This window comes from Saccostrea cucullata, unplaced genomic scaffold (assembly GCF_032062105.1).
Source record: "Saccostrea cucullata isolate Sc308-1 unplaced genomic scaffold, CSIRO_AGI_Scuc_v1 ctg2667, whole genome shotgun sequence".
NCBI classification, from domain to species: domain Eukaryota; kingdom Metazoa; phylum Mollusca; class Bivalvia; order Ostreida; family Ostreidae; genus Saccostrea; species Saccostrea cuccullata.
In genome coordinates, this window is record NW_026927697.1 from 1 (window position 1) to 104,898 (window position 104,898).

Consider the following 104,898-nt stretch of genomic DNA (forward strand, 5'->3'; position numbering starts at 1 on the left):
TGAATTCAAATTCTAAAAGAACAAGTCCTCTGTTTTTACATTTTATACACACGATGTCTGTATCAGGTCCATCATTTGAGTAATTCGACACCGAAAAATTCCAAAATCAAGGAAATTGCTGAGTCAGCAAAAAAGGAAAAACATGTATATATACCCATATCTATCATACAAATATCTTAAATCTTACTTCTATGTTTTTTATTGTGAAAGCACTTAAGATGTTTATCTTAAGAATAAAAGCAATAAAAAAGAAATTTCTCTATTAATTACATTTAATTAGCACCCCAAAGATAAGGAATTTTTTCGTCCATCCAAGCTGAAAATTGGCTGGTTGCTAAGGAAATTTCTTTACCCACGTTTCCATAGTAACCATAAACCAAAACATTTTTTATTTTACATACATGGTTCATACTGCAAGGGAAATCTATGTGTGGAAAATCATCAAATTCTGAGAACCCTCATATATCACTTTTTGCCTATTTTGCATGATTTTTACACGGAGCTGTACTTAATTATCTATATAGCGTTATGCACGTGATACAGTAACTGTTTTTAATAGAGATAGAGACTGCATATTTGGTATGTATACTGACTATACCCCAATGATTAAGTTCTTTCAAATAACACCAAGGTCAATGACCTTAAGACCCTGCATGACTGTGACCTATATATGCTTAAAATAGCTTTTTCGAACTTTCGCCATAACTTTTGAACCATAAGAGATAGAGACTTCATATTTGGTATGCATACTCCACTAATTAAGTTCTTGCACATGACACCAAGGTCAATGACTTTGACTGTGACCTATCAAACTTTGTTGCCGCCAGGCGCATAGTGTTTCAAAAACACATCTTGTTTTTTTTTTAATTTGAGACTTCAAGATAAAAATGATTACATCTGTGGGTACGCGGGTGATCGTTGTATTGACATGCCACTCTTCCAGTAAACTCTTAAATTGAAGTATAAATGTCAAAACTGGTCTTTTACTTATTACACAAAAAGAATGAAAAATTTTAAATCATCTAAAATAAAACTGACACTGAAGAATCCAAAAATAACAGATCGGGGCCTTATCGAATGAAGTGGATATACATGTGTAGGGGGGTTTATGAACATTTATGCCCATCTTCCTGATACTCGCACTAAAGGTTGCTCTGTTTGATGTAATATTGCACTATCTGATACCAACACAACACCGTTTGAAGTTGAAAAAGGTCATTTATTATCAAATGACAATTTTGTAAAACTATTACAAAAATGAAAATGTAGTTTGATAGATTTACATTTATAAACCTTGCAGTGATACCAATATCACTACATGCAACTTCCAAATAGATCAAAACATTACTGTATAAAATGTTTACATCAAAGGTGGGGTAAGGTAAAAATGCCTTACCTACTGAAAAAGAAATATGGAAAAATATTGTCAAATTATTCACATCAATTAAGAACACTATAAATTTTTAACTATTAGGGAGAGGTGGGAGGGTTGTTCAAAAATAAAATTGTATTTCCATACAAATATGGCGCCGCCACTGCTTGAACTCAATCTGATACTGATATGTTCCAAAAACAAGACCGCACAAAAGTATTAGAGTTATCTCGCTTGTCCCACTTTCAATACACAAGAAATGGGCATAAAATTATTTATGAACATAAATAGCATTTATGCCCATCTTCCTGATACTCGCACTAAAGGTTGCTCTGTTTGATGTAATATTGCACTATCTGATACCAACACAACACCGTTTGAAGTTGAAAAAGGTCATTTATTATCAAATGACAATTTTGTAAAACTATTACAAAAATGAAAATGTAGTTTGATAGATTTACATTTATAAACCTTGCAGTGATACCAATATCACTACATGCAACTTCCAAATAGATCAAAACATTACTGTATAAAATGTTTACATCAAAGGTGGGGTAAGGTAAAAATGCCACTTACTGCCAATGACAGGCAGATGTGAACTGTCATCAGCAGTAATCCCCACCCAACCCTAGTGCGAGTTTTAATCTTACTACAATAGACGTATCCCTAAAATTCATACAAACTGGATACAGTCCATGAAAAATAACACATTACCAACATACAAAGAAACTATTTCAACTCTTGTAAAACAATACCATATTATTATGCATTGTACACAAACTTTGTTAGATGCATAATTACATCAAAACTTTACTACTTCTTGATACAACCAGATGCTCCTGTCATCATGGTTGAAAATGTTTTTTCAAAGCCAATGTCCTCTTTCCTGAAACAGATAATGTGTCAAACTTGTTCACATATTTTGACAATTGTCCAAACCCTCATATTCTCTATTACTGGTTTGATATTTATTTTACAATCAGATGCTCTTGTCACCATGATTGGGTATAATTTGTGACACCAGTAATTAACACACTTGATTGACATCAACCAAATAAATTGCTCACTATTTTATAGGAACTCAACTCAAAGTAGATTTGAAATGTCATGAATTATAATCTGACCAGATGCTCTTGTCACCATGATTGGGTATAATTTTGTGACACCAGTAATTAAAACACTTGATTGCAATCAACCAAACAAGTTAACAAATTACTCACTTTTTTATAGGAACTCAACTCAAAGTAGATTTGAAATGTCATGAATTATAATCTGACCAGATGCTCTTGTCACCATGATTGGGTATAATTTTGTGACACCAGTAATTAAAACACTTGATTGCAATCAACCAAACAAGTTACATGTAACAAATTACTCACTATTTTATAGGAACTCAACTCAGAGTATATTTGAAATGTCATGAATTATAATCTGACCAGATGCTCTTGTCACCATGGTCATAAAATTTTGTGACACCAGTAATTAAAACACTTGATTGCAATCAACCAAACAAGTTACATGTAACAAATTACTCACTATTTTATAGGAACTCAACTCAGAGTAGATTTGAAATGTCATGAATTATAATCTGACCAGATGCTCTTGTCACCATGGTCATAAAATTTTGTGACACCAGTAATTAAAACACTTGATTGCAATCAACCAAACAAGTTACATGTAACAAATTACTCACTATTTTATAGGAACTCAACTCAGAGTAGATTTGAAATGTCATGAATTATAATCTGACCAGATGCTCCTGTCACCATGGTCATAACTCATTACCTCAACCTCACCTCGTGGGCAGTCAAAGGTTTACAAAGGGGATTCGAATGTACTTTTTGAAAGCGTCTGATGACCACCGCCCCATTGCTTTAATTTTTTGCTCTAGAACTCCATTGGAAAAAGCCGTTGTGGCTGCTCTGATGTCAAAAGCTGGGACCTTTATATCATTTACAATCTAACCCACACTAATTTAATGACAAACATAACTGATCTGTACAATATTTCCGTGACACCGGTGACCCATCCATGAAAGTAAAAAGAGGACCAGAAGTTGGTTTTTGTAATTGAAAATATGTCCATAGGGACTTAACAGGACATATTGTGTTATCTTTGCTGTCATTTTCCACATGCAAAGTGTAAGATTGACCTTTACCATATTTGAAAGATTTCATAGTCAACTCAAACCCTATTGGGCAGTCTGAAGTATTATCTAAAAAATGTACAGATTGTACTGTCAATAAATGACAATTTCTGTCTTTTGAAGCTGTAAATTCTCCAATCCTAAGAAAATAATGAAATGCCACTAAATACACACTTTTCATAAGTACCTGTACAAAATATAAACTTGTTGTATATTATAAAGAAGCTATCAGCTGTTTAAGAATGATTTGTGTTATAGGTAACCTAGAGTCCACTAAGCTTGTCTTATTCTTGTAACCTTGTAGACATTTTTTCACTAAAAGTTGGGCCTTTCATATTCCTTATCTTATGTTGAATACTAAACATAGGTTGCCAGTACAATAAGCTATAAACAAAATGATATATTCTGCTTTTGCTGGTACACCTTTCCTTGGCAAAGCAAAATGATGACACCAAACGATGGTAATATTCAATTGCCCTTTGATAAGTATTATGAGTTGGTGGTGCTAATGACTGATTTATTAGGTCTGAAGCTATTGATTCTAAACTTTGAGATTGTCCTCATTGTTAAGGCATGCTACAGGGTTGTTGTGGGAAAAATTTTGTAGGGACTGTGGAATCTGCTGGCGAGAAAGATGATCAGCTAAATCATTATCTAACCCGGTACATGTCTTCCTTGAAATAAAATATTGTGTTTTAAACATTGCACTACGAAACGACAAACAAGAACCATGATTGACTTAGGTTTGTTTGTTGATGATGTGCATAACAGCATCATTATCCGTGAAAAAAATTTAATAATAATACATCGATTTTCTAACTGATCTGCCCAAAGCTGAACTGCAAGTACACTGGGAAATAACTCCTTTTATTGTAATATGATAGGTTTTCCAGGTTTTAGGCCATATACCACTAACATACTGATTTCGTAAATAACCACAGAAACCAATGTTACTTGCATCCGTATACAACTGTAATGAGTCAGAATTGTCCCATTGCTCTGATGAAAACAGTGACTTGCCATTGAAATGCTCCAAAAATAAACCCCAAGCATTTAAATCCACTCGAGCTTCCTTATTCAATCTCCTATGATTAAAAGGTTGAGTTAACTCAATTGACAGATCAATTAGCCGCCTAGGAAATGGGCGTCCTGGAATGACCACTGAACAGGCTAAGTTTAACAGACCTATTACAGACTGTAACTCTAGTAATGTTATAGATTTTTTAGACTTGTGAATTTGTATTAGGTGTCTAGCTTTTGTTATCTTGTCTTGTGGTAAACATGAATCCATTAAAATAGAATCCAACTCAATACCCAAAAACATAAGCGAAGTGCAGGGAAGGACAGTTTTTAACTCCTTAATTGGAATACCAATATCCTTGAACAAAAACATGAACTAGTCTCCCATGTAAGCCTAACTTGTTTTCACATACCAATGTACTGAAGAAAAACTAAGTCACATAGGGAGAGTTTTGTCAAAATAGTATTCATTGTCTAAAGTAAAACCCAACAATTCCCAATCTGAACAATGTATTGGAATGATTTTATATGCATTCTGAATATCCAATTTAAACAACCCAAAATTTTCCCCCTATATGCGCATTAAACCTACTGCATCTTCTACCCCCTGATATTGAACAGATTTGAATTTAATATGAATACCAGAAACCCAGAATTTAGACCTACTTTGGATTTACCCAAACTGATAGCCAATGCCTCACTATGGATTTCTGAATTTAATGTTTGCTTTTTGGGCTTGATTTCACACTCCCCTAGCCTTCTAAGTTTTCACTGATTTCAAAGCCTTTATAATTATTCTTATTTTTGATCCCTAACAAATTTTCAAATCAACAAATTAATTTCCCCAGATTTTGCTTTTTATCTTAGAATCTACACCGAGACCCAATGGCCCAATAATACTGGGATTCTTAACCCCTGCACTAAGTGATAACTCCTTAGATGCTGTTTGTTAATTATTAGTACCTGAATTACTTGGTAAAATTGCCATCTTCTAATTGGCTTGAATGATTGTTGCTTGTTGGAGTGTCACTTGCGACTTCCTCTTGTTGTAAATTAACTGGCTTTGTAACCACCCCCATAGTCTGTAGGCCTATAACCGGTACTCATCTCTGTAAATGGATGTTAGCATGTACATGATGTATGCCTAATTTATACAAATCATGTCAAGAATTCAACCTATCTATGACTGATAAAATTATCAGCTTTTGATTAATGTAACAAAATTATTGTTGATTTACTCATCCAAATATTAGCCCATATCAGGCAATAGGATAAAATTACCCATTAGACCTGACTCTAGGGTAGTTCTTTATACAAATTATTGTTTATATCTTAAAATAATCTGTATAATTACAGTGCACTAGTGAAATATAGCTACACAATGTATCAAGAAACCATTGAGAAAATCACTAATTAATTCACTATCCCTAGTGAAGCATAGCGATAGAATTATCGCATTTGTAACTTGATAAAATTAACAAGATTCAGCACTAATGAAGACGTGATAAAATTATCACTAACTGCAATAGAATTATCGCATTTATAACTTGATAGAATTATCAAGATTCAGCACTGATCAAGACGTGATAAAATTATCACTAATTGTAAAGCATAGCGATAGAATTATCGCATTTGTAACTTGATAGAATTATCAAGATTCAGCACTAATGAAGACGTGATAAAATTATCACTAATTGTAAAGCCTAGCGATAGAATTATCGCATTTGTAACTTGATAGAATTATCAAGATTCAGCACTAATGAGGCCAAAAATAAAAATAGTCTTGTTTCCTGCTACCCGACCTACCCTATTTTTTTGCACCCGACCCTAAAGTTTTTTTTAGCTTTTGGGGAAAAAAATGGAAATTGCAGGAATTTTATGATCCAAAAGTGAAAAAAATATATATATTAAAACTGTATTTCATGAAATATATGTTTAAAATATGTTCTTTTATAACATTCCACTTGAGTTGTGCATCAAAAGACATGAAATTTCTTTTCAAAAGATAATATTGACCTAGTTATGACGTTTTATTTGGTTTTGTAGTAGTTCATATCCAAAAAATACCTTTGGAAAAAATAAAATAAATTAAAAAAATAAAATAATTTTCCTACCTACCGACCCTATTTTTTTCAGGCTGGTAGCAGGAAACAAGACTATTATTTTTTTTGGCCTGAAGACGTGATAAAATTATCACTAATTGCGATAGAATTATCGCATTTATAACTTGATAGAATTATCAAGGTTCAGCACTGATCAAGATGTGATAAAATTATCACTTATTGTAAAGCATAGCGATAGAATTATCGCATTTGTAACTTGATAAAATTATCAAGATTCAGCAATACATTAAAACACCACTAATTGTTCAGTAATGTGGCAAAATTACCACCTATACTTGAACATGTGGCAAATTATCACAGGCTCTTCTGCAACTCACGCAGTAGAAAAAAGTTTCCAGACTTACTGTTCCCAGTAAAAATAAATGCTTGATCACAAGGGTCCCTTGCTGTATTTCCCACTCTTGGACTGGCTTTCTACAATGCATCTTATATGTGATTAAACTAGTGATGGAACGATTGTCGCCGACAATCGATTGTCGGTCGTTAGAAGCTCTTCGATGCTACTAATCGATTATAAAATAAATGTCGCCGACATCGCTAACAAAAAATAAAATTGTCATACTTTAATTTTATTACCAAATCCAAGTGCAAAGAGCATAAAAGTAGTGATGAACGTTGAAAAAATGGAAGGATTCCGTGTCTTGTTGATACTTTTACCGCCATGATTAAATATGTGGTTAGACTAATACCAGGAAACGGTAATATTGCAAGGTTTTACTATACAAAGGAAAACATAATTAGCCTAGGCAATCTTTAAACGTTATTATTATTATAAATACAAGTCTAACTTCTGAATAATTACTTTTAAAACTTGCAATTTCAACTAATTAAAACTAATTTTAAGAAATAAATACATGTATTAAATGAAAGGTGGGACTAATATCAGTAAAATACCCATTGCATGGACTCTGTAAAAAAAATAAATCCCCATTCTGTTTCAATAGTCCTATATTGTTTAGAGTAAACAAAATATTATTTGCCACTTTTTAAAAAAGAAATTTCAATTAACATTTTGAATATTTTATGTAAGTAAATTTTTTTTTGTAAAAGTCTGACAGAAATCTGAATAAGTTTTAACTTTTCTATATTAATTTCACTAAAATTCAAAATTTCGATTATAATCGATTATTAATCGATTATGCCCAGCCGATTATTACCGATAATCGATTCTGATTTTTTCCAATTCCCCATCACTAGCAGGGTTCGAAATTAGCGAGAAATACTCGCAAAATGCGAGTTGATTTTTAAAACAGCGAGTAAAAATAGAAGACACTCGAAATTTTTAGCGAGTGGTGATTTTTGACCCAAGTAGTCTTGTATCCATATTTTTCTGGTAATTCGTCTTGCTTTTTTGAAATTTGAAAAGAGTCACAATGCATTCGCCTGATTCGGTAAACCTCGGCTGATTCTGTCACCATTTCCCAATCAGCTGATGCAATTTATACAAAAATGTTTCATTGTAGTTTTATTTGACGTCAAAATTTACCTTAGATAAAAAGAGTAATCATTAGTTTTACACCAAATAATTTCTCCCATTACTTTTCGAAGATCGTTTTCTGTAGCTAGACAGCCATGTTAGGTGCCCGCTGTAAATATCACACCTGGTTAATTATGCCCAGGATGTTTGACCCCATTATTCAGTAGCCAAAAATCCCAACCTACCTACCCTTGATCATATTGATTTTCTCTTTTGGAATGTTACAGGAATTACAGGAAATAAATATATTTTAATTTTGTTTGTGTGTGTTTGTTTTTTTTTTTAGGCCAGATTACCTTTTTTTTTAATGTAAAAACATTGATGTTCTTAATTCTGTACTGACCTACTATAGAAGGACCTGTATTATTCTTGATTTAAATGAGCATGAAAAAGACATTTAAACCTTCTTTTAATTTTAGCTTGTTGATCTTCATTTTAGCCTGTAGATTTTATATGTACAGGCTAAAATTAGCCTGTGGTTAAAAAAGTTAATTTCGATCCCTGACTAGATTAAACAGAAAACTGCTGAAAGTATAACATTGTGTCATATATGCATAATAAGCTTCTTTTTTTTTTTTTTTTAATCATTAATACCCGTTTTGTAAGCTGTTCTAAGTTACAAAGGTACTAAGGCTAAGGTACATATACATGTAATGCCTCTTTTATAAACTTAAGATGCAAATTAACTATAATTGTTATATGGTTAAATGACAAAAAAAATTATCTAGCTATCACTTGTACTATGTATCACAGCACCCCTGATTGCCCTGTAATATTTCACATTGCCAATATGGTTCATGTGAACACCATCACAAAAGTTATTCACTACAGAGTTCTTCAAGCCCTTCAACTTCCAGTACACAACATGCCTTCTGTTTTTAACTTCTTTTAAAAGTTGATTTGCCAAGACTATTAACTTATTATATAAAACAACTCGGCAGTGTCTGGTGGAATATTTTGGTAACAACTGACATACATATATCTTATTTAAACGATACCGGTTTAAGAACAAGTCTCATGTCGCCATTATTTTTGACACAATCACCCTAACCGAGTCCTCATCAGCCTGCGGCTGGGCGATATCGTTTCCCGCAATATGTAAATTTAGCTTCTGTGGTCGGTTCCTTTGAATCTCTAATGTCCATACTTCGACCTATTCTGCCCCTACTAATCCCAATGATCGAAATCGCTACATTTTGTACATTAAATATAACGTTAATTGTTTGAATGTTCACCGTCTCTAATTCCTCGCATAATGATATAAGCGTCGAATGTGTGAGTCACCTAATATTAATACAGACATCTTGACGAAGGAAGAACACAGTACAAAACAATGATCGTTGAGACAACACAGGTTACGAATGATGAAAAATCGGAACGCACGTAGGCCTTCCACGTGTGCCAGGAGCGAATTTCAAGTCTCGTCTTTTAACACTTACAAATGTGCTGAATTCCTTGGAAATCCAAAAGATCACACCACGAGAAGTCCATCAAATGTATTAACTGTGCACTGGACACGCTGTAGCCAACTTGCTTGTTCAAAAATAAAATTGTATTTCCATACAAATATGGCGCCGCCACTGCTTGAACTCAATCTGATACTGATATGTTCCAAAAACAAGACCGCACAAAAGTATTAGAGTTATCTCGCTTGTCCCACTTTCAATACACAAGAAATGGGCATAAAATTATTTATGAACATAAATAGCATATATAAATCTTGTCAACGTCAACTTTTAATATAGATTTATAAGATTTATTTCTCAATAAATGAATGTAAATGAAAAGAGATAAAGAAAATAAAACATGTTGAAGACTTCAGACAATACTGGCCTAATATTTTTCAACGTAAGGTGTGCGGCCTACATCAAAGCTGTATATAGTACATATACACTGTAAATGATTAAACTAGGACGCGTACGGCTGTCCCAGAAAAAAAAAAGATTTGATAAAACTTTCACACCAAAATCTAATTTCGTTAAAAAAAACAAAAGAAGTTATTTTTGCACATTGTGCCGTGTGGCAACAAATATTTCGCTATTTACCAATAACATGTAGTCCTTACCAATTTTATTTCCTGTTCGTTGGACATTCGATAAAGAAATACCAGCGGGCGGGCGACTCGATAATAATAATCTTTTCTTTTTTTTGTAGGCAAAACATTTATGCAAAACATAAAAAAAAACTGATTGGAAGTTGAGGCCTGTTCAAAAGAACGAATGTTCGCGAGCGCTCAACAAAATTCCTTATACATGTATCTCCAATAGAAATGTTTGCGAGCGCTCGGTCTGTTAAGGATATGCGATCCTCAGCCAGGAAGGATAACTCTTTAATTTATAATTTAATTCAAAAAGTATTAAAACAAGGTATGAAATTGAAATTTTTTCATGCAACAATTTTCATTTTATGCCTCTACGTATGATTCAATGCTCTTTAAAGTTTTAACAAACGGTATTTAAAAAGTTGACATTTGTACCTCATAAAATGAAGTAAAACTTGCATATTTAAAAAAAATCAAATTTCTTTTAATTTAGCCTTAGTTACCAATGTTTATATGCATGATTTGAAATTAGAAGTGATTCACAGTGTTTTCTTTGAAAGGAAACACTTCATACACTATGCATTATGAAACAATGGAAGTAAGTAGGAGAGAGTAAAGTCCAAATAATTGTAAAATTCATGCAATTTTCTTTAAAAGCCTGGATACCTATGATTTTTATTCCTAGAATGTACTTCTTGATCAATTATCAATTAAAAAATATGCAGTAGGTAGTTCAAATCGCATTTCCTGAAAAATTATTCGACATTTACGAATTTTCCCCATATAATATGATTAAATTTAAAGATGAATTTTAAAGAAACACCTTGGGTAAATACATTTTAATTTAAGAATTTAGAGACATCTTTGTGAGCATTTTCAATTACTCAATGCCTGATTTTCAGAACCTGAGGATCGGATAACCTTAAACGGGCCTTGGGTTTAGGACAGACAGAATTTCCCCGGTGCGGGAAATTTAAATTAATTAATTTGGCCTTAATATGCGCATGACAATTTTTAGCTCACCTCAACGAAGTTGGGGGAGCTTATGTTATGTAGTACCGTCGGCGTCCCATGTTAAGGTTAAGTTTTCTTGGAGCAGTTTTCTTTCTAAGTACTTCTATGTCCTATATTGATTAGACATGCATGGAGGATGTTTCTAGTGTGTTTCATTGTACCAGTCAAAGTTTCAGATGCTGCAATTTTGAACAGCAAGGTAATGACAAGGTTAATGTTTTTGGAGCAGGTTAACATTTTTGGTGCAGTTTTTGATGTAGGTCTCATTTCCGAGTAACTATAAGCCATATGTTGACCAAACTTGCATGGATGTTACATCTTAGGATGCACATAACCAGGTTTGCTTCGGATGCTGAATCTGACCTACATTTTCCGCATGAGTGAACAGGTTTATGTTTTTGGTGCAGGTCTCATTTCCAAGTAACTATGAGCACTATAGTGACCAAACTTGCATGGATGATACATCTAAGGATGCATACTACTAGGCTGGCTTCGGATGCTGAATCTGACCTACATTTTCTGGATGAGTGAAAAGGGTAGTTTTTTTTTTTATACAGGTTTCATTTCCAATTAACTATGAGACCTATAATGAGCAAACTTTCATGAATGATACATCTTAGGATGCACACTAATGGACTTGCTTCAGATGCTGAATTAGACATACATTTTCCAGATAATGGACCTCGTAAAAGTTATGGATGCAGGTCTATTACCAAGAAACTATAAGGCTTATTTAAACCAAACTTGCACCAATGGCGCATCAAGGGATGAACACTCTCAAACTTGCTTAAATTCAGATGCTGGATTTTGATTACGTTTTCATGATGAAGAACTAGTTTGAAGTTCTTATATAAGTCTATTCCAAAGTATCAAATCAAAATTGCATAAATTTTGCATTTTTGGATGTACACTTTTGTGGGTAATTGTGTGACTTTGCCTTACTTAAATACAACATTCGTTGAGTTGAGCTCTGTAATCTCTGATTACCTATTTTTTTTTTAACTGCAGAACAGTAGCGTTATGGTTTTATATTTACTAGCCTTTGACATTATACTTGTGCAAAGACAAAAATATATAATATAACACTACAATTCTGCAGCTACATAGGATTTTTGAGCTGTAATAAATGTTTTTGTCCATTTTTGTGTGTGTGAGTTTTAAAAACTTGTAATTTAAAGGAAAAATTGTATTTACGAGGGTCATTCAAAAAATACGTAAACAATGTTACTCATCGTCACATTATTATTACAAAATGAACACATTTTCGTAAATAAAAACATTTATTTTGTCGAAGTGTGAAGTTTCATTCCATTTGATTAAATATAACTCAAATAAGCCAATTCTTAAAGCAGCATTGTTTGTTACCTCGGAGCACGGTTAACTAACATTGTAACGTCAAAAACAACGTGGGGAAAGTTTCTAAAATAATTTCATACCCGGTTTCGAAGCGTCTTCTCCATTCATAAAAACGTATCCATAACACTTTTAAAACATCTAGTTTGCTAACAATTGTGCAAATAGCTTGAACTAGGTTGTCAGTGTTTTCAAATTCTTTACCGCGTACTTGTATCTCTATTAGTTCCGCAACAGTGAAACCACAGGAGTTCGCGTACCTATCAATTTTGCCGAAATTTTCGATAAATAAAAAAAATACCGTAATACCTACATGTATAATAATAACACAAGGAGTGCAACCGTTGTCCGCGACGCCATGACGTGACGTCACGGGCGGTCCACTTACCCAAAAGGAACAAAAAAAAGCAATCATACACAATTAACTAGAGATAATGATATTACGCTTAGATACGAGTACAAGTACTTGTACCTCCCCGTTTTAAATTTTCTTGAATGTCTACTAACTTGTCTCTGGTTTCTTTTCGCATATGACCCCAATCATCTAGATTAGCATTTCAGGCAGTTTTGTTCCTTTTTGGGTAAATGGACGCGCCCGTGACGTTACGTCAAGGCGTCGCGGACAACGGATATTTGAGCGAAGTTGTGGATAAATGTCACCGCTGCTGCTGTAAAACATGCGTTTGAAATCATATGCATTAAGAGCCATAATTAGTGGTCCCTTCCAAAAAGTCTGGTTTGTGTTTTATAATTTTCGATTGAAGATTAATTGTGCGACAGCCATGATATTAAGCGAAGGGTTCCCAGGTGACCAAAAATGCGTTGCACTCCTTGTGTTATTATTATACGTATTACGTATTTTTTTTTTTATTAAATGAAAATTTCGGTATAATTGATAGGTACGCGAACTCCTGTGGTGAAACGCAGATCACGTTGTTTAATGACGTTCTTCTCTTTTGATAAGATTTTTAACTATTACATGTTTCTTTGCAGACAATCCATCGTTCGATTCAAACTCGCTACCACTCAGAACTTGTATTTTCCATATTATACAAATACACGGCTTATTAAGGTCTTACGTTTCCAACGGAAGACCTTCTACTGATTCTGATGGTAAAAATTATTAGAGCGTCTGCTCTAGAGTCGCGAAGTAAGAAGTTAATCCTTACGTCGCGGGTTCGAATCCCACTGTGGGACGTGGAAACCGGTCCTTCGGATGAGAAAACCGAGGCCCCGTGTCGCAGTAGGTGCTGGCACGAAAAAGATCCCTCACTGCTCAATGGCCCTGAGTGCCGAGCATAGGACAAAATTTGTAGCTCTCCACCGGCAAGTGGTGGCGTCCCCATATGAGTGAAAAATTCTCGAGAGGGACGATAAACAATATGCAATCAATCAATCAATTATTCTTTTTTTTCTTCTACTTCCTAGACCGCAACTTTGAGGCCTCATATCTCACTCATTTCTCAACGGATTTCGCTCAAATTTTCAGAGGTTATAGACGTTTATAAACTCTCAGAATGCAGACTAAAATTTCAAGAAGTTACTTCTGGTTTTGAGTTATTTCCCTTTAAACGAAAATTTATAGGCTTTCATTTCCAGACAAAGGCTCAGAGACGGCTAAAGCTGGAGCAGAAATTCTACTGATTTTAGATAATAGAAGGATTAAAGTTGTGCACATCGGTTTTTTCGATTCTCTATTCAAAATGGCGCTATATAGGGGTCAAAAATTAGAACGCTTAAAAGAACCAAAAATTACTCATATTTTCTTTTTATCTTCTAAACTAAAAATATTTTAATCAAACATATATAACATAATTTGTGCAGAATTAGAAGATCTTTCAAATGATATGTCGGAAAAAGGGCTGACCCCTAAATTAAGGGATTTAGAGGGGCCAAAAGTTTTTTGAAGATATCTTAAAAAGTATTGAAAATTTGTTATACATCAAAGTAGCAAAGTTGTTGAAAATGCCAAGCCTAATTATATGTAGTCGTCAAAATACGTCCAGCGTCGTCACTTCCGGCCAACCGGAAGTAGTCGGAAAACGCGTATTTTTGCCGTTTATGACAAGTTTTTGGGTAACATATGTCTCTGGGAGCTTAAAAATTAATTTTCCATGCGTCGTCGTCACTTCCGGTCAAACCGGAAGTAGCAAAAATGGCTTATTTTTGCATTACTTAACATAGCTTTAGAGGATTCAAAGCATTTTTGGGCGTTATTTCTCATTTTTGTGAAAAATGAAAGCTACTTCCGGTCAAATAGGACGGAAGACCTATTCGTTGCTTTGCAACGAGCTTTGCTCTAGTTTTTCATACATTTACAGGTTTATACTGAATTTTTAAGTTTGTTAAAGACGTTTCCCGAATGCAAAGCAAAATTTTATTGCTACTCGCTACTCCATGACGTCCTCCAACGTCATGTTTTTTTTGCAATTTTCAATCAAGTCCATATGCATTTAGAATCTGATATTTTTTAAACGGAGCGATATATTACATCACCTGATGGTATCTTAAATAATACATTAAGAGTTAAAGCAGACATGTACATTTTATTTCGTTTTAGTTCCATTTATGAGAGGTACGGCTAAAGATAAAAAAGTGAAAATTAGTAAATTACTCAGTTTCGACGTTGCTCCATGACCCCATTTTTGCTGTTCTAAATCTTTGATAATTTTAAAAAATATGAATATTTCCGACTCGGAATTAAATTATAAGATACAAACTTACAAATGTGGGGATAGTGCAAATCGGTGAATTTAATTTGAAAGCATTTAGCAGATATGTAAATCTACACTTAATGTCGTATTTTTATTTTTTAAATTTATTTTTATGCTCAGATACGCCGCAAAAATGGTATCTATAGGGATAAGGAATTCAAATTTCTTTAAATTGTATTAATAGAACATTGATTGCTGTGCATACTATTTTAGTAAAACAAAAATATTTTAAATTTGCTTTTTCTGGTACACCCCTCGTATAAACCCTCAAACCTGAAGCCATATAGTGTTCAGTGATATTCCCGTTCCGGTGATATTATGTTTTCCCTTTACTTAAAATTTCTTGCCATAATTTTTGTTTGTTTTTTTTTTGTTTTTGTTTTTCATCTTCACTTTCCCTTTTGATATTGAAAATACATGTATAATAATAATATTTATCTAGATACTACAGTACTTATAGCCTTCACTGACACTGGAATGGGATAAAAGCAATAGGGTTGTCTACTTCCGTGTTTCTATATTGACCGGGAAGTTGTGTTGTGTCCAGTCCGCTGTCCCGGGGGTACACATTACGTCATCACGGACACGTGTATTTAGAACTGTATAAACAACAGGGATATACCAGTCTTCATTGGGAACACGCGTACAGGTAAGATTCCTAATTATGGGTAAAAATCTGTAAAATGTTAAAAAAAAATCCAACGTAAAATCAAAAGTATATAACTATAATTGTATTCGGTTACAAAATATTCTTGATGTTTTATTTATTTATTTTTTAAGTTTTATTGATATGTTTTAAATGCGAGTAATTTCTAAATGCTTCGTAGGCTTCCTCATTAATTTATTTTAAACAAATAAAAGTTTATAAATGAAATAGAAAATAATACACTGTAATTTTCTCGATATATAAAGAAAAAATAAACGAACCAACGTCAATCTATCTAACAAGAGCTAAATCAGAATCTGGGTATATCTCCATGATATCAATTACGGTAGGATTTTTCTCACTCAAAACTGTATTTCTTGTATTTAAAAATTAATCAAAATTTCACAGAATAAAGAAGGAAACATTACTAAGTGATGGTATCAGTTAGATTAGTTTTGACCGTTTTATATTAGAGTCAAGGTTAGGTCAAGGTCATTACCTTTTCCCTGGACATTAAGAATAAAAAAATACTGCATACAATCATGCAATATGGTCCTCTATTTCTAACAGAAATAGTTCAATATCTGTTCTTAGATTGGAAGCTTTTAAAAGCTGATATTATTGTTTGTGAAAAAAAAATCATATTTATTTGATATATTTGAAAGCTTTAGTCCATTATATACTACAGTAACTAACATTTCAGAAATCCTCCAAGTCTTTGATTGTGTAAAATTACTGAATTCATTGTTCTATAATAATTTTGAGAATCAAAAAAAGATATTTTCATACGCCACCATTCTGTCAAAAATATAGTTTCTGCTAGATTTTAAACTCAGTTTACCATATCTATTTAAAGTTGTTCAATTGTAATGAGAAAAGAAAAATATTATCTTTTAAATCTTTTACGTCTAAATATATAAGAGATATAATCAAATAAACATTGAATATTTCATCTAGTCAAAAACCAGAGAAAAATCCGATCTTTATTAGGTCACCTGAGTAAACTCAGGTGACCTATTGCTATCCGTTTTCGTCCGTCGTCGTGCGTTGTGTGTTAACATTTGAACATTTTCAGCTTCTTCTCTGTAACCACTGAACCAATTTCAACCAAATTTGGCACAAAGCATCTATGGGTGAAGGGAAACAAAAACTGTGAATTTCATGATCCCTGCCTCCCTGGGGCCTGAGGGGTGGGGCCAAAACCACTAAAATTAATGCAATCTTTAAAAATCTTCTTCTTTACTCCTGGACATCAAGCAGTCAAACTGTTTGCATGATTGTAATCAGCAATGAGTCCTCTACCAAAATTGTGAAATTCATGGCCCTGGGGTCAGGGGTTCTAGTGCTAGGGCGGGGCTAAATAAGTAGGTAGTGAAAATGCATTATTTCTTTGAAAATCTTCTTCTCTGCTCCTGGGTATTAAATAAACCAACTAAGTACATAGTTATGATGAGCAAGAGTGCCTCTACCAAAATTGTGAATTTTATGGCCCTAGGGTCAGGGGTTCTGGTGTTAGGGCGGGGCTCTATTGATTATATAGTGAAAATACATGAATTCTTCAATTGAAAATCTTCTTCTCTGCTCCTGGGTATTAAATAAACTAAGTATATAGTTATGATGAGCAAGAGTGCCTATACCAAAATTGTGAATTTTATGGCCCCAGGGTCAGGGGTTCTTGTTTTAGGGTGGGGCTCTAATAATTATATAGTGAAATGCATGAATTCTTTGAACATCTTATCCTTTGCTCCTGGTTAATATGCTAATGATCTAATTACATATTTAAGGCCAGGAATTATTCTATTTTCAGTTTTACAAACCCTCCCCTCAAGGTTTTCAATTTTCAGGAAAAAATAAAACAATTTTTTTCTTTCCGATGTCAAATTTGAGTCGGGATCGAGATTTCAGATTTACGAACACGCACTTCCGGTTTTAAGATGAAACGGCGGGTAAATAAAGCTAGATCTGAGAAGATAGCTTGGTTTAGTGTAAAATTCATCGATACGAGTGCCATTCAAAACGTTTCACCCGTTCAAAGGACAAATAAAATGCTGACGACTTTGTTGCACAATGACATGCTGGTGAGATAATTATGTATTCGTTTCAAAAGTAACTGTAAATTATTTTCCTCCCCCACTGGCCCCAGGTTTTAAACTGCCCGTGGTAGCTATTGCATATTGCCAGGGACATTGTTTAGGTCTTTGTTATAGCTTACAGTCTAAGCATCATTCTTCAAAAAAGGTTTACTTATGCATCAGATGTAATGAATAAAACTATGGGAGAAGTTAAGTCTATTTGAGGAAGAAATAAAGAATAACCTGAAGAAATAAAAAAAAAAATCAACTATTAAAAGGCAAGAATATACAAATATATACAGGCATGTACATGTAGTATCATTTGTATCAGCCAGAAAAATTATTTTACACTTAATTGAAAAAATGTTCACCCTACTCCCCAATACTCCCTGTCTGTTTTATGATAGGAATTATAGTTTTAGGCATCAAGTAAATTTTAGAACAATGTATACACATTCACCTAACACATATTAAAAAAATGAAGATATATTGAAAGACTTTTAAAGAATTAATTTTTTAAAATATATTTTGACCAACATCACAAAATTTATATAACTGGCCCAAACTGGCAGATGATGAAATAAGCAATTTAATGTTCTACTTTCCTATTTGTAAGCATTATGTGTCCAGTGGTAAGGAGCCTATTAGAATAGCATATGATAAAAAAAAGAATGTACAAATGTTAATAATTGACTTATCAAAAAAAAAAAAAAATTATTTCCTTCTCCTTCGGGACTTTTTTATTCTCATGTTCATAACTAAACCTAAACATAAAAAAATGCTGGCCTTATAATGAAGAAAGGGGCCTCTTTCAAAATAGATAATTTCAGGGCCGCTGGGTCAGGGGTACAAGGGGGGTACTTTGACTAAAAATAAATTAATGCTTTGAAATTTGCCGTTTGATAAGCAATGGTGCCTCTTTCCAAATTTGTGAATTTCATGGCTTTTGGATTAAAACACGAACCAAATACAATCGCTGGAAAGTTGTTACATGATACTCAGGTGACCTATAAGGCCCGTGGGCCTCTTGTTATTAGATGAAATTGGAAATGCAATTTTTCCATAACGTTAACTGAGCAGCACGGTTTTTTAGCGGAGGAGGTTCCAACGTCTAGAGTTTTCAGCTGTTAAACTGATGTAGTAAATTATTCAATAAATGACCTTGAACCCCTACCCTTTAGAAAGCAAGAGAAATAGTAAGAAGATTAATAAAATTCTACAAAATAAGGAAAGTGGCTTGTCCATTAGAGGTATGCCCCTCCCTTTTCCTCGTTTGGGAAGGTTCTCTCTTTCTTTCTCATGTAGTTTTGTTTTGAGTACCTTTTTTTTAATTTTTAGCTTGGCAGCAATTTTTGATTTTAATATTTTTTTTTATTTCTGTTGTTGTTGACCTTTCTTTAAAATGCCCTTTGTCTCTCGAGCTCCTTGCACCCACTGTCAGTGAGCCAGCAAACAGTCAGAAAGCCTAATTATACCCCACGCAACTAGTTGCGGGAGGTATAATGTTTCTGACCCGTCCGTTAGTCAGTCAGTCAGTCCGTCAGTCAGTCAGTCAGTCCTCTTTTTTTGTCAGCGCAACTCCTCATAAACCGCTGCACAGAATTTCGTCAAACTTTGCAGGTATTTAGGACACAATGTGTAGATGTGCATATTCCCAGGAAATTCCGATTCCATTATTTTTTCCGTGACTTTCCGCACTAAATACTTAGGTTTTTAGCCATACCTTGAATATAGAGATGAACAGTTTGTCAGCGCAACTCCTCATAAACTGCTGCACAGAATTTCGTTAAACTTTGCAGATATTTAGGACACAATATGTAGATGTGCATATTACCAGGAAATTCCGATTCCTTTATTTTTTCCGGGACTTTTCGCACTAAAAACTTAGGTTTTTGGCCATACCTTTTACATAGAGATGAAAAGTTTGTCAGCGCAACTCCTCATAAACCGCTGCACAGAATTTCGTTAAACTTTGCAGATATTTAGGACACAATATGTAGATGTGCATATTACCAGGAAATTCCGATTCCTTTATTTTTTCCGGGACTTCCCGCACTAAAAACTTAGGTTTTTGGCCATATCTTTTATATAGAGATGAACAGTTTGTCAGCGCATAATCCACTGCACAGAATTTCGTTAAACTTTGCAAATATTTAGGACACAATCTGTAGATGTGCATAGTACCAGGAAATTCCGATTCCTTTATTTTTCCGGGAATTTCCACACTTTCCAACTTAGACTTTTTGGCCATATTCTGAATATACAGATGAACAGTTTGTCAGCACCTCTCCTCTTAAACTGTTGTACATAGTTTCGTCAACCTATGCAGATATTTAGGACATATTCCATTATTTTATCCCAAAGAGTTTTGCCTATTATTCAAGAAAATTTCTCAACCCCCCCCCCCCCCGCCCCCCACCCCAACCACTTCAAATTAATGTTTGGATTTGTATAATGCCAAGAAATTTTGATTCCATTATTTATCTAGAAACTTCATTCCACATTTAAATGTCCTCATATGCAAGACATTTTGATGTGAAGATTTTTTTTTTGCAATTATTGCCCTTTTTGATCTATACTATGTATTTAAAGTGCACTAGCTGTGCCTTTCATTATGTGTTTCACCGTCAAGTTTTGGGGGAGCGTGGGGTATGTGAGCTAGCTCACTTTTTCTTTCATTTAGTTATAATAATACGTACATATTGAAAATAATTATTGAAAATTGAGTACCGTATTTCTAATGTGGAATTACCGACAAAATAATCATTTTGACTGGTCGATATTGCTTTCACAGAATGGGGTTCATCAGTAATTTAGATATTGCCCTGACTTGGATCCTTCCATGCTTGTGTATCGTAGACGGTTGTATCAAAGTCTTTCCATTCAACACAGAGCTTTATGGAGAAATTGTAAGTTTGGGCATACATGTACTTGTAATTAATTAAGTTAATTTTTGCATAGTACGTATACACTTGAACTCCGAATAACAAACTAATATTGCGGACAATGTTATACTCAATTACCAAGTTGAACACCAAGATTATACCATTTAGCATTTAAAACAGACATAGGCGACATATGCTTGTCCAAGAAATTTAAATTTGAGTAACAAACTTAAATTATTGAATCTTGGAACTTCTACGTTATGAAATCTTTGCCGTGTTGACAATGACTCTTTTTTTCCAGGCGAGAGAATTTCAGGATTTTTCCAAGGTTTGTCCTTTGACCTTAATCGGGTACACACCTAACCCAGACAATTACAGGATCTTTGTCGGGGTGTACGAGGTGGCATGCAGTCTGGCTGTACTCTTCTCCAGTGAAATAAAAACTGTAGCCACAGGAATTCTGGCTCTTATTTCTGGTGGTGCGGTTTTTACCCATATTGCACTTGGAGATACTACTTCCGCCATACCACCTGCTGTGACGGGGACTTTGTTCTTGTTTATGTATATCAGGGCTTATATGGCATCTTTGGAGTCAGCACCAAAACAGTCCAAATACAAAGTACCAAAGAAACTCAAAACCAAATGAGAAATTTGTTTTATTCAATAAAGTGATTTGTTTTGGATTTTTTTTTAAAATTATTATTCGATATTTTAATTTTGTTCGCACTTGGAAAAAGTTTAATCAAGATGTTTTCCCTATTGAAATGAATTCCTTAATTACGTGTACTACAATATACAAAACTACCCGAGTAATCGGTTACTCAATAGGAAAAGTAAGCGAGTACTAAAAATCGTCCGATATGACAACACTGCTGCATTTTACATCTTGTATTACAGAGAAAGTTTTCCAACCTTGCGTAATACAAAAAAATGCACATGTACCCAATAGGCAATTTCGAGGACAGGGTCAAACATATTCAGTTTTGGGGAAGGGCATTATCTGGCAAACATTTTTTTTTTCTTGACAAACCCAAAAAGGCCACCAGTCGTTCTAGTATACATGTCTGTACTTGTTACACTTTGTGCGTATAAATTATAGTAATCTTAATTGATATTTTACATTAAATATGTAATTTTTACAGTGCTTTTATGCATTTACATCGTGATATGTATCCCCCTCCTAATTCTACGTTTCTGTCTCATAAAATTGACAATACATACTCTCATGGTATACATGTATAACCTCAAGGTGCTTATGTTGTGTACGATTTCAAGACTTTTTATTCGTAATTTACAATATATAAAATCGGTTACTTCAATTTCTTTCCAAGAACGACATACTTCGTCTTCTACAAAAAATGACAAAATTATTTATTGCACAATTTATCAATAGCCAAATCCAGGATTAGAATCTAAAGAAAAAAAAAGAGTTGACGAAGCAATTTTAATCCCCCCCCAAAAAAAATTAATCTCCATATCGTATAACATATAACGTGTCGCATCCTTTTTTGGCCAGTTATAATTATCCCCCCCCCCCCTTTTAAGTCTTGTGGAGTTTTTATTTAAAAAAAACAAAAACACCTTTGAGGTGGACCTTAATCAGGTCTAGGCGGCCTCTGATTTTGGAGGATAGTTTTTATCCCCTAAAAACAGAGGATAGAGGTGTCGCCACCTATCGGACTTTTCAAAACAAAGGGCAGTCTACGCTGATAATTTCATACGATGATGGTTAAAACTAGGTATTATGTTTGCAACGGGACTCAGAGGGCGGAGCTACATTCCGTTTCGTATTAGCCTTGTATACTGTTGTATTAGCCAACTAAAATACAGCACGGTCAAAAAATGAATCTGATTCAATTTATCAAAAGCACGTACAAATTTAATATTAATTAAATGCTGATTTTTTCCCCTATTATAAATTATGGAGAAATATTTTCCAAGCAATGTTTTTTCTCAATCATTTTTTTTTTAATTATTCCTAACAGAATCTACACATTATATTTCGATCCAACCGATAACGAAAATTCAAAATTACGGAAAAAATCGTATGTTGGATAATATTTCCTGAAAACATATTTGCTTTCCCTGTTTTTATTGTGTCCCTTTCAAATAAAAGTAAAGTTCACGGATGCAGCATACATTAGGTGAAATCCGCACCCCTCCATTTTCCTCTCTTCTCGTGCAAACTGATTCAAGTACCTTCTTAGCCCCCCCCCCCCCCCCACTTTTTTTTTTAATCATCTTTTAAAAATCTTTATCTCTGACGACTGCGGTACATACATCTCTTACGTCGTTCTTAATGTCGCATTTCAATAACACAATAAAACTGTGTGACATCAAAGCCCATCGAAGAACTGTCTGTATCTGTATCTAATTAAACTGGGATTTTAAGAAACCTGAAATAAATTTGGATCAATCTCCATCTACAGAACGGTTAAACCGTCATCTTTATCAGTTAAGACTAAATAAAATTCAATCACGTCTAATGTCGTCTATCCCGTTGACAAAACTAATCTGACTGAAACTAACGTTGTCCGTGGAAATATATACTGCGGGTGCATACTCCCCGTCGAGGCCTCATATAGGAATTTGGATGCTGCACAGCTATAAAGTGGGTGGCGGTGTTTTTTCTTGATTTCTCTAAATAATACTTATTTTATCTTCAAATTGTTTTATTTGCTAAAATTATCAGTCCGAGTGTATTTTTTCTTTACAGTACGTTTTCTTTTGTGTTTCCCTTTTCTCTAATTTTGAATTAAATGAAAATAATATCATGTATGTATTGTTTGAGCATTTTTAAAAGTGCCTGTTTATTTGTTTTATCTAGAGGGAAAAGGGTATAGGAAAAAAAAACATAAAAATTAAACAAAATAACAAGAAATATTAAGCAGAAATGAATCGTAAGAAGTGCCAACTTTGAAAGCGTTTTGTAAAAATTCTAGACATAGAATCTCAAATCGCAACATACAATCGATAGTTTAATGTTTGAACTTTCATTTAATTGTACTCTCGCGCTTGCACTTTTTGATTAAAGGTAGGCACGAGGCGTTTGAAAATTACCTATGTTATCCTCTTAAAACAGAAGATGAACTATCCGACATTGCATTGCGGTTTCCATATATGGTAAAAAATTTGGCTGCCATATTGAATTTAGCGATCCTCCAAAAACGGAGGCCGCCCAGACCTGTTAATAGCTTAATAGAAATTGTGTCACTGAAATTCTTCTCTAGATCTTCATCTAGCTATATTGTGCAACATAAATTAATTTGTTGTCATTAAGTAAAAAAAAATCACCATGTGTCTGTGGTCTTGTCATGTTGCTTAAATCTATTTTCAAACGAATATGAATATTACAATCTGAATATACAAAAACTCTTTAACTAACGTAACTGTCCTAGGTGAAGAAAGCAGTACAAAGCACATAGTTTATAAGAATACCCACTTCCGCCCCGGACCGGGGCACTGTAGACACCTAACAGAATATATATGTAATATAATATATAGAAAGCACAAAAAGAAATTCACTTTGATAAGGATACACACTTCCGTCCCAACCTAGGGTTGAACTCTCAATTAATCTACGGAACCTCCTAGAAGAAGAAACCTCTCCATTCTCAATGACCCAGTAGTGTAGGTCAGCGCCGTGAGAACTCCATCGGCATCGAAAGCATTTTTTTTTACTAGATTAAATAGCCGAGCGGTCTTCCTCTACTGCAAGGATTCCATAGGTTGAGAGTTTGACCCCGGGTTGTGGCGCGGAAGTGCGTATGCTTATGACAGTGCATTTCTTTGTGCTTTCTTGCTGAGGGCTATATATACCTTTCCTCCATTCTTGCTTGGACAGTAATCACATCGACAAGTCCCAGACCAGAAGGGACAGTCCCCGGCTCCACAACCAAGCTCCGAACTGGTACAGTGTTTATTGCATTGTTGGCACCGGCCATTCGCACCTAAATAAGTAGGTACAAATAGGTTATCAAGAAAACTTTGAAAAAGTGAGGTATTAATTTTGTATTTATATGTACAGATTATTGTCTTACCTGCCAGAAACAGAGCAAATAAACTGAAAAGAAAGACGCCTTTCATTATACCAGTTCCTTGAAATCCTGAAAAATGTCAGAGAAATATTGATAATGTTAGTTGTATTACAATATAAAATATAACCAAACTTGATCAATAGATAAGGTTTACCTGATAATAATGTACAAAATATTCTAAAATGCGCTCATATTTATAAATCATGAATCCTCACCAGCTGTAACTCGAAAGCTATATAATGAAAAACTCGGAAGGAGAATCGAAAATAATTATCATTTAAAACATAACAAATTAGCTATGTGTCACCTAAAGCTGATGTTTTCCCCCTGAAGTTTCCTTATTTTGCTAAATAAATTAATGTAATACAGATGTGAGCTTGGGCAATGAAGATTAATTTTAATATTGAATAACTCTTCACGAATTTTCCTCCTTTTAAGTGCATACAAATGTGTATTTATAGTATAGCATACATTAGAATCTTCATACACCTTCTACGTATAATTAAAGAGAAATATATGTAAGTATGTATTATAATTTGCGATTTTTTCTTTTAAATTTGTCTTAGTCTATTTTATTTGAGATAAGGCAATAATTTTATTGTTCACAATTGATTTTTCACCATTTCTCTGTTGCAGGAAAATGAAGTTTTTGTTTTTGATGACTATAGCTTTATTGCTAGTCAGTAAGTAATAATGAATAATGTTTCTGCCGGAGTTTATTTCATTTATTGAATGTAAAATGATGCGCTGATTTCTTACAAGAGAATAACACTATCACACAAGTGTGATATTTGGTAGAACTGTATGGGTTTTATTTTCAAAATCGCATTACATCTTATTATCTCGTTTTGTGTATAAACTTCAGATATAAAATTCACGAAGTTCTACTAACAGCTTGAAAATACGACTGACCATTTTTAGTTCTATTGGCCAGAGACCTAAGGAGCTTAATATGCGATAGTAATACTTGAGTCTTTTCCATAGAGACTACATGTTTGGTAATACATGATAGTGTTATGCATGAACTGAAGATATATTATATACAAAAAAAAAAACAAAAAACGGGAAATTATTGATTCGACTTTGGAAGTTAACTTCGGATATCTCGAACCCCCGGATATCTCGAAGTCGTGTACAGGTCCCCTCAACTTCGAGATACAGATATTTCACTGTAAATTGTCTTTCGTCTGTTTATTTAGCTGTCCGTCCGTCCGGTTGTAAACGATTTTACCAACGCTACTTCTGTAGAAGATGGCACATCGTTGTGTCCTTAATCATTAAATTCTAAGGCCAAGTTTCTGATTTGATTATTTTTTGATGGCCTTCGTGATATATTGGAGAAAAATTTCCTCAGAGTGAATGCTAAAAGTGATAAAGGCCCTTTCACTTCGCACTTTCGCCTTCGCATTTTTCTTTTATGGAACTCTTTATCATTGTGAGTTAATTCAATTGGGCTAAATTCAGTAAATCTTTTGAGTTGCTATGTGTAGGTTCATTAGTTAACCGCGCTCTCGAATTCCCTTTTTTCCCCTTTTCTAATTGTACGTGATTGTATATACGAGGAAGAAAAGAAATACTGTATGTGAAACACTTCTTTCCAAAAAAGAATTTCTAAATTTTCTTTCAAGGTAGGAAATGGATTTAAGGTTGTATTTTCTAAAACTTTTTGAAGAATATCAAGTCCTTTATTTTGCTAAATGATTACACTCCGAAACATATTAAAATCGCGACTGTTAAAGACTTCTTTTATCTGAAAATTATTAAAACTACACATTTCATGACGCGTTTGATATATCCATAATACTTAATAAAAGCAGAAAATAATTAGAGTTTTATCTAGAAATTTCAGTGTAAAAATTCAAGAAAGCAAAACCAACTCACCAGTATTGTCATTCCGTGCTCCATGATACGTGCAGTCTAAACAAATTGAACACACTCCATAAAATTTCAACACTAATTAACAATAACGGGGCTCATACGCTGCTTACAAACACAGATTTTTAACGTGATGTTATGAAGAATGTCCTTGCTATTGTCTTTTAAATATTCCTCTAATATTGAATCATTATTATAAGTTATTTTTTATATGAAATATGAGATTACGAACAGTATTCTAGCTTAAAAATCCATTCAAAAAATACAAACCAGGGGCAGAGAAAACACAGACCTCCAAAACATCAGAGGTTGGATCAGGTGCCATGGACGAGAGAACATCGTTGCCGAGCACATCAGTCATGTGCTCCTTGTCATGATCAGGAATAACGGGAAAAACGCAGTTTGTAAATAATTCAGTTTGTAAATACATGTAATCACTTGATGCCAGCCCGAACAAATTGTAGCTATCTAAAATCAGATCCTTTGATTCGCTCCCATACATGTAAATCACTACACAAGGCAACGATCTATGTGAACGGATCAACAGATCTGATTTTAATCAGATGGAACAATTTGTATGGAAAACGTCAGTTAGCATTTGAGTAAATGGTATCAGCTAGTATATATTTGTTGACAAGGTTAGTGTATCAATCATAGAAAGCGCGAAATGGATGCATCGTTTTAAAGATATTCTTCGTACGTAGAATATGTATTTGCATGAGAGACAAAATATGCTAGTGATAAAGGCAGGATGAAAATAAACATTTCAATTTGGTAACAATACAACTGTATCCAGACCCCTTAAAAAGGATATTTTTTTTGAAAAATTTACAGCCAACTCGTTCGCTGCAAACTGCAGTAGATGTAACAGTTACTGTGCACAACGTCACTGCCAGGAAGGATCGTGTAACTGGTGGACAAGTAACTGCTCTTGTTACAACTGTCTTCGCAAGGGAGGCAAGGTCTGTAAATTGTATTCTTCATCATATTTCATGCAGCACACATAAAGAAATATATTTTTAAAAAGTTATATGTCTTTCTAGCTGTATTTCTCTGACAAAATCGTGCCCAGTGGCCATGCAACAGTAAATTCAAATTCATCAGCAGGGACTTTTGTTTGATAGTGATGGCCAAAAGTATATTTTGGAGGGGGAGAATTTTGTTTCTTTAACGTCACCCATCCCCAAAATATGTGTTTTCCATTAATATTAATTATTTGGGCTTTTAATCCTTCTATTAAACAGAATGTACAAAATATACATTTTTTAAACTTGTTTATTTTGAAATAGAGCTAAATATAGACTCACATTGAATGATTAACATAGCATGAGTCTTAAGTTTATTTTGCTCTATTTCAATTCAAAATAATCCGAATTTTAATTTTATATACTCTTTCAATTGTTGATTTTAGTGTTTATTTTAATTAATTTACTAAAAATAAAAATATTTTATTCCAACAGAATGCTGTGCCTAAAAAGAAAGTTTTGGAGAAGATGATGCTTAAAGGCCAATAAAAATGAAACAACTGAAAAAATAAAGAGTTGGTCAATCTATATTACAAACTGTTTTTGCCTTCTCTTTTTCTTTTTTTTTTCAACACCAGACTTAGCTAAATGAGTTCGATGTGAGCAGAACATGTAATACTCAATGTGCTGAGCAGTTTTATTTTACATACTAGCATGTTCCCTATGGAAACATTTGTTCAAATTATGACCTCGGGGTAAAGTGGTATCGTAATATAGTAATTTGAGTTTTACATAGAAAAATTAGGACAAAATTTTTGTAAATATTTTTACCAAGAACAGCAAAGCAATTATTTCATATTAGTATAGAAGCATCTTCAGGTAGTGTAGATTCAAGTTTAATTTTAATCATATGGGATAAGATGGAACAATATGCATGTATTAGCGATCAAAATTTTACATAGAAAAAAAATATACAGGAAAAAGATTTTTTCACAGGATCATACATGTATTGATATGAGAGATTTCTTAGATTTAGGGTTGTTCAAATCTGGCATGGCCTCTTTGGTTAGGTTGTGGCCATCTCCAATATGGCGACCAATGGGAAATAGCTAATGCTAAATTCAGGCTAAATCTAAATCCAAATCTATGCATATGCAATAATCAAAAGAACGAGATTGATTGATATTCTGCAGGATTCGCGGCGCACTGGAAAAAAGACTGTCAAATTCATGCTAACATTCTTTTTTTCGATTACGGGGCATAAAAACTTTTAATTTTTTTTCTTAAGATTAAGGCATATCGACACACAAACTCCTTTGGTTTTGTTCAAATTATAACCCCCATATTTGAAGATATAGATAATTTGCCGGCGATATCTAAAGAAGCTTTTGAGTTTCCCAATTAAATTTTATACCATGATGAAAAATAACTGCCACCCTCCCCCGTCCCTTCGTTCGGCTGTATTTCTGTCTGTCTGAAACACTTTTGGTATCTCGAGAGGCCTTTGAACTTTGGTTTTAGTAGAGGCTAAACTAGACACCGTTTTTGGGAGTTGAACTATGTTCAATCTCCCTTAGTCATCACGCGGTTTCTAGCGCAGTAATGTGTATTGTATAGTGGCCGTCCGTGGGAATTCTGTGTCGACCAATTTATTCCTGTGCTATTCAATATAAACTTGCAGAAACGTCCGCCGTAAAATAGTCCATCTCATTTTTCTGAATTTATTTAATTTTGATAAATGAAATGAAAGTAAATGAAATTGAATTTCATTTAACTTAATTTGAATATTATATTTTACAGAATTTGAAATTGATTTATACAGAACTAAAGAAAATGTTGAAAATTTCCTATTCTGCAAATTATCCAACCTCTGTCCGCGTAAAAACGATTTCATTTAGGGAAATACAGCAAAGTCACGTTAATATAAATATACGAGGGTTGTCCCGTAAAATCGTAGACAAAGCGTTTTTCTCGAAAAGTAATGGGCGCACTAAGCTGAAAATTTCAGTAAATGTTTATTTATCATATTTAAGTGCATGATAATTTTTTTGATAAAATATAGGCAAAAATAAAGATTTTATTATGCTTGAATGTGCACGAGGTATTGTCCTACGGCGCACGGTCAAAAAACCAAGGTTTTATTAAAGAATACACAAGTTGAATTCAAAATAAAAGTTTTAAATGCATAAGATTTGGATTAAAATTATACTAATTCAATTCCACAATCAATTTTGTAGTCGTTGTAAAAATTTTATGGCATTTGCTTAATTTTTGGCAGTTTCTCGAGTATTTGAAATAGGAAAGTGGTAAACACAACACACAAAAATGGCGACGTTTTATGACGTTACGGCGCACCGGAGAACAGTTCAGTTTTATTTCGATGTTGAAATGACACACCTTTAGAGACTTGAAATGACCATAGAAGAAAAAAGATTATAAAAATATCGCCATACCTTAAGTATACAAATGAAATAGGAGTTTTCTTAGCGAAGTTCTTTTTATCGAGTCTCTGGGGAGTACAAAACTTACGGACAAACTCCTAATGTAATAGCAAAAGACGCTGTCTCAGTAGACCGCCGATATGAGATTTTCTATTAGTTGAATGATGGTGAGAATATTGTCCGTAAGTTACAGATAAATTTTCAGAAGATCGCATAAAGGTGCCAATTGGTTCTTCGACTGTTTATGGAGACTAAAGAATGTGTATCAATGAAATTTCTAAATTTAAGTCGGACTCATCCAACTTTATTTTCAGCAAAGATAAAACGTGACGCTGTATTACACACTTTGACGTTATAATTCATGCGCCGTAAGGTGATATAATACATGGCATAAAATCACATAATTTGTTTATTTATGCATATATTTATCTGAAATTTGCTGTATATTTTACTAAAATATGTACTAAATAATAGTGAAAATTTCAGAACGCAGTGATGTATATTTTTTACACTAGACAACTTGTCCACGAATTTACGGGACAGCCCTCGTATTAATATTCATGAAAAGGTAAAACATAAGAAATAGTGTCTGATGATGGTAACACTGAAAGTAAAAAGTGCTTGTTTTTTGGTACCAAAAATTTTGTACACATTCAGAATAGAGTAGGAAGGGCGTTTTGATATAAATGTTTCATAAGTATTTTAGACAAGTGCATGTATACCAATGTTAGTAAATTAAGGAATAAAGCCAAGAAGATAAAGATTTTATTTTAAGAAATTGGGATGAGCTCCCCCACTTTTTTCCAACCATAAAATTTTACTATAATTGTAAATGTTATTGAAAGTTAACTGCCTTTTGTTGTTGCAAATAGTCAAATAAGGGTAGTGTATGAGTAATATATAGTACTGAAAGAAGTTTGAAACCTATTACATGTAGCTGCAGATCTGTAGCGTTATTTTTTTATGTATTTGTTTGTTACCATAAGGTTACAGATTCCGTAAAGCAAAACAGGTGCAATGTAAGGCGCAATATTTTTTGCGCACTTTTGGGGAGAATTTCTACACTTTCTAGCATCGGTCAATCAACTAACTTTCACTCCCTATATAGTGCTTCTAAATAATGTTTGGTTTTATATCTCTTTCAAATCTGCACTTGTATCTAAAAGCTGCATGCCCTCGTGATCTTCGTTATTCAAATCTAATTGAAAATCATTTTTAATGTTTGATGTTGTATCTCTAACAAATGTGCTCTAGTTTACTTGTATCTAAAAGTATGAAAATGTTCCTCTACTTCCTGTGAGATCTCTCACATTACAATGTTCAACTCCCCCGAATACTTTAAGTACTTTGATTTTTTGTAGTTGTTTCTTTGTGAAAACAACAAAATTGAAATTTTGACAATGTAGAAGGTGATGTAAACATATATATACGAGCATGCATACGATATGTATATGACCTATTGATTGCATTCAATTCCTCGTTAAATCAAGTTCGTCGATGGTCCAGCGGGAAGATTCTCCGTTAGCTTACAAGCCGGCTTCTCAAATCCCGGTTGATCCTATTATTTATTTTTTATTTTTTTTAAAACATAACTAAATGATAATATTAAGCATCAGAAATGAAGAATTTATGTGACGTATGGCGTGTACAAAATATTGTTTGATAGATTTTTATATTAAACGCATCTTTATACATGTTTTAATTAAAGAATAAGCAGTCAAATCTTTATATCCATATTGAAATTTTCATTTGCTTCCGTACATTATCACATAATTTAATAATCATGTAGATCCGGGGTTGACTCCCAATCTGAGCATCCTCCTTTTATTTCCTTCAGCGGGGGACACAACTTCTCTGAATGAGCTTGTTTAGATTTAGTACCATTCTCTTTTAACGTATTGAACAAAGAAATATGTTGGCTTTCATTTCTGCCTATCAATCATTTTTCTTTAATTCATTTCAACCGCAGAAACCGTTAGCGAGAAGTCAGTGTATCTAATTAACCATTATTTGTAGATACAGATCTTTTCAAAGAAATAAATGGGTTGATTACAATAGATGTCCCCTCTCCATATATTGAGGTCAGCTCTTTACTCGGTATGGACTAAACCTACCGTATAATGAAAACATGCTCTATACTTCTAAGTAAGCCTCATTATGCCATCTTGCTCTCGTTACAGTTCGTTAACAGGCCAGGTCACCGTCCATTTATTTAGTACATCTACATTTATAAATATTTCTGTATTCTCAAGGTCAGGAGGAAAGAGTGACAGATATGTTTATATGTATAGCTGTGCTTTATAGATAGGAAGTCTGTTTTCCTGGATAATTCAGTCATTCTCAACATTTATCAGGTTTGAATGAACTATATCTTTTACTATGGACATCTGCATATTCTTGCCTTCATCAATAATTTTATTATTCTAGCATTAATTTTTTAATATAATACAATTTCATTTATTTTTACTATCCATGCATCATTCTATAAAACACTTTTAATATTATATAAAACATTTTCCAAAGTACATGCAAATAATTGTATATATTAAAAACCTCTGAATTCATAGCATTTTTCAGCCTCAGGAATATGGAGGCGAACAGTAAGCTACATTTCGTCAGCTCCCTTGATGTTCCTCGCTCCTCTAACCGCGTCATTCTGGAGTATGTGTTCGCGAATCACACCAACTACCAGTTCTGGAGTAAAGTACGAGTAGTGGACACCGAACCAAAGACTGTCCAAGGTGCGACCCCAAAGCAAAATTATTCAACACTTTTATCTATCATTTGACAAGGATGGCATTTATAACCTTTATACCCCCATCCCGAAAAACCCTCTGTGTTCATTTATATGTACTTGAATTCATGTAGATAATATAATGTTTTTCTCTCCAGATTGTCCTGTTTGGGATAATTATATGTGGAACAGCATCAACCAAGACGATTCTGAATTTTTTGACATGATAATGAAGCCAGTAGCCATGTTTGAAAATCCCTTCCTGAAAAGTCCCCATAAGCTGGTTCTCTGTGACATGTGGCTAACACTGGACACACCTGCAGGTACATAGCACCACATTAAAATGTTAGGGAGAGGGCTAAAATACATGTAGGCTTTGCCTGCTGCCCGATCACATTCAGTTTGTGTGAATAAAATTTTGTACAAATAAAAAAAAAAACATGCAACATCACTGAGTTGGTAAAATATTTTTATTTTTTTATTTACCAACTTTATGGATGCTCGGGGGGGGGGGGGGGGGGAGGGGGGTGTAGCAAAACATTATCCATGTGTATTTTGATATCTTATATAATGATTGTTTGATGTTACTTCTAAGCAAGAGATAAAAACAGAAATATAAAGATGTTTTAACCAGAAAAATATTAAAAGTTTTTCTTTAAATAATTACATTTATAGGAATAAACACGAGAGTCCAATGTGTTGAAACAATGGAGAGACTAAAACATGACCCAGTGACGGGTCACCGCCCCACACAGCCCCACGACCCGTGGTTTGGTATAGAACAGGAGTACGTGGTGATGAGAGATGACGGAAAGCCAGCCAGCTACGACAACAATACTTACGACTACTCCTCACTTAGTAGGCTGCTTTACCTTCACTAAACTAAATTTATCTGCAGTTTATTTCTACTTGGTAAAGGACAAAACTGTGAAAGCAACATAGATGACAGAACTTTGAAATAAAAAAAATATTATATTATGGCTAGGTAGCAGAAGAGGGGAAAATCCACGAATTTTAGTTGGCGAAAAAAGCGAATTTTAGAATTTTATAAACATCAGTTTCCTTCTTTATCTTTTTTACTTTAGTGAAAAGTTTAGATATTGTAAAAGAATGTGAAACTCTACAAATTTGACCATTGTTGAACAAATAACGACGTCGTAATATTTTGGTTAAAAATATTGGCAATAGAAACTAGAAATCAACATTTGTACTCGTACAATGATTAAGTTTAGAATGAGTTGACAATACAATCGTCTTCAATATTAAACTCTCTAAATACTGACAAGAAAATCCATGGAATTGCTTGGAACATTTTCCTTGGGAAGTTATCTCTCTTTATATCAGAGGGATATTACACCTTAAAATAAACTTTGTAGAATATCCTTGTACAGTAAGTATCAATTCAATTACTATTTCCCCTAGTCATTTACTGCAGTATTGGACATGAACACGACAGGAATGTCGGAATAGAGAGGGACCTGTCAATCAAACATCTACAGGCCTGCATATACGCCGGGATTTACGTCAGTGGATGTATACGGGAAAATGGGCCATCTCAGGTATTTCTCTTCTGTACAGATAATATATAATCTGTCGACAAAATGATACATCAATGAATTTTGGCTTCGATACGAAAATTTCCTTAATGTTTAGAAAAATCTTACAAGATGAAATAAAGATATTCACAGTCAAAAAAAATCATTTTAGACAGACAAAGAAGACAATATTATTTTAGGTAGGTGTAACGTTGTGTATATATTTATGATTAGGCGTGCGTGTAACTTTCAGTGGGAGTATCAGGTGGGGCCATGCCTGGGGGTGACGGTGGGGGACCACCTCCAGATGTCCCGGTATATCCTACTGAGGCTGGCGGAGATGTACGGTCTGAGGGTCACCCTGAAAGCCGCCCCGGTCAGCGGGGAGGCCTTCTTCTCTGGGGGACATCTCAACTTCAGCGTCAGGAAAATGAGGGAAAAAGGCGGAATCAAGTAAGCTTCTCTTCTTTAAATCATTGCATTAATTTTTTAATAAAAAAAAGGTTAAAAGAACTCAATAAAATCTTGTTGCAAACAATGTCGGTCTTCCCATAAGACAAACTCAAGTTTTAGTTATTCACTATGTGATATAATGGACCGAAGTTTGAATCTTATTTAAATGAAAATGTAAGTAACTCTGTGAATATTTTAATCTGATTCCAGATTTATACACCATGCGATTGAAGTATTATCCAAATCTGATCCTTTGCCGCTACTACAACTTTACGATCAAACTCTGGAGAAAGACAACTCGGAGAGACTCGCCAACAAGTCAGGGCACTGGCACCCCCGGCAGGACGACTTCGTGGTGGACGGGGAAAATAAAGTGTTCACCACGATCAGAATCCCGCCCCTGGTGGCGGCCGAGGGGCGGGGCTACATGGAGGACAGAAGACCCCCCTCCTCTGTGGACCCATACGCAGCTACTTCCGGACTCGTCCGCGCATGTATATTCGGGGATTTCTTGAAGCCGGGAAATGAACATCTGAAAGATCTTTCAGTTTGGGATAAAGATGCATCTGAACTGAATTGATTCAATATTTTGTAGTGATTGAATCTTTCCTACTGTAGAGGAATTCATAAAGTCTACAAAAATCACAAGTTCGTAGTAAAAAAAGTTTACCTGCAGATGTACGATAGACTTAGACATAAAGGGGGTAACAGACTACAGCCAAAAAACCCTGGGCTGTCTATAGTTACAATTATTAATTATTATAAATCAATATCATTGTGTAAAATTTGAATAAAACATTTAAATGAAATTGGAAAGAAAACTGCTTTCATGAATACCATAACAATTTTTTTTATGGATCCTTAAAGAAACTCTCTTGGTATATAATTTCATTATTTAGAAAGAGTTCGATCACGAGATAGCGTTTTTTGGTTTTTGTTTTGTTATGGGGGAATATTTCATGAACATTATAGCCAGAAAATGTCTTGTTGAGTAATGCTTACATGTCATGCGGATTCAATGGAGTATCTTAATTCTGGAAATAGAAATAATCAATTTGGTATGTCCTTGTCTAATCCAGCTCAAGCTTTGACAGCCGGTGGGGTGACAGCTTCAACCAACCATTCCAACCAACCTCCCCCGTCCCCTTTTATTCACAAGTTTGTAAACTACATGTAAAGATAGATTTCATATTTATTCTTCAGATAATATATATAAGGAATTTACATTTATATTCCGTTAGTTGATAAATATGTATTTTACCATGATAATGTACATCTACACTGTAGGATTGATTTAAAGAAATTGAGTTACCTCCCTTTCATTATAGTTAGAGTGGAGATGGCATGTAAAAACAATTTTAAAAGAATTTCTCAGATTAACTAGGAACCATTGAGTTACCTTAATAAAAACTTGGGGGGGGGGGGGGTAGACTGTATATATAGATTTTTCATCTCTGTAATATGTACTGTACCACTCGTCAGAAATGCTAGAAAATGAAAAAGTGATTTGGTTCCCATGTTCTCAGAGAATATTGACAACATCAGTGACAGTGGCATCCATCCTGTAATATCTAACTAGTATTTCCTAACTCTCCATACAGATATAAAGTTTAATTTGTGTTCTGTGCATTCTTGCAATCGCACAGACAAACCAATTTCTTTGTTTTTTCTTGGCAAATATTTCATTTTGTGAAAATAACTTAATTTAACACACACGCAGGATTGTCCATGGATAACAAAATACACGCATGTATGTACTCACTGGTTACTGAAATTGTTTGTATATGTAACAGTTACATGCATGTGACATCGATTTTTAAGAATAGAGGAGCCATAAAAATGGCAAGATACATGTATTTGAATGGAAGCGTATACAAGGAAAAATAAGATGAAAGAAAGTTGCCCAAACTCACTTCAAAACCCAGCTACTTCTCAGCTGGTGATAGAATCGCCAAGCGACAACTACGGCGTGCATTTGGAATTTTCAGCACTTGTTAAGGTGTCTGAAGCAGATTACACAGAATAGACCCTTTTGTTGTCTAGAAATTATTCCCCTTAGCCGCCATATTGTGGGGCAACATATCCAGTTCCCTTCATTATTCAACCAAGTTCAATTTGTTATACTGGTTAATGAGGTAAAGATAACACTATTTTTCTTATGAATATACGTTTGTCAAGGCTTCTATTAATTTATGATTTCAAAATTGTAAATATTTTCCAACATATATTTCTTGCATGCATATCAAAAATTGGTTGCTCAAAGCACAGGCACCTGAAGTATGGAAAATACCCCCCCTTTTTCTGTTAATGAAAAAAAATGTAAGAGTGTATAATATCTCAAAAATACAAAATTTCCACGTCAAACACATCCATGTGTCGTTATATGCTAGCAGATTGTACTTTTTCTCAAAGAGGTAAATTCACTACTTTGCCCTACAAAATGGCGGCTAAGGGGAATAACTCCTAGGCAATATATGTCATAGGAAAAGGGGCTATACTGAGGAGGGTATGGAAATCGTGAAAGGAGGCGGATCTATTGATATAAGCCTTATAAGGTATGTACATGCATAATATACATTAAATCATACAGTTTGACACAGGGACTAACTGCTATATATGGAAGACTCTGTATTTGATTTTCCCGCGAAATTAACTGGGCGAAATATTCACATGACTTGTGTTTGGCTATTCCATCAATTATTTTTTTGAAAATTGCTAGTACCAAGCTTTGCAGGCTTTAGCAGTTTTGAGCTTAATCATAAAATTTGAATGATGGTATTCTACTTAAAGAAGAAATTTGCTTCCGACGCCAACACGTTAATCAAGGAAGGGGGAGGATCTATCTTTTTCAAAGCTAGACATAATGGCATCGTAAATTGGCGCTCCAACTTTTTTCGCTTGGTTTAGCGGCAGCCCTCTTCCCCACCGACGCCTTTATTGAAAGAAGCAGGTACATGTAGTATCTTGATTTTTGGTCAGGTGATTTAAATAGATCTATTTTTATTTAGTCTCGTTCAACCAGACACTCGGCTGTCTCCGTAAATCTCCGACCAGCCGAGCGTCTGGTTGAACGAGACTATCTCTAACCAGGAAGTAAATTACACAGGTTACAGGTAACAGATGTCATCAAAGTCTCGACTAAAATCTTGCTCTGACATTTCAATTTGTTAACAAACATATTTAGAGGTCATTCAAACCAAATGTAAGTATAGACGACTACTATGTATGATAATTGACTATTTTTCTTTTCAGAAAGCATTCTTTGGATTTGATCTGAAAATGCAACCAGAGATATTTTTTGGAACGCTGAAACTATATTACCTCAGTTCATGTATTATAATACATGTAATACTGTATATAAATCTAATGTAATTTGAAGTCAAGAAAATTAGCATTTTATTTTTCAAGTTATTCAATCTAATTCCCAAATATGACATACATAAGCACTATATGACAGGAAAAAGCTGTTTGTCAGAACTAAACATTGTTTACGTACAGTGCAGCATATAATGCTAATTATATAATTTGAGTTTCTATACCTATGTTAAGAGCTTCTTTATTTATTTCAGATGGCACTTTCAAAACCAAAAATTCCAGACACTCCTCAACACTTTCTAGAGTGTGGTTTTGAAGATTGTGAGAGAAATTTTGAATTTTACTGCAATTCCTGTCATCAACAAATGTGCAAACTATGCAGAGACCAACATTTAAAGATTCCAGAAAACAAAAGCCATGAAGTGGTCCTTTACCAGAAACGTAAACGACAACCCCCTGTGATGAAATGTAGTATCCACCCCACTAAAAAGAAACAGATATTTTATGTGAAGAATGCAATATTCCTATATGTTCAAAGTGTTCAACCATGCAAGAGCACTGGGGGCATCATTTTATTGATTTAGAAACTATATACACACAGGCAGTTGAACTTTGCCAAAAGGAACTATCTAAAATCCATAATTATTTTATTCCTACTGTCCTCTACAAAAATTTGAATTATTCAATTAAAATTTGTCACCAAATTTTCTATTTTAATAAAAATTTGAGGGAAGACACTACGTCAAAGGATTTACAGAGAGAAGGTCGGGAAGATGCCACAGAAGTTAAACAGATCATGGACAGCATACGGACATCCATGAAGGCTGAAGCCGAGTCTCTCAAAAATATGGTGGACACAGTGCTCTCAGAAAATATGGAAGAATTATACCAAATAGAGAAGTCATTACTGGAGAAATTAAAGAGCCAAGAGAAGACATTAGATGATTACATTGCCTATCTCAGTGACCTTGTTAAAGAGTTCCAGAGTTACCTGACTGTCCTCTACTGAGCTCACTGACTTCACAACTAAACTTCCAGACAACTTAAGAATAAAATCCATACCAGAAACCACAAAATCTGTCACTCCCGAATTTTTTTCTGCTCAATACAACAAACATGATGTTAATAAGTTATTAGGGAAAGTAATTAAAACAGATAGAAAGGCAGAACTAAGAAGAATAAAGCCAATGGTAATTCCTCCTATTGTTACATCAATGAAATCTACAAGTGAACAGACAAAACAAGATAAACACGTGAAATCTGACAAGAAACAAACAATGTCTCTATCTGCCTCTGTCACCAAGGTCAGGGAGTTCTATGTACAAGGTGTTGATGATGTATACCATGTATCACTAGATCAATCAGACAGACTCTGGATCAGTGACAGGTATGGTAATCTTGTCCAAACAGATCTACAGGGGAATGTGATACAGAAAATTAAAACCAGCGGTAAAGATGAAGGTTACCACTCAGTGACACAGGACAGGGATCTGATCTTTACAGACCAACACAAGAAAGTCATCAATAGGATAACAAAGGATAATACCATCACTGAATTCATTAAAACTGAAGACTGGACACCACTCAGCATACATTCCTCCCACATCAATGGGGACTTACTGGTGGGAATGTTTAAAGACGAGGTTAGGGGATTGATTTGGATGAAAGATTCAGAGGCTAAGGTCACCAGGTACAACAAGACAGGAAAAGAACTCCAGAACATACAGAGGGATAACAAAGGACAGAAACTGTATGGTATACTACACTACATCACAGAAAACATCAATGGAGATATCTGTACATCAGACTATGATAAAGGAGTAGTGGTGGTGAATAAATCAGGACAACACAGGTTCTCCTACACAGGTCAAAAGTCAGGGTTCAGTCCCTATGGAATCTGTACTGATGTCCTCGGTCACATCCTGGTGTGTGATGTTATCAGTAAAACTGTTCACCTCCTTGATCAGAACGGTCATTTCTTGTCTCTATCACACACCAACAAGGGGTTTACTTTCCCCGTAGTGTGTGTTTGGATGATGAGAACAATCTCTATGTAGGACAACGATACTCCAACGAACTGACAGTGTACAAGTATCTATAGTGATTCTTATTCTGTTTAAAACATACTGTATACATATAGTTACACTAAAGAAGTTCTCCTTATTTGTATACAGAAATTAGTATCCTGTAATATGTTTTTATATTGATCAATGTGTTTATATACCAGTATTTATATGTATAACTAAATGTAGTCAGAGTGAAATTTATAATTTCTACACATTATTCAAAATTCAAAGCTTAGCTCAAATAAATGAAAGATATTGCATGAAAATTTGAATGCACAATTTTTTTTTTTACATTTACTGTAAATAAAGTGTTACAGTATTACAGAAGCTACTCATTTTGAAAGACAACAACTAGCATTTATAAGTGGATGTTTTTTTTTTTTGTTTTTTTTTTTTTTGAATAAAAGATTTTATTTCAGATACATACATAATTTCATATTTGAGGCATCACCTCCGCAGAGGCCCTCATCATATACCACACCTGGGGTGCCAGGGGCTCCCTGGATCGGTAACAAATTTTATACATGTATAAAAGGTAAATCAATGCCCTGTTCACACGACAAGTTTAATTCGCAGTAAATTAATGCGAAGCAAACTAATGCGAATCAAACTAATGCGTATTAAATTGCGTTCACACGACAGCTAATGCGAAGTAAACTAATGCGAATTAAAATTTTACTTCGACAGTCAGGCGTGAGGAAGGCTATTATGACGTCATTTGCAAATCACGTCACCTTATGCAGAAGCAGATGCATTTGACATAATGTCACAGTGTCTGGAGACATATTTTAGTGATTAAGACATTTTTTCTTAGTTTTTGACTCAAAAATAGCACAAGTACTTAAAGTTGACCACCGACATGATGCATTTGACTCAATTTTGCCATTACGCATGCCCCAAAATTTAATTCGAATTAGCTTCGCTTAGCGTTCACACGAAGCTAATGCGAAGTAATTTAATGCGCAGTAAACTAATGCGAAGTAAACTAATTCGCATTAAATTCTCCGTGTGAACGCTAAGCGAAGCTAATTCGCAGTAAACTTACGTTTAATTCCAATTAAACTCTCCGTGTGAACAGGGCACAAGAATAATTTTGTTAAATAAATATATCAAGTATAAACTTATATAATATAGTGTATGATTTTAGTAGAAAGTAACTCTATTATAAATATAGTTGGTAACAATGACATCATGATTATATTCAATAGACGATAATTAGCTGCTTCAAAAATATGCAGCAGTGACATCATATTTATAAAACCCAGTATAAGGTTATAGTAGAATATACATAAATTTTACAAACAGAATAGTTGACAGTAATATCATGCGGCAGGACTTGCTTTTACAGGTCACCTTCACAGTCCATTTTGTCCTGCCACATGGATGTACATGCAGAGGGCCAGCTCACCGTCTAGTACATATAAAATTGATACAATTAATATACATAAGTTTTATGACAACAGTTCAAGAATTTTAAAATCTGAATTTATATATTTTGTCTTTTTAATAGTAAAATACAACTGCATCAGCGCGGTTTTTAAAAAGCAACACACTCCTTCATATGTAACCTGATCTTTAACAATTCTACATTTCATTTTATATTTGTAAATCTTACACGCCACGAATGACAAAGTATTATCTAAAATAAAAGTGTATTTGTTGTTGAAAATAATAAAGCCTATAACAATCATTTTCCATGTTATATCTATCTTTATTAGTTGAGAAATTTTACTCCAGATTGGCTTTATCAAGTCACATTCGAAAATCAAATGTTTGATATTTTCTTGTGTATCGCAGAAATCACAGTTGCCACTGTTGTTTTTATCCCACTTACTAACGGATAGATTTGTAGTCAACAGATTATGTAGTAGCTTATAACTAAATTCTGATACAGATTTATCAAATAATGAGCGAACTTTAGTTTCATATATAGTATCGAATTGACTCTTATATATTTGGAATTCTCTACACCAGATATTTTCCATGATTGGCTTGTGCGATTTCTTTTTTATTAAAATGTTGTAGAAAAAGAGGCCCACGGGCCTTATAGGTCACATGTGTATCGTGTAACATCTTTCAACCAATTAAAATTGGTTCGTGTTTTAAACCAGAGGCCATGAAATTCACAAATCACAATTTTGAAAGAGGCACCATTGCTTATCATAATTATAAAGTTAGCATAATACATTACTTAATACCCAGAGGTAGATCAGAGTAACAAAGAGAAAATGCACTTCCACTTTATAACCAGTTTTGCACCTCAACCCAAAGCAACCACTGACCCTGGGGTCACATATTTCAAAATTTTGCAAATTTTATCATAAAATGGTTGATTAATACTAAAGAGCAGATTTCAAGGCATTAATTTTTTTTCAGACTATGTAACCCCCCCACCCCCTCGACCCAGGGGGCATAAAAAATAACCATTTTGCTAGATGCACTTTTCTTCATCATAAATATATACATGTTTACTTGGATCATTGGCATAAGACCCAGGAGCAAAGGAAAAGATTTTCGAAGAATTAATGCATTTTCACTATATAATCAATAGAGCCCCATCCTAACACCAGAACACCTGACCCTGGGGCCATAAAATTCACAATTTTGGAAGTGGCACTCTTGCTCATCATAACTATCTACTTAGTTAGTTTATTTAATACCCAGAAGCAGAGAAGAATATTTTTTAAAGAATTAATGCATTTCACTATATGATCAATAGAGCCCCACCGTAACACCAGAACCCCTGACCCTGGGGCCATAAAATTCACAATTTTGGAAGTGGCACTCTTGCTCATCATAACTATGTACTTAATTAGTTTATTTAATACCCAGGAGCAGAGGAGAAGATTTTCAAGGAATTAATGCATTTTCACTATATGATCAATAGAGCCCCGCCCTAACACCAGAACCCCTGACCCTGGGGCCATAAAATTCATAATTTTGGAAGAAGCACTCTTGCTCATCATAACTATGTGCTTAGTTAGTTTATTTAATACCCAGAAGCAGAGAAGAAGATTTTCAAAGAATTAATGCATTTTCACCATATAATCAATAGAGCCTCGCCCTAACACCAGAACACCTGACCCTGGGGCCATAAAATTCACAATTTAGGAAGAAGCACTTTTTCTCATCATAACTATGTACTTACTTAGTTAATTTAATACCCAGGAGCAGAAAAGAAGATTTTCAAAGAATTAATGCATTTTCACTATATGATCAATAGAGCCCCGCCCTAACACCAGAACCCCTGACCCTGGGGCCATAAAATTCACAATTTTGAAAGTGGCACTCTTGCTCATCATAACTATGTACTTACTTAGTTTATTTAATACCCAGAAGCAGAGAAGAAGATTTTCAAAGAATTAATGCATTTTCACTATATGATCAATAGAGCCCCGCCCTAACACCAGAACCCCTGACCCTGGGGCCATGAATTTCACAATTTTGGTAAAGGACTCAATGCTCATTACATTCATGCCAACAGTTTGCCTGTTTGATGTCCAGGAGTAAAGAAGAAGATTTTTAAAGATTGCAATAATTTTGATGGTTTTTGCCCCATCCCTCAGGCCCAAGGGGGGCTGGGACCATAAAATTCAAAATTTGTATTCCCCTTCACCCATAGATGCTGTATACCAAATTTGGTTGAAATTGGTTCAGTGGTTTCAGAGAAGAAGCTGAAAATGTTCAAATGTTAACACACGACGGACGACGCACGACGACGGACGAAAACGGATAGCAATAGGTCACCTGAGTTACTCAGGTGACCTAAAAACAAGATTTTTTTATTAGAAATATCTTCAAATTTCCCGTCAAAATAGAATTGTTGATTAGCGTTTGTGTTTACGAAGTTTATACTTTGTATGTTTATGCGTGAATAGTGTTTCTATAAGGCGGTCTTTACCATTAGATATTCGCAAAGGAAATTATTAGTGGATGCTAATTTTTCTTTAATTTCATTTACATTTTTGAAACCATTTCATTAAAAAGGTCTTTTACTAACAAAAGACCCCCTTTGGTCCAATTCGGAAAGAATAGTTGTTAACCTTTAAAGCAAATGTTTTTATTAAGCCAAATATCCTGATTTGCAAGATTTGTAAAAGTATTATCCTTACATTCATTAAAAGCCAAGACAACCTCTTTATAAAACTCAGGAAGGGAGTTTAGTTGTAATCATTGTAATTTGTTACGCTTGAATTTGTTAAAAATGCAAAATCTATATTATTTTTGTACAAAACAGCATTTACGAGAGAGAGTAGACTGCTTTCATCTTTCGTAATCTTTGTAACCCATGAGGCTTTAATAGCTTTGACTTTAGACTCAAAGTCAGTGATACCGATTCCGCCTTCGTTTATGCTTCTTATTAAGGTTTTGCGTTTAATTCTTTCACGGTTACCCCAAAAGAAGGAGAATATTATTTTGTTTACACTTTTAATGAAAGATTGCTCTGGGTTCTCTAATATTGAAGCAGTGTATAATATTTTTGAGATTAATAGAGAATTTATAATCTGACATTTTCCAAAAATAGTTAATTTTCTGCTTCGCCAAGAGTCAAGTATTTTTTCAAATTCTCCTAATTTGCATAGCCAGTTTTTCTCATTTCTTTCTGCTTCGTCATGCCCTATGTATATGCCGAGGCATTTTATTGTTTTAGAGTTAATTCTGACACCATGTAGAGATGTCTCCCCTTCCATGTCTTGTTTAAGTTCTCCCAATAGAATACATTCTGTTTTTGATAGATTCAACTTTGTACCGGATATCGACCCGAAATCTTCAATGATTTTAATTACGTGTTTAAGAGATTCTTCATCTTTGACTGGAAAAGTACTATCATCCGCATGCTGTATGCATTTTATTTCCTTTTGCGTATTATATATTTTAAAACCTTGAACATTATCTGATTTATTTACCTTTGTAGATAAAATTTCCATTACGAATAGAAATAATGTAGCTGAGACAGGACACCCCTGTCTGATGCCTCTATTCATCTGACATTTTCTAGAAATCCAGCCATTATTTTTCATGTGAAAATAAGGGTTTGTAGATAAGATTTTGATCCATCGGACAAAGTTGTCACCGAAGTTAAACTTCTTCATTGATTGAATCAGAAATTCCCACTCAACTGAGTCAAACGCTTTCTGAAAGCCAGCAAATAATAGTATACCCGATTCATTGTTTCTTTCCCAGTAATCAAAGATATCTAAAATAAGTCTAGCATTACTGCCTATATACCGTCCTTTTATATACCCAGACTGATCCGGGTTAATTAATTTATTTATAATTTTTTTTAAACGCCGAGAAAAGACGCAGGCTATAATTTTGTAGTCGCAAATTTGTTAAACTTATGGGACGGTAATTTTGAGGTTTATCAAGATCACCTTTCTTGTGAATTAAAGACAAAACGGAACATTTTTGTGTATTTGTTAATTCTTGTTCTTCGTAAGATTTAATAAGCGCATACATGTACTGTTTTAAATGTTTCCAAAACATTTTGTAAAACTCAACCGGTAAGCCGTCGAGTCCAGGGGATTTGTTGTTTTTCATTTCAAATACTGCCTCGGAACATTCTTTTAATGTAGGAAATTTGTCAAAAAAATCTTTCTCATCATCAGTAAGCTTAGTTTGCATTTCAATATCGCGTAGGTAATTATTTATTCTTTCAACTGTAATTTTCTGAGATGAATACAAGTTTTCATAAAATAAACATAATTGATTAAGTATATCGTCGGTCTTGATAAGGATTTTTTCATTGACTCTGATTCTGTTTATAACGTTATGTGATTGATGTTTATTTTCGAGCCTTAAAAAGTATGCTGTATTCTTTTCACCCTCATCTATCCGTCTTGCTCTTGATCGAATTTGTGCTCCTTTTGCCTTGTTTTCATAATAATTATCGAGTTGATTTTCAAGATCTTTTTTTCGTATCATATCTATTTCTGTAAAGTGCTTTTTTTCCATTTGTTCAATTTCGTTTTCGATCTTTTGTATTTTTTCCCTTTGAGTTTTGTTTCTGTTTTTACAGTAGTCAATACTAAGTTTCTTGATTTTGAACTTAATTAGTTCCCATTTAGTTTTACAATTGCTGTTTTTTCTAATTTCTTCGGGTAGGTCAGCGAAAAAATTGTTGATTAAATCACAATACGCCGATTCTTTTAAGATCGATGTGTTTAACTTCCAAAAACCTTTTCCGCGTGTATTTCCAGAAATTTCACATTTAAAAACGAGAGCAAGATGATCGCTTAATCTTGACTTAGAAACATTTGGCGGTTTTCGTAGAAAGAAATTTCGAGGTTTGTGGCAGAAGTTGTCAGTGAAAAATACGCAATCAATTTTACTTTTAGGTACGTTTTGCCAGTCACACCAAGTATTACCATTTTTCTGGTGATTTAAATTTAACCAGAGATCAATAAATGAAAATTTAGAAATTGTATCTTGCAATATTTTTGCGCTTTTGTCTCTCTTGTTATTTGAATCACAATTGAGATCGCCAACAAAAATTATGTTTTCTTCATTTAAACTATATTGCGATATCCATTTAGAAACCTTTCTGAAAAAATCAGATCTTAAATTTTCAGTGTTTGGTGCATATATATTGATAAGGGTTATATTTTTGTTATCGTGTTCAATATTTAACAATATGATGCGACCGTCATTAGATCTGTGTTGATTTATAAACTTAAATAAGAATTCTTTTTTAAACAATATTGTAACGCCCCTACTGTGGGGGGAATTAGAAAAACAATGATAAGAAGACCCTAGCCATCTTGCATTGCACTGCGTCTCCTTTTCTGATACAAAATGATGCCCTGTTCACACGGAGAGTTTAATTCGAATTAAACGTAAGTTTACTGCGAATTAGCTTCGCTTAGCGTTCACACGGAGAATTTAATGCGAATTAGTTTACTTCGCATTAGTTTACTGCGCATTAAATTACTTCGCATTAGCTTCGTGTGAACGCTAAGCGAAGCTAATTCGAATTAAATTTTGGGGCATGCGTAATGGCAAAATTGAGTCAAATGCATCATGTCGGTGGTCAACTTTAAGTACTTGTGCTATTTTTGAGTCAAAAACTAAGAAAAAATGTCTTAATCACTAAAATATGTCTCCAGACACTGTGACATTATGTCAAATGCATCTGCTTCTGCATAAGGTGACGTGATTTGCAAATGACGTCATAATAGCCTTCCTCACGCCTGACTGTCGAAGTAAAATTTTAATTCGCATTAATTTACTTCGCATTAGCTGTCGTGTGAACGCAATTTAATTCGCATTAGTTTGATTCGCATTAGTTTGCTTCGCATTAATTTACTGCGAATTAAACTTGTCGTGTGAACAGGGCATTAGTTTCTTGCAAAAATGCTATGTCGCAGTCAACGTTTTTTAACCATTCATACAAAATACATCTTTTGTTATAATCATTCAACCCCCTACAGTTTAACGACAGACATTTTAAGGTAGACATTGTGACAAAAGGAAAAAATATTGCTTTACAAAGTGAGAAAAAAAAAATGGAAATAGAGAGTTTCTAAATTTTACAGTAAACATTTTACCCTAGTAGCTGTCAATTCCTTGCTGCTTGGCCTTGCGCTGGGGCCTTGGTTGGGACGCCGCGCGTGGTCTGTGCCTGCATTTATCTGCAATTCTCTGAATGATTTTGCCCATCACGTTTTTACCAGGCCAGGCATCTGGGTTTGTGCACAGGGTTTTCTCCGCATCTAACCCGGTTCCCCAGTAGCGGTCGTAAACCGAGTGAGCAAAGATGACATTTGGTTTTGATGATGTAAGGAGATCCTTCACATCCTTTAACCGGGTTACCTTGGCACCGATGATTTCCTCCATCACTGGTTCAGCTTCTTGTCGCCACTGTGGTGACTCGGAAACGGATTTGCCAATGAATTTACAATCCAAAGCGGTTTTAGATTCCCGGATTTTTTCTGCAGCGATCAGATTGCCGGTGTAAAGACGAATAATGACCCCCATCGAATAATGACCGGGGGTCATTTTTCAACGACAAAAAATGACTCCCCACCCGTAGAAAAAAAATCCTTTTTTGTAGAAAAAGAGTTCTAGGGGTCATTATTTTATATGTTAGTCCTATAAAAAATTGACCCCCATTGAAAAATGACCCCCTTTAAAGTGATACGAAATTTATAACAGGTGAAACTAATTTTTACATTTTCTGTAACCAGAAAAATACAAAAACTCGTATGAAATAATTAAGAGATTCGCGTAGTCTTTCAATGCTAAAATTGTGTTTGAAAAGAGACTCTTTAATTGTCAATTAAATAAAATTTCTTTTTAATATTCCTCCCTATAATGTTTGCTTAAAGAATGATATTCTACTTGTTTTTTTTTTAGAAATCAAACCATGCAACAATCAGGTTTAAATACTCTTTAATAGGAAAAATTAATTTTTCCTTCATTTCAACTTTTAGCTTGTATAAGTTTGGCAAATCCTATTTGACAATGAAAGAGGAGGAAATTTTTATACACCCCCCCCCCAAAAAAAAGAACATTACGTTAAATCAAAACAAAAAAAAAAATAAATGAAAAGCAAAAATATAAACAAAACTCCATACCTTTCAATAATACTGAAAGAGGCTCTAGATAAAATATTGAAATGAAGTTAAGCCTGCACACAAGTACTATCATATCATAATTTACTTCGCCATGATTAAAGCATACTTTAAATGTTGGTGGGGGTATACTTGAAAGTATTGTGGCAAAGTAACAGTTGAGAATTAGTAGAATAGTACATTATTTTAAGCTTATTTTTAGTCCCTCCTTGTAGAAAAATAAAGGTAGCCCCTAAGAGTATTTTTTGCTGCTTTTGTTGATAATCGACTTCCTCCTAAATAAGTAAGGGGTTGGGTGGGTATAACACCTAAAAATATGCTCTGTAAAGCTATGGGCTAGTGTAAAATACACATTCTAATGCAAAAAACTATACATGTAGACATAACCTTTAGATTTAGCACACAGTATTCATTACATTTTCTTAATTCTTGTTTTACTCCACCCTTTTACTCAGTTCTGAGTATATTTTTCAGAGAATTTAATATGAAAATCAGAACAAACATTTTCAATTTTGTAACGTCTTCTTTATGCTGTATCATGATATGAAAAGTTAATTGAAGACCATTTCTTTTTATGTCCCCGTAATCGAAGATTCGGGAGTATATAGTTTTATCGTGTCTGTCTGTATGTCTGTCTGTCTATCTGGCGGTCTATTTGTCCGCAAAAACTTTAACCTTGACCATAACTTTTCATTTATTGGAGCTATGACTTTCATATTTAATTTGGTATTCCTTGTGACAAGACCTTACTTTGGGTACCACCAAATTTGACCTTTTGACCTTTACCTTGGAGTTTATCCCATTTTACACAAAAATGCCAAATATTTACTTTTGCCATAACTTTTAAACGGTAGATATTAGTACTCTCATACTTATGTATTTTTTTTTTGGCATGACCTTTCATTAGATACTAAACACTTTGACCTTTGACCTTGACTTTGGAGATTTCCGTACTTATGAAAAAAACTTTAACCTTGTCCATAACTTTTGAACAGTAAGGGCTATAGGGTTTTCATACTTCACATGTATATAACTCATTCTTCAGAACTGAATTTAGATGTGTGACCAAAGGGCTATTTTTTTTAAAACAATCAGTTTCATTATTTACGTCTGCTTACACATTATTTATTGGAAAATAAAGGAGAAAAGAAATATTTTTCAAAAAACCACCAGTATTGAAGAATGAGTTATATGTAATCCTTGTTACATTAAACCTTTCTTAAGAAACCATCAACTTTGACCCTTTGACCCTTGAGTATGACCTACCTTTCAAAAACTTATCCTAAGCCATTACTTTTGAACAAGTGGTGTTTGGGCTTTCCTATTTTGCAATTGCATTTCTTGTGAGAAGACCCTATTTTGGGTACCAGTATATTTAAATTATATTTAAGAAAAGTTTAATCTTCGCTATGTTGCCATACAGGGGCATAGCTGTTTCACAAACACCTTTTTATATATAAGAGGAGTTGCGGATAAGAGATGGATACCCCAATGCGTAACAGACGGACGATACCCTCCCGCTTTTCAAGCGGAGGATATAATAATGTATAATACTGCTGATTTTTTCTTTCAGTACGATGATTTCCACCATCGAAAAACAATGTTTACCTAACTAAGGCTCGATAAATCTTTTACTCCTTTAGATTCTGAATCATTGCATTGACCTTAAATTATAGCTATAATTGTATAATGTTATGAGATTAACATATCCTCAATTTATTCCCAATTAGCTCAGGTGACCATTTTGGCCAATATGCTTCTTTATCTATTTTTTTTTTGCCCCCTAAAAAATTCAGCTTTAATCCGCTGGGAGTCATTTTTCTACGGGGGTCATTTTTCTTCACGTGGGTTCTGCAATTTTTTAGGGTGGTGACACTTTTTCTACGGGCAAAAGGGTCATTATTCGATGGGGGTCATTATTCGTCTTTACACCGGCACGAATGGCCTTGGTTAGTTGGAAGGCTTGCTCTGCAGAGGATTCGCCATAGATGTTTAATTTACAGGAATAGAAGTTGGATAGGATGTTCTTTTCGCCGTTGAATGTTTCCACATATTTGGGGTTGTCAGTAACATACTCGGGACAACACTCATCTCCTGGGTCATGCCCGGTGTTTTTGCAAGCGGCACATCTGCGGTCGTTTGTGCAGTTGCGCGCTGAGTGTCCAGCTTCCCAGCATTTGGTACATGTTACCGAGGGTTTGTCAACATTTTGGCCTCTATGAAATATTTTGCATTTTAGGCCCGCGCAGTAAGAGAAGCGGGGAAGTGGTCCCTTTGATGGAGGATCGATGTAAATGTTTTGTTGTTGGTCGGGTTACGGATCTTTTCATAACTTAAGATCGCTTTTCGGGGAAACCCCTAGTTTAGTAATAACATCTTGTGTATCGCTGAGTCGTCCACGGATAGGGGAACGCCGCATATTGTTATGTTCCCCAAACGAAGTTGGGGAACATATTGTTTTTACTCTGTTTCTTATTATGTTCCCCAAACGAAGTTGGGGAACATATTGTTTTTACTCTGTTTCTTATTATGTTCCCCAAACGAAGTTTGGGAACATATTGTTTTTACTCTGTTTCTTATTATTATTATTATTCTTTTTTCTTCTTATTTCTTCTCCGGTACTTTTTTGTCCGCGAGTGTTCTCAGAAACTGTTCACCCAACTGAGCTAAAACCTTTTTAGGGTTAATAGGTGTGTAGTGTAGGTGTGCGGAACGAAGGTCATTTTGCGCGCATACGCCTGCACGTGCGTGCGCGTGATATGAGTGAAATGACTGATATACTTAATATAGCTATAACTTTTACATTTTTTAATGAAATGATTTGAAACTCATTATATAAGGATATATTAATAGTGTAGATAAGGCGACACTGTCAAATAAGCACGAACTCACGCACATGCACGTGCGCTTCGCTCTGATTGGCTGAAACAAAAATCTCAATATCTTTTCTGTTTTTTCACGAAATGCTGTGAAATTTAAAACTTAGGCATACTTTAGGAGGTTCTACAATATGATATATAAAAGTTTTCAAGAAACCACGCGCATCCACGTGTGCTGCGATCTGATTGGCTTAAACTTTAAATGCCTATAACTTTTTTGATTCTCAACAAAACAGGATGAAATTTAGAATATGAATAGATATGACGGATTCCTACATCATGCTACTATCAAACTTGAATGCAAGGACATGAATGCACGTGTGCGCGCGCAATGCGTTAAATAATCGATTTACTTGATATAGTCGTAAATTTTTGATGAAACGTTTTGAAACTCAAAGAATAGAAACATATTAAAAGTGTAGTCAAGGTGATATGGATTTCATGCATTGCACCTGCGCGCGCGTGCAATGCTCAAATGACTTGTATACTTGATATGGCCGTTAGTTTTATATTTCTTTATGAAATGCTTTGATGACCTTCACCTTTGATCTCTTGATCCAAAGGTCACAATCCAGCTCAAGTTCGTAGATGTATTTACAAACTCACTTTAACAAATGCTTAGAATAAGTAAGTCAATACCCCCCCCCCCCTTCTCCTGAAAAAAAAAAATCAATAGCAACGTAGAAAATTTCTCTGAAACACAATCGACACCTGGGATCGACATAAAATTCCACTTAAGGTGCAGAAAAGACTTCATAGAAAGTGTCCTGAAAGTTTTACGCTAAGTCTCTAAAGTGTATAGAAATTATGAATTTTTACGACAAAAATTACAAATTCTGTCGTGTTTGAAATTTAAGTGCAGACGAACAAAGATATGATATAAACCTTTTAAAGCCTTTTTCTCTAGATGTCGTTTATAGCACTCAATTCTACTGATATGAATTAATATTTTAATACCAAGCATTCTTCTTTTATTTTACCTTTGAAATTTATCTGAATTTTTTTTAGAATTACACAATCCCCAGAAATAGCGAGTTTCGGTATATTAAAAAGCAGTACACGTTTCTTCCCCGTAAAACATCAGGTATTTGAATTCATGAAAAAAATATTAATGAGGGAGTGTTAAACAATATCTGTCACATTAGCTGACACCAAAAAACCATGGTACGTACACGACATTTTCTGATTTTTTTTGCATCTGCAAACAGGGCTACCCTCAAATCCACGTGTTTTCAATGTCTTTATAAACATCTCAAAAGCACCCCGGGAAGTAGCTCCCTATGCCCTGGAAAAATAGTTCCTGTCAAAAAAATTTATTTATTTACAGAGTAGATAAAATTTCCTAGGCACAGGTACCAGAGTTGTCAAAATGGCCTGGAAGGAAATAAAAAAAAACTCTCAAAAGAAAGGAAAATCGGCTTTATATGTATGGAACTACAATTGACTAAGTTCATTTTGATTGGTCAATTACCGGTGTGGTACCCTTAGTCGCCTTGAACCCAGTCCTGTCTTTCTGAATAAAACCAACTCCAAGCCCGATGTAAAAATCCTAGTAGAGAAATGAGAATTTGAATTTTCCTGCCTTATTATGTTCCCCAAACGAAGTTTGGGAACATATTGTTTTTACTCTGTTTCTTATTATGTTCCCCAAACGAAGTTGGGGAACATATTGTTTTTACTCTGTTTCTTATTATTATTATTATTTAAGGTCTTCCGTCTTCACGGAAGACCTTATAGTGATTGTATTGTTTCTTATTATGTTCCCCAAACGAAGTTGGGGAACATATTGTTTTTACTCTGTTTCTTATTATGTTCCCCAAACGAAGTTGGGGAACATATTGTTTTTACTCTGTTTCTTATTATTATTATTATTATTTTTCTTCTTCCTGGGAAAATTTTGTCCACGAGTGATCTTGTAAACTATACATCCGACTTAGGTGAAACCTTTTTAGGGTTAGTAGGCATGTTGTGTAGAGTTGCCGAACGAAGGTCATTTTGCGCGCACGTGCTGGCAAGAGCGCGCACGTGCAACACGTGAAATGACCAATATAATGGATATTGATGAACTTTTCTATTTTTTGATGAAATATTTTGAAACTCATACTGTAAGGATATATTAGAAGTATAAACAAGATGACATGGTCAATATAGCAAGATCTCACCCGCATGCACGTGCGCTTCGCTCTGATTGGCTGAAACTAAAGTCTCAATATCTTTCTTGTTGTACGTCCTAATCATTTGAAATTTTGAACTTAGTCACACATTTTGAAGATCTACAGCATGATATATAAGGATTTTCATGAAAGCATGTACATACACGTGTGCTGGCAAGAGCGCGCACGTGCTTCACGTGAAATGACCAATATAATGGATATTGCCGTAACTTTTCTATATTTTGATGAAATATTTTGAAACTCATAATGAAAGGATGCATTAGTGGTATCAACAAGATGACATGCTCAAAATAGTAAGATCTTACGCGCATGCACGTGAGCTTTGCTCTGATTGGCTGAAATTTAAGTCTCAATATCTTTCTTGTTCCTTGTCATAATCTTTTGAAATTTTGAAGATAGTCCTACATTATGAAGATCTACAGCATGATATATAAAAAAATTCAGGAAAGCATGCGCATGCGCTCGTGCTGCAATCTGATTGGCTGAAACTTTAAATGGCTATATCTCCTTTGTTTTTTGACGAAATGCTTTGAAATTTAAAACAATGTTATGCATTAGGATATCCTAAAATATAATGTAGATAAATATTAATGAAATCACGTGCATGCACGTTTGCTGCAATCTGATTGGATGAAACTTTATATGGCTATATCTCCTTTGTTTTTTGACGAAATGTTTGGAATTTTAAAATATAGTCATTCATTTAGATATCCTTCAATATGATAGAGATAAAAATTTATGAAATCACGCACATGCATGTGTGCTGCAATCTGATTGGCTGAAACTTCAAATGGCCATAACTCCCTTGTTTCTCAACCAAACAGGATGGGATTTAGAACATAGATAAATATAAGGGACTCCTACAAGAAGGTTTAGTCATTATGCACGTGCTTGCACGTGCATGCACGTAAAATTAAAAATACACTCGAATAAGTGTATTTTTTAATACTTTTAAATTAAATGCTTTGATATTAAGTGTATTAAAATTTTAGATAGTGTATACAAGATAATATGGTCTTTATGCACATGAACACGCATGCAATGCCTATTTTAAAATATATTTTGTATTTTTCTGGGAAGAACTTGATTAAGTCTAAATTCCATAAAGTATTTCTTATTTGATACAGATTACAGGGAATATGGCACCAAAAGGGAGTTGGGGAGCGTTTGGGGAACATCTGTAACGGTCCCCGTTACAATTAGCACTAGTTATTATTATTCTTATTATTATTTTTCTTCTTCCTGGGAAAATTTTGTCCGCGAGTGATCTTGTAAACTACACATCCGACTTAGGTGAAACTTTTTTAGGGTTAGTAGGCATGTTATGTAGAGTTGCCAAACAAAGGTCATTTTGCGCGCACGTGCTTGCAAGAGCGCGCACGTGCAACAGGTGAAATTACCAATATAATGGATATTGCAGTAACTTTTCTATTTTTTGATGAAATTTTTTGAAACTCATAATGTAAGGATACATTAGTAGTATAGACAAGATAGCATGGTCAAAATAGCAAGATCTCACGCGCATGCACGTGCGCTTCGCTCTGATTGGCTGAAACTAAAGTCTCAATAACTTTCTTGTTTCTTGTCGTAATCCTTTGAAATTTTGAACATAGTCCTACATTATAAAGGTCAACCGCATGATATATAAGAATTTTCATTAAAGCATGCGCATGCGCATGTGCTGCAAGCTGATTGGCTGAAACTTTAAATGGCAATATCTCCTTTGTTTTTTGACGAAATTCTTTGAAATTTAAAATATAGTCATGCATTAGGATATCCTACAAAATGATATAGAAAAAAAATCATGAAATCACGCGCATGCACGTGTGCTGCAATCTGATTGGCTGAAACTTTAAATGGCTATTTCTCCTTTGTTTTTTGACGAAATTCTTTGAAATTTAAAATATAGTCATGCATTAGGATATCCTACGAAATGATATAGAAAAGAAATCATGAAATCACGCGCATGCACGTGTGCTGCAATCTGATTGGCTGAAACTTTAAATTGCTATTTCTCCTTTGTTTTTTGACGAAATTCTTTGAAATTTAAAATATAGTCATGCATTAGGATATCCTACAAAATGATATAAAAAAATCATGAAATTACGAGCATGCACGTCTGCTGCAATCTGATTGGCTGAAACTTTAAATTGCTATAACTCCCTTGTTTTTCAACCAAACAGGATGGGATTTAGAACATAGATAGATGTAAGGGACTCCTACAAGAAGGTATGATCATCATGCACGTGCACGCACGTGCGTGATTTGAAACGATTATATTTAAAAATACTCTTGAATGAGTGATTTTTATTACTTTTGGACTGAATGCTTTAATATATAGTATATTAAAATATATAAAAAGTGTAGACAAGATGATATGGTCATAACGCACATGCATTCACGTGCGCTTGGGTGCAATGCTAAAAATTGAATTATATAATTGGTATCCTTCTGGGAAAACGTTGTTAAAGTCAAAAATGCACAGAGTTTGTCATATTTAATGAAGCTTCCAGGGAATATGGCACCGAAAGGGAGTTGGGGAGCGTTTGGGGAACATCTGTAATTATTATTATTCTTATTATTTTTCTTCCTGGGAAAATTTTGTCCGCGAGTGATCTTGTAAACTACACATCCGACTTAGGTGAAACCTTTTTAGGGTAAGTAGGCATGTTATGTAGATTTGCGGAATCAAGGTCATTTCGCGCGCACGTGCTTGCAAGAGCGCGCACGTGCAAAACTTAAAATGACCAATATAAAATGGATATAACCGTAACTTTTCTATTTTGTGACGAAATGTTTTGAAACTTATAATGTAAGGATAAATTAGTAGTAAGCACAAGATGACATGGTCAAAATAGCAAGATCGCACGCGCATGCACGTGCGCTTCGCTCTGATTGGCTGAAACTAAAGTCTCAATATCTTTTTTGTTTTTTGATAAAATCATTTGAAATTTTGAACATAGTCATATATTAGGGAGATCTACAGTCTGTATTATAAGATTTATCATGAAAGCATGTGCATGCACATGTGCTTGCAAGAGCTCGCACGTGCAACACGAGAAATGTCCAATATAATTGATACAGACGTAACTATTTAAATTATTGATGAAATGCTTTGAAACTCATATTATAAGTATATATTAGAAGCATAAACAAAATGACATGGTCAAAAAAGTAAGATCTCACGCGCATGCACGTGCGCTTCGCTCTGATTGGCTGAAACTAAAGTCTCAATATCTTTCTTGTTTTTTGTCGAAATCCTTTGAAATTTTAAACATAGGCATGTATTAGGATATCCTACAATAAGATGTATAGCAATTATCATGAAAACGCGTGCATGCACATGCGCTGCAATCTGATTGGCTTATGCTTTAAATAGCTATAACTCCCTTGGTTTTCAACCAAACAGGATGGGATTTGGAACATAGATGGATATAATGGACTTCTACAAGATGGTATAGTCATCATGCACATGCATACACGTGCGTGTACGTGCACTGCAATCTGATTGGCTGAAACTTTAAACAGCTATAACTCCCTTGGTTTTCAATCAAAAGGGGTGGGAATTAGAACATAGATAGATGTAGTGGACCTCTACAAGAAGGTATGGTTACCATGCTCATGTATGCACATGCTTCTACGTGAAATGAGTAAAATCAAAAATACAGTTTAATGAGCGTATTCTTTTTATACTTTTGGATTAAATACTTTAATATTTAGTATATTGAAATATATAGATTGTATAGACAAGATGATATGGTCTTTACGCACATGCATTCACATGCGCACGCGTGGAATTCTAAAATTTGAGTGAACTTGGTACTTTCTGGGTAAATGTTGTTAAAGCCTCAAATGCATAGAGTTTGTCTAATTTAATGAAGCTTACAGCTAGGGAATGTGGCACCAAAAGGAAGTTGGGGAGCGTTTGGGGAACATCTGTAACGGTCCCCGTTACAATTAGCACTAGTTATTATTATTATTATTATTTTTCTTCTTCCTGGGAAAATCTTTTCCGCGAATGATCTTGTAAACTACACGTCCGACTTAGGTGAAACCTTTTTAGGGTCAGTAGGCATGTTATGTAGATTTGCGGAACGAAGGTCATTTTGCGCGCACGTGCTTGCAAGAGCGCGCACGTGTAACGCGTGAAATGACCAAAATAATAGATACAGCCGTAACTTTTCTATTTTTTGATTATATGCTTTGATACTCATAATATAAGTATATATTAGTAGTATAGACGTGTTGACATGGTCAAAATAGCAAGATCTCACGCGCATGCACGTGCGCTTCGCTCTGATTGGTTGAAACTAAAGTCTCAATATCTTTCTTGTTTTTCGTCATAATCCTTTGAAATTTTGAAATTAGTCACACAATATGAAGATCTACAGCATGATATATAATAATTTTCATGAAAGCACGTACATGCGCGTGTGCTGGCAAGAGCTTGCACGTGCAACGTGTGAAATTACCAAGATAATGGATGAAGCCGTAACTTTTCTATTTCTTGATGGAGTTTTTTGAAACTCACAATGCATGAATATAGTAGTAGTATGGACAAGATGACATGGTCAAAATTGCAAGATCTTACGCGCATGCACGTGCGCTTTGCTCTGATTGGCTGAAACTAAAGTCTCAATATCTTTCTTGTTTTACGTGATAATCCTTTGAAATTTTGAACTTAGTCACATATTATGAAGATCTACCGCATGGTATAAAAGAATTATCATGAAAGCACATAAATCCACGTGTGCTGCAATCTGATTGGCTGAAACTTTACATGCCTATATCTTTCTTGTTTCTCAACAAAACAGGATGAAGTTTAGAATATGAATAGGTATTATGGATTCCTACATGATATTGCTATCAAAATTGAATGCAAGGACGTGCTTGCATGCACATGCGCACACGCATCGGTAAAATGATCAATATGTTTGAAAAACGGTAAAATTTATATTTTTATGACTTTTTATTGATTTCTGGAATATAGATATGTTAATGGTTTAGACAACATGTCATGATCACCTTGCATGTGCATGCACGTGCGTTTGCGAACAATGCGTTAAATGACAAAAAATTGATATCATTGTAGCTTTTAAAATTCTTTTATGAAATCCTGCGATACTAAGCATATTGAAAAAAAGTTTTAAAGGAAATTTGCACAAATAGGCAGTTGGGGAGCGTTTGGGGAACATCTGTAACGGTCCCCGTTACAATTAGAACTAGTTACTTTTAAAGCTTGATCTCTTGGACCTTCCAGGCCGGCGGAGTACGGATTTGTGTCGTACAGAGAAATGTGCTGATTTTTTAAATCGAAACCTTCCAGTAGAATTTTACTTCTGCAGCTCTGCTGTGGGCATTGGTCAGATATATTCGCCACGGTCTAATTGGATGCATTTCACCGCATCACCAACGCACGGAGTAACAGCTTGAAGCATCTCAAAATTCGTGATTCGTTCATCATCGCTTTCAGATAGAAGCTCGTTGTTCTTCAAGTATACTGGTTTCAGCATTTGATCCATTTCTCAAATATTTTTCGATATAGAATGTATTGAGCTATAGCACATCCATACAACGTATAAATAGAATTCTGCTCGTGAGTCAATAACACACCTAAGTAGGTACTCACCAGGTAAACACCGTGTATATTCACTTCTCTCAGAGTATTTTAAATCCCAAACGTGCGTAAAATGCACAAAGAATCACACTTTATACACACTATACACACAATATATTTCTTCCCAAACAGTCTTAGAAAGAAAATACACGCTTTTTCAGCGAAAAATGTCAAGTCGATCGTGTATGTTATATTTTAATATCTGAGACCAACAGCTCAGATATTAAAATATAACATACACGATCGACTGTTTAAGGACAGATGATACTTGTAAACAAAAACAAGATGTGTTTGTGAAACACTGATGCCCCCGAATGGCAACTAAGCGAAGGTTAAACTTTCTCAATTGCGAATCAAATATGTTGGTACCAAAAGTAAGGCCTTTTCACAAGAAATGCGAAATATAAAACGCTAGCTACACTTGTTCCAGGGTTATGACCAAGGTTAACATTTTATAAGATAGGACAAAAAGGTTAAGGTTGTTGGTTTCTAAAGAAGGGCCTTGTCTCAAAGATTACGTATGAGAAGTATGAAAGCGCTGGCCCTTACCATTCAAAAGCTATGGACAAGGTTAAAGTTTGTAAAAAGTAGGTCAAACTCTAAGGTCAAGGTTACAGGGTCAAGATTCTTGGCATCCAATGAAAGGTCTTGTCACAAGGATTACACCTGTGAAATATGAAAGTTCTAGCCCCTACTGTTCAAAAGTTATGGGCAAGATTAAAATTTGTAAAAAGTAGGTCAAACTCTAAGGTAAAGGTCAAAGTGTCAATGTTCTTGATATCAAATGAAAGGTCTTGTCACAAGAATTAAATTTGTGAAGTATGAATGCTCTAGTCTTAACCCTTCAAAAATTGTGGTCAGTGTTGCATTTTTAAAGTAGGTCAAACTCCAAGGTCAAGGTCAAAGGGTCAAGATTCTTGGTATCCAATGAAAGGTCTTTTAACAAGGATTATATGTGTGAAGTATGAAAGCCCTAATACTCATTGTTATAGCTATAACCAAGGTTAAAGTTTTTTCATGGGTACGGAAATCTCAAAGTCAGAAGGTCAAGGTTGTCGGTATCCAATGAAAGGGCTTTCCACAAAGAATACATATGTCAAGTATGAATGTCCTTGTATCTATTGTTCAAAAGATATGGCCAAAGTAAAAGTTCAAAATGTTTGTGTTAAACTGGGTCAAATTCCAAGGTCAAGGTCAAAAGGTCAATTTTGGTGGTTCCCAAAGAAAGGTCTTGTCACAAGGAATACACATGTGAAATATGAAGGTCACAGCTCTACTAAATCAAAAGTTAAAGGCAAGGTTAAAGTGTTTGCGGACAAACAGACAGACAGAGAGACAGACAGACACTAGACAGACGGACGGACACGACAAAAACTATATACCCCCGAAACTTCGTTTACGGGGGCATAAAAATTGGATGCCTGGATTTGTATATATATTTTTTGACCTCATTTCATTGCAAATGATGCAAGTAATAAAATTCTAGAATATTAAGTAATTGTAAACCTTCTATGACGTTCAAAATTCTATCCTCTGAAACCATCATTAATTATTAATCTATATTTGTAAATACCGGTATATGCTTCACTACAAATTCCATTTTTGTACAACTTTGAATAAAAAGTTAAAAAAAACTACACGGTGAAACATATTCATTTTATTCATTAGAAACATGACCCAAGTTGTTATTACATGTATCAAAATTTTTGACAAAAGTTTTTATCATCTGTTCTTAAGGAGGCTGGTGGGTCAACAAATTAATCCCAAATTAACCACCAGATTTAACTTATTTTTTTTAGATATGGTATCTTTAGCTGTCAACTATCATTTGGCAAAGAAAAAATTCATACATTTTAGTTATAAAATTTGATCATTTTTGTATATCTCTATATGGAGCTCTCCTTTTAAAGGAGATTGAAATAGTATAAAAATGGCTGCCACCCCCCAGCCTCTTTAAGATGGGTTATACTAAATCAATAACCAGTGCGAATCGATGTATTTTAAGTCGTCCACAAAAACGAGTTAAAATTCGCACGTTTTCTTCAGTTTTGTAATATTTCCGTATATGTATACATGTACGTCGTATGCTTTTAGATGGAGGCTAGTAACCTTGTGTGTGTGTGGGGGGGGGGGGGGGGGGGGGGTATTATTTCGCCTACTGTGTCACAACTTATCGCTTTTTATTGATTCTTGTTCTAGGTCTTTTACTATTATTGTTAAAAAAGATTGCCCTCTTTTAAAAAACAACATTTTATTTGGTCTAACAAGTAAAAATCAATTTAGAGGGGGCTTTCCAATTATTTCGTTCTCAATATAGAAACACGACATTTTTCGCTGATAAGATTAAACATTTTTATCCTAGGCTTAGATTCAAGATAAAAAGATAGCGTTGAAAAAATCTAGATCTATCTATTGTAAATGTTTACAATTGTGACAACTTTTACAGATCTGATAAATTCAGCCTTTTTCTAATAAATGCGCATGTACTAGTACTATTAATTCAAGGATTGAATGCCAGGGGTTTTTTTTGTTTTTTTTTTAATAGAGCGATTTGTCACTTGATATTGTTTATATGATAAAATTACAATATGTATTATTTATATCACACCTTAATTTTTTCCAACTATTTATATATTTTTGTGTAAGTTTGCATAAATCCATTCAAATTAATTTTTACCTATTTAATTTTTCTGAATTTTATAAAATAATTAGGAATATATAACATTTTCACAAGAATACTACATGTAGTTTGATTATGTTTAATTAAACGGAAAAAATGAACTTAAGGTCATACGCAACGTAGTTTGAACTTTTTTGGATTCTTCCCTGGACTTGAAGAGTTCCACTAAATGAAGGACCTGTGTGCAACATTTTTAATCTCTATATATGGATTTGTACACTTCTTCTAAAACAATTTTCAATGAAAAAAAATCTGGAATTCATGTTTTATAATTTTTGTACATTTTTATTTGAATAATGCAAAATTTTCAAAATTCGATATCTTTTCAAAACCCCTGGTAACGCATCCTGATTTTTTGTCTAAGAACATGTAATGATATTATAAGTTTAAATTTGGAATATCTTGGAAAATTATCAGTAGGTAAGGTACGTTGCGTATGTCCTTAACTTGACAATCAAAAGTAGTTCGTAGTGGTAAATACATAAAGAAGGCAATAAATCACGATTTCATTCATTTTCTGTAATTTTGATCGGGATTGGTCCAAATATTTAAAATGGATAAATATTCGTGTTTCATACTATATATGTGTTTTATTTCCCTAAATATTTTTTATCTTAAAAATATTGAAATGTCAATAGCTCGAGCCTTTCCTTACACATTTTATCAATCATTCATATTATGTATTTATATTATTAACATCAAATGTTAAACCGTAATAAAGCACCTTATCTACAAATAAAACTCTTTTTTTCATTTTCTTTGAAATTTAAAAATGAAAATTATAGAATAATTGAGAGCCAATATCGGTCTTTTAATGCTAAAACCATAATTGCTTTATAGGGATGTCGTAAATATCTATTGATTGGTTACAATTGCATGATTTTCACCTGAAAATTTTTTTCTCGAGCATCTACATTTATTTTATATATTTATTTATTTATTTATTTTGTATTTATAACTTTAAGTTTTTGTGTTTCTTTGAGTCTTTATTCTGTTGGTCTACTCATGGTTACAAGTTGTTTCTATTAAGAAGTTTCGACTCTATAAATATCGTTTATTTACGCATTTTGCAAAGGGAAAAATCTTTTTTGTTGACTATATCTAAAAATAATAATTTTGTACGTCTACTCTTTATCCTCTTGTTTACTTTCTGGATTTTACAAGATAGTAAGTAAGTCATATTAACCCACTATTGACGTTTAATTCAAAACACTGCGATAGTGTTTATCATTTAATCATGGCTACCGTGAAAATTCCACTCTCGTGTACACGTGGAGAGGTGTGTATACAGGGGATCTATTTATACGTATTAGTTACCGAGTTTCCAGTTAACTGGTCATCAAAAACATTTTAAAAATAAAATGATAATGATTGATCTTTGATTTTTTTTTTATCCCTACAAGGCAAAGGAGAGCAACTCGAAATAATAATGTTACTGTCTCAAATTAAAGAAACTTTAATAACAATAATTATTAATATACCTAAGTTAACATGCACATACATATGTTTCAACTTGAAAGTGGTCCTTTTTGTTCAGGTGTACAGGGAAAGTATATTTCGAAATGGTGATTTCATTGATTTTATAAATCCAGGACTGCTGTACTAATCAGGTCATTTAAATGTTCAACTTGTAGTTAAATCTGACGTCAATCCTCTTTGTGAACCGTGTCCGTACCAGCTAGTCCAGGCTCAAGGTCAAAAACACTATAAAACAGTACATTTTGTCTGCATGCAGTTTTATATTCACACAAGAGAAAAAGAAATGCAGCCTCTTCTTATGGAATTCCATATTAGAAAACCAACTGCTACATCGTACATGTAATTAACTGCCAACTACATACATGTATCTTCTTCATTCCTTGGACAGTCAAAGAATGTATATTTCTTGAATTAAAATTGCATGCAATATACATGTACATGCATATGCATACATGTATTTTCAAATTGTATAATGATGATTAAATTAAACAATGTTTGAGTTTAATTTCTTATGTAAATATTTCTTTTATGAAATATATCAGTTTTCATTTCTGACTTGAATCAAGAATGAGAAGTCTGGAAAATGGCCATAATCTGTTAATTGTATAGCGCTTTTCTGTGAATTTTAATTTTTGTGATTCATTATAGAAAATATTTAAAATATTTTATATGAACGGTACCACGAAATTTCACCACCATTGCAGCTTGTTTATCTATTTCAATTTTCCATCTTTTGACGTGTACATTATATGTTTAAATTACTGAACGTTGTGCAACGTCGTCAGTCTTACCTGAGCTACCTGGACTGGTAATTCGGCTAAATATAGATTTCATTTTTTCTTCGTCACAGAAATTTTCCGTTGTTCTATTTATAAATCAAAACACCTTTATTTCTCAGTATAAAATCCTTAACATATTTAAATTGTGTTTCATGAACGACCTATCGTCCAGAGAGAAAACATATTTTTGATTTTTACATTGTTAACTTTTGTTCAACATTACAAAGGACTTTGAGCGGATATAACATTAAAGAATACAAGGTAAAACGAATATATTGTTTTGTGCTATAAAATCACTTTCTTGTGCATTTGAAAACAATTTTAGACAGTAGTTAGACAAAGGATCTCAGATTTGAACTTTTAAAAAAAAAATGACCTTAATTTTTTTTTTTACTTAAATATTTAAGAAGGAAACTTTGCGCAAACAAAGGACCTTAAATTAAAACGATCCCAACAATGCAAACAAACAATATGCTTTGTTGTTAAATAAATATAACAAGGACAAGTTTCCTTTCTCAACACGGCGATATAACCATGTTATCTAAGTAGAACATTTAGATTTTGCGAGCAATGTAATTGAAATACTTCAAATTAACCGGAAGAAAACACTTATTATTTCCCCACTTCCTGCTAAGTACTTGTTGAAGTCTGCTGCTTGTGACATGATTTTTCAATTTTATTTTAAAGGACTAGTGAGATGCACGACAACGCTAGTACCAGTCTGTGTCACAAAGCAGACGACAAAAGCAACATGGAGGCTAAGGGACCATCTGCCATGTCGGCGGTGTGCGTCTACCAGTCCATCAGTCCGCAATGTCAGAAAGCCATGACTGAGTACCTACGGACTGGTAGCATCAACGAGAATTCCATTAGCTTCGATCACATCCGGGACTTTCTAACGATCTGCAACTCCATCCACGGTCTTCATCAACTCAGAAATATGTGCACGAAGAAACTTTTGCACAACTTAAACAAGAACACCATGTTTGATATATTTAACCTTGCGGACGAATTCGATTTGTCTGAAGTGACTGTCAAATGTGCAGATGAAATTATGGACAGCATAAATCATGTTACTTTGTTTCCAGAATTCATTACCTTGACCAATACGCAAATGGAAGCTCTTGTAAATAGTCCACAGTGCAGAAACAAACTCTGTGTTCGGGACGCTTTGTACCAATGGTGGCAGTATGACACTGGCAAACGCACTGGTGTCTATGAATCTCTAAGACAAAAAGTTGATAGTAATTTGTTTCCAATACCACAAAGACAAAGTGATGGAAGATCGTATTTGGTAACATTCTCCCTTAATCAAAAGGGTAATAACAAGAACCAACTATGCCCGGAAGCAAAGGTTCTGGATCTGCACACAGAAAAAGAATATACCGCATCTTTGAAGAAAAATTTAGAGATGAACTATGGCTTCGCCGCTTGCTGTCTGCAGCCTGGCGTTTCAGAACCTCCATACATTTTCCTTTCTGGCGGAAACAAAAGATCGTCAAGAAAAATGCTTGAATGTGACGTGATCATGAACAAATGGAAAGTCTGCAGCAACATGAAGAATCCCCGCTCTTTCCATGCTATGGAAGCTGTGCGCGATAAATTGTATGTTTTCGGTGGGCGACACGAAGGAAAAAATGTCTCCCAAATCGAGGAGTTCGACCGAAAGAAAAATTCCTGGACAGTTGCTGGGAACTTAAAGTGGAATGTCCACTCCGTGGTATCCGCTGTCTGTGGGGACTTTGTCTATCTGTTTGGCGGGAAAAGAGAGAGCGGAGATAACGTCTCCGTCATTCAAGTGTTTGATTGCAGGACGAGGTCCGTGGAGATCGCGGGTTATCTACCCGTAGAGTGTTCTGGTGGAAGATGCATGGCTATCGGACAATCCATTTACATATTTACTGAACAGGGTCACTGCATCAAGTACTGTACTGAGGAAAATACAAGTGTGATGTTAGCGGCCCAGCCGGGATGCCGTCACAGATTTAGTCTCTACTTGCGGGGCTCCCATTTCTCTATCAATGGCGGACTTGATTCTCAGCGGAATTCCCCGGAATACAACCTTAAATACTCAATCCAGGAGGAGTCTTGGAAACAAATGTCGTGCAGAAGCAGCAAGCTTAGGAACCATGAAATATTTGGACAGTGTTTCGTAAAGATTCCTAACGATTTACAATATATTCCCTTTTGTTGATATTTATTACACTTTGTACAGATAATATTGCAATTAGACTGTGTTCTCAATGTTTGGATTTGTTGAAAGGATTTTTTTATTTATACTTATAAAATGCTGTTTTGTTGGTTTATGTTGTTGTTGCACAAATTTTATTGTGTTATGAAATAAAATATTAAGAAAAAAAGTTGTTTTTATGAAATTGCAGTGGGGAGTAATTTGTAAACAGCAACGTTAATGAGATACCCTAGTATTTTATTTGAAAATCTAGTAGTTAAAAATTGAGTAAGAGTATTATAGCATGACCGTAGGAATCGGGGGGACTGCCCCAGTAAATTGGCAGATATATAGAACACTGTAGAAAGCATATCTGCATGTTCTATACACTTGTTCCTCCGGCTCAATAATAACGTCTTCAGGATGACCCTTTTGGCGCATGGAGCGGGGTGCTGATAGTTGAAAATGCCCTGAGCTGAAATTGTTTGTCTTTGCTTCCCAAAATGAAATTGCTTCCTACAGACTGTGTAGGAAATGATGAATGCATTCTGTTCTTAATTTGTTGTATATATTTTCCCTTTTATTTGAATACGTGTATACATGCTGAATGGACGGGAACTGTGCAAAAAATTTAACTTTCTCTGACGATCGATGATTTTTATACTAATACAGTATACATTTCAGGCTTCAAATGTGACATTATCATAAAAGTTCGATAATTATTACATGATGGTGTTTAGTTTGATAAAAAAAAACCCAAACAAACACGCCTTTGTATCCAGAAGAAAAAATACCGGATGCCCTTGTACACTTAGAATGTGAGAACTTCAACACCAAGTAATTGTAGCAAATTGACGTAGCATTAAAATATTGTACATGTATTTCCACTCTGTAAATCTATACACCACTTTGTTTTATTTTCAGATTTTTTAAATATTAAAAAAATCATTTTAACCTTGATTGGATTAATAAGATTTCAAAAATGAAAGGCCTAGATACATTTTCAAACCAAACAAGCTGCTAACTTTTTATTTTATTTCTAGTATTTGTTTACCTACTGTTGTGTGCACATGATTTGCCCCCTCCTCCATTTTTTACTCATTTATATGTGCATTTATCAATGCAAATACATATTATCTGTAGATGTCAATGGTCATGCACATATTAATATGTAATCGACTGTATTGTGTCTATTGTTACTAGATACAGATAACGGTAATCAATGTTTTTCTACTTAAATCTAGGAAGCAAACAAGGGATTTTTATATAATATACCGATCTGGACAAATTAAATAATCCTCTTCATCGGGGATTTACGTGACTTTATGTTGGCAACCCACAGTCGTCTCCTAAATAACTAAAACACGAAGGTTACCAAAGCTATTTAAATTCACTGAAGGTTTGAAATTTTCCAACGGTACGATTGAACTCCTCAAAAATCAAAATCTGTAGTAAAGTAATCAGCTTATGTTGCATTTTGCTTAAAGTTCATTCAAACTTAAAAGTACAAACTCAGTAATAAGCTTTTTACCGCACTGCATATCACTAGTACTTTTTTTTCTTTTTCCGATATATATACATGTATTTAAAATCACAAACACACACGTAAACTCATCTGAAGTTACAGTAAACAGTGCAATATCATAAATAAAATTTCAATATGAAACACAAAAAATTATTTCTTATAAGAATGGTGAAAAGGAAAAGTTTGATACCCAGTGGAACAGGTGGAATCTGCTGTTCTCTTCACTTGAACCTTTACTCTCTCTCTCTCTCTCTTAAAATAAAAAAAACACACATCATTCTGTTTCTTTTGAAATATGTATATAATGCTGTATGTTGTGTGAATAATAAAAAAAAAAGTTACAGTGAACCTTCCCATTGTTCTTGAAATACATCAGAAATATTCACTATAATAGTAAATTTAGCATACAAATGTATTTTAAAACTGAATCAATTTACTCTTTGCAGCCAATCTTATATCAATAAAGTCTTAGCTATCCATCGTATAAATAACCATCATGCAGTTAATATTCGTATAAATGCATGTACTCTATAAATGTATGGTGTAAAGTTGTTTTATGTTCACGGTAAATGTATCTGCAATAATACTCGCAGAACTAAATTGAAACCAAAAAATAAAAATACACATTCTTATGCAAAATACATACATATAAACGTGTTTTTATGTTAAAAATACAATTGTCACACATTTGGTAGGTCCTTATGGGGTGCTCTCCTCGTGTGACCTATGTACTTGTAGATAACGTGTACTTTACTAACATCTGTCCTAAAACATTGGCGACTTCCTTAATAGACTTACTAAATATCTCACCAGCATTAATTAATTATTTTTTTGGGTTGATGTTGCTAACATTAATTATTTTTAATCCTTATACACTGTATAGACTTAATAAAAAAGGATTCCTTAACAATGGGATTATGGTTAATGTTTTAGGTAGGGATTCGGTGGGGAATTTAATATTAGATCAACTTCAAACCCCCCCCCCCCCCACCCCCCCACCTCCCAATGTACTTTTACTTGAAAAAAAAAATAGAAACCTTGGAATATTGAGTAAATAACATTAATTTATAACAAACACTTCCTAGAAGCAAAGTAATTAATGCATGGATATGGAGGCATGTTATACATGTACAAATGATGCGAATATCAAAATCCTATAAGATTCAATGTATCTTTTTGAATATCACTTTAATGGCACGAAAAAAAAAATATTGAAAAAAATTCAAATTCATGTGGCTACATGTAATGTTGTTCATTACTTCTACAGCATTTCAAGAACATTGTTAATCATGGCAAGTGACCTTATATAATCCACTATGGGTAAATCTGTTGAATCATATACAGTTTTTTTTGTTTTGTTTTAATTGTTTTAATTTCCGAAATTTTCCCACAATAGACATGATATGAGTACAATGCATAGCGTAGCTGGACTTGTTTTGTTGGAAATCAATCTTTAAAAAATATGACGGAGGGCAACCAAATGGAAACTTAACCAGGTATTTTAAAGAAAACCCCGTTTAATTTTATTTGTATTTGTAAATAGAACATTGTAATAAAATTTCCATTTAAAAATAGAAGTGATACACGTAGAAGCTGGGTATTTATTTACATCGACATACATCAGTGAGTTGATAAGTCATCTTCCATTAGTCGGCTGTCGAAGAATGAAGCTTTGTGGTTAATATACATGTGTGAGCAATTCTTATGCGAGAGTTGACAAACAAATGGTCCTGTTGTGTAAATCTAAATTTTCAAATACATGTATAATAATTAATACTTAAATGTACCTGGATTATATAATGTACTCGTTACGGTGTACATACATGTATAATTCAAACTCTATCTCTCTCGTGATCTCTGCTATTTTGAACGTACAATGTTTTTAATTTGAAAATTCCCCAAAAATACTCGTATCTCAACTTTTAAAATGCTCCAAATAAAACTGCATTCTTGTTTATAATTTAAGGCTATAGATAGGTAGTAAATGTATTATTATTTATTAGAAAGGGACTTGAGCTTAACCCCCTCTCCCGGCCCTTCTTTCTCTTAATCCATCACGTAAATTTTAAAATAAATGATAATGGCTAATAAACGCTTCTATCTGGGGCCGGTAGTTCAAAAGATTGTTAGGTTAACACATGTATATATCAATTTGCGTTATCCAGTCCGGATATAAAAGCACTTTTTGGCCTAGTTAAGCTTTCACGTAGGAAAAAAAAATTACATTCCTTCTTTGAAGGTTGAATATTGAGTATACCGCCAAATATATCGTCTATAGTTTATTCTATCTGAGAAAAGAAAAACAGGAACTAATGAATAAACATTATCAAAACCTGCCATAGAAATTAGTCAAAATTGACTCAAATTAAAATATATCGTATTTAGTAATTAAAAGATAAACTGTTTCGACTTAAATATAAAAGTAGAAAATTTTTCGACAAAATTCATTATATCTATTGCTTACTTTCAAGGGAAAAAGAAATTTTTTTGTAAATTGACACACAATATAAGACTCTGGTAAGGACACGGGGCCGGTAACTTACTGTATTAATTTTACGAAATCATTCATATATATATATATATATATATATATATATATATATATATATATATATATATATATATATATATATATATATATATATATATATATATATATATATATATATATATATATATATACAAAAGTTGTATATATATATTCATGTTTATTGTTATTATTAAAATCAAATTTATATATACTAGTATGTTACCGGCCCCTGTGGATAAGTACACTGCATATCTTTTATTCTATTCTCTGTTATATACTTTTTTATTCTATGAACCAATAATGTCCTCAGCCAAATTTTGAATTTCAATCAATTTAGGAAATTTTAATTGTCAGTCATATATACAAATTTAAATTGATTAAAATTTAAATTTAACAGAGGTAAATGATATATCCCGTACAACCCCTACATAATCAATTGTAAATGTCATTGAAAATACGAATCATATAAAATAAAACGATGCGACACAAGTCACATTCCATACTCTTTATATTGGTATCGGCCGCTTGTTACAAATCTACATGTACGATCGACTACTCGCTCATACTGCAAGGTGTACAGAGTTATGTTTCCTAGTGATCAGGATCGGACAGCAGGCACTGTCTATACGACGCCACTTTTGTACCCTATGTTGCCAAATAACGACTTCCAGTACGTACACAAAAAAGCTAAAGATAAATTATCCGAGAACAACATTGAAATACTATATTTTTTACATATTAAAAATCATGTTCATTGCTCAATTTCATCAAATGTTTTAGAGGTACGCAAGAATATAGAACTAGAGAAATAGGAACTTTCATGCCTATATAATGTCTATCTTTGCCAAAAAATGGGGGGGGGGGGGGGCTTGGCCCCCCTAGCAACCCTCCGTTTCCGACGCCTATGTGTTCAGGTACATTTACCATTAAATTTACAATATATTTCTTGAAAGAGCATCAAAGATCAAACTCAGCTGTATTTAAATTTTATTGCTTCAATCTATCTTCTGAAACTCGACAGCTTAAAAATAACACATTCAGAAGATAGGGAGAGAATGCATGTATAACATGTAGTATTCTCAGACAGCTTGTTACATCTATGTAACTATGTAATACACTAGACAAAATTGCTAACGCACCACTTAAAATTCTTCTTTATGAATTGAACATTTGCCTAATTGATATCAGTATATATAATACGCCATATTTTCCAATACAATGGAATTGGCAAAAGTCATGGTGTCAGAACAAACCCCAAATTGACCTTCTTGCCTGAAACCCAATTTCCCGACATGCATTGCGTGCCCCTTTTTTGCCTAGATATACGCGTTGCTAATTACTGATGATTGTCCCTGTGTTTACAATAGAGACAATCTTACAATAAAAAATAATTAAATAATATGCAACAATTGACTATTATATCGCCTGCTAGTCATCCAATGCATTGGTGTCCATGCCCAGTCTACCCAACTTCCTGTTGCCCCAAATTTGTGGAACGACATTGAAAATGTGGTGTAGTGTTTACTAAATGGATTGGCTATCTAGAGGGAACATTTTTATGTTTACTAATCTATTTGCAACATTCTTTCACTAGAAGAATAAATATTGATTTCATCGTTATTATTATTTTCAAATCTTCCCAAAGGAACCCCCTTCAGACACCATACTGTCTGTTTTTTCACGCTCTTCTTGGATCAAATGCCGCATACGGTATAATTTTTTTTCTAATTTTCTAATTATTACAAGCATAAAGAACAAAAATGCAAAGGAAAAATTAGAATTTTTCCTTCAAATTAGTATGGATAACATTTCCACGTTTTCTATGAAATGGTCACGCTTCAGTAAACATTGTAGTTTATTATCAATTGAGACATTTCAATGTTTTATTTTTTGATTATGTATCATAATAATATATCAAATGTATCATAAACAAGTTTTGAAAAGTAAAATATTACTTTCATTGTGTGGTGCGTTAGCAATTTTGTCCAGTGTATATTGATGCTTTATACCATTTAAGAATTTTTTGTACATTAATTCTATTCATTCAGTATATTATAAATATAACAATTACTTTATTTCCAATCAATTGATAAAAATCGATGTGGGGTGGATAAATTTTAAGTTTGGTATATAAATACTCCAAACATGCCTGTGTTTTCTACACACTCATGGATGTATTGCCTGATAGAGAATTATATATATGACATGTATTGTCAGTCTACTTGTGTGCTAAGTTATATTGAAATCAGACCAAAGCTGTAGGAGGAGTAGCATTTTGAAAAATTGTTTACAGACAGAAAGACAGCTGCACGGACGGACGACGGGCACATTAACATCGCATAAGCTCTTCTGGTCTCTGACCAGTAGAGTTTAAAAAAAAACAAAGTGCTTAGTCCCCTCATAAAGGGAGGTATTCAAGAAAAACAAAAAGAGGGTGTGTTATTAAAAATATCTCATTCTAAAAAACCAAAGGGCAAGAAAAGCTGAAACTTGCATGGAAGCATCCTTGGGTAGTGTGAATAAGGCGGGGCCAGAATAAGGAATCCAAGTTATTCATTCAAATATATAGGATCTTTAAAAATAAATCTTCTCAAGAACCAATTGGGCAGAAAAGCAGAATATGGAAAAATCCTTGTGAGTGCCGATTCTACATCGATCAGACCATGAACACCTGGGGTAGGGCGGTGTAACAATAGGGAATCCAAGTTTTACAAATATATAGGAATTTCAAAAAAGAAATTTTCTTCACAAGAACCACTGGGCTAGGAAAGCTAAAACTTTCGTGGAAGCATAATGGGGGTAGTGTAGATTCTGAATTGTTATCAGGACCCTCGGGGATATATATTTGAAAATCTACGATTAGGGAATTTCATATTGAAAATCCATACGGTATAGAACGACCTTTTTGCTTACCAAATACAAGAACTGGATAAATATAACAAGAGGCCCATGGGCCACATCGCTCACCTGAGTAACTTGGGTGATGCAGATCTTTACCAGATTCCCCCTCTTGCTATACCTATCATGCCCAACAACCCCCTTCCCTTTTTTATTTTAAAACTTTAGAATCTACACTACCCAAGGATGCTTCCACATAAGTTTCAGCTTTCCTGGCCCAGTGGTTCTTGATTTGTTCTATATATTTCTATGTAAAACTTTGGATTCCCTATTGTGGCCCCGCCCTACCCCCGGGGGTCATGATTTTAACAATTTAATATTTACACTACCCAAGAATGCTTCCACATAAGTTTCAGCTTTCCTGGCCCAGTGGTTCTTGAGAAGAAGATTTTTAAAGATTTGTTCTATATATTTCTATGTAAAACTTGGATTCCCTATTGTGGCCCCACCCTACCCCTGGGGGTCACAATTTTAACAATTTAATATTTACACTACCCAAGGATGCTCCCACATAAGTTTCAGCTTTCCTGGCCCAGTGGTTCTTGAGAAGAAGATTTTTAAAGATTTGTTCTATATATTTCTATGTAAAACTTGGATTCCCTATTGTGGCCCCACCCTACCCCCAGGGGCTCCCACATAAGGTCATGATTTTAAAACAATTTTTAATATTTACACTACCCAAGGATGCTCCCACATAAGTTTCAGCTTTCCTGGCCCAGTGGTTCTTGAGAAGAAGATTTTTAAAGATTTGTTCTATATATTTCTATGTAAAACTTGGATTCCCTATTGTGGCCCCACCCTACCCCCGGGGGTCATGATTTTAACAATTTAATATTTACACTACCCAAGGATGCTCCCACATAAGTTTCAGCTTTCCTGGCCCAGTGGTTCTTGAGAAGAAGATTTTTAAAGATTTGTTCTATATATTTCTATGTAAAACTTGGATTCCCTATTGTGGCCCCACCCTAACCCCAGGGGTCATGATTTTAACAATTTAATATCTACACTACCCAAGGATGCTCCCACGTAAGTTTCAGCTTTCCTGGCCCAGTGGTTCTTGAGAAGAAGATTTTTAAAGATTTGTTCTATATATTTCTATGTAAAATTTGGATTCCCTATTGTGGTCCCGCCCTACCCCCGGGGGTCATGATTTTAACAATTTTATATCTACACTACCCAAGGATGCTTCCGTATTTATAAGTTTCAGCTTTCCTGGCCCAGTGGTTCTTGAGAAGAAGATTTTTTAGTGACCCCACCCTATTTTTGTCTTTTCTTGATTATCTCCCCTTGTAAGGAAACTTGGCCCTTCATTTTAAAAATTTAAACTTCCCTTCACCCAAGGATGCTTTTTACAAAGTTTGGTTAAAATTGGCCCATTGGTTCTTGAGAAGAAGTCGAAAATGTGAAAAGTTTACAGACGGACGGACAGACGGACGGACGACGGACAAAATGTGATCAGAAAAGCTCACTTGAGCCTTCGGCTCAGGTGAGCTAAAAAAATATAATATATGTAGAAAAGAGAGACTACTCTTTCAATTATCTTGATAGAAAAAATATACTGGATAATTCTATACAATGAATATTAATTTGGTAAATTGATTATTTCTGGAATTTATCATATATTAAGATTAAATCATTAAAAATTTGAAATTATTATATAAAAAAATATTGAGAGTATATACATAAATAAAAAGTTCAGTATATAGCCATACGATCAAGTTTGGCATTCAAAGCCTCTTTAGATTGGATATTTCAAAAGTCTGGTACAAGAATTGTATTTGATGTCAATTTGTACATAAAACGTTACTTCTGGAAAACGATCCTGTCCTGTATCGTGTTGACGTCACAGTCACCGACTCTGACCACACGGAATCCATGTTGTTCTATCTTCTCCTTCCGGAGCTCATAGCCCCATCCCACCCCGTGTCCCTCGCCGGTAGGGCCCGAAAGGCTCATGGGAAGACATGAAAAAAGACTAAATGGTAACATTAACTGTGATTTTTTGTCATTTGCCTGGTTTTTATGATAAGAGGATATAGCCGGATCAAACGCAGCGGCGAAACCATCTGACCGGAGGACTCGCTTCACTTCCGTCAGAAGTTCATCCACTCCTGGTGCGTCATGAAGAACGTCATTTATGATGACGAAATCAAACTTTTCTGTCCAGTCACTCGGCAGTTGTCCTCCTACAGTACACACGAACTGAGCGTTCTTAATTCCCTCCTTGTTTAACTCTGAGTTAGCCCGGTCTATGGATTTCTGATCCATGTCCACCCCGTACACGTTACTCTGGGGATACAGATGAGCTATCCTCCTAGCGTGGGCCCCGTATCCACAGCCCAAGTCTAGTAAAGTAAACTCGTTACCTGTAAAAACAGAACCAAAAATTTATAGTACATGTATTTTATATTTTTTACGAATATTCAAACAAAATTATATACGTTCTGTGCAACGTATTTTTGCATTTAGAGATACATGTATTATGCAAAAAAAAAAAAAAAAAACCCTGCATGACATGGTTCCAAAGAAAGGACTCAGTTATTTCTTATAAATAAAACTAAAGATAATCTTTCAGATACATGTAGGTTTGTAAGAAGTACAATACCTGGTTTCATTTCGAGCACCGGGCGGAGTGAATTTTGAATCCAGATTTGAACAGCCTCTGGTGTGCGAAATCCATCCACGAATTTCAGGAATGGTGCAGTATACGGGTAACCTGAAGAATGTTTATTAATAAACATATTTATCTTCTACTTGTTTCGATTCTAAACTTTAAAATTACTTATTTTTTTTCAATGAAATGACAAGAGTAAATTCAGTTTTTTGTGCACCGTCATTAAAATATAACTTTTCGTTCTCTAAATCCTCATTGTAATCGACTGATCAGTTTCAATGAAATTGTATATCAATTTATTTTTAAACCTCTGGGTCCATCTTCAGTAACTGCTTTCTCAAGAAGAGGCACTGCTTCACACAGTATCGGCAGGGCATTGGCAATATGGCCCTGTTCCCTCAGTACTTTCTCCTCATAAGGAAGAGAATACCGTCCGTCGTCATGGACTTGTACGATCCCCGAGGCTGCCATGCATCCCAGCCACTCTTGTATATACCTGTTATTTAGAGCTTACATGTAAATAAATCGCACATTGACTGGGTTTGAGGGCAACATGCGTTTTGTCAGACCCAAGGAACTAAACTATTTGCCAGAGGTCGTAAGACCAAGACAATCAGTTCAGTTCGAGGGATCGACAAAGCGAAATGTTCCCGAGAACACGGCCAATAAATGTTTAGTTATACTTTTACTTTTTTGATTTAGAAATATCTTGTTCTGGCTTTCATGTTTACGATAATATGTAAGATACTGAGATTGAGGTATTTGACAGGCCTGATGACGAGACATTCCTTTCTATACCCACAATACATTTCCATTGTATTTTTTCTGAGCAGTCTGAAAAAAATATTGAGATATTGGACTGCTTTGATGTTTTTTACGTCTCACAGTGCGATTACGGTACCTATATTTTATCAATTATTGTAAACATGGAAGGTAGCGTAGAATGTGTGAAAATTACAAGTAACAAGGAAATTCAGAGAATTGTGGTCCCCGCCTCCTGTGTAGATTAATGACAATACCATTATTTATGGCATATTGTGTAAAATATGAATGCTTTATATGTCATTCAAAAGTGATCATCAAAGTTAAAATTTTTGAAAATTATGTTTAACATGAAGGCCAAGGGGTCAACAATCATAGCATGCTAGGAAATACTAGTACTGAGTACATGTATATTATTACAGGTAATAGACATGTCAAATATAAAAGCCCTATCTGCCTCTCAATCAAAAATTATAAGGAAAAAGATAACATTTTTGAAAATTAGATCAAACTTCAATGTCTAGATCACAGTGAAAAATCATAGTACGTATTTAGAAAGATCTTGTCACAGGTATTTGTACAACTTCTGCTGAGTATCTGCTAACCCAGTACCAGCTTGAATGTTGTCAGTATTCAAATCTTCAGGACTTTGTAAGGACAAAGATACAATGTTTATAAGGATAAGGATACAAAGTTTATCAGGATAAGGATATATGTTTTTAAGGATAAGGATATAAGGTTTACATGGTTTATAAGGAAAAGGATTATTAGGTTTATAAGGAGTTATGTTATAACGATTAATAAAGTATAATTATATTGTATTATGTAGGTCGTGGCCAAAATCGCCAAATCAAAAATAATTGATTTTAAGACGTTATATTTGTCTTCATCGTCTTTAATAATGTACATGTAAAATATGAAAAATCTATCTCTTCTCATTCAAAAGACCAAGGTAAAAGTTGTTGTGATAGACGGACAGACTGACAGACAAATTAGATTTAATACATTCTCTCTTTCGCGAAAGCAGGCGACAAAAATCTTTGTAACTGAAGTTTTCAAATTAACTAAAAGGAGATTGATTGATTGTATACTGTTTAACGTCCCTCTCCAGAATATTTCACTGATATGGAGACGTCACCATTGCCGGTGAAGGGCTGCAAATCTTAGGCCTATGCTCGGCACTTACGGCCTTTGAGCAGGGAGGGATCTTTATCGTGCCACACCTGCTGTGATACGGGGCCTCGGTTTGTACGGTCTGACGGTCTCATCCGAAGGACCGCCCCATTTAGTCGCCTTTTACGACAAGCATGGGGGTACTGAGGACCTATTCTAACCCGGATCCCCAACATGCCCAAGGGATAACTAAAAAGGAGAATCGAGCCCTTTCACTCTATTGTATATTTACCTTTCGTGCAACAAGTCGCTGTTGTTGGGATACTTAATTATTTAGTTTAAAAAATTTGAATTAAGTTTGCTTTATTTCTTCAAAAGTAAATAAAATCAAAGTATTTTTAAAATCAAAACAGATCTGTCTAAATATATCGGAAACTGTTTTAGTGTGAGAAAGAAGCATGCTACAAGTTAATATTTTGTAATATACCGGTATCAATATACATGTATATGGATGGCTATATTGCCTATATATAACAACAAATTCCTGTATAATGTTCTTTAGCCTAGGGCCGATAAAAAATTGAATTGAATTTATATATAGAGTCATTAACGTCTCACCTTATCTTCATCCCGGCTTGCTGACTGAGTTCCTCTGCAGTACATGGTTGCTTGATTTTAATGAAGTGGTCAACGATCCCCACCTTGTATCCGAACCCCAGCACTAATGTACTGAGTCCGTCCCGTACTATCTGCTCCAGATCCCGAGCCCCGGTAGTGGATGCCATTATCCAGAATTTACAGCGGTCATCGACCTACAGCAAAGTGTTTATTACGGGGGTTCGTTAGGATCTTTAAATCCACACACAAGTTATGTACTTTTCACCTTGGATCGTGTTAACCTTGTCGCGTGATGCAAGTCACGTTCTCTGAGGTTCAAACAATAAACATTAAAGGAAGCAAAAAAATTATTTTAAAGACAGATATGTTGAACGAATAAATCGAAATCCTTACATACGCTATAAAAACTAATTTGTTATCATGTAATTAAAAATTAATTTAACATTATTTTTATTTTACCATCATTGTCTTATTGTAGTCATTGTAGTATTAGTAAAGTTTGACAACTTGCATTCATATCTTAATTTACCATGTTTAGCGGTACCTACTGTAAACTGTTTTTTTTTTATTATTAAATTATAAATAAATAATTGTCAAAAAACTTTAGAAAATTGACAAATACAAAATAATTTAGACAATTTCAAAAACTATGCAATTCATTGACAAACACATTGATGAAACAAGGCCATCAAAAGTCTCGTATAGAGTCATCATTTCTGTTCTGTTCTGTTGGCGGTACAATGACCTTGTCAGTAAAACAATCCATCATTTGTCGAATGCTGACTAACGTTTTTCATAATAATTGTTAAACAATTATATACACAATGAATTGCTTACGGATTTTCCCGATTCCCCGATCAGGCAGAGCACAGGAAGAACTTAGACCTTTAAGTCTACTGGCTTTCGAAATACCCATCTGTCCGTATGAAAATCCCCTGTCTTTCTCTGTAACCTACAGCATTTTCAAAGTTATCTACTGTAACGGTATTTCTACAGTATGGTAGGGTATACCTCCTCTGTATATACAGCAACTCTCAGTAGGCCACTGTATACATCCCTTCCATATGGCACCTGATCCAGCGTCTATAATGGTATAGGTCTTTGTTTGCTCTGCTTCTATTTGTATTGAATCAATGGTTATTTGAGCATGATGAAATGTTTCCTGTAATTTCTGAGACAATGAAATTATAGGTTTACATAGAGTAATATGCTGAGTACTTTTTAACATATAAAAAAGCGGAATTGTATATACATGTACATGTATGTGCAAGGTGTCCTTGATATACCTATACCACAAGACGCCGTCATTGCTAACAGATGAGATATACCAATAGACATTTGTAGTTCTTAATAAGTCATGTGGTTTGGTCTAAATTTTTGTTCTTGGTGACATCAATCTCAGCATTTTGATGAACACAACGAGGATATTTAGAAAATTTATTGTAAATGATATCCAAATATTGCTTAAGTTTACATGACGCTCAAGATTGAAGAAACATTTTGCAAAGAATTGATATGGTACCATATTTTCATTGTCAACTTGCTGCAAATATAAAAGAAATATCACAAATATAACATAAGGTACGTAAATACATCAATACTGTTCTAAACACCCGAAGATACTCCACCCCCTTCTTTCAAAATGCGTTTTCGTTGTATAAAGACATTGATTGCATATTAACAATTTACAACAGTTACTTATTATCTGGTTTCATTAGTACTCAGTTTATTTGCTACTTTCTAAATTTTTGTGGAAATTTACATAATTATATATTTTAAATAATTTACATATATATCCCCTTGAACCCCTAATGCTGTCATTTTGCTCAAAGAATTGCAATTTGAACAAACTGATTCTCCTGTGTATATATATATAGTAAAACTTGTACGATAAATTTAATTAACAGAGCCTTTTGCCGTTTTGGAGAAAAGGGTATCTTATACCGGGTATTAAATCTTTTAAAGAATTTTTTCTCCAAAATCCTACCACTCGATTCCAATAAAAATTCATCTCAGCCATTCAGGCCATCTTCTCCAAATAAAAAATCCCTTATAAAAATCATCTATTCAAGCAAATTCTCTCAGAAAGAGATGTCTAATCTCATGATTTCATTTTAACTTAGCTTGCTAACTCTAGAGAAAAATGAAAGCTATATAATATTCAACGTGTTTTGTTTACGGACAACAGACAGATTAGGGTTAACTCATCAGAATACAGTGTAGCTCAATCTTAGTAAGAATGATGTAAAGAGTAACGTAAGTTGAACATTTGGTTAATTTGTACATACGAGGGCTGTTCAATAAATAATGTCCTGAACTGTACGACATACAATACAGATATCATATGACCTTAAGCTGGACTTTTTCGCATTATTGAATCTTTAATGAATTAATAGCAATTTATATGACCACTTTTCATCACATAGTTTCATTGTGAGAAGCTGGAAAACAAGGGCTATTCGAGACACTGCATTAAAAATGAATGGTAAAGAATCAGTTAACTAGCGTGAAATTAAACGCTTCATTGAGCTATTGTAAAACTCGTTAAGAATCTCAAAGAAATATTCACTGAAATATGTAAAATTTACGGCAACCACTGTCTGTTTTATAGACAAATGAGCAGGTGGATTTCAATGATAAAAAATTATATAATGGGCATCAAATATGGGTACCGTCCTTGCCAACAAAAATTATATCAATAATGTTCTGTTTGAATTTCAACAAATAACCACTAATGAAGTATGATTGACTTTAAAACACATAGCAAATTTGATAGACTTCATTTCGGGAGTATGTCACACTGTTTTAAATAAACGTTTGATAGTAAAAAAGCTTAGTACTCAAAGGTAACCCTATGTTTTGAAAAATAAGTGAAAACGACAGCGTATAAGAATATCTAAACAATTATTTTAAAATATCAGTAATTGTAGTTATCCACGTCTGTTTGAAATTCAAACAGATAATGAAACTTGAATCAATTGCTTAAAACCCTCGAAACAACGTTTACTATAAGGTATACTTGACAAAAACAGCAAAGGTCTGAGAGGAGCAAAGAATTGCAAAAGCACAAAGACAGATTTATATGCAATTTTCTTAAATAATAGTGGTCTTGTAGTTCCAATTCGTATTCGGGGAGGCAGTTTAATTTCTGGAAGAGTCTAGAAAGCAAAGTTTTTGCAAAAAAAATAGAAAGGTTAATGAGAGGAAGGAACCAGAATCAGGAATCCACTACATTAAATTTCTTCATGACAGCGACCAAACCCCCACGCCCTGAAGAGTAAAGGAGTTTTTGGGATAAACAGAAAGTTAATTTTTTTTCACATTAACAATATTCGCCAGATCTTTCGCCTTTTGACATGTTTCATTTTCCAAACGCCTTTCAGAAGGAAGAAACGAGTCCAGGAAATCATAAGATCTGTCATTTTCCAGTATACTAAGGGTCAAACCAAAAATGAGTTCTAAAAACAATCAGAAATTGGATAAAAAAAATTATGGACATCTGTTTTAATTGTAAGAGAATATTAGATTAAATCATTTAGACTAAATCATTGAAAAGCGTCTTTTGCCTCTTTCCGAGCACCGAGGATATCATTTATTGAACAGTCCTCGTATCTCTGAAAAATAATCGGCATGCATTTACAAGTAATAGAAATGTCAATTCTGTTACTCAGTTTTTAGTTGAAAAAAAGTCCATTTTTCCTTCTCTGCTGCAAGAAATTCAAAATGACCATTGTACTAGTTTAATTGTAGTGTGCAAGGTCACAGGAAAGAAAATGCTTCATACATGTATTCTAGCTGTCTTTCTGCATTTTTGATCCCAATCAACAATTTTCCTATCACAATCCTGTTTCCCTGTAGCCTCGTTCTCAAGATAACCAGCTATGGCTTCCCCTGCGACTTCTGGGACAGGATCCCTCATGTATGTCCATTTCTATCTTTTCCACTAGTTCCTCGGGGAGTAGAAAAACCTTCTTCTCTTCATTTGTCGTGTCATGTGGTGTATCATCTAATAAAACAATATGTCATGATAGTTTCAATTTATGTGATTTCATGTTGTACCATTTAAGGAATTTCAAATTGTATACATGTAACTAAAATAATATTAAAAATTCCAATTGATATAGTTCCTAATATAGTTATACCTGAGTAGATGCTAGTGTTTAATTTGCACATGAAGTGAAACAACTAGCAAAATTATCAATTTATTCTATCTAATTAGAAAGGTTCATTCAAAAGCAGATGAAAAATAAAATTTCAATTTTACTCCACGAAATACATGTATATGAAGATAATTTATATCTTTAATTGGGGAAAATTTATCTTCCAATTTGGTATTTGAGCCCATTAATGCTGATTTGAATGTCATAAACTGAGTTTTACCGGCGACGCCTAAGCGTGCACGCAAGGAATCAAGATATAATGACCCTCCTCTCCCTGCAAGGAAGAAAACCAACTTACGGGAATGGTGCATCACGTGGCCATTTTTGTCTGTAGAACACACCACGGCAAGCACTTCCTCCACCTCGTCATCAGCATTTCCAGTTTCTGAGGACGCTCCTCCCTCCTCATTCACTACTAATAAGAAATCAAACAGAACTTAGATTTAACAGAACATATTTAAACATACTACACAGCCCACAAGCTTGTGGGCAAAGTAGCTATTAAATCAGTAGGGGTACCTTTATAATGACTAATGTGATTGCATGCAAGGATCAGGATTTTTTTGTGGGAGGGTTGTGGGTTATAGGCCAGGATTCTGATTTTTTTGCGGGAGGAATGGATTAATTTCGAAATTATGTTCAGATGTTGGGTGTGAATTAACTACTGAGTATGTAGATATACCCTTTTTCTTTTTCCGTTTGATCCAGACCAGTTTTCCGTTTCGTATCCCTGGCCTCCTCTGGAGGTAGCAGTAGTAGAGAACCGCACAGAGAGAAATCACCACAGCGCACACCGCAATGACAACCACCGCCACCGTACTGTAAAACAAGATCAGTAGAATCTATAACAGTAAAAATGACAACCACCGCCACAGTACTGTTATACAAGGTCATCAGGATTTATAACGGTAACTATGACAACCACCGCCACAGTACTGTCAAAACAAGGTCATTAGGATTTATAACGGAACCAATGACAACCACCGATACAGTACTGTCAAAAGAAGGTTATAAGGATTTATAAAGGTAACAATGACAACCATCGATACAGTACTGTCAAAACAAGTTCATCAGGATTTATAACGGTAACTATGACAACCACCGCCACACAACTGTAAAACAAGGTCATCAGGATTTATAACGGTAAGTCGACAACCATCAATACAGTACTGTCAAAACAAGTTAATTAAGAGTTACAACGGTAAACAATGACCATCATCGCCTCAGTACTGTAAAACAAGATCATCAGGATTTATAACGGTTAACAATGACAACCACCGGTACAGTACTGTAAAACAAGGTCGTCAGGATTTATAACGGTAACAATGACAACCATCGAATCAGTACTGTCAAAACAAGTTAATTAGGAGTTATAACAGTAAACAATGACCATCATCGCCTCAGTACTGTAAAACAAGGTCATCAGGATTTATAACGGTTAACAATGACAACCACCGCTACAGTACTGTAAAACAAGGTCATCAGGATTTATAACAGTTAACAATGACAACCACCGCTACAGTACTGTAAAACAAGGTCATCAGGATTTATAACTGTTAACAATGACGTTGTTAAATTTTTAAAATCGCTGTGGAACCAGGAAAATTACAAATATCTGTAAAATTTTCACAATATGAAGATGTAAAACAAGGATCTTACGGCGTTCTACTGCGTTCCCACGGAGATCTCTTTATAACGGCGCGGTAACAATGACAACCATCATTGATATATATTCAGAAGAAATGTAACACAACAACATGAAAACAAGAAATGTCATTAAAAATGTTCTATATTTAAAGTTAATTATTAATAGTTTTATGATTACTCCTTTTTTTTTAATTTCATTGGTTCAAACAATGTAAAAAAAAAATAAATAAACACCAGTTTTCATTAAGTGAAACACAGAACAAGATCAGTACTGTAAAACAAGGTCATCTGGCTGACAACGCTCTAACAACGCCGTGAAAGGATTTATAACGGTTAACAATGACAACCGTGTAATCCGCGAAAAAATCACAGTAAACTGTAAAACAAGGTCATCAGGATTTATAACAGTTAACAATAACAACCACCGCCACAGTACTGTAAAACAAGGTCATCAGGATTCATACCATTTAACAATAACAACCACCGCCACAGTACTGTCAAAACAAGGTCATCTGGATTATATAAGTTTACATTGACGAACATATACTATATATATACAACATATAGACTTTCAAAACATCTGGTCTATTGAAATTTACCAAAAAGTTCTATTAGCTTAAAATATTCTACATACACGGTGCTGTCACTGCTCTTATTTTTCTTGACAATCTTTGGTCTACAGCATGTGTTGTTACAGCAGACGATCAATCCTCTGTCCTGGTCAGGAAGTGGACACGTAAAGTTATTGAATACTGACCCATTTACGTTGATACCAATGCTATCATAGCATAATGTTGGTGCTGCAAGCAAAGGAAAGCAAACTTATTTTGAAATTCCTTGTACACTGAATCAAGACAAATGGCGAGCAGTGCAAAACATCTTAAATGGAATACGTATAACCAATAGCAACTAGTCAAACTCGCAGTGTGACCTTTGACATAATCGGACAATCGGAAGAATCTGTAGACAATGCAGTGTAAAATAATCGTCTAACAACTTGTTTAAAAACAACTAACATTCGACTGTATCAACTATAGACTTTGCTCAATTTTGACTTTAAGAGACTGTTGATAACCTTGTGTCATCAACTTTTTTCTCAATAGCTTACCTCGTTTTGGAAATTTTTCTTATGTAGAGCATGCTCTTGCGTATCGAATCATTTAAGAGACATAAACTTAATATATAGGTGACAATTGTTTACTATTTCATATGTAAGAGAAGTTGACGTTAGAGATGAAATCATCACATTTGTCATAAAGTCTGCTAGCGAAGTTAACATTAATTGAACTTATTTTTAAAGAAATGGATCTGATCTCATTGTAAAAAAAATTTCGATGTCCCTAAAAATATCATACTAGGTATTTTAATTACATGTATAACAAAGAGAAGAAAATGAACATTTACTGTGCTTAAGCTAAAACCTTAAGAGGAAAATTGAACAAGGACACAATACGGACCCGTGGAAACATTAGAGGTGGGAACAGGTGCATGTCTAGCAGTAAAATCACCCCTCGGAAAACGGAATCATCTGAAGTCAGATTAGCTCAGAACTATATATAACCAATAGTTTGTAGCATATAAGCCAATATCCTAAGTACATTATATGACCAAAGGATAGGTTGCATTTTCCAATCAAAATCATTATTACGAACACAAAATTTGCAAATTGTATTTTAATGAAACTCTAGAGTCCTGCAACATTAATTAATTTGCCGGTAGCTTGTCTTCTATTAACATTGGACATGCTCTTGCGTCTTAATTTGAACTTACAGTAAATTTAAAGCACTATGAATTATTTTGTTTTTGTACATCCATGTGTCTATATTATCTGAAGCATATTAATTGATAAATACAATATTTACGTGATGTTGATCATGATAGCTTTGTGTTTTTCATGATACAAGCAAGGAGACTTTTATTACACTAAAACTCAGATAACGGTTGTTGTTTATTACTATGAAATCACAAATATCGTGGGGGGTTAATTTTCGTTGTTTTCGAGGTATGAAGAGACCCACGAATTGAGGTATGAAGAGACCCACGAATTCATGTTTACCACGAAATATCAAATGTTACATACAAAATTAATCAATTCTTCATCCACGAATTAAAGTCCCCATGAACCAAGAGTTTTTACTCAAACCACGAAAATTTGACCCCACGAAAATATATGATTTTACAGTAATTATATTTTGTATCTTAAGTTTTTTAAAATTAGATGTCGTTTTATAAACATAGTTATGCTTTAATTATTCCTTGATACTGTTAAAGTTCACAGATGCATTTTTGAGGCATGTGCAATATTTTTAAAGTAACATTGACGTTGAAAAATGAAGCAGAAAAAGTTAATTACGTTTTGTTGATAATAAACACAAAGTTATTCAAAATTGCCGCTTTTAAAAATTATTTCTTAGACAGTTTCCTCTATAGATTATACTTACTACCAGCTTTTATACAAACCTTTCGTTGGGTACAATCTTTTATATTCGTTGTAACCATAAATGGAGTCGTATAGAGTGGTATTTTGCGAATGTGTCTCCCTTTTAGAAATATCATGATCCCCGATAACGATTGACAATGATATAATACCTTAAAAATAGATAAATGTAATAAATAATCTGCTTCATTATAATTTCTTTTTGTTAAAATTTCAACTTTTCACAATGCAATGCATTAATGTTTTATACCGGATACTGCGAAATCACTTATTTTGTGGGGGTTAAATTTTCCATTGCTTTCGAGGTATGGAGAGACCCACGAATTTATGACTACCACGAGATGGAAAATTTCATATGCATAATGATATATGTTTATTCACCAATCAATGCATATCTACTAAACATTTTCCAACCACGAAATCAAATACCCACAAACCAGAATTTTTTCTTCAAACCTCGAAAATTTGACCCCACGAAAATATGTGATTTCACAATATCCAAACTTAAACACATCAATTAAGATAATTTTTTTTAATTCCCTCCTTCATTTCAGATCTAATAAGGAATTATATCGATACAATGTATGTCCCTGAGCATGACATAATAAATATCAGCGAGTCTGACATATACGTTGCCTATTCGGATATTTTACTAAGATAAGACGTTAATGGGAATCAAACAACTTATGATAAATATGGTTGACACTAACTTTTCAATCGTCACCGTACCTTACTTATGCAGCATTATACCTTTATCACCTACATACGGAGTTTATATCTCTCAGTTGATTCAATACTCAAGATCATGCTCTACGTAAGAACAATTTCTAAAGCGATGCAAGATATTGACAACCCCGGTGCACGTTGATGAAACAAGAATAACAACACGTTCTATGGTGGATACAATGACCTTGTCAGCAAATACAATTTATCATTACGCCAAATGCTGACTAACTTTTTTATCCTAACAGTTAGGTTATTATCACAATTTAAATTGTCAACGGATTTTCCCCTATTTCCTCATTCCTATCACTCCTTCATTGCACCCGATTCCACCTCTGATGATTTGGAGGTTCGTGCTTGCTCTGCTCCTGATTTGTATTATTTTTTAGCTTAAAAATTGAACGTTATCTCCATGTATTTCACTGTGGTAAAGATGGCAGAGGACTTTAAAGTGCTGATTTTTTTCTTCTAAAAAAGTATCCCCTATACATAACTTGAAATACACTTTGAACTATATCATGTATATCTAGGATTAAAATTATACATTGCTCATTTTTGCTTTCGTTGTTGGAATTTTGGCTATTTTTTGTATCGATGTCAATTCTAGCTCCTGGATCCCTAGTAGCTGAGCTTTCGATTTCTGGATATTAAATCTATTGGTTGTTAATAGAACTATCAGCATTATGTGTAAGAATGATTATTCATTCAATTTTTGCGTGATGAATTTGAGAATAAAAGACTGTTTTTGGTAGAAACCCACTCGTAATCGATAATCTCTTATCTGTATGGTTTTATCTTAAAAAACTGGACCGGAATCTAGGTCAGTTATCAGCTACAATGTAGAAACGTTTAAAAACAAATAACACGATCGATAACAAAAATAAGCCATTTAACGGTTTAATAAGTCTTGTTTTGTTTTTTAATGTTTTAAAATGTACCTTTCACAGAAACACATCTTTGACCAATGGACAACGAAGGTTCTAGATCAAAACTAAACAAGTTATATCAACTGCTTCTAATATAACCGAAGACTTGAACATTCAAAAATTTCGAAAGGAGAAAAACCAATTCACATACAGAAGCCATATGAAATCATGCAACTAATATACATTACCTAATAAGTAAAACACAGTGAAAATTCCTTCTCGAAAGTTCATAGCTAAACTTTATGATTAAGCTATTTGAGTTTCCTCACCCATCACACACAATAACGTTCTGAGACCATTGTGCCTTACTCAGCATTGTGAGCAACAAATGATGCGTATTATTTAATATTGATGATCTATTGTAATTATAAAGAGCAGCGGCCATAACTCGACCAACACCTCCGTCATCTGGAATAAGTTAACTCTACAGACAAAACTGCTCAAAATTGAAGTAGTTAATAGGGGATTTATGAAGGCGATAGTTTCTCGTGAAAAAAAGTTCTTTTACAGTTCTTCCGTAACATAATTTCTTTGTTTCCGTATTTTAACACATGTCGATTTTTACTACTTATACAAGACTGCTATCTCGGGTAAAATTAACACATTTAAATGATCTGTTTTTCAACCTGCATGTATTTCCTGTGACGGTTTACGCTTTTTTGTGGTTAAAACAGGCAAACTGCTGTCTAGAGGTTCAAGTAAGGAACGGTTTAGTAAAACTGTCCTCACTCTCGATGGACAAAAGTTTGACTCTTTCACTTAGAAGCCATCTGCAGTTTTATGAAATTGTTTTATTTTCTGGTCCACTTTTTTATTTTTTGCAGAAGTATCATAATCCTTAAAATAGCTGTTTATTTTATAAATTTTAAGACATTTAACTCTGCCACAATACCATCAATAAGAAGTAAATTGAATTTTGAAACAAAATTGAACAAGTTAAAAAAACCTCATAACGTTTGACATCAAATTAGCAAATAATACAAATATGGTAAAATGATTTAAAATAATACCAAATGCAGTAATTTCTTTCATTTTAAATATAATCAAGTACATTGTTGTTGTTTTTAATATATACATGTAAGTAAATATGTAAACTTCATTTTTAAAAAAAAGTAATGTATTGGGCATATGGTCAGTAGTTTTAGATTTTAGAGCTCATATATAGTGTGTATTAGATAATACTGTTTCTTTATACGCCTGATCAATCAATAGACTTGCCGTTTGCCCCAAGAAATAGAACATGTTGAGCTGTTTCAAACATCGAGGGAAACATTATAAGGTTATTGAACTGATATTGTTGAATATTGGCATATATTAGCTGGTTCATGGTACGAAGGCACGAGTTAAGTGGCGAGGGACATTTTTATATGCCAAACATTTGCCAAGGGGGTAACATACATGTATACAATAAGATATTGTAACCAGATTAGTGGGGACAGTTTCTTGGAGGCTAATTAGTCGCACTTCATATTCCTCAGCTTAAAAATATGTCAACACATAGTATGTTATATATTACAGTTCACGTATACAAGTAACTTAAAACTATAACAAAAAATGCACTTGGGTGTCCCTATATCATAATTTGTTTTCCTCAGGATTTGTAACTCTCAACCCTACAATTCAGTCCGGTCATAATTTATATACATGAATCTATATTTATCTGTTCATGTAAGGTATGTGTATTATACATGATAAATATAAATATCTGAACATGAAAAAAATATAATTATATCTATCATTACAGTCGCGACTGAACTAATCGATTAAAATAGGTAGCAACAACCTCGGTAAGCTGGAATGGAAGTTGTGGATGCTTCGGATAAGACCTTAAAAAATAGAGGTCCTGTGTCAAGGCAGGTGTTGGTACGATATAGATCCCTCACTGCTCGATGTCATTGAGTGCAGTAAAAGTTAAATTTTAATCCCTTTACTTGTACATGTATTTGGGTGACGTTTCTCTACGAGGGAAAATTCTCGAATTGGACGTAAACACCGAACATCACATCAATCATGTGAAATTTATCTATTTGGACACGTAAACAAATCAAGCTGTTCTTGAGAAATATATATATGTCTGATAATGCAAGATGCCGTGCTGTGTTTGTTTAAAATATATGTATCTGTGCATGTTTCTAATTTTCCTTTTAGTCACATAAAATATATTTACATTTATGAATACAAATAAAATGAATATTTAAATATATACGAGGGACATTCAATAAATAATGTCATTAGCTCGATGGCATACAACATAGTAGTCATATGACATAAAGCTTGACTTTATCTCATTATTGAATCTTTAATGAATTGATAACAGTTTGTGTGACAACCTTTCATCGCATTATTTCATCGTGGGAAGCTGGAAAACAAGGGCTATTCGAGACACTGCATTAAAAATGAATGACCAAGATTCAGTAAACTAGAGTAAAATTAAACGCTTCATTAAAGCAGCTGTAAAACTTGTGAATATCCCAAAAATATATTAACTGAAACATGTGAAATTTACAGCAACCAATGCCTGTTTTATATACAGATGAACATGTAGATTTCAATAAACAAAAATTATATAATAGGCATCAAAAATGGGTACCGTCCTTGGCAACAATGGCTTACAACAACCGATGTAAATTTACGAAATTTCAACAAATTATCACTGATTATGTTTTATTGACTTTAAGACACATAGCAAAATTGATAAAAATCATTTTGGGGATAGTTCATACTGTTTTAAAGAAACATTTTATAGTAAAAAAGTTTAATACTCAAAGGTCACCCTATATTTTGACCAATGAGTGAAAACAGCGTGTAGGAATATCCAAAAAATTATTCTAAAAAATCAAAAATTGTACTTATCCACGTTTGTATGAAATTCTAACAGATAATGAAACTTGAATCCATTTTGCTTTAATCCCTCAAAACAAATTTACAATAAGATGCACTTGACAAAACTGCAAAGGCCTAAGAAGAGCAAAGAATTGCAATACCATAAAACAGTTTTATATGCTATTTTCTTAAATATTAGCGGTCTTGTTCTTCAAATTCATATTCGGGGAGGAAGTTCAATTTCTGGAGGAGTCTAGAAAACAATTTTTTTGCAAAAAAAATTGAAAGGTTTATGAGAGGAAGGAAACAGAATGAGGAATTCACTACATTAAATGTCTTCATGACGGCGTCCAAACCCACAGGCCATGAAGAGTAAAGGAGTTTTGGGGATAAAAAGAAAGTTAATGTTTTGTCACACCAACAACATTTGCCAGATCTTTCAACCTTTGACTTGTTTCATTTCTCAAACTTAGAAAAACATCTATCAGAAAGAAAAAAAAAGTACAGCAAATCATAGGATCTGCCATATTCCAGTATACGAAAGGTCATACTCAAAAATGTGTTCGAAAAACAATTAGAAATTGAATGGAAATGTTACGGATATGCATATTAATTGAAAGAAAATATCTTAGTTAAATCATTAAGACTAAGTCATAGAAAATGCCCTAATGACATTACTTATTGAACGCCCCTATATATAAAGAGCTTTCTTGTAGTGGAAGAAAAAAATAATATATAGATAATAATTTCTTTTATTACACTAAAAGGGGCATAATTTTAAATAAATGATTGAACTCTCAATTATATTTCACATAATTATTTTATTTCATAAATTCGTGACACGAGGAAGTCATTTTAAAAAAATTATCAGAAGACTTTGGTGCGAGGTACATGCACAAATGCGTGATCAAATTTCATTAAATTTATTGCATGTAAAAATTATACAGTAATACACAAAGAACACCCTTCCTTAAAACATGTTCCCAATCAAAATACTTGCACACAAGAAGACATATATCATCTCACATTTATACTATAACAGATGCCTAACATCCTAACTCCCCTTTTGTTACACAGAATATTTGACAACTAAAAGTTGGAAGAATTAAAGACATCGACAAAGTTACAATGGCAACAAGGGATTTAAATCACGTCACTTCTGCTTCACACAACACTAGATCACTCACCCACAATATAACACACACGATTGCGATACTACTATTATATCCCCTCCAACTCCGTTGGGAGGGGGATAAAATTATGCTTGCACATGCAAGAAAATTACTATGAATAAATGTAATAAATATTTTAAACTAAATTAAAACACAGTCATTTCCATTCTCATGTGTCCTATATTCAATATTCTTCATATATCTAATGAACCAATAATGAACCAGTCCTAAATACATGAACATGTATAAAAATGTATGGACATACATGTATAAGGTCACACATGAATGAAAACTCTAAATACTTGTTTTGTCTTTTAAAAATCATTGTTCAAGCAATTTATTTAGGAAACACGAAACAATGAAAGAAAATTGTGTTGCATATCGGTTAACTAGATCTCAAAATGCTTGTCTCGTTGCTCAATCAATCTCTATCTAACAATAGGAAGCGATTCAGGAGTCCTGCATTTGACCTGCAAATTGAATAAAGTTGATCTATTACATAAAATATAGTTATTATGTAGACATGCATAATAATATATTTTCATACTGTTGAGATAAAAAAGGTAAAGGTGTACATTTAAACGTCTTATTTTGAGCTTCATTAAGAAAAATCATCAACAGTATGAAAGTGGACCTTGCCACGTAAACGTCATACAAGAAAGGATGCTAATTCTAGCTGAATCTAAATCTAGCTGTATCAATGACAGACTTTGATTTTATATACCTGCTGTGCTGGGTTTACGGATTGTAATGAGAGGAATCGTCAGATCTCTCTCAGCTTTATCCACCCCACCGTTCTTCTCTTTACCCTCGGGCAGTATCCTTCTCTGGGTAGTGGGTGTGTCTACTTCTAGAGGCTTCTCGACTGGTAAAAGACGATTAAATATAATTTCTTTAAAAATCCACTTGGTTTATGAATAACATTAGTTCATCTTTGAACAAAAATGTCAGTAGAAAGGTAAATAATAATCAAATTGATAGCGGTTTTATAGATTGATAAGCTGAGAAAGAATTGGCAACAACAAACTCACGAGAGTGATCGGCGTGACCTTTCTCATCCGGAGCATAAACAAACCCCAGCACTTCTTCGTCCTCATTATCCTTATCAGGACTCCCAGCATCCGGCGTCAATCCACCCTCTTCATAAACTAAATTATAAAAAAAACCAATCTTAAGAACCCTATCTACACTGCACACTAAAGAGTTCTGATTCTATGGTATTTTTTTTGCAGTTAGAGTGACCTGCCCTTCGATCTAAATTCTTAAAATTAGAAATTCACAGTTTATTACACAATCTGTAATCAATTCAGGTATTAACATTTTAAAAGGCCAAGATAAATTAATTGAACATGTTATTTACATGTATTTTCTGTATGGAAGTAAACAACAGTGATATCTATTCACTGATACTGTGTTGTGTTTAAATATTTTTCCTGGGGGTAAATGCCACGCACCATATGTTGAAAATCATATAAATAAGCTCAATACTAACACCTTTATAGAATATATTTTCTCAATATCCAAAAAAACAAAAACATTTTGTACTGGTGTAGAGAGGGTTCTTAAAGAAATCCGTTGGGTACATTTCAGAAATGTTTTTCTTTAAATAGTATTGATAAGTTAATACCTTCAAAATGGATCTTGGAATGAACCCATGCTTTTGTCATGTTGTAAATTTTGAATTTACTGGGTTGCAGTAAATGTAAAATTTACAACATGACACTTTAAAATGATCTTTTTAAAATTCACTCAAAAATATCTGAATAAGAGTTTAGAGAAAGTATGGCGGCAATAAAATTTAGAATAACGTAGAATATAGAGATATGTTCATATACTTCAGTTTTGGTGAGAAAATAGCAAACAATATTTTAGTCATCACTTTTAGAAGACTTTAAAAAACTGCCATCTCAGGCAATACAAACCAATTTTGTCCTTTTTCTTTTTGATCCAGACAAGTTTTCCCTCATGGATTCCGGGTCGTTTCTGGCAGCAACAGCAGTACAGGACCATACAGACACTAATTCCTACAGCACAGACCACCACTATAGTCACAGCAACAGTGCTAGACAAATTATAATACAAAGTTATCCCTTCAATACAGGTCACCACAATTCTCAATGCAACAGTGCTAGACAAATTATAATACAGAGTGTTATCCCTACAGCACTATAGTCACTTTAACAGTGCTAGACAAATTATAATACAGAGAGTTATCCATACAGCAAACATCAACATTATTCACATCACAACAATGCTAGACAAATTATAATACAGAGAGTTATCCTAAAAATACAGGGCCCCACAATTCTCAATACAACAATGTTAGACAAAGTACAATACATAGAGTTATCCCTACAGCACAGGTCACCACAATTCTCACTGTAGCAGTGCTAGACAAATTATACTACAAAGAGTTATCCTTAGAGCAAACACACTACTATTCTGACCGAAACAGTGTTAAACAAATTATAATACAGAAAGGTATCTCTACAGCACAGTTCCCCAACACTCTCTTGCAGCAAAAGTGCTAGACACATTTCAGTACAGGAGCTCATCCCTATAGCACACACCAGCACCTTTCTCAGACAAATTATATTTCATTCATTTTTCCTCCTCTTAAAACAAGTCTTTTAAGGACATACGCAAGGTACCTTTCCTACTGATAATTTTTCAAGATATTCTAAATTTAAACTTATAATACCATTACATGTTCTTAGACAAAAAATCAGCATGCGTTACCAGGGGTTTTAACAAGATATCAAATTTTGAAAATTTTGGCATTATTCAAAGAAAAATGTACAAGTATTACAAAACATAAATTCCAGATTTTTTCGTCAAAAATTGTTTTAGAAGAGGTGTACAAATCCATATATCCATATATAGACAATAAAAATATTGCACACAGGTCCTTCATATAGTGGAACTCTTCAACTCCAGGGAAGAACCCAGTAAAATTCAAACTACGTTGCGTATGATCTTAAGTGTTCTCTTTCAGGAGTTCTCAAATACACTGTATATGTATATATTAAGCTTATCATAATAAGTTTACAAATGCTTTAACATTTTTAAAAATTCTTTTTTTCGGAAAAATGAACCAAATAAACAACTCAAATAAGCAAATATGTATACAGTGTATTTAACTTTTCAGAATCAATCCTATTCCTAGTGAGTTATCCTAGCTATAGGTACATACACCGATGTATCCTCCGCGCCGCTTTTCTTGACAACCTTTGGCCTACAGCAGGTATTGTTACAGCAGTCGGTCAGTCCTGTGTCATGAGCAGGAAGTGGACACGTAAAGTTATTGAATACTGACCCATTCACATCAACACCTTTCTTGTCAAAACATAAGGTCGGTTCTACAAATAAAAAAATAGGTTATCAGGAATTTTGAGGGTTAGCACTTTTTATAGTATTTAAATTATATTGATTCAGAAAAGTATTTACATGTACTTATTCATGCAGATTTAGCATATCTTTTATTTATTGCCTAAACTACCATATATCTGTGTAATGGATATAGGAAGGACGATTAGGGTTGTCCCCACCACATTACACAATATGAATATTTTTCTCCCACAACTTTTTCTGAATTTGCCCCCGATCCCCCAATATCAGACTACATGAAAAAGCCCCCATCATTTTCAGGCTATATTATTTTGTCTCGAACATCTTCAGGATATATGCTATATACATTTGTCTCCCATACAACTTGAGGTCCCATGTATTTGTCTCCAATCACTTCATGCTTTTTGAATTTGTTCCCTATAACTTCATGCTCTATAATTTGTTTCAATTACAGACTACATTACTTTATCCCTCCTAACCTTATGCTACATGAAAATGTACATCAAAACTTCATGCAATTATATAAGTAGAGCATGTTTTGGAGTAAAAAAGCGGAAATCAACACCCGAGGAGAAATTTTTCAATCGCCACGTCAGCGGAGGTGAGGTTGACAACGGTTTTCCCAGGGGTGTCAATTTCATCTGTTCTCCTCAAAAGATGCACTATTTATTGTATAATACTGAATATCTGATTGAAAAATAAAAGAAAAAGCGGGAAAATTCTGAATCAAATCTCGTTTTGATAAAATTTGCGCTTACGATATGAAAGCTTTAAAAATATTTCACTGACCTTTCAAGTGTTTATTTTTTGTACTCGGAAAGTCCTTATTCTTCAATTATTTCGATAACTCCGCGATGCTAACATTTTTCTTCTGTTTTTTTTTGTTTTGTTTTAGCATTCAATCGTTCTCGTACTCATGGTATTATTGATTGATTGGATGTTGTTTTACATTCCATCCGTGAACTTTTGATGCATACAAAGACGTCACTATACCGGTGAAGGGCGGTACATGTAAATTGAGATCAGGATCATTAAGCATTCAGCGATCTTCAAAGTGCCAACGCCTGTCATGACATGGGGCCTTTATATTTAAGGTCTCATCCGAAGCACTAACGAGTACTATTGCCACCCATTTTCATCGACTTTATTCGCATCCGTTTGGTTGAATCCACAACCATAAGTCACTGAGCGGGCGCTCTACCGACTGAGTGGCAGTGACAATAAAAGCAACACTCGACTAATTCCAAACGCACAACTGACAGTTGGACATAATCGCTGTTACTCGTTATTTACTGTATTGTTTATTCTGAGGGTAAGCATAGAAAAATAAGCCAATGATTTTAAAACAATCAGATATAGCAAGTAAATCTTTTCCTCTTAATTCTGGTAATATGAATCATTCTCCTACATACAACGCTATATGCATACTCATGCAGGGTATGTGAATTCGCTCCTAACAGTTTCATGCTTAGTAAATAAGATCACAACAACTCCAGCTACATGTATTTGTTTAAAAGTTCAGATCACAATATTAATTTAAACTTGTCCCCGAAAAGTACAGGCTGAAAAAATTAGTCGCCCAAAAAATTCAGACTTTACCGATTTGCACTCATATATTTTCAGTGTATTTTGATATTCATACGAAATAAAGTTGACATATACATGAACAACTATGGGTTTCATGCATAGTCTCATATTATTCAGTCTTTATGAATTTGTTCCCCACGACTTGTTTCTCAAATGAGCACTGTCTACAGATAATCTTTGTCCAGTTTTATGTTTTGCTTTAAGTCAAATGAAACTTTCTTTCTTTACACAGTTGATAAAACACAAGGTCACAAGACATTTTTTGTTGTAAAGAACTTAAACAGTATGTTTTGTAATGCCCCGGAGTAATCGAAAATTCGAGGACAACTAGTTTTTGACCTGTCTGTCTGTCCGTCCGTCTGTCTGTCCGTTTAAATGTTTGTCTGTTTGTCAGCAAAAACTTTAACCTTGACCATAAATTTTGAGTTGGTGGTGCTATGACATGCATATTGCACAAGTCTATTCCTCTGACAAGACATCTTTGGAAACCACCAAATATAACCTCTTGACCTTGACTTTGGGGTTTGACCCACTTCAAAAAAAAAAAAAACACACTTTAACCTGGGCCACAACTTTTAAACAGTTGATGGTCCTTCAAAACTCACATGTGTATTTATTGGGACAAGACCTTTGAATTGGTATTTAATTTTTTTTTTTACCTTTTTACCTTGATCTAAGAGTTTGACCTTCTTTAAAAAAAAACTTAAACATTGGCTATAAATTTTCAACAGTTTATACCAGGACTTTAATATTTTACAAGAGTACAGTGTATTCTATGTGACAAAAACTCCCTTTGGATATAATATTTTTTGACCTTTGGCCTTTAGAGTTTGACTTGCATCTGCGAAGCTTCAACCATCACATTTGCTACCGTACAGGTGTATCACTGTCTCACACACATATTGCTTTCACTTCAGAAATTCATTGTTGATAAATTGCACCCAATATTTGAATATGTTTTGGATATATCTTCAGAGTGACAAATACAATATTAAGTTACCAAACAGTCACTTTTAAAAATCATATTCAAGAAAAAGTTTTTAACACCTTTATTGGGATGTAAATTATGGGATTTGTCCTGTGATCACATTCCACTTAACCAGAAGAACAACATTTATAACATGCAGAAATGCACATACATGTACGTTCCTGGAAATACATACATAGAGTGTTGACCATCCCAATATTCTGCGTATTAAGCCAAGATTTTGGATTATGACGTTTATATCTGCACATAAAACTGTTTAATACTGATGTTTTTTCCTTATAGAAATTTGGTTTGTTATATTATTACTATATGTAATCTGGATACTTTCAACTAAATAGAATATGAGATATTTTTTTAGTTCCAGAATTATTTTGCCTATTTTTCCTGCTAATAAACATGCCTGTTACATGTACATGCTCTACAATTACGATTGCCTTTGCAATTCATCAGCAAATATTTATCTGCACGCCGAGGTAATGATTATATACAATAAATGTATAGAGTCATTAATATACCATCTCATTTCCTTGTGTCATACTGAATATCTGTGTTCTGTGCACATACAAAATGGAGATTCTGTATTCGAGACAACTAAAGTGCCAGAATTCATAGCGGTATTCAATTAAGTTTAAGAATTCTGAGGCACCATTACAATTTCGCGTAACGCTCAAAAGTATAATAAACTTTATCCAGGAAAACATAAAATCGATGTTCAAGACATGTGCAGTTGTTAAATCTGAGAGGCATTGGTAATGACAGCATCATTCTCTTATTTGTTAATTAGCATTCAGAATATGTTCAGAATTTTAATACGTTTTCGACAACTTAAAATTAAGCAGACCTCTATCTTATGTAATTTTAATGAATCAGTCATCGTAACTATGACATGTAAATAGAAGTAGTGTTTCAAACACTTAATTATTGTTTCATTTTCTGCCAATTGCCAAGTAAACAAGTATGGCACAAGCAAGCCAGAACACACAATCTAATCATTTTCATGATAAAAAATGTGGTTCTCTTCATAATTAACACCAAGAAAAAAGGCATTGCACACCGACCAGTTGCTTCTAACATGATCTACTCCTGTCGGTTCCTGTAACAAACCTTTGTCTGGATTAAGTTCTTTATACTCCTTATAGCCATAGATAGCGTTGTACGTGGTGACGTTGTTTGTTGATGTCTCTCTTTTAGATATGTCATGATCTAATGCAACAGCTGTCACTGCTAAAATACCTACAAAATGAATTTAAATGTGATATTATAAATGGCATCTACGTAGTGCAATATGTTTATACTCCTAAACCATTAAACAAATATCTGGCTCATGTATAATCAATGAACAAATTTTCGTTGGACCCTAAACAAATTGTAACCACTGTTTTAGGGATATTATAATTTTAAAAGTGATGTAAATTTAATGGAATATTTTTTTTATGATTCACTCATCTTATGAAATATTCAATCGAGAAACTCGCGTTTGGGAATTCAGTTAATGGAAGACTTGTTTCAAAGTTGGTAGTAATAACATTTGGGTCTATCGATCGATAATCTGCTAGATTTGTAGCGCTTTATCTGTAACGCGGATCCAGCGAACTTTATCGCCAAAACATTAGATGGAATCTAGGGCATCTCCTCGAGTCATTGTGTCACTGAAAATGAGACGATTAATTACTTTTGGGGATTTGGGGGCCGGGTTTTTAAAAAAGAACTTATGGCACTTTTGGTAGACAATGGATCGAAATTTCTAGAAAATGATGTACCATGTCAATTATTGCAAAAGAAAGTATACATTTTTCCAAGCATGAAAATAAATTATAAATTGTTGCATCAATATTTTTTTTATATTATAAAGCAGAAATATATGCATCTATCATACATTACCTGTTGTGAAAACAACACTTAAAATTCCTTTCTGATTCATTGCTGCTGTACATTTCACAAGCGCAATTTGAGTTTCTTCTTCTCCGACATCATCTATACTCCATGGCTATTGTTCCTCTAATCAATATCGTGTGCAGCAAATGATGCGTAGCGCTTTTGTGTATACTGCTGGATGCGTAATAGGACAAGCAGCGGCTATAACTCGACCATACACTTCTCTGTGAACGTGTGTTATGTTTTTAATTTACGTTTATTTTAATTATGCAGACAAGTGTAAAATTCCGCTTTACCTTGACACCAAAGACGATATCATTGTTATATAGTAGTTTTATAGAGCATGGGTGAGGTCCCGCGCCCATTGTGTATAAAACTGCCGAACATGACAGCTGTTCCGCAACGTTGATTTCATTGTTTCCTTTGCTTGTTATTTATTTTTGGCATTCCTGTTTCGTCATAATGTTTTTGCTTTTTGAATTTCCAAAGTGAAAATATTTGTTAAAAAAAGTTTGTGCATAATTGATTATTATTGATTTCATTGAGCAAAACATTTTGGTTGAATAAATAAATAAAATAAAATAAAATAAAACATTTTGGTTGAATAAACAAATAAAATAAAATAAAATAAATAAATAAGAATCAACATTCTCTCTCTCAATAAAAATATACGGAAAAAAATTTATGAGCCTCCCAAAAACACATATACAAGATGATACAAACAAAAATATGGGAGCTTGAATTGGTATATATTTCTTGACCTATTTTGAATGTACTCGTAAATTATGTGGCTAATAAATCTCTTAAATATTAAGAATTTGTAAACTTTCTGCGATGAACAAAATCCCAAACTTTCTGCAACCATCCTTATTAATCTTAATTAATAATTTTTGTCACTTAAAATCCTATTATTGTGAAAATTTGAATAAAAAAATCTAAATCTGTGCGGTTAAACTTAATAATTTAATTTTACTAAATTAAATATAAATAAAACAAATGTTGTTATTTCAAGGAATTATAACAAAAGTTTGTTGTATCATTTGTCATTAAAGACAAGTTTAATTCAAAAGCTGGCATGTTGAAACATAAAATACAAGTATCGGTAATGAAGTTAAAAGACAAGAGTCTGAGCTTTAAGCAGAGAATGAACTTAAAGAGCTCAAGCTTATCGATAAAGACTGGAAAGTTGGGACTAAAAGGCAAAAAACTTCATCTAATAAACAAAGACTACATACTTTAATAGAGCGGGGACTTAAAGAAAAGACCAAGAGCTCATAGACGATAACTTAAACTAATCTTGTCTTTAATTTAAGCTCTTGTGTATACCAAGAGGTTGAGGTAAAGACAAGATGAGTTTATAGCCAACTGTTGGAGCTATAAAATAAAAGATGAAAAGATGAAAGTTAAAGATAATTCTTGAGCTCTAAAACAAGAGCTGGTGCTAAAAGACAAGAGCTGCACAGTGGCTATAATAGAAAAGGGCTGGAGCTTATAGATGACAACTTGGACAGGCAAGCACTGCACTTCATAAAGAAGAACGTAATTTAACTCTAACAAAAAAGAACTTTAGTTAACTACATTGTACAATATACTTTACAATAGTTAACTACATTTACGAGGGTCGTTCAATAAGTAAAGCAATGTACAGTATGTCATAAAAACTGTTGAGGCATTTGATTTTATTTTTTCACATTTGAAAAGTTCTCTTAAAGGGCTTCTAAAAACAGAAAACCCCATGAATTTTCCCTTTGTCATCGCAAAGAAATTCACTTTTAAAGTAAGCATCGTCACTACACTGAGCTGAAAACTTTTTATAAATGATCTCTGCCAAGAATATGAAAATAAGAGCGTATATGACTTTTATATAAAGCTAATTTTATGATCTTTAATGCTTTATTCTTTTCAGATGGATTCAGCAATTCAGAAGCAAAAAACGAGAGGTTAAATATAACAGTCGATCTCGTTGATTAAATTTTGTGGGTACACCAAAACATCAATGTATGTGTCACATTTATCAGAAAATGCTAGATTTACATGAAAAGACATTGTTAAGAAACGGAACATTTAATTAACATAGCATTATATTTATATTCATTGTAATTTTCTTTACGAAATCCATTAGAAATCCACGACATTCAAATTACATTGTACAATTATGCATTTTCAATACTCTAGAACACCAGAAATGTACATTTGGGTCCTGGCCGTGCTGGGTGTGTTATAGGACCGAAGACATCCCAAAATATGAATTCAATACTTATATTTACATTCTTTAATTCTTCCTCTTCATAATTGTTTATTTCGGTAATCTTTAATGTGAATTTAGCGCCCTTCAAAACTGGTGTGCTTTATAGACGTAAGAACCGTTTGTGACGTTTGAGACTTCGTAAAGTTAAATAACGCAAACGAACATTGCGAGGGAAGAAAAAGTGACAAATTGATTTCAAATGCACATTTGTTGTATTTTTACGTTAATTCAACAGGGTTCTTTTTTTTCAAACTAAATTGTGTCAAACAATGTACATTTTGGTGTTCATAAAGTATTGAAAATGCATAAAGTTCCTACTGTGTATTCTAACGCGCGGTGACAAGGTTTCGCGTGTGTTATAGAGATTTAAACGTCATGGATTTCTAATGGATTTCATAAAGAAAATTACACTGAATGTAAACACATGTATTGCTTAATTGTAGAATTATGACAAAGGAAAGAAATATTTTTATCAGATTTGTGCCCTATTTTCTTACAAATTCCCTAAAGAAAACTCGCTTTAAATGTGCCAACAATTTATTTAAAAGCAAATGTTTTAACAAATAGAAGATTTGATAAACCTGCTTGATAAATGACAAAACAGGTGCACTTTTTATAGCCAAAAAATCAGATCAATAATGAAAAACGTGGAATCAAAGAAAAAGCTGTCAATTAATTATAATAAAGAGAAGCAACGGCTCAAAACATGTTTTATTTGTTTTTGTATTTAAAGACCTCCATTCAAACATGTACATACATCCAAATGAAGGACTAACAATGGTTACTTTTAGGTTCGAATTGCACTAAGGAAAGTAAAGGAGATTTCCTGCAAAGGAAATCCAAATATTGGCGACAAGGATATTTTTCCATTGCCTTACAACGCAGCTGCATATAAACTTGGAGAAATAAATAAGATTTTGAAGAAAAGATGGTATACACAACTTTTCCCTCACTCAACTGGATTATCTCACCTTTTGTGATATCTTTTTATTCCCCAAACACATGAAAACAATTAAAGGAAGATTGTACAATGTCATACATGTATATCTAACGGGAAATGATATTCATCGGTGTCTTTGGGGCATCCCTAAAGATGATCATGCTGAGGTTTTCTTTTAATGGATACAGAGACCTAAGACATTATTCTGTGAAGGGTAACAGGTAATGTCTTGATGGATTGAACCTTTTCTAATATTAAAATGAGCTATTTCTTGTATATAGACATATTTTATCATAAATTGACATAATTGATAGTATGTAATTCACGATATATCAGGGCTCAAAATCTTCAAAAAAGTTCTAGAGTAAAGTTTCATAACCGATAGTATCAAAGTAACCATGAAACTTGAATATTTCTGTTCCCTAACAAAAACTTACTAAGGTTTCAAAGTAACTATAGTAAATGTTTGTTAGGGAACAGACAAAAAGACGGAAACTTACATGTATAGACATGATCTTAAGACATGTACAAAACTGAGCTTATATGTTGAGACAAAATTTTGTAGACAAGGACAAGCCCGGTATATATTGAATTTGAAAGTGGTGTATACCAGTAAAATTTGTGTGTAGACTTTATTTGATTGCCTGTGAGTCTGTAAGACTTTGTCAGCTATAAAACAATATGCTAATATCTGGAGCAGAGCAAACCGATGCCTCTAAAACATAAGGGGGATGATCAGGTGCAATGGAGGCGTAAGTGTTCATTTTTCAATCGTTCACACCTCCCGTGTTCTCCTTGTCATGATCGGGCTGACAGAATCATCTTTAGACAATATCAAATTATTACCTAACAATATGTGAGCCAGATTACGACTTAATGGTAGAATGTATTTGCTGACTAGATTATGGTATCGACCATAGGACTTGCTAAATATACACTTGTCCACAACTGTTGAGTGTGTAGGACTATGGGTTTCATATTTCACAGGTGTATTCCTTGTGACGATACCTTTCCTTTGGTACCACCTTATTAGACCTCGTGACCTTGACCTTGGAGTTTGACCCACTTTGACTAAAAAATTTCTGAACTTTAACTATAGAATAATGGCTGTTGGGGCTTTTATACTTCAGGTGTACATTAACTGTGACAAGACCTTTCATTTGGTATATACTCGCTTCTCATTATATCGCGGGTTCCAGTGTATCGCGGTATGTTCCAAAAATCCAGATACATAGCTCATATCCTTTCTGTTAAAAACTATCTGTTTGTCGTCCGAATGTAAACTTTTGTGACGATTCAAAAGTATGGAACATGTGTCAGTAATTTTTT

At 33.9% G+C, this 104,898-nt stretch overlaps 7 protein-coding genes and 1 long non-coding RNA gene across 9 annotated transcripts; 4 read left to right on the plus strand and 4 right to left on the minus strand.

Moving 5' to 3' along the window:
- Positions 1-1,198: 1,198 nt before the first annotated feature.
- LOC134275258 (uncharacterized) lies at positions 1,199-9,842 on the minus strand. Of its 2 annotated transcripts, XR_009993785.1 has the most exons (5): positions 9,578-9,842; positions 7,006-7,075; positions 5,502-5,647; positions 1,580-2,258; positions 1,199-1,544 (listed from the first exon to the last, which is right to left on the minus strand). It is a non-coding gene; the product is annotated as an uncharacterized LOC134275258 (long non-coding RNA). The 2 variants fall into 2 exon arrangements; XR_009993784.1 differs by having other exon boundaries at positions 1,199-2,258.
- A 5,890-nt stretch (positions 9,843-15,732) lies between these two features.
- LOC134275251 (transmembrane protein 35B-like) lies at positions 15,733-21,526 on the plus strand. Its single transcript, XM_062757522.1, has 3 exons — positions 15,733-15,909; positions 20,773-20,887; positions 21,165-21,526. The coding sequence occupies exons 2-3, from the start codon at positions 20,774-20,776 to the stop codon at positions 21,507-21,509; spliced, it is 459 nt and encodes a 152-aa protein (XP_062613506.1). The 5' UTR covers positions 15,733-15,909; position 20,773; the 3' UTR covers positions 21,510-21,526.
- Positions 21,527-32,463: 10,937 nt separating this feature from the next.
- On the plus strand, positions 32,464-35,569 carry LOC134275252 (glutamine synthetase-like). The gene is made up of 7 exons (XM_062757523.1): positions 32,464-32,535; positions 32,759-32,922; positions 33,074-33,238; positions 33,591-33,773; positions 34,338-34,474; positions 34,704-34,903; positions 35,114-35,569. Exons 2-7 carry the CDS (start codon positions 32,769-32,771, stop codon positions 35,481-35,483), a joined length of 1,209 nt encoding a protein of 402 aa, XP_062613507.1. The 5' UTR covers positions 32,464-32,535; positions 32,759-32,768; the 3' UTR covers positions 35,484-35,569.
- Positions 35,570-39,014: 3,445 nt separating this feature from the next.
- Positions 39,015-40,275, plus strand: LOC134275244 (uncharacterized). Its single transcript, XM_062757516.1, has 2 exons — positions 39,015-39,204; positions 39,374-40,275. Exons 1-2 carry the CDS (start codon positions 39,015-39,017, stop codon positions 40,273-40,275), a joined length of 1,092 nt encoding a protein of 363 aa, XP_062613500.1.
- A 23,566-nt stretch (positions 40,276-63,841) lies between these two features.
- Positions 63,842-66,811, plus strand: LOC134275259 (kelch-like protein 26). The gene is made up of 2 exons (XM_062757527.1): positions 63,842-63,901; positions 65,153-66,811. Exon 2 carries the CDS (start codon positions 65,163-65,165, stop codon positions 66,657-66,659), a length of 1,497 nt encoding a protein of 498 aa, XP_062613511.1. The 5' UTR covers positions 63,842-63,901; positions 65,153-65,162; the 3' UTR covers positions 66,660-66,811.
- An 8,345-nt stretch (positions 66,812-75,156) lies between these two features.
- On the minus strand, positions 75,157-78,957 carry LOC134275260 (uncharacterized). The gene is made up of 4 exons (XM_062757528.1): positions 78,696-78,957; positions 76,511-76,698; positions 76,194-76,304; positions 75,157-75,954 (listed from the first exon to the last, which is right to left on the minus strand). The coding sequence occupies exons 1-4, from the start codon at positions 78,860-78,862 to the stop codon at positions 75,392-75,394; spliced, it is 1,029 nt and encodes a 342-aa protein (XP_062613512.1). The 5' UTR covers positions 78,863-78,957; the 3' UTR covers positions 75,157-75,391.
- Positions 78,958-80,118: 1,161 nt separating this feature from the next.
- Positions 80,119-89,005, minus strand: LOC134275264 (uncharacterized). Its single transcript, XM_062757538.1, has 6 exons — positions 88,777-89,005; positions 86,963-87,091; positions 85,137-85,302; positions 83,538-83,674; positions 83,154-83,270; positions 80,119-82,701 (listed from the first exon to the last, which is right to left on the minus strand). The coding sequence occupies exons 1-6, from the start codon at positions 88,817-88,819 to the stop codon at positions 82,562-82,564; spliced, it is 732 nt and encodes a 243-aa protein (XP_062613522.1). The 5' UTR covers positions 88,820-89,005; the 3' UTR covers positions 80,119-82,561.
- Positions 89,006-92,225: 3,220 nt separating this feature from the next.
- Positions 92,226-100,617, minus strand: LOC134275262 (uncharacterized). The gene is made up of 7 exons (XM_062757537.1): positions 100,388-100,617; positions 99,611-99,739; positions 95,777-95,942; positions 94,506-94,645; positions 93,615-93,731; positions 93,308-93,448; positions 92,226-93,053 (listed from the first exon to the last, which is right to left on the minus strand). Exons 1-7 carry the CDS (start codon positions 100,425-100,427, stop codon positions 93,034-93,036), a joined length of 753 nt encoding a protein of 250 aa, XP_062613521.1. The 5' UTR covers positions 100,428-100,617; the 3' UTR covers positions 92,226-93,033.
- Between the last annotated feature and the right edge of the window lie 4,281 nt (positions 100,618-104,898).

Excerpts from the sequence above, each read along its gene's own strand:
- LOC134275251 (XM_062757522.1), top strand. The coding sequence starts at position 20,774 with ATGGGGTTCATCAGTAATTTAGATATTGCCCTGACTTGGATCCTTCCA. Across the intron at positions 20,888-21,164 it reads CAGAGCTTTATGGAGAAATT|GCGAGAGAATTTCAGGATTT; the intron begins GTAAGTTTGGGC and ends CTTTTTTTCCAG.
- LOC134275244 (XM_062757516.1), top strand. The coding sequence starts at position 39,015 with ATGGACAGCATACGGACATCCATGAAGGCTGAAGCCGAGTCTCTCAAA. Across the intron at positions 39,205-39,373 it reads CCTTGTTAAAGAGTTCCAGA|ATAGAAAGGCAGAACTAAGA; the intron begins GTTACCTGACTG and ends TAATTAAAACAG.
- LOC134275259 (XM_062757527.1), top strand. The coding sequence starts at position 65,163 with ATGCACGACAACGCTAGTACCAGTCTGTGTCACAAAGCAGACGACAAA.
- LOC134275252 (XM_062757523.1), top strand. The coding sequence starts at position 32,769 with ATGGAGGCGAACAGTAAGCTACATTTCGTCAGCTCCCTTGATGTTCCT. Across the intron at positions 33,774-34,337 it reads TTACGACTACTCCTCACTTA|TCATTTACTGCAGTATTGGA; the intron begins GTAGGCTGCTTT and ends TATTTCCCCTAG. Across the intron at positions 34,904-35,113 it reads AGGGAAAAAGGCGGAATCAA|ATTTATACACCATGCGATTG; the intron begins GTAAGCTTCTCT and ends ATCTGATTCCAG.
- LOC134275260 (XM_062757528.1), bottom strand. The coding sequence starts at position 78,862 with ATGGCATCCACTACCGGGGCTCGGGATCTGGAGCAGATAGTACGGGAC. Across the intron at positions 76,699-78,695 it reads CAAGCCGGGATGAAGATAAG|GTATATACAAGAGTGGCTGG; the intron begins GTGAGACGTTAA and ends TCTAAATAACAG. Across the intron at positions 75,955-76,193 it reads GGTGCTCGAAATGAAACCAG|GTAACGAGTTTACTTTACTA; the intron begins GTATTGTACTTC and ends CTGTTTTTACAG.
- LOC134275264 (XM_062757538.1), bottom strand. The coding sequence starts at position 88,819 with ATGAACTTTCGAGAAGGAATTTTCACTGTGTTTTACTTATTAG. Across the intron at positions 87,092-88,776 it reads CACTGTGTTTTACTTATTAG|GTATTATATCATTGTCAATC; the intron begins GTAATGTATATT and ends TCTATTTTTAAG. Across the intron at positions 85,303-86,962 it reads AAGATTGTACCCAACGAAAG|CACCAACATTATGCTATGAT; the intron begins GTTTGTATAAAA and ends CTTTGCTTGCAG.
- LOC134275262 (XM_062757537.1), bottom strand. The coding sequence starts at position 100,427 with ATGAATCAGAAAGGAATTTTAAGTGTTGTTTTCACAACAG. Across the intron at positions 93,449-93,614 it reads AGGTCACGCCGATCACTCTC|TCGAGAAGCCTCTAGAAGTA; the intron begins GTGAGTTTGTTG and ends GTCTTTTACCAG. Across the intron at positions 93,054-93,307 it reads CCGTAAACCCAGCACAGCAG|GTCAAATGCAGGACTCCTGA; the intron begins GTATATAAAATC and ends TTCAATTTGCAG.